This window comes from Gorilla gorilla, chromosome X (assembly GCF_029281585.2).
Source record: "Gorilla gorilla gorilla isolate KB3781 chromosome X, NHGRI_mGorGor1-v2.1_pri, whole genome shotgun sequence".
Lineage (NCBI taxonomy): Eukaryota > Metazoa > Chordata > Mammalia > Primates > Hominidae > Gorilla > Gorilla gorilla.
The window spans coordinates 34613076-34757254 of record NC_073247.2 but is presented as its reverse complement, the minus strand read 5'-3'; the positions used below and the strand labels follow the sequence as shown (position 1 = coordinate 34757254).

The window sequence follows — 144179 nt, the reverse complement described above, 5'->3', positions numbered from 1 at the left end:
ATGTATTAACTCTCTTTGAGTACTTTATTCCATTCCTCAGTAAAAAGTAGAAATAGGCCAGGCGCAGTGGCTCACGCCTGTAATCCCAGCACTTTGGGAGGCCGAGGCAGGCGGATCACCTGAGGTCGGGAGTTCAAGACCAGCCTGACCAACATGGAGAAAGCCCGTCTCTACTAAAAATACAAAAATTAGCTGGGTGTGGTGGCACGTGCCTGTAATCCCAGCTACTCGGGAGGCTGAGGCAGAAGAATCGCTTGAACCTGGGAGGCGGAGGTTGCAGTGAGCCAAAATCGTGCCACTACACTCCAGCCTGGGCAACAAAAGCGAAACTCTGTCTAAAAAAAAAAAAAGTAGAAATAAAATTCCTTTGCTGTTTAAAAGTAGTTAGTAGATTCTATCAGTTAAACTAAGACCTTCACCCTTCACGTCAGGAGGATGGTGACCCTTGCTGCTAGGAGGTCCGGGCTCACACTGCAGCCACAGTGTTCCTATGAGGCCTGCCTCTCTGCCAGTTATGCCCTCTAGATAACCATTTCCACTAGGAATGCACCCAGGAGAATTTTCCTAGGGGAGAGAAGTACACAATCAAGCATTGTAACCATAAAATATTAAAAGCTTAGCAACCAAAAAATGTATCAGTGAATAGCAGATTATACACAGCTGAAAGATAAACCAGGAAGCTGAAGGCTATATTGAGAAATTTTCCCAGAACAGAGCACAGAGATAAAGAGATGAAAAGAATGAAGAAAATCGTAAAGACACATGGAGAAAAGATTCAGTAGTTACAAATTCCTCTAAAAGAATTTCCAGAAGGAGATAATTGAAGCAATATTCAAAAAATAATAGTCAACAAATTCCTGGAACTGCACCAAAACACAAGTCCTTAGATTGAGAGAACCTCTCTGAATGCTAATCAGGATTTAAAAAAAAAAAAAAAAAAAAAAAAACATAGACACTGGTAAATTTTCAGAACAAGAAGGATGAAGAGCTACCTAAAAGTTACCAGAAGAACAAAAAGACCCCCCAAAAATGAGAACGAGATTAACATGAGATATCCCATCAGCAAAATAGATGCAAATATATTGATCATTGCTGAAGTCAAGGGAGGGATATCTGGGGTCTCATTGTGTTATTCCTTCTACTTTTCTGTAAGATTAAAATTTTTCAGAGTAAAAAGATTTTGTTTGTTTTTTTGGGTTTTTTTATGGATGCAAGAAGATAATAGAGTAATAGTTGCTAAGTGCTGAGGGACAATATCTTTGGTTTTTGTTGTTTGTTTGTTGGGTTTTTTGTTTGTTTGTTTGTCTGTTTTTGAGATGGAGTTTCGCTCTTGTTGCCCGGACTGGAGTGCAATGGCGCGATCTCGGCTCACTGCAAGCTCCGCCTCCCGGGTTCAAGTGATTCTCCTGCCTCAGTCTCCTGAGTAGCTGGGATTACAGGGACCCGCCACCACACCCAGCTAATTTTTTGTTTTTTTAGTAGAGACAGAGTTTCACCGTGTTGGCCAGGCTGGTCTGGAACTCCTGACCTCAGGTGATCCACCTGCCTCAACCTCCCAAAGGGCACACTCTGCCAGGGAAAATATCTTTGAACTTCAAATTCTATATCTATTAATATTGTCCTTCGAGAATGAGGGCAAAATAAAAACATCCTCAGATTACAAGGACTCAGACATTTGATCATAACGGATGCTCCAAGAGCACTTCAGTAAGAGAAAAATGAAACCAGGCTGGGCACAGTGGCTCACGCCTGTAATTCCTACATTTTAGGAGGCCAAAGCGGGAGGATCGCTTGATCTCAGGAGTTCAAGACCAGCTTGGGCAACATAGTGAGATCCCATTTCTACAAAAAATACAAAAATAAACAGTCAGGAGTGGTGGCACATGCCTGTGATCCCAGCTACTCAGGAGGCTGAGGTGGGAGGATCACTTGAGCCCAAGAGGTTGAGGCTACAATGAGCTGAGATCACACCACTGCACTCCAGTCTGGGTGACAGAGTGAGACTCTTTCTCAAAAAAAAATAAATTAATTAAAAAATGAAACCAATGAGAAGTGTGAGACTTCCAAACTGGCTGTTCTTTTTCAATATCGGTTTGATTATTCTGAGCCCCTTACATTCCATATGAATTTGAGGATCACCTTTTTTCATATCTGCAAAAAGACCATTAAAATGTAATATGAAATGTATTAAATCTTTTTAAAATTGTGGATATTATTGCCATCTTAACAATATTAAATTTTCCAGTTCATAAATAAAAAAAAAGAAACCAAAAGAAATGGTAGGATGCCAGAAGCAATAGACAACAAAGAAATTAATAAGATACCTGGTAGGTCTTTAATACCAAATCGTAACTAAAATTCAAGATACATCAACATGGAAGAGATAGGAGAGGGAGGAAGGGAATTCAACCCTTTTTTTTTTTTTTTTTTTTGAGATGGAGTCTCACTCCGTCGCCCAGGCTGGAGTGCAGTGGCGTGATCTCAGCTCACTGCAGCCTCCGCCTACTGGGTTCCAGCGATCCTTTCACCTCAGCCTCCTGAGTAGCTGGGATTACAGGCACATGCTACCACACCCAGCTAATTTTTGTACTTTTAGTAGAGACGTGGTTTTGCCATGTTGCCCTGGCTGGTCTCGCACTCCTGGCCTCAAGTGATCCACCCGCCTCGGCCTCCCACAGTGCTGGGATTATAGGTGTGAGCCGCCACGCCCAGCTGGAAATAAAAGCTTTCTAAAGGTCTGATTTTGTTCAGGTTGGTTATACTAGAACTAACTTACCCTTAAACTAGTGCTCCTCAAACTTTAATATGTATGCAAATCATCTGCAGAATTTTGTTAAAGAGCAGTTTCTGATTCAGCAAGTCCAGGTGGACCTGAGATTTTGCATTTGAAACAAACCCACAGACCACACGTTGAGTAGCAAGACTTTAGACAACACAGTGGTTCTGTACTGTGTTGATTCAGGGGGAACATATGCTAAGTTTTCCTCACTGTGTTTCAAAAATGTAAGAAATGATGGTGTGTTTCAGAAAATACTCAAGGACATGATTTTTAAAATTCATGGACTGGAAACTTAGTGGAAACCCACAGCAATAAGTGGGAGCTTAACGCATTGGCCCATAGCACCCAGGACCTGACAAAAATAGCGAAGTCTGGAATTTCAACTCCAAGGAATAAGGAACCACTGCACACCTATTCACAGGAAAACTGATGCACTGAGCTCATGCTCAACCAGCTATGTCTGAAAAATTCTTACCTAGCTGCTGGAGAGTGCAACTAGAAACAAAGTTCTTGCCTGTGATAGAGTGGAAAAGCAGAGATATTTACACAGCAGGCACCAGGAATACATTTCATGCAAGCTCCCGGTTTGGAATTGTGATATACTCACAGGGCAAGAGCCCAGAGCCACTGAACTTTGTTCTCAGGACACTGGGCTGAAGCAATCATAAAACCATTTTCCAGGGAGAGTGGGAAAGAAAAAAAGCCTCCGTGTAAGATGAGCACTCAAAAAAAAATTACAAAGGCTACAATGAAACCCAACATATAAGAAGATTCACATAAAAGAAAATAGAAGTAATAGAGCAATCTGGAAAGGATTTAAAAATGAGTGCAGTTAAAGTCAACAAACAGGCCGGGCACGGTGGCTCACGCCTGTAATCCCAGCACTTTGGGAAGCCAAGGCAGGCAGATCACCTGAGGTCGGGAGTTTGAGACCAGCCTGACCAACATGGAGAAACCCCATCTCTATTTAAAAAATACAAAATTAGCCGCGCGTGGTGGCGCCTGCCTGCAATCCCAGCTACTCGGGAGGCTGAGGCAGGAGAATGGCTTGAACCTGAGAGGCAGAGGTTGCGGTGAGCCGAGATCTTGCCACTGCACTCCAGCCTGGGCAACAAAAGCAAAACTCCGTCTCAAAAATAAAAAAAAATTAATTAAAAAAAAAGCAGATGGTTATGAATCAAGAATAGATGAAACTCAGCCAGGTGCGATGGCTCACGCCTATAATCCCAGCACTTTGGGAGGCTGAGGTGTGCGGATCACTTGAGGCCAGGAGTTCGAGACCAGCCTGGCAAACATGTTAAAACCGCATCTCTACTAAAAATTAAAAAAAAAAAAAAAAAGCTGGGCATGGTGGCACACACCTGTAGTCCCAGCTACTTGGGAGGCTGAGGCAGGAGAATTGCTTGAACCCAGGAGGCAGAGGTTGCAGTAATCCGAGATTGCAGCACTGCACTCCAGCCTGGGCGACAGAGCAAGACTCTGTCTCAAAAAAAAAATAATAAAAATAGATGAAACTCTTGGAAACCTTTTTAAAGCCACTGAACTAATTTTTAGATGGTATATCAGTCAGGGTCCAGTTAGGAAAAGAAAAATCTCTCTAGATATTTTCAACAGAGGCATCTTTATAGAAGGAATTTATTACACAGGTGACAGAGGAACTTAGAAGCCAAGAGGGGATGGTGAGACATCCCAGAGATTCAAAACAGGGAAAAAAAAAAGAAAAGCTGCTACCACCCCTATGGCTAAAGGGACAGCAGAAGGAGGGTGTATTACCAGAATCAAGCATTTAGAGCTATCTGATTGGGGCTAGAACCACAGCAGGATCTGAGACCATGGAAGGTGCAGCTATCTGGCAGGAGATGGAGACACAGTCTCTTCCAGAGACATTGCTTAAAGCCGAGACAGAGGGAGAGAAATACCCTAGTTTCACTCTTATCTCTCCCTCAAGTCATCTGCCAATACTTCCCACAGGCCAAACTTACACAAAAAAGACCATGGGGTATATAGTTCCCTGCAACACAGCACAGGGTAGAGGAGGATGGGGAATGAATCTGGGGACAAAGTAACAAGTGCCCAGCATAATGAGATAAACAAGAGAATGGACACAAAGAGTCAGTTTGTGATTTAGAAGGCTGAGCTGAGGAAGTCATCCAGAGTCAGTGATAAAGAGATGAAAAATATGAAAAAGTAGTTCAGAGCGAGGGGGATAGATTGAAAAGAGAGAGAAACTAGAATCAGGAGGTAGCAATATTTAAGGTGATGATGTCTGAGAATTTTCCAGAACCAAAGAAAGACAGCGTCCCTAGATTTAAAAAGCTATTTCTGGGAAAGATGGGCTGTACTATTTATACCAACCATCCCATTGAAAACAAATATGTGATATAAAATTTTATTTTTTAATTTTTTTTTCTTTTCATGCTGTTTTAAGGACTTTATAAAATTGTAAATCTTTTTTTTTTCTTTTAAGAGATGGGAGTCTCACTATGTTGCCTAAGCTGGTCTCGAACTCCCTGGCCTCAAGCAATCCTCCTGCCTCAGGCTCCTGAGTAGGCAGGAATACAGATGCGCACCGCTGCACTTGGCTTAAAATTTTAAATCTTAAGAGCATTAAAAAGCTAATGAAAAAGTAAGTAAATTCCAGGCTAAGCTCCAAGAAAAAAGCAGAAGCCTATAGAAAGATAATTTTAAAGCACAAAACCATGCTTACCCCAAGGTGGTATGCTAATAAGAAACACTTGTGCTTCAATTTTAGTGGATTAATGAGACAATTTGGACATAAAACAATGCCAGGGCCTGCCCAAGGTAGAGAAAATAACAGGAGGCCTTTTACAGGCTAAGCTGGGATTGCACTGGCTTAGTGATATTTGGAGCAGGAAGAAAAGGAAAAGGAAAAAAATCTTGTGCCCATGAAGCTGGCTTTTGCGTGAATTTGCAGCACAAGTTCAGTGTCTGGGTAGTTCAGAGAAATTACAATTGTATCCTCATCTAAAATGGTCCCAGATGAGGAGTAATCCAAGAAGAAAAAGTAAATGCAAAATCTTTTTGAGAAAAGCAGCTTCGTCTTGGGCTTCAGTGAATCTCCAGAATAATTTTTCAAGTACAGCAACCAGTATAAAGTAAAAAATATTGGCTTACACCTGTACATGCTTTGGGAAGCTGAGGCAGGAGGCTCCCTTGAGCCCCAGGAGTTGGAGACCAGCTTGGACGACATAACAAGACCTCGTCTCTACAAAAAACAAAATTAGCCAGGCAGGTGGTGGTGCATAACTGTGGTCCCAGATACTCAGGAGACTGAGGCAGGAGGATTGCTTGAGCCCAGGAGTTGGAGGCTACCATGAGCTACGATCATGCCACCACACTCCAGCCTGGGTAACAGAGCAAGACCCTGTCTCTGTTACAAAAAAATAATTAATAATAAACAGGAGAACAAGGCACCAGGAGTGGGAGCCAGTTGAAACAACTGACTACAGAAACAGACATACCAAAACTTCAGACAGAGACTAATTTTTTTTTTTTTTTAAGATGGAGTCTCACTCTCTTGCCCAGGCTGGAGTGCAGTGGCAGTCTTGGCTCACTGTAATCTCCGTCTCCCGGGTTCCAGCGATTCTCCCACCTCAGCCTCCCGAGTAGCTGGGATTACAGGCGTGTGCCAACACGCCCCACTGATTTTTGTATTTTTAGTAGAGACGGGGCTTCACCATGTTGGCCAGGCTGGTCTTGAACTCCTGACCTCAGGTGATCCATCTGCCTTGGCCTCCCAAAGTGTGGGATTACAGGCATGAGCCACCGTGCCCGGCCGAGACCAATTTTTTAAATGCTTACTTTATTTAAAGAATAAAAGACATGATTTAAAATATCTGCAAGAAGAAACAACTCTAAACAGTGATCCTTCTTGGTTTCTAATACCATATTCTCCAGTGAAAGGAACCAGGGGCTTGGCGCGGTGGCTCATGCTTGTAATCCCAGCACTTTGGGAGCCCGGGGCAGGCGGATCACAAGGTCAAGAGGTTGAGACCATCCTGGCCAACATGGTGAAACCCTGTCTCTACTAAAAATACAAAAATTAGCTGGGCGTGGTAGCGTGCACCTGTAATCTCAGCTACTCAGGAGGCTGAGGCAGGAGAATCGCTTGAACTGGGGAGGCAGAGGTTGCAGTGAGCCAAGATTGCACCACAGCACTCCAGCCTGGTGACAGAGCAAGACTCCATCTCAAAAAAAAAAAAAAAAAAAAAAAAAAGGGAACCCAGGATTCCTTGGAGAAATTGTTGATTCTAGGACTGGGGCGGGAAAAATACAAAATGAGCCTGGAGCATCTTGAAGGGCCAGAGATAATGAAGTGCTCAAACAATAAAATGATGGGGCTGTGTCAGAGGGACACAGGAAGCACCTGAGGGGAGCTAGCAATGGCCAAAGCTGGAACAATTTGGACAGGGGAAATAAAATGAAGAATGTAGTACTGAATTATAATCTGAAGCATACAAGAAATATCCGGCGGGGTGCAGTGGCTCATGTCTGTAATCCCAGCACTTTGGGAGGCCAAGGTGGGCAGATCACCTGAGATTAGGAGTTCGAGACCAGCCTGACCAACATGGTGAAACCCCATCTCTACTAAAAATATAAAAAATAGCCGGGTGTGGTGGCGCATGCCTGTAATCTCAGCTATCTGGGAGGCTGAGGCAGGAGAATCACTTGAATTGGGGAGGTGGAGGTTGCAGTGAGCTGAGATGGTGCCACTGCACTCCAGCCTGGGTGGCAGAGACTCTGTCAAAAAAAAAAAATCCAGGACTCAACAGTAATATAAACAATTGAAAAAAATAATAAATGAAATGAGGCAGAATGGACAGTCTCCTATATGGAAGAATTCTACATGATTTATGTAGATACGCACTCCCCAGGGAGGTAAAACTTAACTCCCCACACCTTAAGTACAGGCTGTGCTTAGAGTTTTACTTCCAATGAGGACAGTATTAAAAGACTGGGGTGGAAAATAGCAGCAGAGAAACCTCACAAGCACCATCTTGGCCAGGTGATCAAGGTTAATGTAATCTGTGACAAGTCACATTGATAGCATGTGTCCTTGATGGTGATGTGATGAGGGCCCATCACCTCTGCAGCCTCCTTCCTAAAAACCTGTAACCTTAGTCTAACCATGAGAAAAATATCAGACAAGCTTAATTTGAGGAATAGTCTGCAAAATACATGACCAGTGCTCCTCAAAACGGTCAAGGTCACCAAAAGCAGGTGAAGTGTAAGGAACTCTCGCAGTCCAGAGGAGGCTAAGAAGACCTGATGACTATACATAACATATCTGGGAGGGATCCTGGAACACAGAAAAGATGTTGCAGGAAGCTAATGAAATATGAATAAAGTCAGGAATTTAATAATATCAGTATTGGCTTATTAGTTGCAACAAATGTACCATAATGTAAGATGTTAACAATAGGCAAGACTGAAGGCAGGGTATATGGGAACTCTCTGTACTATCTTCGCAGCTTGAACTTTCTGTACTATCTTTGCAACTTTTCTGTCAATCCGAAACTATTGTCTTTGGGAGGCCAAGGTGGGTGGATCACTTGAGGTCAGGACTTTGAGACCAGCCTGGCCAACATGGTGAAATCTCCATCTCTACTGAAAATACAGAAATTAGCTGGGTATAGGAGCACATGCCTGTAATCTCAGCTTCTTGGGAGGCTGAGGCAGGAGAATTGCTTGAACCCTGGAGGCAGAGGTTGCAGTGAGCCAAGATCATCCCACTGCACTCCAGCCTGGGCAACAGAGCGAGACTCCATCTCAAAAATAAAATAAACTATTCTAAAATCAAGTTTACTTTGTTAAAAAAAAAAAAGACCCCAAAACTTGGAAAAACAAACATACTTTTGTATAAAAAGATAACCCCAAATACTTGGAAAAACAAAATAGAACTTCTAGAAATAAAAAAACACTCAGTAAGCAAAATTGAAAATTCAGTGGATAGGTTTAACAGTAAATAACATAGAGATGAAGAAAGAATAGCCAGTTGGAAGATGGTTCGGAAAACATTATCCAGAATTTAGCATACAGACAAAAACAAAATACAAAGAGAAGCTAACATGGGAAATAATGTGAGAAGTCTAACATACATGTAGTTGGAGTTCCAGAAGGAAAAGAGAGAGCAAGAATTAGGTAGAGGCATATTTGCAAGTGATGGAAGCTGAGATAAAAGACATTGATCCGTATATTCCAGAAGCCCAATGCATCACAAATAGGACTTTCTAAAATCCATACCTAACACATCGCATCAAAACTGAAGAAAAAGTCTTCAAAAATAAAAATTTAAAAATAGTCATGAAAGATATATTACCTACAAAGAAGAAACAGTGGACTTTTTGACAAAAATAAAACATAATTTCAATGAGCACAAAGAAAAATAACATAACAATCTATACTTAGTGAAAATGTCCTTCAAGAATAAAGGAGAAGGCCGGGCGTGTTGGCTCACACCTGTAAGCACTTCAGGAGGCCAAGGTGGGTGGATTACCTGAGGTCAGGAGTTCAAGACCAGCCTGGCCAACATGGTGAAACCCCACCTCTACTAAAAATAGAAAAATTAGCTGGGTGTGGTGGTACCCGCCTGTAATCCCAGCTACTCGAGAGGGTGAGAAAAAATGAGAAAAAGAAGAAAACTAGACAATAGAAGTAGAACCACAGAGATTCAGATGAGGCTATTAGATTTCAATTTAAAAATTACTGTGGTTAATATGTCCAAAGACTTAAAATATTTAGGCCGGGCACGGTGGCTCATGCCTGTAATCCCAGCACTTTGGGAGGCCGAGGCAGGTGGATCACTTGAGGTCAGGAGTTTGAGACCAGCCTGGCCAACATGGTGAAACCTCCTCTCTATTAAAAACACACAAATTAGCCAGGCGTGGTGGTGCACGCATGTAGTCCCAGCTACTTGGGAGGCTGAGGCAGGAGAATCACTTGAGCCCGGGAGGCAGCAGTTGCAATGAGCTGATATCACGCCACTGCACTTCAGCCTGGGCAACAGAGGGAGATTCTATCTCAAAAAAAAAAAAAAAAAAGATTTTAAGTTTGGCAAAAAATTAGAAACTATGAAAAGAACCAAATGAAAATTGAAAACAAAAAAAATACGGTAACAGAAATTAACTTGATCGATGGGTTTAACAGTATATTATGCACAGCTAACAAAATAATTGATGAACTGGAAGATAGATGGGGAGAAAAAAATCCATGACAAAGTACAGAAGGAAAAAAAGAAGAAAACAGGGTAAGAAACATAGGTTACAATGACTAGATCTAACAAAAGGGTAATTGGAGTTCCAGCAGGAAAGAAGAGATAAGTTGGAACAAAGGCAATATTTTGGAGATAACGGCTGACAATTTTCTAAAACAAATGAAACATATGAGCCATATATTTAAGAATCAATATTAATCTAAAGCAGGATAAACACAAATAAAACCACAGCTAGGTACATCATAGTCAAATTGCTAAAAACGAAGAAACAAAATCTTAAGACACAGACACACACACACACACACACACAAAGGCAATTGCCTTCAAAGGAGCAATAGGACAGCTAGTTTCCCAACAGAACAAGTTTCAAGAAAATAAAATGAGATCTTCAAAGTGTTGAGAGAAAATAACTGCCTATCCCAAATTATATATTAATTGGAAATAACCTTCAAAATTGAAGGTGAAATAAAAATATTTTCAGACAAAAGGCTGACAAAATTCCTTAAAGGAAATACTAAAAGGTATCCTTCAGGCAGAAAGAAGGTGATCCCAGATGAAAGTTTGTATTTGCAGGAAGGAATGAAGAGCAACTGAAATTGTAAATATGCGGGCCGTTCTAAATTAATACTGACTATAAAATACAATGAAAATAATGTCTTGGGAGGCTTAATATACACAGCTATAATGGCATATAGGTCAGGAGAGGGTATAAATGAAGTGTTCTAGAGTCCTTGCATTGTCTGGGAAGTAGGCAAAAATGCCAGTTAACATTAGACTTCAACAAATCTAAAACGCATGTTGCAATCTTACAACTACCTCCCATCAGTTTTAGTCCTGGGTACGTGCCCAAGAAATATGTGTGAGCATGTGCACCAAAAGAGAAGTGTAAGAACGTTCCTAGCAGCAGTATTCAAGATAGCCCCAGATGTCGATAGAGAAAAATAAATTGTAGTAGATCCATCCAATGGAACAAAACAGAATCAGGGAGTTCCAGAAAGTCTCCATGGTTTGACAGTCTTTCCCAGCACTGCCTCTGGAATGAATAGACTTGCTTCACTCAGTTTAGGATTAAAGGATTAAAAGTTCCGGAGGAGTGAGTCACCCTCACATACTTTCGGCAACATGCTGGCACCTTGGCTCTGTTGAAGAGATTAGAGGAAGAATCTGGAAGATGTTGCCTTCAGGGGCCTCTTCATTTCTGTAGTGGGAGTTCTGCTAGATCCTCGATTTATCATTCCACCAAGATGGTGCACACCTAGGGAACTGGCCAGAGGTGATCATGCGTGCTGTCAGGAAGGATGAATGGATGTGGGTGGTACCGCCTTCCCCCACGAAATAGTCCATCCCTTTGGACATAGCTTCCCATAGATAAACTTTCAAAAATTCTGTTGCCTAAAATAATGTGATTTTTTCCCCTTACAACGGAAAGTGGACTCACATTTCCCAAAGAGAGACACACCAAAGTCTCTTCCATTTCTGCACCTACCTCCAAGATAAAGATCTTTGGATCAGACCTCTGCCTCTTCTCATTTCATCACAATTCTGTAACCTATGGTCTAAATAGCAAGTTTATCCATATTGAGGAAAAAGGAGCCAAAGAGATGAGAAATTGTTTACGAACATATATATTTGGCAAGGAAGAAAATTCGAGGATCAGCAACAGTCTTTGTGTTTGCAAGTAGCTATGAGGCTCCTGTCCTCTCTCATGCGATCCAAATTCCTCTTCCCTTGCTGGTGTGAGGTGATCCAAGCTTTACTTCCTGAGGGTCCATGCCCTTGTTAGTCCTGCCTGTTTGGGTATTCAGTGGTATTCCATTAACTGTTACCTAGGGACGCCCCCTGAGTTCCAGCCATCCTCTGTCCTACCCCCATGGTGCAACAGCAACCTATTTTGATTTTGCACTGATTGGAGGCCATCAGTCCAGCCAATGTCCTAACCCTGTTGCCACTGCCTTCACACAGTGGTGTGAGCAAGCACTTTGTGGACTGCATAACCCCAGTGGCTCTCTCTAGATTGGTGACCTTGCTGAAAGCAGTGGCTCCTCCTCACCCCAGAGGGAGAGGCTGTCTGTGATCTCAGTTTCTCACAGTCTCCTCCAGTGCCATCAGCAATGGCAGCTCATGTTCTCAGAACTGGTATGCAACTCCCCCAAGTAGTTGGCACCAAGGCTCAAATCCAATCCCCACCCCCACACCCCCACACAGACACACACAACTCCTCTCATAGGAGCCCTGTAAAAAGGGAAAGGACCTGCCAATTAATATATGAAAAGATTGTCAGCCTCACTAATAACCAGGGGAATGCAAACTAAAACAACAAGAAATCATTTTCACCTGCCAGATTGGAAAATATGACATTTTGGCAAAGATTGGGGCAAACAGGCAATTTCATTACTGCAGGAAGTATAAATTGGCACGGTCATTTTGGTGAGCAATTTGGGAGTGTGTCTAAGACTTTAAAATGTTCACATGATTTCCCCTCCCCTCCCCAACATTTCCTGTCTTAGGTGTCTTCCCTAGAAAAGGACACTCTGACATGGACAAGCAGGCGGTGTTCACTGTAGCATCGTGTGGAAAAAATGAAAATCTAGAAACAACCTATAAGTCATCAGTGGGAAAATAAGTTTTCATTTTTTATAGCTAAGAATTAACTAGATCCACATGTAGCAACAGGGATTTCAAAACTGAATGAGATGGTTGAGTGGAAAAAAGTGAGGAATGAAAAAAGTGAATGATATGGAAGGAGAGTATCATTGTTGCAAAAACAAACACGTGTTTATGTAATTTTTTTTTTTTTAGGTCTGGAAAGATTTACTCCAATCTCATAACTGAGGGTGGGGACAGGTGGGGAGGAGAGGGACCTAGATTGAGTTACTGTCAAAGAGGACTCTATTTATAATGTACTTATTTTCATAAGGAGAGTGTATTCATGTTATACTCTTGCAACAGAAAATTAATGATAAAAAAAAAATACATGTTCCTCTGGAAAGTGTACCTAACCTTCGAACGCTCATTCACGTGGTATATGATCAAGATTTACCTTTTGTGACATCTTTGCAGGACTACAGACTGAGTGGCCCCAGAAGCGTCCAAAAGTTTTCCCCTGGGAACACAAGGTCTAACAGGCTAAACAGGCAAGCACAGTAGGAAGTTTTTACTGAGGCTTATGAAGCCAAATTCAAACAGGAAACTTCTAAAGCTTTTGAAAATCCATCAGAATTAGTTTGGGCCCCTGAATTAGTTACCTACTGCTGCATAACAAATTATCCTAAAACGTAATGGCTCAAAAGGACACATTTCTTTTCTCACAGTTCCTATGCTGCAGGAATCAGGTTCTCTCCCAGGGCTGCAATCAGAATGTTCACTGGGGCTACTGGCTCATCTGAAGGTTTCACAAGGGAAGGATCTGTTTGCAGATTCACTCACGTGATTGTTGGCCAGATTCCGTTTCTCACAAGCTGTTGGACTAAGGGCCTTGGTTCCCCTGAGGGCGTCAGTTTCTTGCTGGTTGTTGGCCAGAAGCTGCTCTCAGTTCCCGGCCATGTGAACCTCTGCATGGGGTGGTTGACAGCACGGTAGCTGGCTTCCTCAGAACAAGCACGCAAGAGGCATCAGAGACAGTTTGCAATCAAGACAGAAGCCACAGTATTGGCCAGGCGCGGTAGCTCATGCCTGTAATCCCAGCACTTTGGAAAGCCGAGGTGGGCGGATCACTTGAGGACCAGAGTTTGAGACCAGCCTGGCCAACATGGCAAAACCCTGTCTTCACAAAAAAATACAAAAATGAGCTGGGAGTGGTGGCATGCGCCTATAGTCCCAGCTATTAGGGAGGATGGCTTGAGCCCGGGAGGTTGAGGCTGCAGTGAGCTGTGACTGTGCCACTGCACTCCAGACTCAGCGACAGAGCACGACCATGTCTCAAAAAAAAAAAAAAAAAAGTCACGGTGTTTTGTAACCTAATCTCAGATGGGACATCCCATCATTTCTGTCCTATTCTGTTCATTAGAAGCAAGTCACTAGTGTAGCCCACACTCAGGGGATCCAGGTCAGAAGCTGCCTGTCATAGCCTCATGGGAATTCTGTGTTCCGTTCCAGCTGTGTTAACATGGGGCTAGTGGGAGTGGGATAGGGGGAAGGGAAGGGAGGGAATACTCGCTTCCAAAAGAGTCCTGAAAGAGAATTTCTGATGTTGTCAGAGAAAATATTAGTATATCCAGTAGGTGGCACCCATCACTGTGAACAAGGGTCCCCAGCCCCTTGAGAATAGCACCTAACACAACAAACTCTGGTAATAAAGATTTAAGCAGCCAATCAAATATTCTTGTTAATAGGGAATTTTTGCATATTATGCAATTGTTCTTTTAAAAATTATGATTAATTTCTGTTCTGTTACCATTCTAAGTGATTTAGATGATTTTCAAATTTTCTTGCAGATTTTGACACGTATGGTGGCAAATTATAACGACATGTAACGTTTTTGCAGGCAAGCCAGGATGTTTTACTAAGAGAGCAGTCATTCTACACTAAGGGTCCCTTAAGTTAGCATCACAACTGATAAACTCAACATGTGATCATTTGTGCCTAACAAAATATACTTCAAAAAAACGTGGCTGCGCCATTCACAATGTACCAATTCATAACTTTTAAACCTTTCTTCATATGGCTAAAATATCTAGGTTGTTATTAAAGATAATCTAGCAGTGCTTTTCTACCTATTGTATGTGACTTATTCGTGGATCAAAATAACTTGGTGGATTTTGATAAGTAAATTTATATCACAATATTTCTTGGTAAATGGTAAAATGTACATAAACTAAAATATATCATTGTAATCACTTTAAGTGTACAATTCTGTGGCATTATGTATTTAAAATGTTGTTTAGATCAGATGCGGTGGCTCACGCCTGTAATCCCAGCACTTTGGGAGGCCAAGGCGGGTGGATCACCTGAGGTCAGGAGTTCAAGACCAGCCTGGCCAACATGGTGAAACCCTGTCTCTACAAAAATTAGCCAGGCACAATGGAGGGTGCCTGTAATCCCAGCTACTCAGGAGTCTGAGGTGGGAGAATCGCTTGAACCCTGGAGGCAAAGGTTGCAGTGAGCCGAGATAGCGCCACTGCACTCCAGCCTGGGCAACAGAGTAAGACTTCATCTCAAAAAAAAAAAAAAAGTTGTTTAAATATCACCACTATCTGTTTCTAGAGCTTTTTCATCATCCCAAGCAAAAACTGTAGCATAGGCAATAGCTTCCCATTCTTTCTTTCCCCAGCCCCTGGTAACCTCTATCCTTCTGCCTCTATGAATTTGCCTATTCCAGATGTTTCATATAAGTAGATAATATATTATTTGTCCTTTTACATCTGGTACGTTTCATTTAACACAACATTTTCAAGGTTCATTCATGTTGTAACATGTATCAGAACTTTAGTTCCTGTTTTGAATTCTTTGGGGTATATACCTCAGATTGGAAGTATTAGATCATATGGTAATTTTTTTTTTTTTTTTTGAGACAGTCTTCGCCCTGTTGCCTAGACTGGAGTGCAGTGGCATGATCTCGGCTCACTGCAACCTCCACCTCCTGGGTTCAAGCGATTCTCCTGCCTCAGCCTCCCAAGTAGCTGGGACTACAGGTGTGCACCGCCACGCTCGGCTGATTTTTGTATTTTTAGTAGAGACGAAGTTTCACCATGTTGGCCAGGCTGGTCTCGAACTCCTGACCTCAAATGATCCGCCCACCTTGGCCTCCCAAAGTGCTGGGATTACAGGTGTGAGCCAGGCCGGATCATATGGTAATTCTATGTTTAATTTTTTAAAAACCACCATACTGTTTTCCACAGCAGCTGCAACGTTTTACATTCCTACCAGCAATATACAAGGGTTCCAATTTCTCTGTATCCCCATAACACTTGTTATTTCCATTTTTTTATAATAACCATCCTGGTGGGTATGAAGTAACATCTCATTGTGGTTTTAATTTGCATTTACCTAATGACTAATGATGTTGAGCATCTTTTCATGTGCTTTTGGTCCATGTCTAAGTCTTCTTTGGAGAAATGTCTATTTAAGTCTTTTGCCCATTTAAAAATTGGGTCGTTTGCTTGTACTTGAGTTGTAGGAGTTCTTTATATTTTTTGGATATTAAACCCTCATCATATGTATGATTTGCAAAACTTTCCCCCACTTCATGGGTCATCTTTTCACTTTCTTGATAATGTCCTCTGAAACATGCAAGCTTTTAATTTAGATGAAGTTCAATTTATCTATTTTTTCTTTTGTTTCTTGTGCTTTTAGTGCCATATTTAGATAAATGAATGTCTTCATGAAATACAATAGAAAAATCACAATGCGGCCAGGCACAGTGTCTCATGCCTGTAATCCCAGCACTTAGGCCAAGGCGGGTGGGTCACTTGAGCTCAAGAGTTCGAGACCAGCCTGGGCAACATAGGGAAACCTTGTCTCTACAAAAAAAATACAAAAATTAGCCAGGCATGATGGTGTACACCTGTAATTCCAGCTACTCAGGAGGCTGAGGTGGCTGAGGTAGGAGGATCATTTGTGCCTGGGAGGCGGAGGCTGAGGCTGCAGTGAGCTATAATTATCCAACTGCACTCCAGCCTGGGCGACAGAGGAGACCCTGACTCAAAAAAAAATCAGACTGGGTGCAGTGGCTCATGACTGTAATCCCTAATCCCAGCACTTTGGGAGGCCAAGGCAGGTGGATCACCTGAGGTCAGGAGTTCAAGACCAGCTTGGCCAACATGGTGAAAAAATAAAAAAATGAAAAATAAAAAAAATGAGCCTGGTGTAGTGGCAGGTGCCTATAGTCCCCAGCTACTCGGGAGGCTGAGGCAAGAGAATCGCTTGAACCCGGGAGGCAGAGGCTGTAGTGAGCCGAGACTGTACCACTGCACTCCAGCCTGGGCAACAGAGTGGGACTCTATCTCAAAAAAAAAAAAAAAAAATTCACGATGCCTTACACATAGGGTAAACATTGTTTAATGAAACTCTTGTCTCAGTTACCTGTATCATGAATGAACGTCTATGTAAAATGTATTTCTTCTTACAGGTCACAGTGAACATTTTTTGAAATTCATCAATGTAGAGTAATTCCCTGTCACATACTTAAATATTCTCCAGCTTCCTTCTACTTAAACACAGAAGCCTGTCATGGTGGGGAGCTTGCACCCTTCCAAGGCAGCCTCCTGGCATTTAGATACAAATTTCAAATGGATCACATGCACCTAAATCCCTTCCAAATGACTGAAATCACAGGAAAAAAATTTTTTAATTATTTATGTATAATACCACTAGAAAGCCAAACACTACAAACCAAAAGATTTGAGGAACTCTTGAAGGAAAAATAGAAGGTGAGAACAAACCCAAGAGGAAACTGAGGAAGGAGACTGGAAAAATTAGGGAGCAATAGATGGAGTGTGCAGGGGTCATGGGACAATCTTCCGGGTGGTTAATTTGAAGACTACATGTGGAATATTCTCTCTCTTTCTCTCCCTCTTTCTCTCCCTTTCCCTACCCCCCCACCTCCGCCCCCGCTCAGCCCCCTCTCCTCTCTCCCATTTTCTCTAAGGGCTTGTGCTTACTCTTTGCCTAAAACTGCCCCCGGGGCCACCATTCCCCAAGTGACAAAGGCAGCCTAACATCCCCCACTCCACTCAACCCCATAATCCTCAAAACAAGCTTCTCCATCAGAGCCAGCATCCGTAGCCACAAAAGCAGAAGTTCTCACACAGCAAAAGGAGCACACAGACAAAAACCACAGAACACCTGAAGAAATCCATTGCCATGAAAGACAGGCACCAAGCTCAACCAACACAAGGAACAGCTTATGGAGAGATAGTTTTGTGTGTTTTTTTAATTTCCACTCCACCTCAAGGAGCCTGCCACATCCCAAGATAGAGGTGATAAGAGGGCTTTTTAAAAATGTAACTGATCACGCCTGTAATCCCAGCATTTTGGGAGGCCAAGATGGGAGGATTACTTGAGGCCAGGGGTTCGAAACAGCCTGGGCAATATAGTGAGACCCCATCTCAAAAAAAAAAACTAATTAAATGTTGAGGAGATACGAACTCTTTCAGCATAATTAAGTTCAAAATATACACCAACAGGAAGTTCTCCTTCACAGAAATGTCTGATTGCTTTATAACTATTTCACCCACAAGTCACGGCATCACGATGAACTCTTCCACTGTCGACTTCCACCTTCAGGACCCTAAAGGTTTCTCCCCTCACCTCTATCCAAGAGGGAAAGTGGATGGGCTACAATGTAACTGACAGTCCATGACAGAAGAGGAGACAGGAAGATGAAAGAGGATAACAGATAAAAAGACTAAGGAATATGGGGAAAGGGACAAAGATGGGAAGGAAATGGTTCAAGGAGGTCGCTCTCTACTGACTGAAGGACCGGACACAGGTACATAAGATGAGTTGAATGGATGAGGGCCAACCTTCCAAGATCTTTAGACTCCATATGGCACAGAAGATGAAGGAAATAACAAACTTCGTATGTTTCCTTGGCTGAGGGTGTGGGCATGCTACACGTTTTACCTCTCTAATCACCCAGAATACTTTGCTTTTTCCCAAGTAGAAGACAAAGACAGGAAAAGGTCACGCAGGGGATAGTTATTGACTGTCCTGTCCCTTCTCCAGCAAAGCAAGGGGCATAGGGCCTGGGTTATATTTGGAGTGCTGTAAACCATCTTTGGGGTTTAAGGTCTGATATTCAGATGGACTTCAGATTAAAAGTTGCATGCTGGCTGGGTGTTGTGGCTCACGCCTGTAATCCCAACACTTTGAGAGGCTGAGGCAGGAGGATCACTTGAGCCCAGGAGTTCGAGACCAGCCTGGGAAACATGGTGAAACTCCACCTCTATAAACAAAATAATAAAAAATTAGCCGGGCATGGTGGTGCACACCTGTAGTCCCAGCTACTTGGGAGGCTGAGGCAGGCAGATTGCTTGAACCCAGGAGGTCAACGCTGTGGTTAGCCGTGATCTCACCACTGCACTCTAGCCTGGGCAAAACAGTGAGACCCTGCCTTATTTTAACAACAACAAAAAAAAAAACCTTTCATGCTAAACCTGAACCAGAAAACATTTTCACCATGTTTCACCAACAATGATGTCAAAAAATAGGAGCTGCCCAGCTCCAAGCCATGATAATTCTGACATTAACCCCAGATAGCCCAAGACAGAGACATTGTGAAGTCTGGTATCAGAGTGGTACATCTGGTGAGAATATGCTGTTTGAATTGTATATACCAGAGAGAAAACCAAACATACGTGATATTATGTAAGTCTACCAAATCGAGAAAATCCATTGTCTTTTTAAAACCTAATCTCAGTTGGGCGCGGTGGCTCACGCCTGTAATCCCAGCACTTTGGGAGGCCGAGGTGGGCGGATCATGAGGGCAGGAGATTGAGACCATCCTGGCTAACACGGTGAAACCCCGTCTCTACTAAAAATACAAAAAATTAGCCAGGCATGGTGGCGGGCGCCTGTAGTCCCAGCTACTCAGGAGGCTGAGGCAGGAGAATGGCATGAACCCGGGAGGCGGAGCTTGCAGTGAGCTGAGATCACACCACTGCACTCCAGCCTGGGCGACAGAGCGAGACTCCACCTCAAAAAATAAATAAAAATAAAACCTAATCTCCACTGATGACCAATTTCTTTTTTTATTTTTATTTTTTTTAGATGGAGTCTCACTCTGTCATGCAGGCTGGAGTGCAGTGGTGAGATCTCAGCTCACTGCAACCTCTGCCTCCTGTGTTCAAGCGATTCTCCTGCCTCAGCCTCCCAAGTAGCTGGGATTATAGGCTTGTGACACCATGACTAGCTAATTTATTTTTTGTATTTTTAGTATAGACGGAGTTTCACCATGTTGGTCAGGCTAGTCTCAAACTCCTGACCTCAAGGTGATTCGCCCTCCTCGGCTTCCCAAAGTGCTGAGATTACAGGTGTGAGCCACACCACACCCGGTCTTATTCTTATTTATTTTTTTCGAGACAGAGTCTCACTGTCACCCAGGCTGGAGTGCAGTGGCGCGATCTCAGCTCACTGCAAGCTCTGCCTCCCGGGCTCACACCATTCTCCTGCCTCAGCCTCCTGAGTAGCTGGGACTACAGGTGCCCGCCACCATGCCCGGCTAATTTTTTGTATTTTTAGTAGAGACGGGGTTTCACCGTGTTAGCCAGGATGATCTCGATCTCCTGACCTCGTGATCTGCCCACCTTGGCCTCCCAAAGTGCTGGGATTACAGGCTTGAGCCACTGCGCCTTGCCCCTTATTTTTATTTTTTTGAGACATAGTATCTTTCTGTCACCCAGGCTGGAGTACAGCCGCATGATCCAGGCTCACTGCAGCCTTGACTTTCTGGGGTCAAGTGATCCTCCCACCTCAGCCTCCCAATTAGGTGGACCACAGGTGTGTACCACCACACCTGGCTAATTTTTGTATTTTTAGTAGAGATAGGGTTTCGCTATGTTGCCCAGGCTGGTCTCAAAATCCTGATCTCAAGTGATCCGTCTGCCTTGGCCTCCCAAAGTGCTGGGATTACAGTTGTGAGCCACCCTTGCAAGATGGCCAGTTTCTTAAGAAATTGAAGTTGCTTCTGGATGGGGACAGGGGATCCGTGACCAATATGCCTGCACTCACTCAGGGTCCTATTGGGCTCCTCCAATGCTATCAGCTCCCTGGGACTTAGCAGCCTCTGTGAGGCTTGTGACAACATAGGCTTACCAGAAACAAATTAGTAAGAAGTACCTCTTAAGGTACCAGATCAGAAGGCTTGATCTGTGATTAGAGGTGCCAATGAAATAGTAAACAGGTGGAAGCCCCAAGAAGTGAACATCAATTAAGTGACTCCAGTGTGAGAGTTGTTCATGAACCTTAGGTCACCAAAATTGGTTTTGGTTTTGGTTTTGGTTTTGGTTTTTGAGGGCTGCCTTATACCCCTAGAGAGAATAGCAGAATGGACAACTGCTGAAATTCACAGGCCCAATTTATCAGCACAGGTTGGTGAGAAAGGAGAAAGGGCATCTCTGTTTCTTCAGATTGGAACAACGATCACAGCAGGCATCTACTGGGGAAGAAGCCAGCAAGGCTACAAGGGCCAGAGGCGCCAGGAGCAGCAGCTCTCAACCTCGGCTGCACAGAGTCACCTGGGGAGCTTTTTATACTGATGCCTGCCCTCCTCCCAGGAGATTCACCTTCAATTGGCCTGGCCTGAGTCCTGCAAAGAGGAACTTTGAAAGGATCCCAGGTGAGTCTAGCATGTAGCTAGAGCTAAGAACCTCTGATGTAGATGAAGGCCTGTAATCCTAATTTATACTCAAGATGTATTCAGTTATCATGGACTTCATCATAATCTTCAGAATTCTCATAGTTGGTGTAGCTGATCTGAGGGAGAGGAAAAGGTTACCATATCTGTTCTCTAAAAGCAAGCTTACATGATGTATTAGTCTGTTTTCCCCTGCTGATAAAGACATACCCGAGACTGGGTAATTTATAAAGAAAAAGAGGTTTAATGGACTCACAGTTCCACAATCATGGCAGAAGGTGAAAGGCACATCTTACATGGCAGCAGACGAGAGAAATGAGAGCCAAGCAAAAGGGGTTTCCCCTTACAAAACCATCAGATCTCACAAGACTTATTCACTACCATGAGAACAGTATGGGGGAAACTGCCCCCGTGATTCAATTATCTCCAATTATGTCCCTCCCACAACACGTGGGAATTATGGGAGCTACAAATCAAGATGAGATTTGGGTGAGGACACAGCCAAACCATATCACATGATAAAGCTCAGATGGAGGATTCTGGTGGAGATCTATGTGAGAGAAGTGATTCCAAATACAAGATGTACCCAGGATGAGCAAGATCCCAGTGCTTTGCATGAGCAAGGTCTGAAACCTGAATAGGGCCTCCCTCCCAAAAGTTCAGTTACAAGACTGTACCCACTAGTTTGCTTTCAGCTGAACAGAATGAGTTAGAAGTGGGGTAGCACAGGTCGGATGCGGTAGCTCACACCTGTAATCCCAGCACTTTGGGAGGCCGAGGCAGGCAGATCATGAGATAAGAATTTGAGACCAGCCTGACCAACATGGTGAAACCCTGCCTCTACTAAAAATACAAAAATTAGCCAGGCGTGGTGGTGCATGCCTGTAATCCCAGCTACTCAGGACGCTGAGGCAGAAGAATTGCTTGAATCCAGGAGGCAGAGGTTGCAGTGAGCTGAGATCATGCCACTGCACTCCAGCCTGGGCAACAGAGCAAGACTCCATCTCAAAAAAAAAAAAAATTGGGTAGCACTGAGTTTTTGGCTACTCATACCCTGGCATTTTGGAAACCCAGACACATGCAAAATGAAAGCTAAAGGGCTAGCTCCAAACATTGGGAGGCTCTGTGTGTCCTGGGTTTGCTTCAAGCCGCAAAGAAAGAAGGTCATGCAGCAGCAGTCTACAAACACGAAGATAACCACTTGGCGAGCATATCCTCCTTTTCATATTATGTAGGGCAGAAACTGTGGCGTGTCTGCCACTCCCTGGCTCTGAAGTTTGTGAGAAGGAATCATGATTGAGTCAAGCTCGACCTGGCAGGACCTCCAGGATTTCAAAAAATAAGTAATTAAACTCACCCCAAAAGGAAAAGGATAAAGATTGAACTGGAAGAAAAGTCGTCTCTGGGTGCTACCATAAAATACCAGGATTCTGTTTAGAGAGACTTTCAAATACTTCCTTGGGAAAAGCCTAACAGGGACAAAAATTCACAATCTTCCCTCACTATCTTCATTTTCTAAGGGAGGAAAATTCTTCATGTTACAGCTCCTAGGTTTCCTTTGTTGTAGAGAACCCACAAGGAGAAATTAAAAAAAAAAAAAGGAAATAAGGCCAGGCACGGTGGCTCATGCCTGTAGTCTCAGCACTTTGGTTGGGAGGCTGAGGCAGGCAGATCACTTGAGCCCAGGAGTTCGAGACCAGACTAGGCAACATGGCAAAAAAAAGCCGGGCGTGGTGGTGCATGCCTGTATTCCCAGCGACCTGGGAGGCTGAGATGGGAGGATCGCTTGAGCCCAGGAGGCAGAGGTTGCAGTGAGCCATGATCATGCCACTACACTCCAGCCTTGGTGACAGAGCCAGACCCTGTCTCAAAAAAACTAGATGTTTAAGATCTATTTGAAGGTATCAGAGATTCCAAGTTGGAAAAAGATGGGCAAAAGGGAAAAAATAGAAGCTGTATGGACTAGATATTAGAGGGGACTTGGGTAGGGCTGAAAAGTGCTTGTTGGAGAGATTTTCAGAGCTCTATTGCCAGAGGTGTAGGGTATATTTGGGGAGAAGAAATATTTAAGATGTTAGGCATTAAAAATACATTTCCTCTTTGGCTCTTCTCAAGAAACAAAATGCTGCAAATTACTTGTCATGAATTTTAGCTGCTGACCTAGATTTCTTTGGATGGATGCCTTGCAATAAATGGATTACATATGGTCTTGATTTACATTAAAATTATTAGGGGTATATATGGAAAACAGAAGATGACTTAAAATCCATTATAATTAATATCTGGAGAAAGATTAAAGAGGTGATCACATTCATAAAACAAGAACTGGCTGTGAAGAAACAAACCAGTGAAAGATTAGAAAATTAAAAATTGAATATCAAAAAACTCTAGCTGGAGAACAAATTTTTCTGAGTGATTTTTAAAAACAGTGCAGGCTGGGCACGGTGGCTCACACCTGTAATTGCAGAACTTTGGGAGGCCGAGATGGGTGGATCACCTGAAGTTTTGGAGTTCAAGACCAACCTGACCAACATAGTGAAACCCCATCTTTACTAAATATACAAAATTAGCCAGGCATGGTGGCACATGCCTGTAATCCCAGCTACTTGGGAGGCTGAGGCAGGAGAATCACTTGAACCTGGGAGGTGGAGGTTGCAGTGAGCCAAGATCACGCCATTGCACTCCACCCTGGGCAATAAGAGCAAAACTCCATCTCAAAAAAAAAAAAAAAAAGTGCAAAAGGGGAACAAAAGAGACAAAGACAAAAATGTCCAAGAAATGTTAGAAAACAAAGATCCAGATGTATCAACATTAATCTGATGAAAGTTCCAGAGAAGCTAAAGAAAAGAGAGGGGAGAAAATCATTTTTGAAATGAGATGAAAATTCCCCAGAGGTGAAAACAAGACACCAGTTTTCATATTTAAAGAGTTGCTCAAATGCAAGGAAGATCAATTTTTAAAAATATATCTGGGTCTATCATGGGGAAATACCAGGACACCAAGAATAAAGAATAAAATTCGTAAAGTTACCAAAGAGAAAAGACATACTGCTTCAAAATAAAACGGAATAAGATTATGCTTAGAATTCTCATCAGTACCTCTAAATGTAATAAGAAATGCACTAATATAGCTACAACTGTCAAGAGTGAGAACAGAAGAAAGACGTATTGAGACATGCATGGACTTAATATTTATCTTCTTAAACCCTTTTCAGGAATTTAGAGGATGTGTTCCAGCATGTGACCATGTAAGCCTAGAAAGAGAAAGATATAATGTTAAAGAAATAGTAAATATAACTAGGAAAATAATAAGTAATTCAAGGATAGCAGCTGCACAAATCAACCTGGAGAGAAATCAAGCCAGTTGGAACAGGGGAAGGAGGATCCCAGAGAAAAATTTTTGTGAATAAAATCCAGCCAACTAAATCCTGAATCAAAATAAACAGCTCAAAAACAGCACTGCAGTGGTGAAATGGCTGGTGGTGAACAGTGTAACCATATACATTTAGAACTACCACTAAACAACTCTGTAAATTATGACCATAGAATAGAATGCCAATTCCAAACACTTTGATGAAGTAAAATAACCAACAACAAAAAATGAAAGGTAGGTTTTCTGTTTCAGGCAGAAGTAGACTAACTTTTTGCATACCAACTCACTAAGTACAATCAGAAAAACTAGACAAGATGTTTAAGATCTATTTGAAGGTATCAGAACTAGTACAATGAGGACGTGAGAGCAAAGATAGATGAGAAACATATACAAAGATGAGACCAACATTCAGTGCTGCTTTTCCATCGAGTCATCTACTGATTTAAAACACACACACGCACACACACACACACACACACACGCAGCTGAAAGGCTGAAAAGCTGAGCAGAAAGTGATGACTCATATATACCGAGGAGCTGTGCAGTGCTTCCAACAGTCTCAAAGGGATATGGAGGAAATTAGACTTTAGAGTCCACCAAGGAAGAGACCCTCATAAACACTCCATGCTTTCAGCTGGAATATCTGAAAGGCCAAATATTTGGAAAACTGGTGAATCAGAAGTGAATAAGCCCTCAAAAAGACTTATTCCCAGATTCAAATCAGCTCAATCCCTGAGTAGATTAAGGAGAACTGGCCCACTTTCAACTGACAGCCAGAAGCTAAAATAAAACTATAAGAAAATAACACCGTAGGCAGGGCGTGGTGGCTCACACCTGTAATCCCAGCACTTTGGGAGGCCAAGACAGGCAGATCATCTGAGGTCAGGAGTTCGAGACCAGCCTGGCCAACATGGTGAAACCCCATCTCTACTAAAAATACCAAAAAAAAAAAAAAAAAATTAGCCGGGCATGGTGGCATGTGCCTGTAGTCCCAGCTACTGATGAGGCTGAGGCAGGAGATAATCTGATAATTGCTTGAACCTGGGAGGCAGAGGTTGCAGTGAGCAGAGATCACACCACTGAACTCCAACCTGGGCGACAGAGCAACACTGTCTCAAAAACAAAGAAAAAACACTGTACAGGGAATCAAATTATGTCTATAATTTTTCATATGCAATACTAAACATTCAATGAAAAACTATTAGGATGATTCTGGCCAAGATCGACTAAAAAGATTACTTTTATCCTCCCATCCAAAACAACCAAAAAGATGGAGGGGGGGGAAATGAAACAATAGGTTACAAGACACCGAACATTAAAGCAACAAATAACAGTCATGGAGAGAGCTTGGAAACAAGGTAAACCCTAAAATTGCCCTGCATTACTGCCTTGAAAGAGTTTCCAGGTCACGGTGCGGGGAAGGAGAACCCTGCATAACCTAACAAACAGCCTGAGTTGAGGAGACAAACTGAGAATCTGGGGTGACAAAGCAGCTAGAATCTGCAGGAATGAGTACCAGAGAGGAGGAAACTGCAAAGACAGAGAAAACTCCAGATATCTGCAGAGGGTTCCCCTTGAGTATTCAACAGAGTACTAATCAGTCCAAGCATGTCTGGAAACTACCCAAGGCCAGGGAATGAACCAGCTGAAGAGATTAGAGGGAATGGTGCTGAGAATTTACACAGGGCCAAGTGGAAACGGACTGTTTCCACTAACGAGACTGGAAAACCTCAAAATGCACAGGGAATTTGGTAGAGTACGCAAAAGAGTCTTGGGTCAGTTGTGGGAATAATTAATCCTAAAAGATTCTGGTCCTGCCTAACAGATTTTAAAAGCAAGACCTGAAAGGATCAAACTGTTTCCAAGTAATTTAACTGTGTCCCAGAATAAAGCTCAAGAATGTTTATGGGAATAAAAATTATCAAACATTCAGCAAGGTAAAATTCATAACGTCTGGTATCCAATCCAGAATTATTAGGCACAGGTCAGGCACGCGCCTGTGGCTCATGCCTGTAATCCCAACACTTTGAGAGGCTGGGGTGGGAGGCTCACTTGAGCCCAGGAGTTCGAGAACCAGCCTGGGCAACATAGTGAGACCTCATCTCTACCAAAAATTTTTAAAAATTAGCCAGGTGTGATGGCACATGCCTGTGGTCTCAGCTACTCAGGCGGCTGAGATGGGATCGCTTGTGCCTGGGAGGTCAAGACTGCAATGAGTCACGATCGCGCCACTGCACTCCAGCCTGGGTGACAGAGCAAAACCTTGTCTCAAAAAAAAAAAAAAAAAAATTACTATGCACGGAAAGAAGGAAGATACAACCCAAAATAGGGGGGTGGGTGGGGAATAAATCAATCAAAACCAACCCCTAAATGAACAGATGTTAGAATTAGTAGACAGGAACATTAACAGTTATAACAGTATTTCATATGTTCAAAAAGTTAAGACATGGAAGATTTCTTTTAAAGACCTGAATCAAACTTCAAGAGATGAGAATTACAATGTCCAAGATGAAATATACTGGCTAGAATTAATAACAGATTAATAATAGCCAAAACTTTTGCAAGATACAAACTAGAAGAAAATATTTGCAAATCATATACCCAACAAAGGATTTGTATCCAGATAATAAACTCATAACAGTAAAAAAAAAAAAAAGCCTATTGAAAAATGAGCAAAATGTATTAAACCAAAAATGATATGTGATAAGTGAGCATATGAAAAGATGCCCAACATTATTAGTCATTAGGGAAATGCACATTAAAATGGCTAAAAAAGGCCAGGTGTGGTGGCTTATGCCTGTAATCCCAGCACTTTGGGAGGTCGAGGCAGGTGGATCATCTGAGCTCAGGAGTTCGAGACCAGCCTGGGCAATATGGCGAAACCTGTCTCTAAAAAAAATACCAAAAAATTAGCCAAGCATGGTGGTGCGCGCCTGTAGACCCAGCTACTCGGGAGGCTGAGGCAGGGAGGATCACTTGAACCCAGGAGGCAGAGACCATCGTGAGCCGGATCATGCCACTGCACTCCAGCCTGGGCAACAGAGTGAGACCCTCTTTCCAAAAAAAAAAAAAAAAAAAGGCTAAAAAAGAAAAGAAAACTGACAATACCAAGTGCTGACAAGGATGCAGAACCACTGGAACTCTCATATATTTCTGATCAGAATACAATATGGTACAGCTGCTCTAGGAAATATTTTGACAGTTTCTTAAAAAGTTGAACATATACTTACCACACCACCCAGCCATCCCACTTCCATGTATTTACCCTGCATAAATGAAAACTTATGTGCACAAAAACCTTTACGTAAATGTTTATAGCAGCTCAAACCATAATTGTGAAAAAAAAGGAAACCCAAATGCCTTTTTTTTACTTTTTAAAAAAATGTTTTTTCATTTTTGTGGGTACACAGTAGATGTATATATTTGTGGGGTACGTGAGATGTCTTGATACAGGCATGCAATGTGAAATAAGCACATCACGGAGAATGGGGCATCCATCCCCTCAAGACTTTATCCTTTAAGTTATAAACAACCCAATTACACTCTTTTAATTATTTTAAAATGTTCATTAAGTTATTGTTGACTACAGTCACCCTGTTGTGCAGTCAAATAGTATGTCTTATTCATTCTTTCTAACTATCTATTTTTTGTACCTATTAACCATCCCCACCTTCCTCCCAATCCCCCCACTTCCCATTCCCAGCCTCTGGTAACCATCCTTCTATTCTCTATGTCCGTGAGTTCAATTGTTTTGATTTTTAGATCTTACAAATAACATGCAATGTTTGTCTTTCTGTGCCTGGATTATTTCACCTAACATTATGATCTCCAGTTCCACCCATGTTGCTGCAAATGATAGGAATTCATTCTTTTTTATGGCTGAATAGTACTCCATTGTGTACATGTACTACATTTTCTTTATCCATTCACCTGTTGATGGACACTTAGGTTACTTCCAAATCTTAGCTGTTCTGAACAGTGCTGCAACAAACGTGGGAGTGCAGATATATCTTTGATGTACAGATTTCCTTTCTTTTGGGTATATACCCAGCAGTGGGATTGCTGGATCATATGGTAGAGATCCATTGCTGGATCTCTATTTTTGGTCTTTTGAGGAACTTCCAAACTGTTCTCCATAGTGGTTGTACTAATTTATGTTCCCACCAACAGTGTATGAGGGTTCCCTTTTCTCCATGTCCTCACCTGCATGTGTTATTGCCTGTCTTTTGAATATAAGCTTTTTTTTTTTTTTTTTTTTTTGAGATGGAGTTTCACTCTTGTTGCCCAGGCTGGAGTGCAATGGCGCGATCTCGGCTCATCACAACCTCTGCCTCCGGGGTTCAAGTGATTCTCCTGCCTCAGCCTCCTGAGTAGCGGGGATTACAGGTGCCTGCCACTAAGCCCGGCTAATTTTGTGTTTTTAGTAGAGACTGGGTTTCTCCATGTTGGTCAGGCTGGTCTCAAACTTCCGACCTCAGGTGATCCGCCCACCTCAGCATCCCAAAGTGCTGGGATTACAGGCGTGAGCCACCGCGCCTGGCCGAATATAAGCCATTTTAACTGAGGTGAGGTAATATTTCATTGTAGTTTTTATTTGCATTTCTCTGATGATCATTGATATTGAGCACCTTTTCAGATGCCTGTCTGCCATTTGTATGTCGTCTTTTGAGAAATGTCTATTCAAATCTTCTGCCCATTTTTTGATAGGATTATTAGACTTTTTCCTATATTGTTGTTTGAGCTCCTTATGTATTCTGGCTATTAATCCCTTGTCACATGGGTAGTTTGCAAATATTTTCTCCCATTCTGTGGGTTGTCTCTTCACTTTGCTGATTGTTTCCTTTGCTGTGCAGAAGCTTTTTATGTGACCAAATGCCTTTCAATGGGTGAATGAATAAACAATTGTGGTATAGCGTTATAATGGACTACTACTGAACAATAAGAAGGAACAGACTATTGATAAATGCAACTACATAGATGAATCTTAATGACACTATGCTGAATGAAAGACACCCTCAAAGATGTATGATTTCATTGATATGACATTCTGGGAAAGGGAAAACTATAGTGATGAAGAACAGATGACTGTTTGCCAGGGCTTACAGGTGGGATGAGGGTGTAATTACTAAGACACAGCCTAAGGGAGATTTGGGGGATGATGGAATTCCGTATCCAGTTTGTGGTAGAGGCTATATAAATCTATGCATTTGTTAAAACTCATAGAACTTTACACCAAAACAAGCATCAATTTTACTATGTGTTATCTTCTAAATATAGACCTGAACACCAAATAGGTCAATTTTACTCTTTATTATTTAAAAGTAAAATGGAAACACAATGAGATATCACAACGTACACCCTAAAATGGCTAAAATGTTTAAAAGACTGATCATAACAAGTGCTGGTGAGGATGTAGAGCAACTGCAACTCTTTTTTTTTTTTTTTTTTTTTTTTTTTGAGACGGAGTCTCGCTCTGTTGCCCAGGCCGGACTGCGGACTGCAGTGGCGCAATCTCAGCTCACTGCAAGCTCCGCTTCCCGGGTTCACGCCATTCTCCTGCCTCAGCCTCCTGAGTAGCTGGGACTACAGGCGCCCGCCACCGCGCCCGGCTAATTTTTTGTATTTTTAGTAGAGACGGGGTTTCACCTTGTTAGCCAGGATGGTCTCGATCTCCTGACCTCATGATCCACCCGCCTTGGCCTCCCAAAGTGCTGGGATTACAGGCATGAGCCACCGCGCCCGGCTGAGCAACTGCAACTCTTAACACTGCTGGTGGAATTGTAAAATGGTACAACTATGTAGGAAAGTTTGGCTATGTCTAAAATATTAAATATATACCTACCACACAAACTAGTCATTCCACCTACCCCAAAGAATTGAAAACATATGTCCACAAAAATATATAAATGTTCATGGCAGTTTTATATGTAATAGCCCAAAACTGTGAACAATCCAAATGGCTATCAAGAGGTGAATGGGCAGATTGTGCTGTATCCATACAATGGAATAATACTCAGCAATTAAAAGGAATAAACTATTGATATATGCAGCAATAGAGATGAATCTCAAAATAATGGTTCTGAGTGCAGGAAACAAGACTAAGAAGGGAAAAAAAAGGAGTAGCAGAGTTAAGAGATGATATGTAGCCCATAATGAAATTACTGAACTAGAAGGCAGGTCAAAAGAAACTATCCAGAATGAAGCATGGAGAGACCTAAAACATGGAAAATATGTTTTGAGAAGTGCAAGAGACATACAGGATACAATGTGAAGGCCTAACAAATATTTCTCCCTTTTTTTCTTTTTTTGAGACAGGGTCTCACTCTGTCACCCATGCTGGGGTGCAGTGGTGCAGTCACGGCTCACTGCAGCCTTGATTTCCCAGGCTCAAGTGATCCTTCCACCCTCATACACCGCTGATGGGAATGTAAAATCATGCAACTGTTTTGGAAAATAGTCTGGTAATTGCTAAAAATGTTAAAAGTCAAGGTACTATATGAGTCAGCAACTTCACCTCTAGGTTCATGGCCAAGAGAAATGAAAACATGTACACACAAAAACTTGTACACAAATACTTACAGCAGCATTATTCATAATAGCCAAAAGGTGGGACAACTCAAATGTCCATCAACTGATGGAAGAATAGATAAACAAAATGTGGTATATCCATACAATGGAATATTATTTGGCCATTAAAAAGAAACAAAGTACTGAGACATGCTACAACATGGATGACACTTGAAAACATTGTGCTAAGTGAAAAAAGCCAGTTAAAAACAGCATATATTGTATGATTCCATTTATATGAAGTGACCAGCATAGCAAACCTATAGAGACTAAAGGTAAACTAGTGGATGTCAGAGGCTAGGAGGATGAGGGGAGTGGGAAGTGACTGCTTATGAGTATGAAATTTCTTTTCTATTATTATTATTTTTTATTTGGAGACGGTGTTTTGCTCTTCTCACCCAGGCTGGAGTGCAATGGTGCGATCTCAGCTTACTGCAACTTCCACCTCCCAGGTTCAAGCGATTCTCCTGCCTCAGCCTCCTGAGTAGCTGGGATTACAGATGCCCACCACCATACCTGGCTAATTTGTTGTATTTTTAGTAGAGAGGGGTTTTGCCTTGTTGGGAAGGCTGGTCTCGAACTCCTGACCTCAGGTGATCTGCCCGCCTCAGCATCCCAAAGTGCTGGGATTACAGGCGTGAGCCACCGCAACCGGCACTGGGTATGAAATTTCTTTTGAGAGTGATGACATATTCTAAACTTAGATCATGTTGATGGTTGGACAATTCTGTGAATATACTAAAATTTGAATTGTATACCTTAAATGGTTGGATTTTACGGTGCATGAATTATATCCCAGTAAAGATTGTTTTAAAAAGACATGATGGGGCCAGGTGCACTAGCTCATGCCTGTAATCCCAGCACTTTGGGAGGCTGAGGCGGATAGATCACTTAAGGCCAGGAGTTCGAGACCAGCCTGGCCAACATGATAAAACCCTGTCTCTACTAAAAACACAAAAATTAGCTGGGGGTGGTGGTGTGCGCCTGTAGTCCCAGCTACTCGGGAGGCTGAGGAAGGAGAATCACTTGAACCCGGGAAGTGGAGGTTGCAGTGAGCTGAGATTACACCACCGCACTCTGGCCGGGGGACAGAGTGAGACTCCATCCTCCCCCGCCCCTGCAAAAAAAGTTATGGGGCACAGTTACAGAGAAAGACAAATGACAAATGGAACAAAACAGAGACCCTAGAAGCAGATCCACATACATAGGAATATTTTATATATCATGGAGCTGGCTCTGCAAATTAGTGGGCAAGTATTGATTTTTTCAATAAAGAGTTGAACTGTATGAAGTTGAAGTTGAAAAACGTTAAAGTGAATGCTTAACTCACACTATATCCTGAAACGGATTCGATGTGGATTAAAGACATAAGTATGAAAAGTCAAACTACAGAGCTTTAAAAAACTAATATCAGAGAATAACTTCATTACTATCAGGAAGGATTTCTTAAGACACATAAAGCATTAATCATAAGGAAAAGATACCAATTTTACCAGGTTATAATGATGAACTTAAGTTAATCAAAAGACACAATAGAGTAAAATGGCAAGCCACAGACCAAGAGAAGATATTTACAGAGATTTTAAAATTACATGTATGGCCAGGTGTGGTGGCTCATACCTGTACAGCACTTTGGGAGGCCAAGGCAAGAGGATCACTTGAGCCCAGGTGTCTGAGACCAGCCGGGGCAACATGGCAAAACCCCATCTCTACCAAAAAAGAAAAAATAGAAAAATTAGCCAGGCGTAGTGGCATGCACCTGTGGTCCCAGCTACTCGGGAGGCTGAGGTGGGAGGGGTGGTTGAGCCCAGGAGGTAGATGTTGCAGTCAGCCGAGATTGCGTCACCGCACTCCATCCAGCCTGGGTGACAGAGCAAGGCCCTGACTCAAAAACTAAATAAATAAATACATAAAATTACATATAACTGACAAAGGACTAATATCAAGACTATATAAAGGGGCCAGGCATGGTGGCTCACACCTGTGATCCCAGCTCTTTGATTGAGCCCAGGAGTTCGAGATCAGCCTGGGCAACATAGTGAGACCTTGTCTCTTAAAATAGATGATAGATAGATAGATAGATAGATAGATAGATAGATAGATAGATAGATAGAGATAGTTTATGGATCAACAAGAAAAATGTAAGCGATCCAATAGAAATGGGCCATTCATAGAAAATAGGCCAAAAAAAACCAATATAGGCTTGTCACAAAAGAGGAAATGTGAATAACCAATAAATATGTGAAAAGATGCTCAATATTATTCATAATTAGGGATATGTTCATTAAAATCTCAATATAATATTCTTTTACATGCACAAAATTGGCAAAACTTAAAAGTGTGCCAATATTACAGTGTTCTCATTGCTGCACATCCTCACCAAAACTCAATATTTTCCAATTTTGCTGTGAAGAGCGTAAATTGGTCCATTTTGAAACAAAGCTTAGGACTGCACATGTGAACAAAAGTTCTCTAGAAAGGAATTTGGAGGAAAGATACTTTATTTCAGTGCATGGTTTGCAAACTAGGGAGAGGAAGGCTTCCCTGTAAAACAAAGGTGTTTTCCAGAGAACAAAAAGAGGGTTAGGGTCTCATAGCAAAAGTTCTCGACCAAGTTCCCAATCTGGTCTGTTCATGCAAATAAAGGACTGAAACTTAGTTTTGATTGGTCAGTGAAGCTGAGTTCTGATTGGTTGATACAGCTGAGCCCTGATTGACTGAGGCAGGTATGCTCTGATTAGTTGATTCAGGTGAGTTCTGGAGTGCCAAAGTTGAACAGAGGTGTGGATTTAGGGGGAATTCAGAGGATATGGGTGACCTCTAGTCAGCAAATGGCTGCTTGGCTGTTTTATTTTTACAGTTTTTTTCTTTTTTTTTTTCCTATACCAGTTGGTTCACATCTATTTTAAATTTAGGCCCAGTTAGCCACTGGGGATCCATCTTGAATGATTGGCTCTCTCAGGTTCACATTTGTTCACACATGTTAAATTTGAATAAGATCAGGAATGACATTCAGGGACAGTGGTGATGTCTGCTACAACAATGCTCTCATTCTTGCTCATTTAACAAAATGTGTAACGTACAGGGAAAGGAAGAGATGGAGAACTCTTATTCAGCACTGTGTACCTAGCATTAAGACTTTTTTACATGCTTCTTTATTTAAAGTTGAGGCAAAGAAGGTACTCAGAATGCTGTTATTCTATGAAAGGAAATTTCTGGCTGAAGTTCCTTCTACTAGGGAGAAATAAATCAAGAGCACTGTTACTCCATCAGGACAGGCTGCACATTTACAGACTATCACTCTCTTGCTTCTTTTTTTCTTTTTTTATTTCAGCAATCCCACCACTGGGGACATACCTTGCTTCTCTCTTCAAGAGACATCCCTTTCAAACATTTAAATTTTTCGGTACAATAATGATCACATGCTGGGGCACGGGATTAAAGGGATTCTTTCTTCTTGGTGCCATTTTATTATGACAAGACAAATCCAGGAGATGTTATATGTGAAAAATAGGAATTCCCGAAGAAGCAAAATGCCAGTATGATAAGTAATAATTACACACAAGATGTAAGAAAACTTCTGTAGCTGAAGAGAGACTTAACAGAAAGAAAGGAATCAGCAAATAACAAATCCCAGATGTGATTAGAAGTACACACAAACACACACGTGCACACACACACCCCTAGATAGATTCTAGTGACCTTTCTGAGTTCCAAAGACAAAGGAAAATTCATATGAACTTCAGGAAACAAAGGAAGAGGCATTGGAGTTCTCATAACACTAAAGTTGGAAAACAATGAAACATCTATAAACTGTGAAAGAAAAGAGACTGAACAAAAGTTTATACCTACTAAGATCATTTGTCAAGGCAAAAATAGATGTTTTGGGGTAGTCAAGGTTTTAGAAAGAATATACACCCACATACCAAATATGAAGGAACAAACGAAGTATACATCAACCAAATGAAAATTTATTCAGCACAGAGATGTCAAATGGGGAAAGACGAAATGGACAAGAAACAGCAGTAGCCAAAAATTCTGCAGTGTACACTTATGTCTAATTAAATTATGATAACAGAATTTGTAATAAAAGACATAAGAAAGGATTGAAATAGAAAACACATATCAAAGTAGAGTTCAAGACCAAATACATTAAAGAGGACAAAAATATCCTGTAAAAGGTACAATCATAAATAAGATCTGTCAAACATCTATGAAACAAAAATCGATAGAAACCAATTATATAAAGCAAAACTTTAAGTACAAGGAAACTCCATAAAACTCCCTTATAGTGAGATATTTTGATATTTTTTCAAAAATTAAAAATCAAATAGTCGCCAGGCACGGTGACCCATGCCTGTAATCCCAGAACTTTGGGAGGTTTAGGTGGGAGGCTCGCTTGAGCCCAGGAGTTTGAGACCAGCCTAGGCAACACAGCGAGAACCTGTCTCAGAAAAAAACAAACAAAAAAACTCAAGTAGTCAAAAAATAGCAAGGATATAGGATATAAAGGATCTGAATAATCAACAAGCTCAGTTTTATCTATAAGTTTATACCTATAAATGTAAAGATACATGTTATACTATATCTGTGTTGTATTTTCAAACAAATTATGTCTTGCTGAAAAGGAAAACTTCAAAAATTCCAAAAAAAAAAAAATGTAGAGGTTATACAGGTCATACTTTGAACTCAGACCGACAAAACTAGAGATCAAGGCTAAAGGGATTAATAAAAATGTTTACTACTTGAAAGTTAAACTCTACTTAAATAGGAAATCAAAACAGATGTAAAACTATCTAGAATACAAAAAAGGACAACTCATATACAATGGCCTATAGCTAAAGTTGTATACCAAAGGAAATACACAGGTTTCAAGGATTTCCTTTAAAAATAAATGAAAATTAATGAAATACAAAACATCAGACATTTTAATTAGATAGTAAAATATACCAGAAGAAAATAGGAAAAGAAAATAGGCCAGGCAGGGTGGCTCACACCTGTAATCCTAACACTTTGGGAGGGGGAGGCAGGTGGATAGCTTGAGTTCAGGAGTTTGAGACCAGCCTGGGCAACATGACAAGACACCGTCTCTACCAAAAAAATACAAAAATTAGCTGGGCATGGTGGTGCGTGCCTGTGGTCCCAGCTACTCGGGAGGCTAAGGTGGGAGGATCACTTGAGCCCAGGAGGTCGAGGCTGCAGTGAGCTGTGATCACACCACTGCACTCTAGCCTTGCCAACAGAGTGAGACCTTGTCTCAAAAAAAAAAAAAAGAAAAAGAAAAAAAGAAAAAGTAACAACGAAAGATAAAATTATGTAGAAAACCAAAAAATATAAACAAAAGAGCAGTTTCTTTGACACTACCTATGAAATAGCAAAACCTCTGAAAGCCACTTAAAGAAATATGAGCCAGGCACAGTGGCTCACACCTGTAATCCCAGCACTTTGGGAGGCTGAGGCAGGCGGATCACCTGAGGTCAGGAGTTCGAGACCAGCCCGGCCAACATGGTAAAACATCATCTCTACTAAAAACACAAAAATTAGCCAGGCATGTTGGCATGTGCCTGTAATCCCAGCTACTCTGGAGGCTGAGGCAGGAGAATCTCTTGAACCCGGGAGGCAGAGGTTGCAGTGAGCTGAGATTACACCACTGCACTCCAGCCTGGGCGACAGAGCAAGACTCCGACTCAAAAAAAAAAAAAAAAGAAATGACAGAAAACAAAACATATAACATTTAAGATGAGGAAGGAGATGCAACCAGAAATGCAAGAGAATGAGACTATTAAATAGTAAGAAAATATTGTATCTCTATGGCAATAAACTGCAAATCTAGAAGAGTGGTTCAAATCTTGGCTGCACATTGTAATCACCTGAGGAACTTGAAAAATTACTGTCTGAGACCCATTCCCACCGGGCTCTGGGAAGTTCAAAGGCTGCCCCGTGTAATTCTATGACCGAAATCGAGAACCACTGAATTCTTCCAGGGCTTGGACCATGTGGTCCATGGACCACAGCATCAATATCACCAGGGAGCTTGCAGGAAGTGCACAGTCACAAGCCCCACTCTGGACTCACTGAATCAGAATGAGCATTTTCACAACATACCCCAGATGATGCATATGCACATTAACAACATGAGAAGTACTGATCTAGAGAAAATAGATGATTTTCTAAGATACCAAATCTTAAGAAGAAAAGCTGATGGGCTAATTAATGTAGAAGAGATCGGAAAAGTAAAGGCCTCCCAATTTTATTTTATTGATTGATTGATTGAGACGGAGTTTCGCTCTTGTTGCCCAGGCTGGAGTGCAATGGCGCGATCTTGGCTCACTGCAACGCTGCCCAGGTTCCCAGGTTCAAACAGTTCTGCCTCAGCCTCCCGGAGGGTAGCCGGGACCACGGGCGAACCACCACACCCAGCTAATTTGTGTATTTTTAGTAGTGGCGGGGTTTCACCATGTTGGCCAGGCTGGTCTCCAACTCCTGACCTCAAGTGATCCGCCCTCCAAGTGCTGGGATTACAGGCGTGCGCCACCGCCGCCTGGCCCCAAGACCTACCATTTATAAAAAGGCATCAGACCCAAATGCTTTCACAACTGAGTTCTATCTAATCTTCAAGGATTAGATAATGCTTCCAGTTTTTAAACTATTGGAGATTGTAGAAAAGTTTCCAAGTTTATTTTTTAGAGCTAGAGTTAAATTAATATGCAAACTAATTAGTATTAGTCTCGGCCGGGGACCATGGCTCACGCCTGTAATCCCAGCACTTTGGGAGGCCGAAGCGGGCGGATACCTGAGGTCAGGAGTTCAAGACCACCCTGGCCAACATGGTGAAACCCCGTCTCTACTAAAAATACAAAAATCAGCTGGGCGTGGTGGAGCATGCCTGTAATCCCAGCTACTCGGGAGGCTGAGGTAGGAGAATCGTCTGAGCCCAGGAGGTGGAGGTTGCAGTGAGCCGAGATCTCACCACTGCACTCAAGCCTGGGCGACAGAGTTAGACTCCATCTCAAAAAAACAAACAAAAAAAATGCATGCAATCTGAATCAAAAATCCCAATGAGGCTTTTAAGGGAAACTGGGTAAAATGATTTTCATGTTCCTATGGAATAAGTGTCAAGAATACTATGAAAAAGAATAGAACTAAAGAGGGATTTGCCTTCTGGTTCACCAGAGTATTGTGAGAAAAACAATATGACATTGGCACAAAAATGGCAAACAGATCAGTAAAACAAAATAGACTTCAGAAATAAATCCAAGGACATATATGATGACAACATAAAGTGTCATTTCGGCTCATGAGGGTAAAGGGTGACTCCATAAACAGTACTGGAATAGGTGGCTCTCTATCCAAGAGAAAACAGAAATTAGATGCCCTACCAAACAATACATTTTTAAAAAATTTTTTTGAGATGGGGTCTCACTCTGTCACCTAGGCTGGGGTGCAGTGGCACGATCATAGTTCACCATAGCCTTGGATTCCTGGGCTCAAGCTATCTTCCCACTTCAGTCTCCAGAGTAGCTGGGACAACAGGTGCATGCCACCTTGCCCAGGTAATTTTTTTTTCAAAATAATTTTTAAAATCACCATTGGATCTGCTAAACAAAATAATTTTAATTACATAAAAATCCAAACAAAACAATAAAAATATAGGAAGAAAATCTAGGCATATATTTGTAGAACTTTGTGATAGAAAAGACCTTTTTAAGCAGAACAAGAAACACTAGGAATCATAAAGGGAAAAAAACATTTGATTACACAAATATTAAAGATTTTTATATATGAAAAGATTACATAAGCAATAACAAGATAAATCATGGACTACAAAAATGTGCAGCAAATGTATTAGAAAGTTAATAGGCTTAATGTACAAACAACTCCAAATAGAAAATGGGGCACAGGATTTGAATAGGCAGTTTATCAGAGCGACAACTTAAAGTGCTATTATATACATACAAGTATTAAACCCCACTAGGAGTCCAGTCAAAGCAAATTGAAACAGCAATGACATATTTTTAACCTGTGAGATTAGCTGTAACACCCACTGTTTGTAAGGTTGAGGGGAACGAACTCTCCCATATACTGGTGTAGACACATGAATTACATTTGATGTTTGAAAAAGAAAATCCCTGAACCCAGAATAGAATTGATATTGTGGTTACAAGACAGATAAAATATTTATGTGTATGGACTAAGACTAGAAGAGAACAAAGACAAGCAATCCCTTTAATAAAGGTGGTGGCCTTGTGGGTGATCATTTTCCCAATTTTTGTTATGAAAGCATGCAATAAAAATAACTTGCAAGATTTCCATCTTTGTATAGTAAGTACATTTGCCCTTTAAAAATTAATTTTCTGAAGAACAACCAAAGCATACTGCCTTGAGAGAGAAAGGAACTTTAGAAAGTCTGCCACAACCACCACTTCAAGGGGGAACAGTAAAAATCAATAAAAGTGGACACAAACATGCAAGGCTAATAGCGAAACCTCACATGCTGCTAGTGTGCTAATGTCAGAGGGCAATCCAGAATTGGACTAACCTTTATTAGGATGATGTAAGGGAACTCTTCTCCCCCTTTTCCTGTGTTCTAGCCTGGGAGGGCTGGAGTAGATGCTCCCTTTCTCTGATGACAGAACTAGTCTCCTGATAGCTCACAAAGGAGTGGAAGGTAGGCCCCATGCCTTCAAATGACTGGCTGCATCAGTCAAGGCCTACATTGGAGGGAAAGAGATTGGAAACAGACTCATCTCAGCCTCTGGGTCTCCCAATCCAGCCTTACTAGAATAAATCGCACACTTAATTGGTGGTTTCCTGTCTATCTTCAATGTGGTTAGAACTCAAGAGGGGAGGACAGGTGACTAGAACCTTCAAAACCCCAACAGATGGCTTTGCAATACTCCTCCTATTTCAAAGAATCTCAGACAAAAGGAAATGGGTTCTGCATTTAAAAGCAGAAACTGGCCTCTTAGAAAGCAAAATAATATAAGTCTAGTTAACTATTCTATACTTTTAGTCAATGTGTTTAGATACTTCTGTGGTAGTTCACAGAGCCAAACAACATCTAGAAGTCCTGAGCAGGTTTTTAGTAGCCAAGTCTCCTAGTGGCTTTACAGTCTCGACAGGTCACTGTAATGCCAGATCCTTTGTGTCCACCAATACCAGCAATACAAGTAACATGGGAGACCAATTGAATAGGAAAAAGCAAGTAAAGGAAAGTAATTCTTGATTTTGACCTCAAACTTCATGGACTGAGTATTTCCATCGCAGAGGTCAAAACATGATTTTGAAATCCAAGTCGGTACAGATGCTACGCCTATATGCACCAGTGACATGTTCCTTGGTGCTATTATTAGTGTTGAACCACTGAAGGGAGTCAAATCACCTCCAGCTTCAAACAAGTTGGGAATTCATTAACTGTGTGATTTAAGTCTCCTCGTTTCAAGTATATACCTTGTCTATAGCCAACACTCCACTAGGGTAACTTAAAACAAAATAGTAATTTATTTACAATAGCAAAGATGTCAAAAATAACAGGAACAATATATAACAAATCCAAGATTTTTATGAAAAAGGCAAACAGTATATACACGAAACAAAAGATGAAACAAAATCCATAGGGTAAACTTAATTTGACCATAACTAAACAGTTACAGAATGTGGCAAAATGGTTATGATTTACTTAAGTAACCCTGGGCCAATTACACACACACACACACACACACACACACACACACACACACACACAATCTTTTTCAACCCTTCTCTTTTAAATGCTGAATCTTCCTCTCGACTCAGTTTACCTTTGAAGAATGTAACCATGGGAGGCCACACGAGATTTAGGAAGTGCAGGCTATTTACATGTGCGCTAAAGGCATACTTGTTGACTTGGCAGGCTCACACTTTTAAAACAGCAAATGGAAGGTATAAACTGTCTGGGGTCCTATTTTTCTCTCACTGTTCATTTCTGATTTTTTGTGATAATTTCTTATCTACCACACAAAATGTTGAACCAGTCATCTTTTAGGTTCCTCAAGTGCTCTAAAAGTGTTTCCCAAGTTTGAACAGGCATCAGAATCACTTGGAGAACATGTTAAAACAAAGACTGCTGGGTCCCACGCCAGTTTCCCAATTCAGTAGGACTAGGGTGGGGCCGAGAATTTGCATCTTTAACAAAGTCCCAGGAGATTAAGATGCTGCCAATGCTGCCCGGCCACACTTTGAAAACCACTGCTCTGAAAGATTGCCCCTTTAAGATATTGATTAGCCATGTTTTTCCTTACATGAATGCTAGAATTTGTGGGAAATGAAATTATTAATACTGAGATTCCCAGAGAATACAAATACAGCAGCATGTTATCTGACTTGTTGGATCACAGACAGGTTAGGTGTCATTTGTTGGGTGTTCCATTACAAAAGTTTTTCAGCATGCTATGTATGGTTTTGTCTGATTTATGGCTCTGGACAGTGACATTCACATTCCCTTCGTCATTTACCTAAAATTTTAATTTATTGTTTCAACTATTAGGCAAACGTTTGTTCATACAGTTGGAAGAACTGCAGAATCTTGTCTATAAAATCAAAGATGGCACAACTCTATCTCTTTTGACTCCTGACATTTACTTAACTGCCGATTTTTAACTGTGGCAATGACCACTCCCTAGTATGTTAGCATCTACTAGTCCTCTAAACTGGGCGCAGTGGGGTAACTCGAGGGTATGATTTCTGTTGTGGAGGTGGTAACAGTCCCCACTGATTAAATATGCTGTAAATTAATACTGAAATGAACTTTAAGTGCTCTCAAAAACCACTTTATGCATGAGTAATTTATCTCAGGGGAATTGGAGATGCTAATAAAACAAATCCTTTATGAAGATAAAAGAAAAAATGAATTCCAAGGACATGCTCATCAAAGGACTCACCAATCACCTCTTAACTTCTCTGAAATATTACTTGCAAATTCACAGAACTGAAATATTACCAGTATTTGTATCCGAGTCACAAAATTCAAAGCAATCAAGCACTTTGCATTCCACTGCTGTGAAAAAGAAATTAAGAAATGGGGGGATGAAAATAATCCACTGCTTTTGATGTTTATTAGGTTTACAAAAACTGTACATTTTTTTTCCTTGAGAAAAAGCATTAACTTAGTACTGGTATCAAATAGACTAAACATTCAATAACAGGAAAATATTCTGATTTTTATTTTTGCACGTTATTCTCAAGTACACAATTACAATAATGTCACACATCCCTATATGATTTTCTTTTTATGTATTTTACTTTCTTTACAAAGTGTACAGAGGGAGGGACATACAATATTTAATAGGATATTTCTACAGAACAATAACTTATATTATGTCCTTGTAAAAATCTGTACCTCTTTAAAACATTTAACTGAAACATCCATTTTTTTTAGCTTTGCTAATCAAAATTGTTTTAAGAATTAAAACTAGGTTGTAACTAATGTCAGTACATAACAGTGACTACAATTTCATTTTCTCTTTATACAGACAAGTATGTTTTATCATATTCACTTGACCAAACCCTTAAATACCTTTTAAAGGTTTTAATGTTGTGCTTTAAAAAGAAAAGAACTGTGTATGATTCCAGAGTATGTAAGAGAAATATAAAATGTGTGAAGTGTTGTGTTCTTTATCTTTCAGTTTATTTAAAAAAATATAGTTAAATGACCCAATCATTTATATTTTCTGTATTTTATAGGATTTAAAATTAATACATTTCCACTTTCATTTAAGTGTTTTTACATTATTTCTGGGAAAATAAAAATTAAGGGAGATTTTAAAGGTTCTCACAAAAAAACAGACAGAGCTTTCAAGAATCGCAGGGCAATGAATCACGGATCACAAAATTGTAAGTTAGTTTTTTTTTAAAAAAAAAAAAAAAAAAAAAAAAAACACATTATGGGGGCCAAGAAGGTACAGGAATTTCCTATAAGATAGGCTAGGAAAACCCATGCCTTGACTTTGACTGGCATTTGGGCTGGAGTTCACACCTGCCTAAAGCACTTGGTTTAAAACTAGACTAAATCAGTCTAGCACTTCAGAGGTTTGCCAAACACCAAATATTTTGATTTCTAACCCTAAAAATATAACTCTTGAATACAAACATCATGGCAAAGAGAAAGATGAAAGGTAAAAACCTAAGCACACAGGGGATGGAGCACCATAATGAGGTGACAAGGCAGCTATCGGGTGGGAAGACAATTTCTAAATCTCCTACAATGTGCTAGATGCATACGGACCAATAGCCAACTGAAGGGACCCCAAAAACTGTTTTCTGTTCTCCAAGATTCGTCTTAACATAACCAAGTTCTAATTAACCGAGTTTGTTTTATGAATGTATGACACTGATTCAGACCTATGTGGTGTCTGGGCGCGGTGGCTCACGCCTGTAAACCCAGCACTATGGAAGGCCGAGGCAGGTGGATCACGAGGTCAGGGTTCAAGACCAGCCTGGCCAAGATGGTGAAACCCCATCTCTATTAAAAATACAAAAAATTAGCCGGGCGTGGTGGTGGGCGCCTGTAATCCCAGCTACTCGAGAGGCTGAGGCAGATAATTGCTTGAACCCAGGAAGCAGAGGTCGCAGTGAGCTGCAGAGGTTGCAGTGATCACACCACTGCAGTCCAGTCTGGGCAACAGAGCAAGACTCCGTCTTAAGAAAAAAAAAAACAACAAAAAAAAACAAAAAACCTGTGGAAGACTTAGTGATGTTCCAAATAAGGCCTCAGACTTTCCTTATCCACTTAAAACACATCTTTACCTTTTAATCAAAGCCAACTTGAGTGTTAAGTTTTTAAAGTTTGCTAACTGTAACTGAGAAATAACAGATCAGCCTGAACTTGCCGAGTGTGAAGTCATAATTAGCACCCGTTCTCTGGTCCACAGAGCCATCACTTCTTTTCCATCCCCCTCACTAGGTAAGACAGAGTTCCCTCTCAGACTTCTCAAAGAGAACTGTGGGAGTCATGTCTGGATACTCATTTGCTTTTCAGAAAAATATAAAGACATGGAGCTGAAATCGTATGAAAACATTCTACCTAGAAACATCTTAACCTCTATGTTTCAATTACCAAAGATATTTAAAAGAAAATATCTTTACTCTTTAAAAATACTAGTGTCCTTATTTTCCTTCTAATTCTTCACCTGAGTAGTCTCTCTGAAGAGCATGACTTACAAAATGCTCTCTCATGCATCCCTGGATCTCTCATGTTATTGTAAATTTAATACTTTTCATTATAGATTTTAAACAACTACTACTTGGGGTTGTGTGTATAAATATGTAAAATAAGCAATACACACAGGTACACGATATATATGTGTATATATATAATTCAGGGTACATTTACATACATAAAGTTGCAAAAGATCCTATAAGCCATGAGTTACCTCTAGGAGATTCCAAAATGCAGTCCTCAGTAAGTGTCATTTGTAGCACACAACCATTCCAAGATGAAGCCGCACAGACAGAATAATCAAAATACAACATGAGCAAGCACAATTTTTCAATAAGGTTTTCTAAAAGTTTGCTATGCTGACAAAAGATGTAAATAATCCAAAGAAAGCCAAAAGAAGTATATTTGAAAAGTAAACACGAACCCAGCCACTGCTCTTTACTCAGCAAAGCCAGGGACGCAACAGCTCAAATGGAAACTTTCACTGTCAAGTGGTCTGAAAATATTAAGCAAGGCAAGTAAATGACTTCCATGTTATGATAATTAGACCTGACTGTAAAATCTCCCATTTATATTAGTAGATGTCTCTGACAATTTTATTGTGAGAAATGTATGGGGAAAAAAAATGAGTCAACATGAATACTTTCAGAGTTACCAATATAAAGTTACCTTAAGTTAATGGTCTTAGAAGAGTACCATCAAGGTAAGCAAGGTAAATATTTAAATAAATATAAAATTCTAAGATATAAAACTTCGGTATAGAATCAGGGATTACTTTATTAAAAGTAACTAGCATGTTGCCAGTTTTCCCTATTTATTAAACAAACTGAATAGAATTCAGAACACACTACTGAACAAAATGTATATTAAAAAAAGTCAACTAGAAGTAATAATTCTATTTGTACACAGCATAAATCAATATACAGTATTGTATGTGAACGAGACTGATTGGCTTTAAAATGAATTTTCTGCTTCAAGGCCAATATCTCTACAAACGTTCTGTAGAAGTATTGTTAGGGCAGGCCAACTTCTTTATGATGTCGCATTATGTGCTGGTTCTTTTCTGAAGGTCTTCGGAAGCCTTTCTTGCAGTACTCACACCGGTGAGGATAGTCTTTCGTGTGAATGGAAATAACGTGCCGTTTAAAGCCTGAGGCATCTGTAGTGCTATACTCACAGTACTCACACTGATACACTTTCCTGCCACTGTGTGTCTTCATATGCTTTTTAAGCTCACTCTGTTGCCTAAATCCCTTTCTACATCTCTTGCACCTAAATGGAAGATCCTTTGTGTGAACTGAGAGAATATGGCGACTTAGAACAAATGGATCTGCAATCTTAAAGTCACAATGTCTACACTGGTGCATTTTTTTGCCCTTGTGGGCAGCCACGTGTTTCTTGAGTTCTGAAGGCCTGTGAAAGCCTTTATCACACATGTCACACTTATGGGGGTAGTCTTTCGTGTGAACTGAAATTATGTGTCGTTTCAAATCACTTGAGTTCGAACTCTTGTGGTCGCAATGCAAACACTGGTGTGTTTTGCTTTCTTGGTGGATAAGAGCATGTTGCTGCACCTCTTTGGTATCCGAGAAAGTCAGAAGACAAATGTCACACTTGAATGGCATCTCTTTACTATGCTTAGTTTTGACATGCGTTTTCAAGTTAGAAGAGTCTGCAGACCTATATTCGCAGTACTGGCATTGGTACGGCTTCTCCCCAGTATGGATTCTCATGTGCTTTTTGAGCTCTGACGGGTGACGAAAACCCTTACCACACTCCACACAAATATGAGGAAAGTTCTTGCTGTGGACCGCCAAGAGGTGGCGATTCAATAACCCTTGTTCAGCTGTCTCGTATTCACAGAATTTACACTTGTGCATTTTGTTGGCTCCTTTTTCCTTATGCACCATTTTGTGAGTAAACAAAGCCCCTGCATGAGAGAAATGCTTCCCACACTCATCGCATTCAATGGCCTTCTCTGCCTTGCTGGTCAGCTTGTGGCTCTCCAGGTGGTTGTGTAAACTTATCTTCTTGTTGGTAGTGTAATCACAGTCAGTACAGCGGTATTTCTTCTTGGCAAGGTGTTCGGGATGGTTTTTCATGTGCCTTTTCAAAAAACCTCTCGACTTAAACTTCTTCCCACAAATCATGCAAGGATAGACAGTCAAAGGATGTCCATCAGGGCCAATAATTATTGCTAAAAAAGGAAAAGAAAGGAGTATGAGTGCTCAAACCAAGTTCTGTTCCAGTTTCTTTGCGAATATAAAGTGTGGGTTCTGACCACTGTTGGCCAAGGACTCCTAAATTGAACTATTTGCTACTTAACATTCCTTTTACTGTTTTTCAACACAAGAGATATAGCAACCTAGTCATAGAGAAAATGGTCTGGAAACTTCATTCATGAAGACTGTACCACCTTCACTCCCTCTAGTTTAATAAAATTAATGAATATGTAACTTTTATCAATTAGTAATTAAACCTACAGCAATTTAGAAATTGGTGGAAAATTGGCTGGGCACGGTGGCTCACGCCTGTAATCCCAGCACTTTCGGAAGCCGAGGCAGGCAGATCACCTGAACTCAGGAGTTCGAGACCACCCTGACCAACATAACATGCTGAAAACCCGCCTCTACTAAAAATATGAAAATTAGTGGGGCACAGTGGCACACATCTGTAATCCTAGCCGCTTGGAAGGTTGAGGCAGGAGAATCACTTGTACCCAGGGGGCAGAGGTTGCAGTGTGAGTTGAGATCACGCCACTGCACTCCAGACTGGGAGAGAGAGCAAGATTCTGCCTCAAAAAAAATAAGTAAATAAACTGGTGGAAAATTATTCATAAAAATAAACTTTGGTGACAAAAATTTCCACTGTTTATTCCAAAAAACATAACTTACATTAACTTACAGCAAAGTTTAAATATACCCATAAAATTTTTAATATGCAAATCATCATACAAGAATAGGAATGTCATATGAACTAAAGTACTTATCCTGCTGCTCTGTAAATTATGCCTCCTTTATGCTGACATAGATTCTCTAAATATATTAATTTATTTAAAAAGTTAATGCTTATAACATATTTGAGGGATTTCATTCCATGTACACATAAAAATCATCCAAGTTTTCAATTTTTCTCATCCATGTTTCAGCCATGTCCTGTTTCTTTTTATCCAAGGAAATCATTCATGAATATCACTGAATTCTGAAAATTATATTTTCAAGTTCAATAGACAAAGCTATATATGGTCTAGCAGCTAAAATGCCATTGTGACACCCCTGTGGATACATACTAGAGTTTCCTCTGAGAGCTCGCAGAGCACGCTGCACCATGGAACTCGTGCGCCCTCACCTGTTTGGTACTGCCTGGAATCAGGTCTTCTCCTTTTCTTTGGTTTTTGTTTAGCCAGTCTGCCGAGGCCAGCAGACTCATCTATGTGCAAGAGGGCACTTGCAGTGCCATTCCGGTTTTCAATTCCATCAGAATTATTACCTAACAATGTGTATTAAAAAACAAAATTATACAGTATTATAAATTTTAAAGAATTAGGAATTCTTCATTAACTACAACAACGAAAAGTAAGCCATGATACTCATGAATGACAGAAATTCCCCATTCTAGGTCATGGGTTTTATGAGCACATTTATTATCGCGAGACCGTAGGAAACGCCTAGCTTCCAAAGCTAAAAAACACATGTCAGCATTTTTGCCCCATGGACTCCCTTGTTGTCTCCCAAAATGAAAAAGTCATGGGCCAAACATAATCAAGATGAAAACTTTCAGCCTGAAAGCCTGTGTACTTCTTGCAGTACTTCCTTCTACATAATATACACATGAAGGAAATTCCTGTTAAAAATAAAGACAAAAAGTAGACTTTATACTCTAATTCAATTCAAATAATCCTTACAGGATACTGGTATTTCAGACTTCTGAAACCTAAGACCACAGAAACCATTTTTCAATCATGGATTCATGTTTAAGAACCAACTTCTTCAATGCTAAGAGCTGCTGGGCAACTTACCATAAGCTGCTGCCCATGCAATCGGCATGAAGGTTTTGATTTCATTGTCATCCATTTGCTGCTCGTGCACGGCGGCGGCTGCCGCTGCTGCTGCAGCATCCTCCTCTCCTACGATCACTTCCATATAAACTTCGTCAGCGATTTCAGCAACATCTAAGTAGAAAGTTACAAAAACTTCTGTGACCAGGTTTACAGAGATCACAGGAAACACGTTTTTATTTGAATTCAGTTAATAGACAAAATGGAAAGATGGTCCAAATATTACATACCTAGAACATAGCTTTCACGTAGTAAGCACTCAATACATATTTGTTGAATGAATCATTTACTTCTTGGCTTTCACCATAACTTGGTTTTAAAGCAACATCATAAGCATATATAAAAGAGTCAAAGATGTTTCCCTTGGAATGTAGTAGCATAATAATCTCTAAAATAATGCTACTTATTTCAAACACTGGCCACTTAAAAGCTCCAGAAACATAAAATTTTCTCCCACAAAAAGGCCACCTACTTACTTAAATCTTCATCTTCTGGCTGAGAGTCATTGACAGTCATATAAACCATCTTTTCCCTGGGAACACGAATACTGCTGTTCTGATCAAGCAGTTCAACTCCATGATCATTCTCAGGCTCACTCTCCACAATGTCTACAGTTCCACCTATCAATCAGGGAAGAAGACAGCTTCAATAATTTATTTGAAAACTGCATTTCCACCTATTTCTTTTTACATACTTTTCTTATTACTTTTTACAAACTTTGGTATTACTACACTGGAATTCTTACATAAAAGTTACTTCAGAAGAGACTCCAAATGTTCTCAATCTAAATAACCCAAAAGTAATCAGGCTGAAACATTTGGATGAGGATGTATAATGTCTAAACACTTCTTCTTACCTAAGTCATCTTCTCCAGGGTCAGCTTTAAAAATGTACACCTTGATGACCTCAGGGCAAGTGCCATCCACTTTACAAGCATCAATTTCCGACTCTGTGTCCATGGTCATTCCAGAAGAACCGTCGTGTTCTATTTTGCCAGCATCATCCACTAAAAAGGAAGGAAATAAATCACAAATAGTAACAGATATTTAAATAAAATGTTACTATTCACAAAAAAAAAAAAAATTTTTTTTTTTTTTGAGACGGAGTCTCACTGTCACCCAGGCTGGAGTGCAGTGGCGCGATCTCAGCTCACTGCAACCTCCGCCTCCCAGGTTCAAGCCATTCTCCTGCCTCAGCCTCCCGAGGAGCAGGGACTACAGGCGCCTACCACCACGCCCGGCTAATTTTTTGTATTTTTAGTAGAGACAGGGTTTCACCATTTTAGCCAGGATGATCTCGATCTCCTAACCTCGTGATCTGCCCACCTCAGCCTCCCAAAGTGCTGGGTTACAGGTGTGAGCCACTGCGCCCGGCAAAAGTTCTTTTACAAATATAATCTCTAACTTGATTCACATAAAATTGGATTTTACCTAGACAACTAGAAGATTCAATAAATACATTTCTAAAGACTTCTAAAAACAGAATCAGATATTAAAGCAAAAAATACTATACACAGAGAAAACTCCTGGTAGCCTAGAAAACTGTAAATACAAAAGAATATACTTAACAGCCTTCGCTAAGCCATAAGGTAAAAGCACTCTTATATTAAAGATCTTCTAATACTAAAACCTTAAAAGAACCGGCCAGGTGCAGTGGATCATGCCTGTAATCCCAGCACTTTGGGAGGCCAAGGTGGGTGGATCACTTGAGACCAGGAGTTTGAGACCAGGCTGGGCACCATGGCAAGACCCCCATCTCTACCAAAAAAAAAAAAAAAAATATATATATATATATATACACACACACACACACACACACACACACACACACACAAATTAGCCAGGCATGGTGGCATGCGCCTGTAGTCCCAGCTACTCAGGAGGCTGAGGTGGGAGGATCACATGAGCCTGGGAGGTGAAGGTTACAGTGAGCCAAGATAATGCCACTGCACTCCAGCCTGGGTTACAGAGTGACACCCTGTCTCAAAACAACAACAAAAAAACTTAGAAGAATGTCCTAGAAGTAAAATCAAGAAATAGTCTTCATATAAATATTTTATAAGCAGTACTTCATGGTCACTATTCTTGAATATCACTTGATATGATCTATTTGCAATAGAATAATACATTTGAAAATAATCAAAACATGATTGCCAGAAAGGTACACCGCAATGAGATTGGTCAATGGAAATTCAGCTTCAATCTGCTTAAATGTAAATATGCATAACATACACACAACTTTAGTTTATGACAATAATGAGTCTAGGTCCTTGCTGGCAAATGCAGCAATACGTGAATTTAAACATATTCTCATATACCCATTGCTCTCATTAATGAAGGTATAATAGCCTGTATGTGTTAAAAAATGAACAAACAGAGAGAGACAGAAGGGGAGAAAAAGAGAAAAAAAAATTTAAAAAAAAAAGAGGTACGTATGATTTCCAATAGTAGAGACTCAGGGGATATACAACAAACATCACATTTATTTATTTTTATATTTTATTTTATTTTTATTTATTTATTTTGAAACAGAGTCTCTGTCATCCAGGCTGGAGTGCAGTGGCACAATCTTGGCTCATTCTGCCTCCTGGGTTCAAGCGACTCTCCTGCCTCAGTCTCCCAAGAAGCTGGGATTACAGATGCCCGCCACCACACCCAGCTAATTTTTGTATTTTTAGTAGAGACAGGTTTCGTCATGTTGGTCAGGCTGGTCTCAAATTCCTGACCTCAAGTGATCCACCCACCTCGGCCTCCCAAAGTGCTGGGATTATAGGCGTGAGCCACCACGCCCAGCCAAACATCACATTTTTTAAAACTTTACAAAGTAGCCAAGAAAGTAAGTGTCCTGTTATTCACAGGACCTGGAAAATAAAGCTGCAAAAAATGGTGTCCTCAAATAACAGACTCTGGATTTGAATAAATACCAAAAGCATAATCCCCATATAATGTAGCCTTACATTACATGTCACTTATGGACACTCACTGCTATGTCTAGCTCAACAAAAAGTGTGGCAAAGACTAATGAAAAGTTAGCACCCAATACGATTTAATTTATCACAAAAAGTTGGGTTTTTCAATGTTGAGTCCATTAGTGAAACACTGAAGGAATGTTATCTCTGCTCTAGGCCCAGCTGGCCTATCTAGCATGGTGGAAGACCAACTAGAGGGGAGTAGGACCGAGGCCCAGAAAAGAAGGCTCATTGAGCTTGTCTGTAATACCTGCAACAAGCCTTTTCATTTCCCCTTTGCCCTTTTAGTTCCCTTTCTGGTGTTCCTCTGCTAGACATACCTGTTTTCCTTTTGGATGGATATTGTTTTATTCAGTTCAGCAAACAGTGAATCACAACTACATTAGACTCTAGGCAGGTATTGGAGATGCAAATATGAAAAAGTCAAGGGCTCCAGAAATTTATAGTCTTATGGCAAAGTGGACAAGTAAACAGGTGAGTATTTTTAAATGTAGTAATAATAATGCAGCTACCATTTACTAAGTGATTATGGTAAGTACTACTTAATACTTACAACAACCCTGTGAGGCAGGTGGTACAATATTCTCTACATTTTACAGCAAAGCAAACTGAAGTTTAGAGAGGTTGAGTAACTTATCTGGAGTCACGCAATTCAGATCTCAAGCTACGTTAGTCCCAATCAGGGCTCGTCAACTTCTGGAATTTGGAGCATGGGGTTTAAATTGGTAGAGGCAACTGTGATTTTTGAAAAATCAGAAAATAGTGTAACTATCTAAATATGCTTTCTTTTCGTGGAAAACAAATGAATGTGCTCATGACTCAGGCAGGCATAATCAGTATTGCAACCAAGGCTAGGTGGTGGTGCTTCTGACCACTATAACTTTTAAAATTCACAGTCATCCCTTGTGTAATTTACACCAGTTATACCAAGACAGAACTCAGATTCTGACGTCTTTGAAATGATACTTCTGCAAAGTTCTGTCGTGATCTCCATCAGATCCAAAAACTGTGTTTACCTAATCAAAATTCTTACACAGAACATCAAGATGAATCTAATATCTCAAAAGCCAACATTAAAAAGCAAAAATACAGTGACAATTTGTCAACTTAACTTCTGACTTACTTACTGAGAATCAAGACCATCCACATCCCAAATTACTTGCAAAGAAAAGCTTGAAAATGGCAGCCCCAAGCCTTTGTCATTTACAAACATAAAAATTATAAAATTTAATCAGCTTGTTTCAAATGCAAAGTTCAAGAATCCCAAACTCTGGGTCACTGAAAGCAGTTGTTGTTTTGGTCTATTTTTGATATCACTAATCAACAAACTACATTTTAATATACCTTCAGTTTCAAAACCAAACAAGTCACTTAAAAATGCACTTGTTGATAAATTATACTTTTTCCTACATAAATTGAAATGAAGGTCATTTATGAGAAAAAAGCAAAAGCTTATTTATGTACATTGTAAGATGACATTAATGTTGAACCCTCTAATGCAATCTTTAATAAATTGATACAGAAAATGAGAGGATGAGAGTCTGAAATGACTGGCAAACATCACTGTGCACTGATCACTGCCATGGAAACAAAGGAAAGATACCTCACTCAGGTGAAGAGAAAGAGAGGGGACAAATGAAGGGAGACACAAAACGGCGTGATGGTAAGGGAATGCATGGTTCAATATTGCTGGAATGTGAGGGTAAAGGGTGGCACAGGACATGGCAGGAAATGCAGCCGACTGCTAAGCTGAAGCCAGGTCATGAAGGGCCTCATGCACAGGCAGAGGGGCTCCGACTTTATCCTTGCAGGCCAAGGGTTTCTCAATCTGGTCAGGTGTCAAAATCTCTTAGGGAATTTAAAAACAAAGCATCCAGTCCAGCAGCTCTACAGAATTAGAATCTGCGGCGCTGGGACCCGCTATATAGAGACAGATTTAGGGGCGCCCTGCCTCTGGGACTCTGATGAGAGGCTGGAGAACATCTGCTGCAGGACTGGGAGACTTTCACACGGAGCAGTGACTAAGTCAGGTGCCCATTTTTGCTGGCCTTGGAAAGGTAGATCCAATGAGATCAAAGCATGGAGCTGACTTGAGTCTACTGCAGTAATGCAGGTGATAGATGACAAGGCCTTGAATCAGGACGGAGGTAGTACAACTGGCGGAGTGGGCTGGATTTGAGGCCTATCTTGGGACTGAAATGAGTAGAACTTGGTGTCTGACTGAAAACCCAACATGATGAAGAAGCCAAGGATAACTGGGTTTAAATTTAGGTGACTGAGTGACTGGGGTAAGAAATGTGAGAGAAATGAGGAAAAGGATCTCTCTTCCTGCATGTTTGATTAACTTAAGGTCCTAAGAATAACGTCCTGAAAAGCCCTAAGAACCAGTGATTGTCGCTATTGCTTTGTGCTCACGGCACCCTTTTCTTGCTTCTCTTGGAATACGTGGTTCACTGTGTGGCCACTGTCTGGTTTTTCTCCCCGTCTTTCCCATTGACACAGCAGAACCTGTATTTTCATTACTCAGTCTTTTAAGACGCAGTCTGGTGATGGTAGATGATCAGAATATTGATGAATCAACGATTCACTGAATGAATGAGATGTGAAGCCAGCTGCTTAATATTCAAGTCTGAAATTGGAAGGCTGACACAGTTTGGGGAGCCCTCAACTGTGTTAACTAAGCTTTGCCATCATGCAGTGAGAATCTGCAGTGTGAGGACAGAGTCCTGGGGAATGCCACAGTTGAAGGGAGGGGCAAGAGTAGTTCATAAACCAGAGAAGGGAAAGCTGGAGAGGGCAGTAGAAGGGCATGAAGGAAGCTAGGGAGTTAAAAGATGCAGGAACCCTAGTAAGGCCCATGGCAATAATGCAGCACCACACAAGAAGGAACGTGGAGGAGGAATGTCCACCATAGTAGCATGAGGTCGCTGATGTTCTTGGTTAACATCAGTGGAGTGAAGGCTGTAGGGGGTCAGACTAGAGCGGGCTGAGGAGTCAATGGAACATGTGAATTTCTTCAAGTATGTAAAAAGGCAAACAAAAGGACAATAACTAGAATGGGTTGCAGAGTCAAGGACTTTTCCGTTTAGTATTAATAGATAAAAATACTCAAGCATGCTCAGTCTGTGGGAGAAAACGGAATAGAAAGTGAGAGACTGAAGCCAGAGGACATGATGAAATTTTGGGATCCAGATCTCAGAGGAAAAGGGATAAATGAAACTAGGAGCAAAGATGAAGGAATTTTCCTTAAATAGAAGAGAAACATGCTATCCTTCTGACACTTGAATGAGAATGTAGCTATGCTGTGTTTAGGGAAGCAGGGAAGGTGATAATGCAGAAAGTTGTAGTTCATGGCTGGTGGCTTCAATCATAGGTATGAAACAGGAGGCAAGAACTTGGATAATCAGTGAGAAAACAACAGACTGGGTTAAGAGCTTGAGAAACTAGAGAAAATGAGTGATCCAGGACAAGCTTAATGATATGAAGGCTTAAAGAGTCCAACTGGTTAAAGTCTTTGCAGTTAGAAAACAACTACAGGTTCTCTAAACGCTGGACATAACTATCTAAATTAAAGTATTTTGATTATGCTTTATAAAAATGGTTTGTAGGGAGAGTCAATATTAATGTTCTTACTTCTGGACTGATATGTACTTACCCTTTTCAAAGCTATTTTTAGGATATACCCGGCTAACTGGGCCAAGGTTATTTTCTTAAAGGTGGTTTGGAATTTCAAACTGAGGTAGCAGTGGAGGGATAAAGTTATCACCAAACTAGGCAGAAATCTGTAACATCTTTGGATAACTCAACTCGAAACAGTTTGATGTTGTTGATAAAGCTGGCCTCTTTTGACAAGGCTTGTCAAAACTGATTCTAACAAGTACTGGAAAATCCAGTGTCCTTGTGTTTACAAAGAACAGGGCCAGGCTTGTTGTTTTTGCATGTCAATTTGTCTGTACCCTTCAGGTTAAACCTTTGATGACTAGAAAATCCAATCATTTTAGAGCTTGCAAAATGTCATGGTTTTACCTGTAACTTGGAGTAAAAGCCCTTTGTTTGCTTTCACAAATGTGTGGGAAAACACATTCCAAATATATGAGCTTACCTGGTAGCAAAGCTATTCTATTACATAAGTATAATTCACCTTCAGATTTTCACCTTGAACATTTATCCCACTAACTCAATCTATAAAATTATTCTGAATATGAAATGTTACAGGAATGATTTATCTTTAAAAAAGACACTTTTATGGTCCTGTTAAGTACTCAAAATTTCACTATGATTTTAAAGCTACCACTATTAAAAATGAATTTCTAAAAACAGACAAAGAAGGCTTCGATAAAATTGAGTCATCCTACCTATGATTCCTGCATAAGTGCCTTCTCCTAATGTAGTAATGAAGAACTAGAGCTTTAGAATAAGGCCTCTCCAAAATAGAAGAGCATAATTTCTGGAAATTAAGACTACTTCTAATAATAACTACCAATTGCATGGCATTTTGTAATTTCCTTAGCATTTCTACATTTTTTTATTACATCTGATTCTCATCTTTTCCAGATAAAGAAATACAGGCTCTGAAATGGCATGTGATTTGCCCAAAGTCAGTGAGCTACTAAGTGAGAGGTGGAAGAGAAAGTGAGGTGCCCTGTCTTTAGAACTCAGACCTTTATCTTCATCTTCTGAAAGAAATGAAAATGTGCTCAAAATCCTGCCACTGGGAACTATCAACAGAATTTACAGATCATTAGACATTTCTCCACGCATACTACAAATAAAAGGATGGAAGAAAGAACAGAGAATTTTTTGTGAAAATAAGATATTGTAACATGCTCTTTTTAAACAAAGGTACAACATTAGAATTTAAACTCAACAACAAAACAGTTTTAACTCCAAAGTCGATCCCATTCCCTTGCCCACGATCTCAATTCCCTTTCCCTACCCCTTCTTTTGTTTCATCACACAGGCTTGGCACAATCAGACACTTTACAATTTGCCTCTTTGCCTCTGCACTAGCACCTATGTAGCTAAATGTGGCTGGAAACACAAAGAAACACAAACACACACCCAGCAGATGGTTTCACTTTAAATTCATAACCCTGAACCTGCAGTGAGCCATTTCTGCTACTTTCTGTTCTCTCCTCTTTTCCCTATTCTCATCTCCCCTCAAATGTCTAATACCACCTCCCCATCATCACTTACTTACTTCACCTAGAATTCAAACAATCAGAAGAGATTTGCTACCACATCTAATCCACCTACCAGCAACTAAGCCCACAAACGCTGTCTTCAGCCTGTTCCCACAAACCATTGTGTTCCTTCCTATCGCCCATCCCCTCTTTTTGAAGGCCCTTCTTCACTGCTTGAGCACCTCTCCCCTCTCTTTCCCTGCATCCTCTACTGGATCATTCTCATCAGGATACAAACAAGCCATTCTTTCTCCCCTGCTTAAAACGAGAAAAAACTTTTTTTTTTTTTTTTTTGAGATGGAGTTTCGCTCTTGTTGCCCAGACTGGAGTGCAATGGTGCGATCTCGGCTCACTGCAACCTTTGCCTTCCAGGTTCAAGCGGTTCTCCTGCCTCAGCCTCCCAAGTAGCTGGGATTATAGGCGTGCGTCACCACACCTGGCTAATTTTGTATTTTTAATAGAGATGGGGTTTCACCATGTTGGTCAGGCTGGTCTTGAACTCCTTACTTCAGGTGATCCACCCACCTCAGCCTCCCAAAATGCTGGGATTACAGGCGTGAGCCACCGTGCCCGGCTAAGCAAAAACTCTTGATCCCATTTCTCCACCACCTCCATTTCTCAAATTAGCCTCATTTCATCCTTTAAAGTCACTTCAAGGTTGGGTGCAGTGGTGCACACCTATAATCCCAGCTCTTTGGGAGGCCAAAGCAGGAGAATTGCTTAAACCCAGGAGTTAGAGACCAGCCTGGGCAACACAGCGAGACCCTTATCTCTACAAAAAATTAAAAAATTAGCCAGGCATGGTAGTGTGCACCTGTAGTCCCAGCTACCCAGGAGGCTGAGGTGGGAGGACAACCTCAACCTGGGAGGTCGAGGCTGCGGTGAGCTGTGATCGTGCCACTGCACTTCGGCCTGGGCGACAGTGAGACCCCCTGCCTCCAAAAAAAAAAAAAAGTTCACTTCAATCAGGTCATTCTTTGCCCATAACTTCACCAAAACTGTTCATCAAGGTCACTTGTGACCAATTCTCAGCCCTCGTGTGACTTGCAGCGGCAGCATCTGCCAGATGCTCACTCTCTGTGATTTACTTTCCTCACTTGGCTCCCCTGACCCAACCTCTTGGTTTCCTCTCACCTCACTAACCAAGACCATGCCTCCTCACTCTTTTGCTGGAGCCTCCTCTTACCGCCTAATGCTGCAAACCCCAGGGCTTAGTCCTTAGTCTTAGTTTGTCTACAATCACTCCTTTGGTTATCTCTTTCTGTCTGATGGCTTAAATTTCATCTATGTACCAACAACTCCCAAATTTACATCTCCACTCTAGACCTGTCTCCATAACTCAGATTTGTACATGTATTTCCTCTTTGGTGTCTATCAGATGTCTCAAAAGTAAGTCTCTGCTCAAATGTTACCTTCTCAGCAAAACCCTGACCATACTTATAACCCAAATCCTCCTTATACTGCTTTTTACCTCCCTAAGTACGTATCACCTTATAATATGCTGTATTACTCACCTATGTCTGTGTACCTCTGCTAGAATGTAATGTCTATAAGGGAAATAAACTTCCCTGTGTTTTGTTCACTAATGTATTCCAAGTGCCTACAACACTGCCCAGCATATAGAGTAAGCAAGCAACATTCATTCGTTAAATATATGAATGCTAATCTTCAAGTAAATGTTTGGTCATTAAGATATTAGTTCTTAAACCTCTAAAAAAAAAAAAAAAAAGCCAGGTGCAGTGGCTCACGCCTATAATCACACCACTTTGGGAGGCCAAGGTGGGAGGATTGCTTCAGCCTGGGCAACATAGTGAGACCATCTCTAAAAAAATTTTTAAATTAGCTGGGCATGGTGGTATGCGGCTGTGGTCCCAGCTGCTTGGGAGGCTGAGGTAGGAGGATCACTTCAGCCCAGGAGGTCAAGGCTGCAGTGAGTCATGATTGTGCCACTGCACTCTAGCCTGGGCAACAAAGTGAAACCCCACTTCAAAAAATAAATAAAAGAAAAAATATTACAAAAGCATCCATATTTTGCCTATAATACACAAATAAGTAAGTTTTAGAGCCAGCATCTACTGTCACTTTACCGTGAAAGATGTGGAAGTTAACATTTTGACTTCTCCACTCCCCCAAATATTTTATAGCTAGTTTTATATTAAATGAATTCACTGCTCATTTCTAGTTGTTTTAAATCAGTTTCTCCATTCTAGGGTTCTTTCTATTGATTGATCCTTTAATCTGCTAGATTCAATACCAAATAGTTCCCCCATACCTGTCAAGAAAGGCCAATGGGTACTACAGTCCCTGAATTCCTGAATACTTGAAAATGTTGGTCCATGGCCTTTACTTGAAGAATGAATTGGCTGAGTACAAAACTCTTAGGTTACAATTTCCTCAGAACTTTGCAGACATTGTTCCACTGTCTCCTAGCATTGAGCATTTGTGTGTGGATGTCCCTGTAATTCTTGATCCTTAAAGTTCACTAAATAACAGTATGATTATGATTTGCTTGTTTTACCATTTTGACAATTTCTTGGAACAAGAAAGATCCTAATCTTTATTTCAGGAAGAAAATCTCCCATTATAAATATTTTTCTAGTTCATTAGTTGTTCTCTTCAGGAATTTCACTTATGTGTGTTTGTATCCTTTATCTTTCTCCATATCTATCCTTCTTCTCCATAAGCATTTTCACGATTTTATTTTCTTACAATTTCATTTTGTGATTTCTTAAAGCCCAATCCCTCTGTCCTTGGCTATATGCTAAGATACATTTTTTCTTATTGTTGCTTCTCTGGTGGCTTTTACCTTGATCATATTTTTTTCTCTTCAGCTTCTTTCTGAATTTTGTCAATTTCTACTCTAACTGCCCCTATTGCCTTGTAATATATAATAAATAAATGTTTTAGTTTTGGTAGAGATGGGATCTGTGTTGCCCAGGCTGGCCTCGAACTCCTGGCCTCAAGCAATCCTTCCACTTCCATTTCCTACAGCACTGGGATTACAGGTACAAGCCACCACACCTGGCCTGTCTCAAGTTTTTAAAAAGACATCATATTGTTTGCAATTTCACTGAGCCTGCAGATCAGTGCTAACCAACAGAACTTTCTTTGATGAAGGAAATGCTCTGCACTAGCCACATGTAGCTATTGAGTACTTGAACTGTGACTGGTGCAATGCAGGAACTGTATGTTTAATTCATTTTAACAACTTTATTTAGCCAAATATGTGGCTAGTGGCTACTATTAGAGGAAATCTCCAAATTCAAAGGGCTCCCATGCATGAAAATACAATGCATAAACAAACAAACAAACAAACCTACAGCCAAACATGGTGGCTCACACCTGTAATCCCAACACTTTGGGAGGCCAAGGTGGGAGGATCACTTAAGCGAGAAGTTTGAGACCAGCCTGGACAACATAGTGAGACCCCATCTCTACAAATAAAATAAATTAGCTGGGTGTGGTAGCACATGCCTGCAGTCCCAGCTCCACAGGAGGCTGAGGCAGGAGGACTGTTTGAGCCCAGGAGTCCAAGGTTGCAGCAGTGAGCCATGATCACACCACTGCACTCTAGCCTGGGCAACGGAGCAAGATCCTGTCTCCCAAAAGAAAAAAAAAGGTAATACAAGGGGGAAAGGAGACCATTAAAATTTCTAGGGGAAAAAAGCTGTATGCAAAAATGTAATCAAAGTGATCAATGGTTATGCTGCAAATGATATTTTCACAATCAAAATAATGTAAGCACTGAGTACTGATTTTCTACTTTATTGGAAGGCTAATGGTTATAGAACATACATGGATTGGCTGGGCGCAGTGGCTCATGCCTGTAATCCCAGCACTTTGGGAGGCCAAGGAAGGTGGATCACCTGAGGTGAGGAGTTCGAGACCAGCCTGACCAACATGGAGAAACCCCGTCTCTACTAAAAATAGAAAAATTAGCCGGGCGTGTTGGCGCATTCCTGTAATCCCAGCTACTCGGGAGACTGAGGCAGGAGAATCGCCTGAACCCGGGAGGCAGAGGTTGTGGTAAGCTGAGATCACGCCACTGCACTCCAACCTGGGTAACGAGCAAAACTCCATCTCAAAAAAAATAAACTTAGATGGATCAGCCTCAACAATACAAAGTAAACACAGATTGGAAGGTAGGCTGAACAGCTCAAGGAAAGTGGAGGGCAAAGGCACTGATATCCTCATCTTAAAAAGGAGGAGTCAAAAGATACTGTCCACATTTGATGGAACAAGAAATAAAGATGTTAATGTATTACTTAAATTCTGAAAGGCAAAGAACCAAAAATTGTAACACACTTATCATGAAAAGTCATGGGAAAGGGAGGTGAGAACAAAAGTGAGCAAAATTGTCAGCTATCACAACAGGATGTGAAGAAAGAACATATAAAACAGAAGTAATAAAAATCAAGAAAGTGGCCGGGCGTGGTGGCTCATGCCTGTAATCCCAACACTTTGGGAAGCCAAGGTGGGCAGATCACAAGAGACCAGCCTGGCCAACATGGCGAAACATCGTGAAACGTCTCTACTAGAACTACAAAAATTAGCCGGGCACGCCGGGCGTGGTGGCTCACACCTATAATCCCAGCACTTTGGGAGGCCGAGGCGGGCGGATCACGAGGTCAGGAGATCCGAGACCATCCTGGCTAACATGGTGAAACCCCGTCTCTACTAAAAATACAAAAAAAGTTAGCCAGGCGTGGTGGCGGGCATCTGTAGTCCCAACTAGTCAGGAGGCTGAGGCAGGAGAATGGCGTGAACCCGGGAGGCGGAGCTTGCAGTGAGCCGAGATCGCGCCACTGCACTCCAGCCTGAGCAACAGAGCGAGACTCCGTCTCAAAAAAAAAAAAAAAAATTGGCACGGTGGCAGGCACCTGTAATCCCAGGTACTCAGGAGACTGAGGCAGGGAGAATTGCTTGAACGTGGGAGGCAGAGGTTCAGTGAGCCAAGATCACACCACTGCACTCCAGCCTGGGTGCAGAACGAGACACCGTCTCAAAAAAAATCAAGAAAGCGTATTATTTACAATCATATAGATAAGTACCATTAGAAATAGCTGAAAGAGAAGTACAGTATAAGTCCTCACGTAATGTCATTGGTAGGTTCTCGGAAATTGTGACTTTCAGCCAAGCAACGTAGTATATAACAAAAGCAGTTTTTTGGCCGGGTGCAGTGGCTCACGCCTGTAATCCCAGCACTTTGGGAGGCCAATGTGGGAGGATCACTTGAGGTCAGGAGTTCGAGATCAGCCTCGCCAACATGGTGAAACCCCCATCTCTACTAAAAATACAAAAATTAGCCGGGCAGGGTGGTGCATGCGTGTAGTCCCAGCTACTTGGGGGGCTGAGGCAGGAGAATTGCTTGAACTAGGGAGGTGGAGATTGCAGTAATCCGAGATAGCACCACTGCACTCCAGCCGGGGTGACAGGGTGAGACTCTGCCTCAAAAAAAAAAAAAAAAAAAAAAAAAATTTTACTGTAGGCTAATTGATATAAACAAGAGTTAAGTTCCTATGGCATATTTCTGGTCACAAAAACATCACCAAACTTCTAAATATAGTCTAAAACACTTGTAGCATTAAACATGGAAATAAATGTGGGCTGCACATATATTTGAGAAAGATTAGTAAAAACAAGATAATTATTTGCCCAATGATTCTAGATCAGGGTCATGGGTGTAGGAGCCTCTCCAGCAGCTCAGGGTACCAGGCAGGAACCATCACAGGGCATGCTCACTCACATTGGGACAGTGTAGACATGCCAATAAACCTAATGTGCACAGCTTTGGGATGTGGGAGGAAACCCACACGGACATGAGGAGAATGTGCAAACGCCACAGGGACAGTGGCCCCAGCAGAAAGTCGATTTTCTTTCTCATCAACATTATAAGGAAATAACGTGTTATTCCAGGACCTGCTACAGTTGCTTTGGGGTGGGGGAGGAGGGTAAGCCAGGAAGAACGAAGGGTAGGTAAGGCAAAGGATTACTGCTTTAAAATAGTTTTTCACTGGATAAACACAATATGGTCTATCCATACAATGGAATCCTATTTAGCCTTAAAAAGGAAGGAAATTCTGACACAAGCTACAACATGAATAAATCTTGAAAAATCATGCTAGGTGAAATAAGCCAGCCACAAAAGGAAAAAATACTGTATGATCCCACTTGTAAGAGGTAGCTAGGGTAGTCGAATTCCTAAGAGACAGAAAGTAAAAGGGTGGCTGCCAGGGGCTGGAAGGAGGGGATCGGGGAGTTAGTGTTTAATGGATATAGAGAGTTTGTTTTGCAAGATGAAGAGTTCTGGGGATGGATGATACTGATGGTTGCTCAACAGTGTAAATGCACTTAATGCCACTGAACTGTATACTTAAAAAATTGTTAAGATGGTAAATTGTATGTGTATTTTATAATTAAAAAATAGTAATTTTAAAAACTAAATTAAAAGCTTTTGCCACAATTCCACAACTATCACCTCTCCTTTTTTAAACATCCCTCATGATACCTGAAGATATTTTATTGAAAAAAGTAATTGCTTAAGGAGGAAAAGCTAATTTGGGGTCTTTAGTAAATAGAAAAGCTAATAATAAAGGCTCTAGGGGATTGTTGCTTGGCCCATTTGGCTTTTATCATTATTGAGATATAGTTTACATAACAAAATTATCCATTTTAAAGTGTACAATTAAGTGATTTTTAGTATATTCACTGTGGTGCAACCATCAGCACCCTTCTAATTCCCCATAAAGAAACACCATACCCATTAGCAGTCAAGCCCAACTCATTCTTCCCCCAATCTCCTGGAAACCACTCATCTACTTTCTCTATGGCTCTGCCTCTTCTAGACATTTCACATAGATGGAATCATACAACATGTGGTCTTTTTCGCCTGGCTTCTTTCACTAAGCATAACGCTTTCGAGGTTCATCCATATTGCAGCATTCAACAAAACTTAATTCCTTTTTATGACTGAATGATATCCCATTGTATGGATATACCACATTTCAGTTATCCATTCATCAGCTGATGAACATCAAGGTTGTCATCACTTTTTGGCTAATGTGAATAATACTGCTATGAATGTGCAGAAGTTTTTGTGTGAACATGTTTTCAATGGCCCATCTGGTTTTACATCTTTAAACCAATATACTAGTGTCTGCTAATGACACTAGAAGGGCATAACATGGAAGTACTAAGCCTTTGGAAGTATAAAAGAAACAACAAGACCTGAAAGATAAGAAATGATCTCTTAAATAAAACCCAGAAAAGAGAAGTCATTAAACAGTCATTAAAATAAGCTCCAATAAAATCTTTTTTTTTTTTTTTTGAGACAGGGTCTCGCTCTGTCACCTGGGCTGGAATGCAGTGCACAATCACGGCTCACTGTGGCCCTGACCTTCTGGGCTCAAGCAACCCTCCCACCTCAGCCTCCTAGGCATGTGCCACCACACCTAGCTATTTTCTTTTTTTAATTGTTTCTAGAGATGGGGTCTCCCGATGTTGTCAAGTCTAGTTTGAACTCCTGGGCTCAAGTGATCCTCCCGCCTCAGCCTCCAAAAACGCTGGGATTACAGGTGTGAGCCATTGTGCCAGGCTTCAAAATGTTAACACTGCAACACTGATTGCCACATTTCAATAAAGATTGAAAAGATCTTGTGCTCCCCTTGAGAACAACTGAAATTATCTAGGAGGCACAAACAAGAGGGAAAATCTATGCCATGAAGACACAATCAGTCTCAAACTCTAATTAAACTTGAAGTCAATAAACCTACGGCCAATACTCACAAGGTAGACATAAATTCATTCACTAAATCCCAGCCTTCCAGACACCTGATAAATTTTTAAACAGGGTAATCTGAGAGAAAAATAAAGATGATTCTACTTCCTAAGTAAGTTACCTCAAGGGGCAGTATGAATACACAAATCTTTTCTAAAGTTTTAACAAGATTCACACCTGTGATTTTGGGACTGACGTCAATGAGGGAAACCAGGCCTTTCCTTACCATACACCTCACTATCGCTAAGATAAAATTAGGTTCTGTGAACAATGAGCCTATTCTAACTTACTATGGCAAGTCTAATAGTCTTACTACCTAATTACCAGAATGTTTTTTAAACCTCTAACCCCAAAATCCAATCAAAAGAAAAACTGTAGGATAGACTTGATATTATTCAACATCCTCAGGGTCCCTGTGTGGATGGCTATTTAATACTCAATGAAGGCCGGGCTCAGTGGCTCACGCCTGTAATCCCAACACTTTGGGAGGCCAAGACGGGTGGATCACCTGAGATCGGGAGTTTGAGACCAGCCTGGCCAACATGGCAAACCCCCATCTCTACTAAAAATACAACAATTAGCTGGGTGTGGTAGCGCACACCTGTAATCCCAGCTACTCGGGAGGCTGAGGAAGGAGAATCGCTTGTACCCAGGAGATGGAGGTTGCAGTGAGTCAAGATCGCACCACTGCACACCAGCCTGGGGGGACAGAGCAAGACTCCATCTCGAAAAAAAAAAAAATCCAATGAAGATATCAAAGATGGGTATTTCCTCCTAAAAGGATATCTGAGCAACTATTATGTCCCAGGCACTATGGTAAGTAGTTTCCCTGTATTTTATTATGAAATCAATGACGACGACCCCAGAACTTAGATGTTTTGTCTCTACTTGACATATGTGAAAACAGAGCACCTAAAAGACTGAGTAACTTGCAGGAAGTATTCTGTCAAGAAGGCAAATGCTTTAGTAGATAAATACATTTAAATTTCACTCTTAGACCTTCCTCTCTTAACTTCCTCCTCAGGAACCCTCTTTGTGGGGTTAAAATTCCACCTTATTTTTATTATATAGCCTATAAGAGACTTGAAAGAATTGGGTACGATCTGATCTCCTTTAATTCTTGAAACATTCCTAGAGTGGTTCAAAGGTTTAGTGAAATTAGCCTCATTCCGTAGACGAGGAATTAAAGGAACAGTGCCAGTCAGGTCCCTGTCCTAAGTCAGAGTGATCTGTAGCATGGTGTCAGAGACCTAAGTAATGAAAAATAGTTGAATAGGTCTAAAACTAGTAAAACAATAACTGATTTCTTTATACATTCAGGAGGAAAAAAAAGGAATAACTGTTACAATCCCACCCTGTACCTGCCCTTACCCAAGAAGAATTCCCTGATGGGACAACAGAAAGGTCATAATGAAGCTAGTCGAGATTGAGCCTTGCTAGCCCAATGGATGCTACTGACTGAAAGCCTCTGGATGATAACGACAGCAACAGCTAGCAGTGACTGACAGGATCTCTCATTCTCACAACCACCCTGGAAGTCAAGCAGTATTACTGCCATTTCACAAATAAGGAAGCTAAAACAAAAAGGTTAGTTAACTTGCCCGAATTCATTCAGCTAATGAGTAGCAGAGCTGGTATCCAAATCCAAGGCTGCCTGACTCAGCTGCAAGCTGAGTTTCCATATACCAGATGTTGCTTCTCTAAGATAGGCAAGGAGAGGTATGTTCTCTCTCTCCCTCTCTCCTTTTCTCTTCCCTCCCCAAACCCATTACCTCACAAAGTAATCATATATCTGTTCAAAGGGCAAGGTGACATTTTTGTCTAGGTTTCAGCAGATAAACAGTAAATATTAACCACAAGGCCAGTCTGAAGCTCCAATTGCTTGTAATGCTTTCAAAATAGAGACCTTTTCCCAACCTTGTTTTTGGCAGGGGAAGGGAGAAACTAAAACATCTTTGCCTTATTTGAGTGCTTTATTCTTGTTATAAAGCTAGCCAACACCTAGATAGAACATTATACTGAAAACTCTTAAGTCATTAATTGTAGTGTTGATTTCTAAATAAATTTCAGTTTACAGTAAAGATACAATTTTAGATGGATTAAAATAACCACTTTTCGAATTTTATCTGAAAAAGCTTTAAAAAGATGCTTGAGGTGACTACAGTTAATAACAATGTACTGTATACTTGAAAATCACTGAGAACAGATTTTAAGTGTTCTCACCACAAAAAAATAAGAATGTGAGGTAATATACGTTAATTAGCTTCACTTAGCCATTCCACAACACATACATATTTCAAAACATCATGTTGTGTACCATAAATATATACCATTTTTACTGGGCAACTAAAAAAATTTAATTAAAAAATAATGAAATAAATTTTAAAAATCTTCAATACACCTTCTCCAAAATATCCTTAGTTCAGTAAATAACACTTTTCTCACATTTCAGAAATATTCCCATGTAGATATATAGTTTTCAAATTCCAAACTTTTTCCTGTGTTTTATCAAATGGTTTTTAAAAAATTGGTAGGGTACATACATAAAAATAATAAAATACATACCTAGCCAATAATTAACCCATGGAACAAAGGAGTAAATATTTTACTATCTCTTCTGTGCTAATAGTCCCTAGAATCAATCAATAAACTATTAGGTTGTGTTGACCCTCAGAGTTTATACATTAAAGATAGGAGTTTGGACTTTATGTATTTATTTGCTCCCTGGTTTAAAAAAACGGGTAGGGTACATACATAAAAATAATGGTAAAATACATACCTAGCCAATAATTAGCCCATGGAATGAAAGAGTAAATATTTTACTATCTCTTCTGTGCTAACAGTCCCTAGAATCAATCAATCAACTATCAGATTGTGTTGACCCTCAGGGTTTATACATTAAACATAGGGGTTTGGACTTTATGTATTTATTCGCTCCCTGAATCACGTTTTATTGGATGTCTACTATGACCAAAGTCATGCTTAATTAGGAGCTAATATTAGAATGACTGGTCAAAATACCTAAACTAGATGGCCAGGGCAAACCAGGGCCACCTCATTACACATTTGCAGGAGTCCCTTTACATTGTAGTTGTATGCAGCAACCCTGTAAATAAATCTTTAGCATGTCCATCTGCTCCTCTTCTAGTAACAGTTTTGCCATGTGCCCAGTTGCATAAGCTGGAAACCAAGAAGTGAGCTGCAAACCCTCCCCTCTTCCTCAACCCTAAATTTAATCCAAATTCTACTTCCTACAGATGTCATGAATCAGTTTCTGCTAAATTCTACTGATAAAACCTTATTTCAGGCCAGGCACGGTGGCTCACGCCTATAATCCTAGCACTTTGGGAGGCCGAGGCAGGCGGATCACGAGGGCAGAAGATCGAGACCATCCTGGTTAACACAGTGAAACCCCGTCTCTACTAAAAATACAAAAAATTAGTCAGGTGTGGTGGCACGCACTTGTAGTCCCAGCTACTCGGGAGGCTGAGGCAGGAGAATCGCTTGAACCCAGAAGGCGGAGCTTGCAGTGAGCCGAGATCACACCACTGCACTCCAGCCTGGGTGACAGAGCAAGACTCCATCTCAAAAAAAAAACAAAACACAAACTTATCTCAAACTATTATCATCTGTTTCTTACCTAGACTACCACAATAACCTTCCGAAATGTACTTTTTGTTTCTGAATTCGCTCTTACCTTGCGCCTGCCCTGAACATTGCCATTATCTTTCTAAACTATAAATTTAAACATGTTATTATTAATCTGCCTAAAATCCTTTAACAGCTTCCCACGTCCAAAAAGTAAAGCAGGCGTCTATGTTCAAGAGCCTTTATGTTTTGGGCCCTATTTGCCCATCTTCTTTCTCACCACTTCCTCCATCCTCCTCACCAGACATTATTAGCACCCAAAGAATAGGTCTCTGAACACTCAATGATGTCTCACATCTCTCTGCCTTTCTTCCCTCCTCAGCCACCTCATGAACATTTTATTTTATACGCCCTTCAGATTGAGTTCATCTCAAATTATTTTTTAAAGCTTTGAAAACAGTTTTTTTTTAATCCTTGTCTTTGAAAAGCAAATACTGAAATACTTATGAAAAAAATGTTATGTGGAGTTTGCTTAAAATACAGGAGGGAGGAAAATGAATGGGAGATAAAATAAACTTGGTCAATATCTTCAAGTGAGCTTCCTTAGAACTTCAGTTTATAACGCTTTTGTAGCATTCGTCTCCCTCAAGCGTACCAAAAAAAAAAAATTTTTTTTTTTTTTTTTTGAGACAGTCTCACTCTGTCACCAGCGTGCAGTGGCTAGAGTGCAGTGGCATGATCTCCGTTCACTGCAACCTCTGCCTCCCGTATTCGAGCGATTCTCCTGACTCAGCCGCCTGAGTAGCTGGGATTACAGGTGCGCACCACCATGCCCGGCTAATTTTTGTATTTTTAGTAGAGACAGGGTTTCACCATGTTGGTCAGGCTGGTCTCAAACTCCTGACCTCGTGATCCGCCTGCCTCGGCCTCCCAAAGTGCTGGGATTACAGGCGTGAGTCACCGTGCCCGGCCCCATCCTCTTAGTGCTTCTAAAGTACTTTGTATATCTATTTACATACCTTCCTACACTCAACTGTAATTGCCTGTTTCTGTTTATCTTCCCTCCCAGACTGTGAACTTAAAAAGCCAGGGACTTTGCTGTTTATCTCCAACCCCTAGTGAGGTTCGCAGCTCATTATGGCTGATCAATAAATGTTTTCTGAATGAATGAAGGCAAAAGAAAAATCAACACTGGCAAGAGTAAAAGTGATAGCTTATATATGATTCCTTTTTCTCATGTAAACACAAATTTGAAAAAAATTAATACTTTTCAGTTAGAAAAACAACAGGATGGGGTTTGGAAGCTGTCTGGGCTTCTGCTAGAATGAGTTAAATAAAAAAAATGCTTAACCCCTCCCAACAAATTATTGTTTAACATTGTTGAAATTTGGTATTCATTATTATTGTAAATTGTAGTTATCTTTGGAATTCTATTTGCCTCCCCCATCTACCAATAAGCACTATTTATCATGAACTCGACTGCTTTGTAGTATTAAATTATACACACATACATACAAACATACAAACACAGAGAGAGAGACACAGAGAGAGAAAGGGGGGGCCAATAAGAGAATTAAGAGTGGACACTTTGGAATAAAACATAACTGGTTTCAAAGCCTCACCCTAATGCTGCTGGGAGTGACCTTGGAGAAGCTATTATTCGAGGCTGCAGTGCACTATGATCAGACCTGCAGATAACCACTGCACATCTACAGGCATGTATGTATGTATGTATGTATGCCTGGGCAACACAGTGAGATCTCATCTCAAAAACTAACTATATTTTCAATTCTGGCACATAGATATCATTTATTGAAGATTTACTATTACCTATTTTTATCAAGAGACAATAGCTACTGGTAGGGAAGAAATGTATCGTTAATGCCTTGGATGAGGCATGATGTACACAGACTTTCAGCTATAACATTCATATATTCACTTATTCAACAGATATTTATTTCATACCTAATATACATACGGTGTGATGGGGAAGATACATAAGCAGCAAAGATGCAGTAAATAGTTCCTGTCCTCAAGAAACATATAATTAACTTAGAAGCCAATCATAAAATCTAGATTGCAAAGACTGAAGAAGTCAGTCATCCTGACCTCAAAGGTAGCTATATACTGTGACAATGAACATTTGTGTCTATATACACAACCATGATATTATAAAGAATGAGGACTGCTTCATCATCATTTATTGTTGTTTTGTGTGGTTTTTTGGTTTTTGATTTTTTTTAAGAGATGGGGTCTCGTTCTGTCACCCGGGCGGAAGTGCAATGGTATGATTACAGCTCACTGCAACTTCGAACTCCTGTGCTCAAGGGATCCTCCTGCCTCTGCCTCCTGAGCAGCTGGAACCACAGGCACATGCCACCACACCAGCTAATCTTTTTTTTTTGGGTTGTGGGGAGTAGAGATGGGGTCTCGCCATGTTGCCCAGGCTGGTCTCCAACTCCTTACCCTCGAGATCCTCCCACCTCAGCCTCCCAAAATGCTGGGATTACAGGTGTGAGCCACCTTACCTGGCCCAGCATCATTTTAAATGAGACCTGCAGAGGGAAGAAACCTGCCAAGATGGATACTAAAGACATTATAAAAGCTGTTTATTAGACACTCAGATCCAGTAACTTACTGAAACTTTTAAAGAAGAGAGTAGAAAAGAGAGTACGTGGACATCTGGCCACATTCCTGACCTAAAGATAGAGTGTTTAATAAATATAAGAATTCAGAAATACTACCATCTTTCATCATAATATGAAAGGCATTAAAGTTGACTACCGATAATGGTATCTTCACATTCTCTATCATGGATTAAATTAGCCCATAGTTCCTCTATATACTTACGACAAAACCTTTGTTAATCCTTAACTTCTGAAATCAATATAGGTGTTTTAGGGGGGTTTTGGGAGGGGCTGTTTTTTTTAAGAAACAGGGTCTCATTCTGTCGCCCAGGCTGGAGTACAGTGGCGCAATCAAGGGTCACTGTAACCTCTGAACTCCTAGGCTCAAGCGACCCTCCCCCATCTCGGCTTCCCAAAGTGTTGCGATTACAGGCATAAGTCATTGTGCCCGACCTCAATATAAGTTTTAAGTTAAAATGCATCATTAAGGCGGGAAGCAGTGGCTCACGCCTGTAATCCTAGCACTTTGGGAGGCCGAGGTGAGCAGATCGCTTGAGGCCAGAGTTTGAGACCAGCCTGGCCAACATGACGAAACCCTGTCTCTACTAAAAATACAAAAATTAGCCAGGCGTGGTGGCACGCGCCTGTAGTCACAGCTACTCAGGAGGCTGAGGCAGGAGAATCACTTGAACCCGGGAGGTGGAAGCTGCAGTGAACCAAGATCATGCCACTGCACTCCAGCCTGGGCGACAGAGCAAGACTCTGTCTCAAAAATAAATAAATTAAAATAAAATGCATCATTAAGTATCTTTGCTGGGAGGCACAGCCAAGAGAAATATTAGTTAATTCTAAAGTGTTCAATTGGTTTGATCCCAAAGCCAATAGTAAATTAAATTTTAAAATATGATCATTACTTTGAAAGGAAAGGGGATGATGAAGTAGAGGGAAGTAAGAGTGCAAAAGTGGCTGTAGAGGCCGGGCAAGGTGGCTCACACCTGAATTGAAGAAATTGGGGAGGCTGAAGTGGGCAAATTGCTTAAGCCCAGGCTGGTTCAAGACCAGGTTCAAGACCAGCCTGGGCAACATGGCAAAACCCCCTCTCTACAAAAAATGTAAAAATTAGGCGGGTGTGGTGGCACATGCCTGTCATCCCAGCTACTCGGGAGGCTGAGATGGAAAGATTACTTGAGCGCGGGAGGCAGAGGTGGTAGTGAGCCGCGATGGCACCACTGCACTCCCAGCCTGGGTAAGGGAGCGAGACTTCATCTCAAAAATAATAATAATAATAGAGAAGACAAAAGATACTACTAAAGACCACCACCTCTAAACCCAATTTAAAAACAACCATTTCATTATAGTGAAATAGGGGAATAGCACATGTGTGCACGCAAATGCTCATGTGTGTATGTATTTGTTTAAATGTATCTCTGCATTATTTGAGTTTGGATATGTTTTATTTTAAAAGGAAAGAAATTATATTACCAAAATATATACACATACATAAAACATATATTAAAATATATAAAATACACTAATAGCCATTTATGTTCATCCATATTTACTTTTTCAGGAACATTAAAATCTATATAAATTAGAAGAAACCCAGGGCCTAAAGATGACTATAAATAAAATTTTTAATGAAAATTTTACAAGTCTGTAAAATTTTACATGTCTTGTATTACAAATTCTGTAATACAAGAACCTGATATGCTGAGTAAATTGTTACTAAAGCAACTTCTAGGTTTTTTTCAATGACTTCCTTGGAGGGCTGAGCTTCCTAAAAGAGGAGAAAGTAAAGGCAAGAGATAGTGCACAGTTAAAGGGCAAACCAATACCATGCATTTTACTCCTTAGCAAAAAAGCTGAGGAAGACAGAAAGGGCAGAAAGTGCAGAGAGAAGTCAAGGAGAAGCGAGAGTGCTTTATCCTCTTCAGTATTTCACCAGGCCCTCTTCCCCTCACAAACTGGGACGAACTCAACTCTCTGCTTTCTCTAGCCTTGGTCCTGGGCTGCCCAGTCTTGTAATAGAAAATCTGGCAGTCATAAGGGTTGAGTAACCCTTATCCAAAATACTTGGACCAGAAGTGTTTCAGACTTTTGTGGATTTTGCAATATTTGCATATACACAATGAGATATCTTAGGGATGGGACCCAAGTCTAAACATGAAATTTATCTGTGTTTCAGCCAGGCATGGTGGCTCACGCCTGTAATCCCAGCACTTTGGGAGGCTGAGGCGGATGGATCACTTGAGGTCAGGAGTTCGATCGAGATCAGCCTGGCCAACATGGCAAAACCCCGTCTCTACTAAAAATACAAAAAAATTAGCTGGGCATGGTGGCACGTGCCTATAATCGCAGCTACTCGGGAGGCTGAGGCAGGAGAATCACTTGAACCCAGGGGGTGCAGGTTGCAGTGAGCCGGGGTGGAGGTTGCAGTGAGCCGAGGTGGAGCCACTGCACTCCAGCCTGGGAGACAGAACAAGACTGTCTCAAATTTAAAAAAAAAAAAAAAATTATCTGTGTTTCATATACACCTTATACACATAGCCTGAAGGTAATTTTATACAATTTTTTAAAACAATTTTGTGCCTGAAATAAAGTTTATATACATTGAACCCTCAGAAAGCAAGTGTCAGGTGTGGAATTTTCCACTTGTGGTATCATGTCTGTACTTAGAAAGTTCTGGATTCTGGAGCATTTCAGATATTGGATTTTTGGATTAAGGATGCTCAACCTGCATTTTAAAATAGCATTTTCGGCCAGGCGTGGTAGCTCACGTCCGTAATCCCAGCACTTTGGGAGGCTGAGGCGGGCGGAATCACCTGAGGTCAGGAGTTCAAGACCAGCCTAGGCAACATGGTGAAACCCCGTCTCTACTAAACAATACAAAAATTAGCTGGGCATGGTGGCGAGTGCCTGTAATCCCAGCTACTCGGGAGGCCAAGGCATGAGAATCGCTTGAACCCGGGAGGCGGAGGTTGCAGTAAGCCAAGATGGCGCCATTGCCCTCCAGCCTGGGCAACAGAGTGAGACTCCATCTCAAAAATAAAATAAAATAAAATAGACTCCTAACCTCAGCTGGCCCCTCAATGCGGTTCAGCAATCTATCTCATAAATTCTTGGCTTCCTACACTGGCCCATCCCCTAAAGACTAAAGCTTTTCAACCCTTTGCCATTATCCTTCAGCTTTCCACCCAGCCTCTGCAGTCCTTCCATATGTGCAGATGAACCTGCTTCACAGACAAAATAGCTCCCAACATTCAAGTACTCCTTTTACCTTCTGTCCCTGGAAAGGGGCCTCATCCTTAACTGCCTTCCTGTCTCAGAGAAGGGGACTCACCTTCCCTCTCCAGGACTTACCTAACAGCCGTCTCCTACAGCCCTGGAACCCAGTCCCTTCCCCTTCTCTGGAACCTGCTCCACTAGCCCATCCTTTCTTTATCTTCAGGTTCTCTCTGTCCAGTGATTTTTTTTTTTCCCTTAAGTCTATAAACATGTTCAACTTACTTTCGCCATCCAGGCAACCGTCAAAAGCTATACTCCCACCTCTTTAGTCCCTTTGCTGACCAAAATGGCAATTTATCCAAACCGCTTCACCTAACTCCACTTCCACTAACTTCTCAATCCATCACAGCTCATCTCTTCCATCTCCTCTCCAACAGCCCATGCCTTACTGAACCTACTCTAATTTAGATACCAATGACCTCCTAAATGCCAAACAAAAAAGCCTGCTTTCTCCTCAGTGGCTGATAACTTGTAGAAACTCTATCCTTAACAGTGTTGGAAACACTTTTTCTCCTCCTCCTCTTCCCAAAACCTCCTGATTTTTCAAGGACTCCTTTCTGCCTACTTCTTAAATACCTAAAGGAGCCATACTTGACACTCTTACTCGACAAGCATGCTCTGGGGACTACCATCCATTTCCATATATGATACTGCCTACATTCTGTTGTCCTAAATTTCTTCCTCTAGCAACAAACTCTCTCAAAAGCACCAAAGTCATATTTTCAACTGCCTAGAAGAAACATCCACCAACAAGCAATTCAAACTGTAACAGATCCTAAATCTTCCCCCTTCCCCCACCTTCCCCCACCAAACCTACTCCTCCTTTCAGGTAATGGCATGACTAGGCATCCAATCTCCCAAGGTAGAACACTTAGGGTCATCCTTGAATTATCTTTCTTCCTCAAACCCCTAGCCTCTTTTATCTATCATCAAATCTCATCCATTTTTCTTCCTAATCTCTCTTGAATGCAGCTACCTCTCTGTCCCCTTTACTATTATTAACGTACTTCAGATCATCTTAGATATGAACCATTTCAACAGTTCACTGCCACTAATCTCTCCCTCACTTAAGTCTTATTCCACATACAAGGATTATCATCCTAAAATAAATTCAAAATTGAAACAGGATAACCTATTTTTTCCTATCAGACTGGCAAAAACTAAAAAGAAAAATAATACTCTGTGTTGGTTCCAGTGTAGGGAAATGAACATTCTCATAAACTTGGTGAAGGGAATATTAAGGCAAAATACCAAGAGAATTTAACCAAACTTCAAGCATAACCAAACTTGTAAATGTGTACACCCTTTGATCTATCAATTCTATTTCTACAAATTTATTCTAAGGAATAAAATAGAACGTACACAAAGATATAAAAGTATATCCTAAGTTCCCATCATTATCAGCAATATCAGCAAAGGCCAGAACTTTTTTCTTTTTTAATACACTATACTATATGCCTGGAATGTCTTCCTGCCACCCGTGCCATTCATCCTGTAAAACTAGAATTCATCCTTGATTTCAAAGGTCAGCTACTCCATCCCATCTCCATGGCAGTTTAGTCACACCTCTGCATCACACTACAAACTTTCTCTCCCACAGCAGATCAAAAGCTCTCCAGGGATAATGGTCTTATGCATGTATTTATTTAGCACATATCTGTATCTACGCTACCTACAACAATGTCTCACACATTCAGGGTCCAATAAACGTGTTGAATGAAGGCATTTTCTTCCCTTTTCCACAAATAATTCTTTCATTTTCAAAATCTCAAGAAGTTTTCAAAGGAGTTTCAAAATCTCAAAGAAGTTTCCTAAAATGCTGGTGGACTCCAGTATATTAATGTTATATTAAATTCCTGTATTAAAACAGGTATTCGAACAAAGCAAATATTCTTGTAAATTTATAAATAGTCTGTGAATCCTTTATATTTTAAGTTTAGTTCCTTAAGGCATAAGAATTTCCACACTGGGTCAGAACCGTGGCCTAGCCAATCTAGAATTTTATCTCCGAAATTGGTACCAAGAAGTATGTTCTAAGAAAATAACGGTTGTCTTTCCAGATGCTAAGATAAACACGTAAAGGTGTGTTTCAAAATACTTTACTTTTCTCCAATAACCTAATATGAATCCATCATACTTGATACCATGTTTTGGAATCATGTTTCATACTATACCAGAGCTCTTTTTCATGTTATCTGTTATGCAGTGTTTTACATATCATATAAGTACATAAGTATTACATAAACAGTACCGTGTATCCATATTCAAGAAAATAAGTAGCAGCGTGATACCTCACACCTGTAATCCTCCCACTTTGGAAGGCCAAGGCAGGTGGATTGCCTGAGCTCAGGAGTTCGAGACCAGACTGGGCAACATGGCAAAACCCCCTCTCTACTAAAAATACAAAAAATTAGCCAGGCGTGGTGGTGCGTGCCTACAATCCCAGCTACTTGGGAGGCTGAGGCACGAGAATCACTTGAACTCGAGAGGCAGAGTTTACAGTGAGCTGAGATCGCGCCACTGCACTCCAGCCTGGGCGACAGAGCAAGACTCTCCCTCCGAAAAAAAAAAAAAAAAAAAAAGTAAGTAGCTTGGTTAGACATTTTGTTTTTCCAAGTTGAACTCCTTTTAGGTTTCAAGAGAGTTCATAATTCTAATAAAGGCTGGTAACAGCCTAATCACATTCTTCATGATTCCAAAGTTCAGTTCTGTTCGTTTCAGCTTTTTTTTTTTTGAGAAGGAGTCTTGCTCTGTCACCCAGGCTGAAGTGCAGTAGCACAATCTTGGCTAACTGCAACCTCCGGCTCCCGGGTTCAAGCAATTCTCCTGCCTCAGCCTCCCACGTAGCTGGGATTACAGGCGCCCACCACCACACCCGGTTAATTTTTGTATTTTTAGTAGAGACGGGGTTTCACCATGTTGGTTGGCCAGGCTGGTCTCGAACTCCTGACCTCAGGTGATCCACCTGCCTCGGCCTCCCAAAGTGCCGGGACTACAGGCATGAGCCACCACACCCGGCCTCACTTTTCTTAATTTTCAGTTATCTTGTAGGCTGCAAATGGAAACAACAAGGCAGGTAGGCCTATGAGATTTACTTTTACAGACATTTAAGTCAAGAAAATTTCACCCCTGATGTAAATTAGAAGAGGCAGCCTACAAAAACACCTTTGACAATCACTGTACCCCAAGACTTACAGGAAATCATAAGGTAGTCCTCACAGTTGCCTTTGTCATCATCCTGCTGGTCCACAGGGATCCCATTGGCATCTATGACTGCTTCAGAGGCACAGTCTGCTACCAATACTTCTTCTGAAACTACGTCGGTAGTCAGAGGATCAGTGACAATTTCTGCTTCCACTACACTATCATGAACCACATGTTCAACATGTCCAACATGTCCAACGTCAGACACATGTATAGAATCACCCGTCAAGACGTGTTCTGGCATAGACATTGAGGCTGAAGTAATGTCAGAAGCTAAAACATCATCTGGGACTGTGCAATGTGCTAAAGAAACTTCTTCAGTTACATCTGAGTCCAGCACTTGCTCAGGAATGATGACCGTTTCAGACACATCTGCTTCTTCCATGATATCTGGGCACTGAACATCTTCTATAACAACGTCCTCAATAACATCTTGGATTACAACTGAATCTGGGTCATCAGGAACAAAGTTATGCACAGTTATGTCTGAATCCACAACATCTGAAACAAAAACAGTTTCTTGTACTTCCACAACAATTTGATCACCATCCATGTGTGTACCATCAGCTCCTTAAAAAAAAAATTAAAATGACAAATTTCAGGTAAGTATGCATGACTACAATTAACGTAAATGTTACTTAATTTCTACTGGGAAAACAGACTAGCTCCTCAGTTTTCTTAAACATTAAGATAGATTAAAGAAATAAAGAGGGAATCTATTTTTGAATCACATGTTTTTAACCCAAGAACTTTTGTAATCATCTCAAATCAATAGATTTTTAAAAATTAGGAGAACAAAGCAATTGAGGCAGTCACAGAAAAAATACATATATGAAAGTAAAATTCTAGGCACACTAATAAAATCCATATATAGCCAGGTGCAATGGCTTCACACCTGTATTCCCACCACTTTGGGAAGCCAAGGTGGGCAGATCACTTGAAGCCAAGAGTTTGAGACCAGCCTGGGTAACATTGTGAAACCCTGTCTCTACTAAAAACACAGAAATTAGCCGGGCATGGCAGCACAAGCCTATAATCCCAACTTCCTGGGAGGCTGAAGCAGAACTGCTTGAACCAGGGAGGCGGACATTGCAGTGAGCCAAGGTGGCACTGCTGCACTCCACCCTGGGTGACAAAGCAAGACTCTGTTTTTAAAAAAAAAGGCCAGGCGCGCTGGCTCAGTCCTGTAATCCCAGCACTTTGGGAGGCCGAGACGGGCGGATGACCAGGTCAGAAGCTCGAGACCATCCTGGCTAACATAGTGAAACCACGTCTCTACTAAAAATACAAAAAAATGAGCCAGGTGTGGTGGCGAGCGCCTGTAGTCCCAGTTACTTGGGAGGCTGAGGCAGGAGAATGGTGTGAACCCGGGAGGCAGAGCTTGCAGTGAGCTGAGATCGCGCCACTGCACTCCAGCCTGGGCAACAGAGTGAGACTCCATCTCAAAAAAAAAAAAAAAAAGAAAAGAAAACCATACACATAGGTACTTAAGGGAAGATTACAAAAATTAATTAAGTAGGCCAGGCGCGGTGGCTCACGCCTGTAATCCCAGCACTTTGGGAGGCCAAGGCAGGTGGATCACGAGCTCAGGAGATTGAGACCAGCCTGGCTAACACGGTGAAACCCTGTCTCTACTAAAAATACAAAAATTATCCGGGTGTGGTGGCGGGCGCCTGTAGTCCCAGCTACTCAGAAGGCTGAGGCAGAATGGAGTGAACCCAGGAGGCAGAGCTTTCAGTGAGCCGAGATCGTGCCACTGCACTCCAGCCTGGGTGACAGAGCAAGACTCCGTCTCTAAGTCTCTTAAAAAAAAAAAAAAATTAAGTAACGCAACTTCAGGTGACAAACATACTATTTTCCTTCATTATATGTGTTTTACCTTTTTGCTCCACCTCCCTCTCCTCAACTCATATTTGTTCTTCTTTCCATCTCTCCCATGTGTTTCTTTTACTTCTATTTTTTTTCCTTTCTCCCTTCACACGCTTCCCTTTTTGTTCTGGTGCAATATACCACCAATACGCTCCATCTATGGCTATAGAAATTTAGAAATCATCCTCTGAATCTAGGACATACAAGGATCAAAGGATAAATTAAAAGAGGGACTAAAGACCACAGTTGAGGAGGAAAGACAACTGGGTTGAGGAGGCTCTGGAGACTGATGGGATAAATACAAGTGCAGCTGCGCTGGAGTGGTGGAGGTTGAGAGTAGTTGGAGCAGGAGCTGCCCCAACTTCACCAGGGTACGTTGCCTCCATCTAGCCTCCTCCCGTCCCCCTAGACCCCAACTCCCAAGGCAGTTCCTCGGAACATAGTTCCCCTACTCTAGTCCATTTTGCAGTTAAGGAATGAAGGTAGAGGACTGAATCAGTTGAAGCCCAGTGAGATTAAATGACTTAACCAAGATCACACAGTTTGCACAGTGTATGGTGCTCAGAAAATATTATTCTGAATGAATGTCACAAATGGAAATAGAATCAAATATCCTTATCAAAAATATAAAATAAAATAAAAGAAGGCTGGGCACAGTGGCTCACGCCTGTAATCCCAGCACTTTGGGAGGCCGAAGTGGGCGGATCCCGAGGTCAGGAGATCGAGACCATCCTGCCTAACACTGTGAAACCCCGTCTCTACAAAAAATACAAAAAATTAGCTGGGTGTGGTGGCACGTGCCTGTGGTCCCAGCTACTAGGGAGGCTGAGGCAGGAGAATTGCTTGAACCCAAGAGGCAGAGGTTGCAGTAAGCCGAGATTGCGCCACTGCACTCCAGCCTGGGTGACAGAGCAAGACTCCGTCTCAATAATTAATAAATAAATAAATAAAATATCTTGGCTTCTGTTCTACAGAAAAGCAAAGAAAGTTTTATAAAAGTCTTACCTACATAGCTATTCAGTAGATTAGTGCCTCTGGTTGACTCAGACCAGGCTGAGTCCAACCAGGTGCCTAACTCAATGACTATGTGTCACTGGCCAGGCCCTCAGAGAAATACATAGCTTAATCAACAACCAAAAATGATCAGGTCTGGCGTGGTGGCTCATGCCTTGTAATCCCAGCACTTAGGGAGGCCAAGGCGGGCAGATTACCTGAGGTCAAGGGTTCGAGACCAGCCTGGCCAACATTGTGAAACCCCGTCTCTACTAAAAATATAAAAATTAGCCAGGCGTAGTGGTGCATGCCTGTAATCCCAGCTACTCGGGAGGCTGAAGCAGGAGAAGCACTTGAACCCAGGAGACGGAGGTTGCATTGAGCCGAGATTTTATCACTGCACTCCAGCCTGGGTGACAGAGTAAGACTCTGTCTCAAAAAAAAAAAAAAAATCAAAGGCCAAAGAATATTAAAAATTATAGGAAGCCAACTAATATCTATTTTAATTACATCTAGAAATAATAAAAAGAATATGTTCACTTTAGGCTGGGAACAGTGGCTCATACCTGTAATCCCAGCACTTTGGGAGGCCAAGGCAGGCGAATCACCTGAGGTCAGGAGTTCGAGACCAGCCTGACCAACATGGAGAAACCCCATCTCTACTAAAAATACAAAATTAGCCGGACATGGTGGTGCATGCCTGTCATCCCAGCTACTCAGGAGGCTGAGGCAGGAGAATCATTTGAACCTGGGAGGCGGAGGTTGTGGTGAGCAAAGATCGCGCCATTGCACTCCAGCCTAGGCAACAAGAGCAAAACTCCATCTCAAAAAAAAAAAAAAAAAAAAAGAGTATGTTCACTTTAATTTCTACAGAATTTCTACAAAATGCTTTATACTTGTTTTCAATATCCACAATATTATCATTAAGTAATAGATCACTAATCTCCATTTAGCATACATAAAGATGAAAGCATCTAGTGGCAAGAGCACTGGTTATAAAACGTAAATCAGCCGGGCGCGGTGGCTCACGCCTGTAATCCCAGCACTTTGGGAGGCCGAGGCAGGCGAATCACTTGAGGTCAGGAGTTCAAGACCAGCCTGGTCAACATGGCAAAACCCCATCTCTACTAAAAATACAAAAATTAGCCGGGCATGGTGGTCTGCACCAGTAATCTCAGCTACTCAGGAGGCTGAGACAGGAGAATCACCTGAACCAGGGAGGTGGAGGTTGCAGTGAGCAGAGATCATGGCCACTGTACTCCAGCCTGGGCAACAGAGCAATTCTCCATCTCAAAAACAAAACAAAACCAAAAAAAAAAAAACCAAAATCTAAATCAGAGAGTACATCAGGGTAGGACACTTATTAGTTTTGTGACCTTGGGCAAGTCATTTAACCTCTGAGTTTCAGTTTCCTCATCAGTAAAATGAGGACAGTAGTATCTGCCATGCATACCTCACAGGACTGTGGTGATGATCAAATGGGAATGTATGGGAAGTGTTCTGAAAAACTGTAATGAGAGGTTTCATTATTATTATGACATGAAAACGGAGGCCCTGGCAGATTAAGTGACTTGCTCAAAGATAAACAAATACCATTAAGTGTTATCAATCAAGACTAAAACGCAATAGCCCTTCAACCTACCACTTAGTCCATTACCCAGGTTTGCCTGTGGCAAGATTAAGTGAACAAACACTGCACATTTTTCTCCAAAGAGTTTAGTCTCTTTCAAGTATATTACTTATATTTCATGTTCCAAGGAAGAAAGAATTATAAACCTTACATTTATCATTATCAAATTGAAATTACCAAACGAGTTAAAAGAGTATCCCAAGTTGTTAAGAAACACACACACATCCCCACTGGATTTAGAGATTCAAGAAAATTTTAAAATTTGACCGAGCACAGTGGCTCACACCTGTAATCCCAGCACCATGAGAGGCCAAGGTGGGAGGAGCACTTGTTCGAGACCAGCCTGGGCAACATAGCGAGACCCCGTCTCCACAAAAAATAAAATTAGCTGGGCTTGATGGCGCACATCTGTAGTCCAAGGTACTCAGAAGGCTGAGGTAGGAGGATCCCTTGAGCACAGGAGTCTGAAGTTACAATGAGCTATAATCATGCCACCGTACTCTAGCCCAGGCAACAGGGTGAGACCCTGTCTCTAAAAGAAAAATAAAATAATAAGAAGAAGAAAATTTTAGGGCCAGGTGCGGTGGCTCACCCCTGTAATCCCAGCACTTTGGGAGGCCGAGGCAGGGGAATCACGAGGTCAAGAGATCGAGACCATCCTAGCCAACATGGTGAAACCACGTTCTACTAAAAATACAAAAAAATTAGCTGGGCATGGTGGTGCACATCTGTAGTCCCAGCTACTCGGGAGGCTGAGGTAGGAGAATCACTTGAACTCGGGAGACAGAGGTTGCAGTGAGCCGAGATCATGCCACTGCACTCCAGCCTGGTGACAGAGTAAGACTCCGTCTCAAAAAAAAAAAAAATTTAAATTTAAAATCACTGACATTTAATTTCCTGATAAAGTTGATTGCTATTTCTTTAATATACTACAATCTGATCATTTACAGTCCAATGGAAAACTTATTAGCATTTTATTTATAATAAGGGTAGCTACCTGGTGTGATATAAAACCCTTTTATTTTTTATTTTTATTTTTTTTCTCTTTTGAGACCATGTCTCGTGCTATCACCCAGACTGGAGTGCAGTGGTGCAATCTCAGCTCACTGCAACCTCCGCCTCCCAGATTCAACCGATTCTCATGCCTCAGCCTCCCGAGTAGCTGGGATTACAAGTGTGCACCACCACACCCAGATAATTTTTTTGTATTTTTAGTAGAGACGGGGTTTCACCATGTTGGCCAGGTTGGTCTTGAACTCCTGGCCTCAAGTGATCCACCCACCTCAGCCTCCCAAAGTGCTGGGATTACATGTGCGAGCCATCATGTCTGGCCTCAAATCCCTTTTACGTTATAAAACCAAGTATAGGCCAGGCATGGTGGCTCACGCCAATACTTACAGGAGACCGAGGCAGGCAGATCACATGAGCCCACGGGTTCAAGACCAGCCTGGGCAACATGGCAAAACCCCGTCACTACCCAAAAAAAAAAAAAAAAATACAAAAGTTAGCCAGACATTGTGGCACACACCTGTAGCCCCAGTTACTCGGGAAGCTGAGCAGATCACTTGAGCCTGGGAGGCGGAGGTTGCAGTGGACCCAGATGGCGCCACTGTGCTCCAGCCTGGGTGACAGAACGAGACCCTGTCTGAAAACAAAAAAACCCAAAACGCAAGTGTAACCACTTTACAACGTTATATAATTATAACCATGGGTAATCTGAAATACATGTTTTCTAATACTGTTTTTTTCCTATTTTTAGAACTTCCTGAGTATAATTTTTCCTTGTACACTATGGGGAGTGAAGACTCCATCTTCCTGAAGCAGAAGTCTCTTTTTGGGAACTTGTGAGAGAGAGAGTTATAAAAATAGGACAGGGTCAATGTGGGAGACCTTCTTTATCTGCTGGGTATTAGAGAATAGAGAAATGACAGGATCCACATGTTATTTTACAGTGAGTACTCTGATCAGCAGGCTAGATAAGAGAGACTAAGGATAAGGAAAATAATGCAAAAGTTATTTCCAGACTAAGAATGAGACATAGAGCCTGTCTATGTGGTAGGCACTAGGATGAAGAAGAGCAGATGTAAATAAAGAATATTTTTTCTTTTTCTTTTTTTAAACAAAGGTCCAAACAAAGCTAACAAGGAATATTTTCAAAGGGAAAAACAACAGGAATTAGGGACATAATTCGGCAAGATATTATCTTCATAACTGAAGATAAAACTAAGGTTTGATATTGCTGCTGTTACTGACAAGAATATGAGAGTTGGTTGTGAGGGAGCCACATCTTTGAGGAGGGTAATAATAATGTGCTCACCGTAACATCTGTGAATTTTGACAGGATAACAAGATAACCTGTGAATGATCAATGTGAGAGTTCTAGCAATTCATTGATGACAACCAACTCCAAATCTGGTAGATGGGAAGTGGAACAATTCAAGTAGTTATACCTGTTGCATCAAAAAATGAGTTTGGCTCTTGTTGTAATTCAAGCCCATCTTCATCCATGGCCTTTAATTCTCATCAGTCACAGCTCCTAAATCAGGGAAAAAAGTAAACCAAAGCCATTAGTTTTTTCATATCAGGTATTAAATGCCATCATGATAGTTTCATTTCTGAGACACTCAAATTATGTGAAAGATAAATGTGTATCAAAAACTTACCTATCTAAAGTAAAATAGAACTTACTTGATTTACAATGATAAATGGGCATCTATATGACAAAGCAGGGCAGATAAACAAGTCAACTTTGCCTGGACTTCTTTTTAAGTTGAAGCAATAAATGTATTGCTTAGGTCTATCAAGTGCACACATCTTGATGAATTCTGATACATACATAAACTTTTGTAATCACTACCCTGATCAAAATATAGAACGCTTTTAAGACCCCAGCACTCTTGTGTCCTCAGTCTGTAACACCCCATGTTCCCACAAGGGTAACCAGTTTTGTTAAGATTCAACTTAAAATACATTCTGTAGCTTATTGGGGGAAATTTTTGCACAATTTTCATATTCTTTATATGTAATTAGTCTACTAACTTCCAACCAGTAGATTACACAACGATAAAAATTCAAAGTGCATAACTGTAGTAAACAACCCTTGGGATTCTGCCTAACCTCTCTTAACTAATCCTCTCATCTAGAGAAGTAAATTCCCATAGTGTATTTATATTCTCCTGGCCACAGTTGATTGGCACTAGCTATAAAGCGGTAAACAATAAGTTCATCTTTAAGCACAATAAAATCAAAGTCCTATCCCTGAGAATCCAAAACCATGAGCAAGAATCAGTGTCTGTCTGTCTGTCTGCCTCTCTCTCTCTCTCCCTTTCTCCCTCTCTGTCCTGGTGGCTGGAACATAAGAGCTGAGAAAAGTCATTTTGCAACTCTGGCTTAGACTGTGAGTGCCTTGAGTAACAGAATAGAGTAAGCAGGGAGGGGAGACAGCTCTTTAGCTCCTGGTTCTAGACCTATCTGAGGTCCAGCTATATTCCTGCCTTGAATTCTTGTAAGACATTCCAATGGCCTTAATTCTCCCTTTTCTACTTAAGCCAAAAACTTCTGACAAAAAGAACTCTAACCAATAATTTTCACCTTTACCACTTTTTTTGCTGATTTTATAAGTACTACATGCTTATTAAAATTTCAATTAACAGAAACACAAGTCATTTTTCTAAAGCTAGGTGACATCATTCCTCTGTTCAAAAATGTTTAATGGCTTCTTGCTCCCTCTAAATAAAATTCAAACACCTGTCATCTTCTAAGTTCTGGCCCCAAACTACCTTCCCATCATCATCTTCCCTAACTTTCCTTCAAGCACTTCCCTCTACCACTGTCAGCACGTACACAAACACATGGCCCCCACCCACACAAAGTTCAGCCAAACAAAAATGCTCAACATCCCCATAAAACCCCAACTTCATATTTGATTCAGGGTTCCTTCTACCTGGAACACCTTTCCCCCATTATCTCTGCTTTGATCTTTCCCTCTAAATCTCCTTCCCCACAAAAAAAAGAGAAAGCTGGAAACAATTTTTCCCTCTGAAATTTCCACAGCACTCTATTCTTCTCTTATTGTACTGGTTTGTCATATTATGATTATTTATATATGTCTTATTTACAGATACTAAATTACATATATAGTCCTTAAAAAAATCCATTAACATGGAATAGTAATGGAAATATCCATTAAATGTTAATTGAGAAAATTAACATTCATAAAAGGAATTCTCAACATATCAACTCTGAGATACATTCTACTCATTTTTAAGAAATAGCATGTTTCATGTTATTTATTCAAACTGTTTCAAATAAAAGTAAATGGGCTGGGCATGGTGGCTAACGCCTGTAATGCCAGCACCGTGGGAGGCCGAGGTGGGTAGATCACCTGAGGTCAGGCGTTCGAGACCAGCCTAACCAACACGGCGAAACCCCTCCTCTACTAAGATACAAAAAAATTAGCAGGGTATGGTGGCGCATGCCTGTAATCCCAGCTACTCAGGAGGCTGAGGCAGGAGAATCGCTTGAACCCGGGATATGGAGGTTGCAATGAGCCAAGATCATGCCACTGCACTCCAGCAGCCTGGGCCATAGAGCAACACTCCGTCTCAAAAAAAAAAAAAAAAAAAAAAAAAAATTAAAGAAAAAAAATTAAAGCAAATGAAAAACAGAAAGTGTACATGCTCTGAAAAAGTTATTACTGCCCTACTCCCGCAAAACCACCTCTGGCTATAGAATACCTTTTCCCCCTTTTAAAAATGATAAACGTAAATTAATCTTCTAAGCATTGGCTGGACGTGGTGGCTCACATCTGTAATCCCAGCACTTTGGGAGCCTGAGACGGGTGGATCACCTGAGGTCAGGAGTTCGAGACCAGCCCGGCCAACATGGCGCAACCCCATTGCTACTAAAAATACAAAAATTAGCCAGGCGTGGTGGTGGGTGCCTGTAATCCCAGCTACTCAGGAGGTTGAGGCAGGGAGAACTACTTGAATCCGGGAGGTGGAGGTTGCAGTGAGCCAAGATTGCGCCACTGCACTCCAGCCTGGGCGACAGAGCGAGACTCTGTCTCAAAAAAAAAAAAAAAATTCTAAGCATTATGAAACACTATGACATTAAAGCAAGCCAATTAAGAAGGCAATAAAGGGGATACATTAAGGTATTTAAGCCCCTCACCGCACAAATTTCCCTACATAAACCCAATCCCATCAGCTCTACGGATTCTCAACTTGCAGAACAACTTTTCTTGGCATTCATCCTCCTTGGCATTTCTATTAAACAATCAACTCCCTAATTTGTGAAGTGCTCTCCTTCCTCTGTTGCTTTAAGTGACTTCTAGTTCTCTTCCCTCTTCTTAACTGCTGGCTGCTCACCCTCCCCTCACCCCTTATACTGCGGCTCAGCCCAGGTGTGTGCTCAACCCTCTCCTCTTCTGCTTTCTCTTTATTCCCATGGTTTCAACTACTATTTCCACAACAATGATTCCTACAATCATCCTAACATGTCCAACAGACTGTTGAATATTCTCATCCCGATAAAACCCAGCCTTCTCCTGATATGACCACTATGGCCTTTTTCTTCTTCTCTGCTCACAGTCAGATTGCCAGATCTTGTCAATTTTCAACTTCTCAAGAATCTTTTTTTTTTTTTTAATTCCTAGTTAGCATTCCCACTCAGCTTCATATTTCCTGATCCCCGGGGGATGAAAATAGCCTCTGGACTGGCCTTGCTCCTTTCTGCCACTCCCACAACAAATGACTAGAAACCCTAATACTACACGTAAGGGCTGGTGCCAAGTATTGAGGCATTTCTGCAATCTGTAGGCAAATTAACCCTCCTGAAGCACTGCTTTGATCATACCACTTCCCTGCTCTGAACACTTTAGCAGTTCCTCAATACTCAAAGGCTCTGCAGTATTAACCCAAGCTACCATTAACAGACTGATTTGCTTTCTTCTCATCCTTTTACATCATGTGCATTTCCTAATAGATATTCTGGCCTACATGGGGGTGCCCGCTCATCTCATCTTAAGTGAGCAGTAATTATTCAACAAACTATTGTTTTGCCTGGTCATTTTCCCTTCTGTTTTGTCATTACAAAAATTCAAACATTCTAAACAGAGATGACTATACCTCAACTTTGTAACCCCTCTGGAGTTAGAATACTAACTCCCTTTGACAATCAGAATGAAACTGTTCTCAGAACAGAACCTACTCAGAGGAGTTCTCAGATACGATAAAGGAAGGGTGGAAGAAGGTACGTGATAATGTAACTGGCGGTGTCCATGCCTTTGTAGTACAAACCAAGCCCAGAGATCAGTTGAACCTAAAGACAAATAAGCAGGATGTTTCAGAGAACCAAGAATCTCAGAATTTGGGTGAACAAGTACTAACATTTAGTCTTACTATCAAACACCCTCAAGGTATTTCTGGGACTCTACTAACACCTCAAACTCAGTAAGATATTCCCTTCCCAGTTACGAGAATCATGATCCTGAAAATAATTCACAATGGAAAAACATAGTTTTTGGGAACAGACTGTGAGGACAGAAAGTAAAAAAAAAAAAAAAAAAAGAAAGAAAGAAAAGAAAAACATATAGTTTTGAGGGAAATAATGGATGGGCTGGGAGAACCCAGGAAATTCACAAAAATGTCCTTCCATTCTTTAAAATAAAGCAATATCATCCTAGAAGAAGGTAATTATAAATAAAATATATAATAAAGCAATAAAAGTTAACAGGTATAGCAATGGCATTTTATCTATCTTAAATTAGGGATCACAGATATAATTTATTTGTTTTGTATCTTTTGATGCTTAGATACTTCTGTGATCTCCCTCTTGGGCAAGTTAACAGGATTCTTATTTATTCACTTTGCTTTTTGCAGCTAATATGCATATAAAAATCACTTTTCTGCTTTTGGTCTCCCAAAACCTCACTGCCTGTTAATTCTATGACTCAACTCTAATTCTTCTCACTAAGTCACACTCAGAGAACTAAATTTTATTATACACGGTAGAAGGAATGCTTAAGCTGCAGGAAAGGCAAACAAAGGCAAATGTGTCTATAACAATTTGTCTTAGAGGGAAATCAGAACTGGTGAAAACTTATATTTAAGGCCTAATTAATATCTTCTCTCTTAAGCTGCATTTCTTTCCTAATTTTTCCCCCATGTTGTTCAATGTTAGCCATGATTTCTCCAGATATCTCATTTTCAAATCTGGAGTCATATTTCTCTTCTCTGACTCTACCAGCCTTTAAATTAAATTCATCTCAAAGCCAGTAACTCTTATACTTATCACTTCCTCTTTATTCTCACTGCTACCACTCTAACAAGTTCTCTTCTCACATGCAGACCATGTGGGGCCTTTTCAATCAAAAGACTTAAGCCCTTCTTGAACTTAGGAAAGTTTCTTGTTGTTTCTATACTTTCCTCCATTTTCTCTGTTCATTCTTACTAGCATTTATTACAGGATGTAAGAAGGCTATACTAAATCTAGCTTCTATATTGCTTTAACTTTTCTCTCATATTTTCTTTGTCTTTCTACTACACTCTCAGAGAATCCCTGAATTCTTTCTTCTAAGCTAGCTAATTTGATCTCCACCCCATCTACTGAATTTTTCTTTAAAAGATCATATTTTAATTCCAATAGTTTCTTTTCCATAGCAATCTTTTCTTTTTTGGGTGGACACGATATCTTCCCAAATCTCTCTGTGGATTTAAAGTTCATTCTGTACCCTATATAAACTGTCTCCTCTGGTGTTTCATTATTCAGTTAGTTGAATTTGGTGCCTCTCTTTTAAACTGCTGGTTTTCCTGAAAAGCATGGTTCTTCCTGGTTGTCTATTCCTACTTGTAGATGAGGGTCCAGACTAGAGTTATATTCTGACTGCTGGGGTGAACTTCTTCAGCCCAAGTGATAATTCCTGTTTGCCCAACAATAAACTTAAATTCAGATCACAGAAGTCCTATCTAGAATGAGTCCATAGGCGAGAAAGAAGCCATGTAACCAGCCAGGTTCTCCTTTAACGGTGGAAGAGTATCCCATCTTCCAGGTGCTGGAGGTTCAGTATCCTTCAGGATAGCCACAAGCTACCTAAACTACTGCCCCTATCTTTCTTGCTATACAGCACTCACTTTGGAATTTCCTATGGACAAACAAGCAATTCAGAGAGCTGAATTTTAGGCATTATCCCAGCAGGAAAACCATTACGGGCACCTATACTAATAGGTAAATGGCTTAGCTTTCCATGGCTTTAATTATCTGGCTGTACTCACGGCTTGTTCTATCTCCAAGTGCCTCCCTGCTTTTGACGTTGGTGGTACTGCAGGATGCCAATTCTTGGCTGGTCCCTTCTACTTTCTGAATAAGGTCACACGTTCACTAAGCTCTCTTGGGTTTTGACATTAATTGATTTCCAATTGCTTTATTCAACCAAAAATTCATCATATTCTAATTCATACCACTGAGGTTTTCTTGTTTCTCTGGATTTGTTTTTATATTCTTTATGTGATTTTAGAAGGAAGAAAAAATAAGTGTGTGTGTTCTCTAGTCTATGTTGAATTTGAAGTCATTATGCATTTTTATGTGCCAAATAAAACAGCATGGAAATATGTAAATATAAAAAAAGCAAAAGAACCTATGAGACAGTAATAAAAAAAATCAATAGTAGTGGAAGGTTACAACAACTATCAACACTTAACAGATCAACTAGTCTAAAAGGAAAAGAGAAAATGTATATAATCAATATTAATCTAATAACTGTAATTCAAGTTCCATTCTCTAAGAAAAGAATATTTTATTTTCAAATAGCCCTGCCTACTCCACGTCAAGAAGAGGAAAAGAAAATATCTGCTGTTGTAAATAGAGCCCCATCCTTCCTTGCCCTGGCCCATCTGGAACTTTTGTAGGCTTTGCTCAAACAGTCAAGGCCAAGTTTTTGTATTAGTTTTTCCATAAAACCACGCTGAGGCAATCAGTAATTTCAAGGTTTTGTTTGTTTAAAATCTAAGAGTCCAAACTTTCACAATCTATTAAAACTTGGCTGTAAAATGACAAACCTTCTTAAAGCCTATTTTCTCAAAGCTTCTATTCCTGCTCAGATTAAGAGTTGACACAATACTCTCTGAACCTACTCGTACCAATGAGCTACAAACACTAGTTTTAAATGCTTTTGTTTTTAAGGCTTAGCTTGATGTAAGGAAATGCACACATTCTAACTAATTTTGAGATATTTAAAGCAGTACAGCCTCCTTAATAAAGTACTGCCATTTAATGCATTCAATAATTTAGCAATATCCATGTTCATTACATAACATTCTACCATATATCATAATGGAATGAGTAAAACAACTCAACTCTTTGGATCACTCTTTTATTTCATAGTGAAAAACTTTAAAATAGCTTATTAGTTTTTGCTGAAATTCTGAAAAGAAATTCTATTCACGTTTCCTCTACTGAAGTATTCTACCTTTAGTTGCAGACTTAGTTCGAGCAGTGTGAGAAACACTTGATGTAATCAAAGGATGAAGACAGGATTCTGACATGGTATCAAGTGGAGATTTAGACTACATTGTACATGGAATAAATGAAATAAAACCATCCTAGGTAAAATTTTTAAAAGGTTAATTTCTGTCAAATGCAGTACATGATGAAGAAAGGTTTAAGCATCAGAAACTGTTTTCTTACACATTTCCTTTTTCTTGCACCTGCTACCTTTCCCAAAATTGGGCATTTAATTTATCTCTGAACTAGTAATTAACATAGTTGTTAACTTAGTAAGTTCTTTTCTTATCAAACCCCTTCTCAATGAGCAATATGTCTCCTTGTATTAGAAAATCTTTCTGGCCGGGCGTGGTGGCTCACGCCTATAATCCCAGCACTTTGGGAGGCCGAGGCTGGCGGATCACAAGGTCAGGAGATCGAGAACATCCTGGCCAAGATAGTGAAACCCTGTCTCTACTACAATACAAAAAATTAGCCAGGCGTGGTGGCACGTGCCTGTAGTCCCAGCTACTCAGGAGGCTGAGGCAGGGGAATTGCTTGAACTCAGGAGGCAAAGGTTGCAGTGAGCCAAATTCGTGCCACTGCACTCCAGCCTGGTGATAGAGCGAGACTCCGTCTCAAAAAAAAAAGAAAGAAAAGAAAATATTTTTCTGATACTGTATTAGGATTTGGGGTTTTTTTAAATTAGTGCAGTCTCGCTTTCATGTTACTTTATTCAAGCTATTATGTGCTTTCCTTCATTTTCTGGTAACTAGTTGTAAAAATCATGCCTTGCAGGTTTACAGTTTTCAAAACACTCTAAATATATATATATATTCTTTTTTGAGACGGAGTTTCACTCTTGTTGCCCAGGCTGGAGTGCAATAGCGCGATCTCAGCTCACTGCAATCTCCGCCTCCCAGGTTCAAGCAATTCTCCTACCTCAGCCTCCCAAAAGTAGCTGGCATTTACAGGCATGCACCACCACGCCTGGCTAATTTTTTGTATTTTTTACTAGTAGAGACAGGGTTTCACCACGTTGGCCAGGCTGGTTTCGAACTCCTGACCTCAGGTGATCCACCCGCCTCAGCCTCCCAAAGTGCTGGGATTACAGGTGTGAGGCACCACGCCCAGCCCTAAATATTCTTAAACTATGATCTTTCTTAACATAATTGTCTTGCCAACTCCCTTGTCACTGATCACCAATACTGTAATTTGACCCATATTGACCATACTATATCTCACCTACATGAATGCATACTATTATTGCTTTTCCTAAATACATTACTTTCGGCCTATGAGGTTCTGTAAACTCAGTGTTAACACTTACAGTATTCTCTGTATACCTTAAGCACTGGCAAGAATATAACACTGGGCCTTTCAACAACTAGAACAAATATTTTAAATGGACAGTTCCAGAATTGTGGGGTATTTTTACATTGATCTTTTGCTAATGCAATCAGCAATGTGTTTTGCACATGGAATTTAATAAATCCTTTAATCATTAAAAAAATAATAAAAGAAAAGAACAAGCTGGGCAATGCAGGGGCAGGTTTGAAATACGCCTGCTTCTCACAAGACCAACAACAGGCATGCTCCAGGTTGAGTATCAGCAACCATTAATTTCATGACCATTCTCTGGAGCAAAGCTAGGGAGCCAGCTAATTTTTACCCCAAAAAAATCTCCAAACCAAGCTTTTTCCAGGGGGTTGGGAAGACAATAAAATACAAGATAATAATTTAAAAGAGGGGAAGAAACTGGGAGAAAGCACAAACATATATAATTTGAAATAAGAAAAAAAAAAACAGACAGAAAAAAGAAAACAACTTGTATGAAAATGGTCTAGAATTCTACACTAGCACAGTGACGGAAAATGTAAATTACCAGCATTAACTCAATAAAAGAAAACCCGATCGTCATGAATTTTTTCTTTTTTTTCTTTTTTTTTTTTTTTTAAAGAGGGGGCCTGGGCACAGTGGCTCACACCTGTAATCCCAGCGCTTTGGGAAGCCAAGGCAGGAGATCACTTGCAGCAAGGAGTTCAAGACCAACCTGGACAAAATAGCTAGACTCCATCTTGACAAAATAATTTTAAAAATTAGCTAGGCGGCCGGGCACGGTGACTAATGCCTGTAATCCCAGCACTTTGGAAGGCTGAGGTGGGTGGATCACCTGAGGTCAGGAGTTCGAGACCAGCCTGGCCAACATGGTGAAACCCCATCTCTACTAAAAATACAAAACTTAGCTGGGCGTGGTTGCTCACGCCTGTAGTCCCAGCTACTCGGGAGGCTGAGGCACGAGAATCACTTGAACCCAGGAGGCAGAGGTTGCAGTGAGCCAAGATCGCGCCATTGCACTCCAGCCTGGGCGACAGTGAGACTCTGTATCAAAAAAAAAAAAAAAAAAACCTAACAAAAATAATTTAACCAAATTACAAACTTGGTTAATTATGAATCCCAAGTCAAGTATCCGCAAATGTGATCCGTCATGTAAAAAAAAAAAAAAAAAAAAAAGCACATCCATGTACATGTACACACGCACACCACAGACCTTGGCACAGTATGAAGAATTCAAGGATGGAGCCAAATAATGGCCCAAATTAATAGGTCAAAAAAAAAAAACGCCTGATATTCTCAACAGATGCTGAAAAGTTGAAACTGAACGCCTACTTTTGATTTAAAGCAAACTTTTGAGTCAAATTGGGATAGATATTTTAACAGTTAACAAATTAAATAAATAGGATACACGCTAAAACATGGATGACCTTGAAAACAATATGCTAAGTGAAAGGAGCCAGACACGAAAGACCACGTTATAGGATTCCATTTATATGAAACGTCAGGAACAAGCAAATCCACACAGACAGAAGGTAGATTAGTGGTTGCTAGGGGATGAAGGAAGCGGGGAGAGGAGAGTGATTACCAATAGGTATAGGGTTTCTTTTTGGGGTGACGGAAATGTTCTAATTAGTGATAATAGTTACAGAACTCTGAATCTACTAAAAAACCACTGAAATGTACATTTTAAAGGGTAGATTTAATAATAGCTTTATCTCAATAAAGCTGTTTAAAAAATACTCAAGTATATGCAATCTTAAACCAGTTCATGTCAGAACATGTGTTTTGGGATATGAGAATGATGTCAGTTATCACTTTATAACAAAAAGACATCTATTAAACCTAAGGTAAAACATTAGAAGTATTCTCTCTAAAGTCAAAATTAAGAATGGCCATTAATACTATTATTATAGGATTGTGTGACAAATGCCAGCCAGTGTAATTAGGTAAGATGATGAAATAGAAGATATAATTATTACTTGAAGGAAATTAAACTTATTTGCATATGCTATATCTAGGAAATACAAGAGAATCGACTGAAAAACTATTATCGGTATGAATTCATAAGGTGTGCTGGTACAAAATTAATATACTTGAAGACAAAAGCTTTCTCATGTAAACACCTAAGAATGAAAAAATCCCACTGATAAGAGTAATTAAAAACTCTACTGTGTGGGATTTTTTTGTTTTTTGAGACAGAGTTTCACTCCTGTTGCCCAGGCTGGAGTGCAATGGCACGATCTCAGCTCACCACAACCTCCGCCTCCCAGGTTCAAGCGATTCTCCTGCCTCAGCCTTCCAAGTAGCTGGGACTACAGGCATGTGCCACCACGCCCAGCTAGGGATTTTTTTTTTTTTTTTTCCTTTTTAGACAAATAAATAGAGAAAGCAATCTTGCTCTTGAATATGTTACATTAGGGCCAGGTGCAATGGCTCACACCTGTAATCCCAGCACTTTGGAAGGCTGAGGCAGGTAGATCACTTGAGGTCAGGAGTTCGAGACCAGGCTGGCCAACATGGTGAAACCCCGTCTCTACTAAAAATACAAAAGCTAGCCAGACACGCGGGCGCACACCTGTAATCCCAGCTACTCGGGAGGCTGAGGCAGAAGAAGAATCACTTGAACACAGAAGGCAGAGGCTGCAGTGAGCCAAATTTGCACCACTGCACTGCATTCCAGCCTGGACGACAGAGGAAGACTGTCTTTTAAAAAAAAAAAAAAAAAAGAAAGAAAGAAAGAAAAAGAAAAAAAAGAATATGTTAGATTAGTAGTATCACTTCTCCCTTAATTAACCTCTACATTCAATCAAAATCCCAATACACCTTTCTTTAAATCAACTGACCTTGTATGTGTAGGTCAACTTTTGGACTCTATCCTGTGCCACTGGTCAATCTGGCTTTGCGCCCACTAATTTAATCACTGTAGCTTTATAATAAGTGTTGATATATGTTAGTGTTAAGGCTTCCAACTTTTTCTCAAGATTGCCTTTGCCATTCTTGGCCCTGTGCCTTTCCATGTAAATTTGAGAACTAGCCTATCCAAAAGAAAAAAAAGCAGCAGTGGCAGCAGCAACAGCCCTATGGAGATATTTATTGCAATTGCACTGAATTTCTGTATATATCAATTTAGAGAGAACTGACATCTTTACAATACTGACACTTCCAATCCAACGAACATGGTTATCTCTTGCCATTAATTTAGGTCTTCTTTCATTTCTCTTAGTAAGGTTTTTACTGAAGGCCTTGGTATGCTTTGTTGGATTTATTTCAAGGTATCAGATGTTTTTTGACCTTATTATATATATTAGTTTTCAAATTTGATTTTCAAATTGTTTGCTGCTGGTATAGAGAAACAGAGTTGATTTTTGCATCTCAATGTTCCCCAAGTATAATACAATAAAATTAGAAATAAATATAACAGAGATAACAGTAATACAAAAAGAAAATCCTGTAAATACAAAGTTCTAAATAATTTTAATGGGCAACAGGAAAATTATGGAGATCACAATATATTTAGAACTAAATAATAAAAACCAATTCATGTCAAAAATCATAGTATCCAGAGATAGGGAGAGTTTGGTTAACAGATACAAATTATAGCTAAATAGGGGGAATAAGTTCTAGTGTTCTATAGCACTGTAGGGTGATTATAGTTAAAAATAATTCATTATGTATTTTCAAATATCTAGAAGAAAGGATTTTGAATGTTCCCAACACAGAGAAATGATAAATGCTGGTGTGACAGATATGCTAATTACCCTGATTTGACCATTACACATTGTATACATGTACATAATCACTCTAGCCCATAAATACGTGTATTTCGGCTGGGCTCAGTGGCTCACACCTGTAATCCCAGCACTTTGTGAGGCCGAGGCAGGTGGATCACCTGAGGTCAGGAGTTTGAAACCAGCCTGGCTAACATGGTGAAACCCCGTCTCTACTAAAAATACAAAAATTAGCCGGGTGTGCTGGTGCACGTCTGTAATCCCAGCGACTCAGGAGGCTGAGGCAAGAGAATCGCTTGAACCCGGGAGGCAAAGGTTACAGTGAGCCGAGAGTGCGCCACTGCACTCCACCTTGGGCGACAGAGCGAGACCCGCTCTCAAAAAAAAAAAACAAAAAAAAGAGCATTTCAATTTTTTTAAATAGCATCCAATTATAGTCTAGAGAAAATTTTATAGTTTTTAGTGTATATATTATAAAAATAGATTAAATATGAATGAGCTAAGCCTCTAACTTAAATTTTTAAATGTCAGAATGAATGCAAATAAAGCAGAAGGAAAATATTAACCACAGGAGTAGAAATACAAAGGATCAATAAAAATAACTATGTTAAAAATCCAATAATAAAGGCAGTTACTGGCAATACTGATCAGACAAAAAGGAACAAACTAACAAAATTAGGTTTTTAAAAGTCATCAGGGAAATCTGTATTTTATAACAATGCATTTGAAATTTAATATTTTTCTAGAAAATTGTTCATTTTGTATAAATGACCAAAAAAAACTCAAGAACAGCTAAAAAAAGACTTATCATCATGAAAGAAACAATTAACAAATCAGAAACCACAAATTTACACTCAAAAGACACCAAGCACAGATAATCTCACAGATGGGTTCTTACTTTTAAGAAACAGATCGTCTCGCTCGGACACGGTGGCTCATGTCTGTAATCCCAGTACTTTGGGAGGTCAAGGTAGGCCCATCACCTGAGGTCAGGAGTTCGAGACCAGACCTGAGGCCTGGCCAACATGGTGAAACCCGTCTCTACTAAAAACTACAAAAATTAGCCAGGCATGGTGGCGGGCACCTGTAATCCAGCTACTCAGGAGGCTGAGGCAGGAGAATCACTTGAACCAGGGAGGCAGAGATTGCAGTGAGCCGAGATCGTGCCACTGCACTCCAGCCTGGGCGACAGAGAGAGATTCTGTCTCCAAAAAAGAAAAGAAACAGATTGTCTCTATTAAACAGCAACTGTTTAAAAAAAAAAAAAAAGAAAAAAGAAAAAAATACTCCCCAATTTATCTTATGAGGTTAATACAACTTTGTTATCCAAACAAGATTATATAAAAAAGGAAAAGTACATGGCAATAACAAAGATATGCGAATATCCGGGAATCGAAAAATAGTTTAAAATAGAAAATGTAGGACCCACGCTGTAGCTCATGCCTATAATCCCAGCTCTTTTGGAGGCCCAGGCAGGACAACTGCTTGAGACCAGGAGTTCAAGACTAGCCTGTGCAACAAGGCAAGACCGTCTCTACAAAAAAAATAAAAAATCAGGCCAGCATGGTGGCACATGCCTATGGTCCCAGCTACTTGGGAGGCTGAGGTGGGAGGATGGCTTGAGCCCAGAAGGTCAAGACTGCAGTGAGCCATGCACTCCCACCTGGGCGACAGAGCAAGACCCCATCTCAAAATGAAAAATAAAAAAAACTAAAAATAAAATAGAAGATTAATGGACTTCATCACGCCAATAGATGTAGCAAAAGCATTAGCAAAATTAAACTCCTGCTCACAGTAGAAACTCTAAAATGATAAGTAAAAGAGAACTGCAACTAAAAAATATCATCCAGCCTGGCCAGGATGGTGAAACCCTATCTCTACTAAAAATACAAAAAAAAAAAAAAAAAATTAGCCGGGCATGGTGGCACATGCCTGTAGTCCCAGGTACCTGGGAGGCTGAGGCAGGAGAAGGGCTTGAACCCAGGAGGCGGAGGTTGCAGTGAGCCGAGATCGCACCATTGCACTCCAGCCTGGGCGACAGAGCAAGACCCCGGCTCAAAAAAAATAAATAAATAAAAATATCATCAGCACCCCCTCTCAAAAAAGCCCACTACAATATCATATTTAATGATAAAACATTAGAAGCACTCCATTAAAGTAACTAGAGAAGGATGCCCATTATCAATGCTTCTACTGAACACTTCAATAGAGGAATTAGTCAATGCAGTAAAACCAGAACAAGAAATAGGAGGCAAGAAGGAATGGAAAAGAAGAAATAAAATTGTATTATTCACAGACATGAAAACTATATACAAAAGAATTATGAACTGTGTTTTTTTGTTTTTGGTTTGTTTTGTTTGTTTGTTTGAGACAAAGTCCACCCGTCTCGGCCTCCCAAAGTGCTGGGGTTACAGGCGTGAACCACCACACCCGGCCATGAACTGTTATTACTACTACATTTCACTGACTCTGAAGATACCAATTGTAAGCTGTACCCTCATTTTACATGACTAAGAAAAAAACATTGCCAATTAAACTGATACAGTATTTTCTTATTATCTAGGATTTTCATTCTAGATTTATCAAGACAATTCAGACTTATATCATATCTTGTGTATACAGAAGCAAAAGAAATTGGCCGGGCGCAGGGGCTCATGCCTGTAATCCTAGCACTTTGGGAGGCCGAGGCGGGCAGATTGCCTGGGTTCAGGAGTTCGAGAACAGCCTGGGAAACACAGTGAAACCCTGTCTCGACTAAAATACAAAAAATTAGCTGGGCGTGGCAGCGTGCACCTGTAGTCCCAGCTACTCGGGACGCTGAGGCAGGAGAATTGCTTGAACCCGGGAGGCGGAGGTTGCAGTGAGCTGAGATCGTGCCACTGCACTCCAGCCTGGGCAACAGAAAAAAAAGAAGCAAACTAAATTGGTAAGGTATTCCTACAACTTCACATTCAAGGTCCTACTATGGATTGCTCTTCCACTCAAAACTGTTCAACTGTTGCTAACAATATTGTGCTCTGCCAGTAAGAGTGTTGGTGATGCAGCACTTCTTAAAATGATCCATTATTATTTATGGGATTTTCTTTCAAGGCAGACACCCACTTTGCAATTTCTTCCGCCTCCAGTTTTATTGTTTGGCATGAAATAACAATACAGCAATGCACATACTCATTTAAAGTGATGACAAAATGAAGAGCCCTGACCAAGTTTGTGCATGTGCAGGCAATGATAACTACATCATGACTGCTGCCTAGACAACAGTGATTATAGGACACCATCAAAGATCTATTTTGACTTCAGATATGTGAAGATGAAGGGGGGAAAAGTGTACCTCAGAATCTATGAAATATGATGAGAGTTCAGCAAGGTTACGTGATCAATACATATAAGTCAACAGTGATCCTTATACATCAGCAATAATAGAAACTATAACTAAAAGAAAATCCTATTCACAATGACAACAAAAATTACACAGTATCTAACAAAAATATCTAACAAAAGTTGTGCAAGAGCTTTATGAAAAGTAGTAGCACATACCCAGAATTCAAATCCCAGCTCTATTAGCATTTATCTACATGAATCTATGTATTTATTCTATAAATTTGAGGCAAATATAAAAATCCAACAGTTTTCACAGAAAATGACAAACTAACCCCAAAATAAGCAAAGGGAGGAAAACAGCTAAAATAATCCTGAAGGAAAAGAAGATATACTCAGTTTTAATTATAAAGCTATTATTAAGGCCAGGCGCAGTGGCTCACGCCTATAATCCCAGCACTTTGAGAGGCCGAGGTGGGCAGATCATGAGGTCAGGAGATCGAGACCATCCTGGCTAACACGGTGAAACCCTGTCTCTACTAAAAATACAAAAAATTAGCCAGGCGTGGTTGCGGGCGCCTGTAGTCCCAGCTACTCGGGAGGCTGAGGCAGGAGAATGGCGTGAGCCCAGGAGGTGGAGCTTGCAGTGAGCTGAGATCGCACCACTGCACTCCAGCCTGGGCGACAGAGCAAAACTCCGTCTCAAAAAAAAAAAAGGCTATTATTAAATCAGGATAGTATAGATATAGAGATAGGCAAACAGACCAATGAAACCAAAAGAGAGAAACTAAAAACAGATACATATGTGGGAATATGATATACCTCAGGAGTTGCACTATAAATCAGTGGGGAGAAACGCTGAACCATTTGATAAATCCACATGAAAAAGATATTAGATTCCTACATCACACAATATACAAAAAACTCCGGTGAATTAATGACCTAAATATGAAAAAGCACAGTATCATTACAACCTTGGGGTAAGGGAAGAATGTATTGAAGACATAAGAAAACACAAGCCATAAATGAAAAAAACTGAGAACTGGCTACCATCATATTAAGAAGTCCTACATAAAAAACTTTCCACAAACAGAGCTAAAAGCCAAGCCACAGACCAGGAAAAGATATTTTCAGTGTATATAATCACAAATTAGTATCCAGAATATAAAACCCATAAACCAGCCAGCCACAGTGGCTCACACCTGTAATCCCAGCACTTTCAGAGGACAAGGAGGGCCAATCACTTGAGGTCAGGAGTTCGAGACAAGCCTGGCCAACATGGTGAAACCCCGTCTCTACTGAAAGCACAAAAATTAACCGGGCATGGTGGCAGGCGTCTGTTATCCCAGCTACTCAGGAGGCTGAGGCAGGACAATTGCTTGAACCTGGGAGGCAGAGGCTACAGTGAGCCCAGACCACGTGCCACTGCACTCCAGCCTGGGCAACAGAGCAAGACTCCATCTCAAATAAATAAATAAATAAATAAAACCCATATACCAATAAGGAGGAGGCAACAATCCAACAGAAAAATGAACCAAAGGTATGCACAAGCAATTCATAGAAAACTCTGATGGCCGATAAATACATGGGGAAAAAAGGTCAACCTCACTAGTAATCTTAGAAATGCAAAATGAAAATAGCAAGGAGATGCCATTTATACCCAACAGATTGGGAAAAAATTGCAAAATCTAATCCTTTGGCAGTGATTTGGAGAAACGGGATCAAACACAGCGGGAGTGTCAAATAGAAGACAATTTGCCATTTTGGCAATTCCCAGTAAAGTTGACAATGCACAGACTTCTTAAATGAAGCAATTCTACTTCTACTATATGTATATAATCCCAAGAAAGACAAACCATGTATAAGGATGTTCATAGCAGTAGTGTTTGAAATTCAGAAACTGCAAACAGCCTATCGGTCCCTCCAAGAAGAAAAGATAAATAAACCACAGTATATTTATACACTGAAATACAAATAAAATGAATGGAATCAGTAGTTTTCAAACTTCGTGGTCTCAGGACTCCTTTGCACTCTTAAAAATTAAGGATCACAATAAAATTTAAAAAACAAAACAAAAAACAAAAATTAAGAACCACAAAGAGTTTTTATGTGGGTCGTATCTATAGATGTATATCATACTAGAAATTAAAACTGAGATATTTAAAAGCACTTATTAACCCATAAAAATACTTTTTTTCTTTATTCCTTTTTTCCCTTGTTATTTTTTAAAACTCTTATTTTAGGTTCGGGAGTACATGTGCAGGTTTGTTACATGGGTAAACTTCTGTCACGGGGGTTTATTGTACAGATTATTTCATCACCCAGGTATTTAAGCCCAGTACCCAATAGTTATCTCTTCTGATCCTCTCTCTCCTCCCTCCCTTCACCCTCTAGTAGACCCCCAGTGTCTCGTTTCCTTCTTTGTGTTCATCAGTTAGCTCCCACCTGTATGTGAGAATATTCGGTATTTGGTTTTCTGTTCCTGCGTTAGTTTGCTAAGGATAATAGCCTCCAGCTCCATCCATGTTTCCGCAAAAGACACGATCTCGTTCTTTTTTATGGCTGCATATTTATTTTAAAATAACTATTTTTCTAAACAAAAAAAAATAGTAAAACAAGTGGCACTGTTTTACATTTTTGCAAATCTCTTTCATGTCTGGCTTAATAGAAACCGGCTGGATTCCCACAAGTGTTTCTGCATTCTATCTATTATGACATCATATGTCATGTAGCCTCTGTACAGTATTCCTATAGTGTACAGGAAAATGTGGGTGAAAAGAGCAAATAAAAAGTATTATGAAAATAGTTTTGACCTCATGGACCCCCTGAAAGAATCTTAGGGATCCCCAGGAAGCCCTGGAGCACACTTTGAAAACTGCTGGACTAAACACATTACATGGATAAATCTCAAAAACACACTGTTAAGTAAAAATAATATATAAGGTATGGTTATGATACTGTTTATGTAAAGTTAAACACACAAGCAATACCTGATATTTTGGTACATACATATTGGGACAGATGGTTACTTCTGGCGAAAAGAAGACAGGAAGGGGATGGGGAGGGACCCTTTGAATCTGTGAGATTTTATTTCTTTAAACAACAAAAAGATATGAATCAAATATGTAGCAAAATATTAAGATCTCTTAAATCTGGGTGATTCTGATTTTCAGTAATTTTAAAATATTCCATAAAACTTTTTAAATATATTTTTAAATGCCTAATGGCTGTGTACTTCAAGGCCACACAATTTCCTTAGAGTATACTTCCTTTGAGTAAAATACAATTACAAGATACCTGGGTTTTATAAAATGTTGTCTGGAAAAATAACTTGGCAGGAATAAGAATAGGCTGGCCATATTCCAATCAGATAAGGGGTGGTGGGAGTGGTTACTCCTTGACCTGGTGCCCTAATAAGTGTGCCTTAATATGTATGTCCCTTAGTCAAAAAACACACTGACTGGATACCTGATTTTGAACAGCTGAAAACTATTAACTACGTAGAATTCTCTGCACCCAGTAACCGAAATTATTGCTTTGAGAGATAATGGTCCATATGCCAGGTACTGCTTGGAGACAAAGATAAATCAGAACTTGTCTCTATATTCACAGTGTAGAAGGAAAAAATATAAACACACAGTTCAAATATAATACATTAAATGCTAAATTAAGGGGAATCCCACCATAGAAGACAGAGAAGGCACAGAGAGTTTCTGAAACACAGAGCACTTTTATATAACACACCTGTTAACATGCTGTGCAAGTTTCCCAATTTGGGAAATACTGGATTTAAGAATAAGTGGGGTGAAAAGAAAGTGAAGACAGGTGAGGCTTTTGCAAGATGAGCAAATCTAGGAATATTTGTAAAGAGAGGTTAATGATGCAAGAGACGGCATCACGCACACAGCTTGGTCCCTAAGGAGGCAGCCAGGGTGAAGAGCAGGCTCAGAGCAGCAGTGGGGCTTGTGAGACAGCAATCCCTCCTGCAACCTCCCCTGCGGCAAAAGGAGGAAGGCCTAGGTGAAGACAGGAAAGGCATGAAGGGGAAGGGAGGGGAGACTTGGCTCTTTATCAGATGGCCATCTACCCTTCTCAGTGAAGTGAAAGATTGGGTAATCTTTGCTGAAGGTGAGAGATTTCAAGGACCCGTTGAGTAGTTTTAAGAGTGAAAAAAAGTTTGGAATTGCCAGTGTACACAAAAACAAATAATACAAAGAAGATTATCAGTGACAGTATCAGTCTAAATGGGTTAAGTGAGAGTAAGCATTTGCAATGAGAGTAAGCATTTACAAAAAGCAATGTGGAAAAAAAAATTTGTAACACATTCGTGAGCATGTTTTTTTAAAAAAAGAAATCTGCATCTATCTGAAAAATACACAGAAATTAAAAACTAACACCTTATTTATCCAGGGTGGTTGGGTTCCAAGGTGTTCCACCAGTCAGTTTTCCAAAGTTTCAAGGTCTACCCTTTCAGGCAAAAATAATTTTATATTTAACCATTTCTAATTGAAACTAAACTACACACTTACCTGTCTTAATCACACAACTTGACTCTAATCTTAATCTTGAACATCCACTGTTGCTGTACTGCGCAGCAAAACAATTCTATCTTCTTAATAGTTCTTCTATGTCTTTCCCAGCTGTCAAAATATAAAAGCACCTGGTTCTTCTAAGTTTATGTTTACCCTTAACACCTCAACAACCACAGCCCGCCTTCTCAACTTGCTTCTAGTCAGCCTCATGCAATGCACTATTTCTCGAACTTTTCTAAACCACAGCCCTTTATGATAAACATGAGACTCTCATTCCCTCCAGCCCTTTCATGGAGCACCGCTGCTCATGACCTGTTACAGTCTAGAAAAACGGAAAAACTGAAAATGGGTATCTATGCCACCTAAAGGTTTCCATCATAAAATTCTAGGAAACAGGCAGGGCACGGTGGTTCCTGCCTGTAATCCCAGCACTTTGGGAGGTCAAGGCAGGCAGATCACTTGAGTTCAGGAGTTCGAGACCAGCCTGGCCAACATGAAACCCTGTCTCTACTAAAAATACAAAAATTAACCAGGCATGGTGGCAGGGTCCTGTAATCCCAGCTACTCGGGAGGCTGAGGCAGGAGAATCACTTGAACCCGGGAGGCAGAGGTTGCAATGAGCCAAGATCACACCACTGCACTCCAGCCTGGGCAACAGAGTGAGATTCAGTCTCAAAAAAAAAAAAAAAAAAATTACCACGGGAATACTCATTTCTCATTTTCGTCAAATAACCCACAGCACTAGTCCTGTACTTTTCAACCATGGTAAATGAAACGTTAGAAACCCCTCCCTATTTGTGTACCATAGAAATTCTGACAACTCTGAGCAAAAGATTATTTCGGATGAGAAATCAGGATAGAAAAAAGGAGCAGCTGTCTTAATAGAGACGCATCGTTCCAAAAGTAGCAAAATTTGCTTAACTTCTGAACATTCTTGTAATCGTTCTGATAATGAAAACACTGATCAACTTACTACTCTCATTATTTTTCAACTTTGAAACTTTTCCTAGTCCAATGGAACTACTAAGTACCGTAAAGCACAGCTCAGGGAACAGACGGCAGTGAGAGGCGGGCAGAGGGAGGCGGGAGAACGGCTTGAGCCCAGGAGTTCGAGACCAGCCTGGGGCAATATAGCAAGAACCTGTCTCAAAATAAAAAATAAGTAAATAACAAGGTGCAGCTCAGGTGTGCCATCACTCTTCTAGTTGAGGGCACCCCCGCTGCCTACCCCATTGAGTATAAGCCCCTCCACCTGGCAAGCAAGCTCTTCTGCAATCTAACTTTTCTAGCCTGAATTCCCACCACTCCCCTACCTATACCATCCATTTTTGCCAACCTGTAAATACTTACTGTTTACTGAAGAAGCTTCACCCTTGAAACGTCCTTTCTCCACCTCCACCTCTACCTAACAAAGTCCTACCCATCCCTCGGTAACCTTCTCAAAATGCCACCTATTAATACTTCAGGAACCCGTCCCTCCCTGATCCTCCAATGGCAACCTTGCTTCCCTCGGAAATCCCAGTAATTAGTTGTACCTCTCACTTTACTGCATTTCACCTTGCCCCACCTACCTCTAAACATGAGACTTCTTGCAGCCACCGTCTGCATTACAAGAACCTTTTTAATGTTTCTTAGCATCTAGCACGGTGCATCGCTAACAGTAGGCTCCGAGTTTATCAAGAAAGTTGTACAGTGTGCAATCAAAAAAGTACGTTAGGGGATGAAACTCCGCCTTAAAACTTCACAAATGAAAAATCGACATACCATGACAGGCAAATGCACAATAAATATGCACCACACTAAGTTGTCCTCCAATAAGAAAATAAAAAACGTCTGCCCTTATTCCTCGATTTAAAAAAATACCAACAGATCACTACTTAAATCGTTTTTCAAGAAAGTTGTTTCCACATAAATGAGTACGAATTATTCAAAATTTTATTCCTCCGCTCTCGTGTTGTGCAATTTTTTTCCCTATAGGACAAAAGAATGGCAAAAACTTTCCCATCAATCTTTATTTTTCTTCCTTTATTCAGATACTCGGGGCGGCAAAGACTGTTGGAAAAACAACTGCATCGAAAGCACCTTAGCAGCCACATATGATTTGACTTAAGCAAAAATAACATTTCCTGGGGTCCCGTATGCCCTGGTAAGCCCAGGTGTCCGGAATGCCACCTGCCCCGACTGCCCTCGGGTGGCTACAGGCGCGGGGGAAGGCGCAGGGCCGGGGGCGCTGAGGGTGAAACGGTCCCGGCGTCCGGGCGGCGGCGGTGGCCGCCTGCGGCAGCTCAGCTGAAACGCAGCAGAAACTGCAGCCAGTCACGGGGCTGCGGGAGGCAAGGCAGGAAGGTGGCGCTGCCGCCGAGCGCCTGGAGCCCGAGCGCTCATCATGGCGGCAAGGGCAATGGCCGCCACGGGGAGCGAGCACGCCCCTCCGCGCGCACACGCCACCGCGCCGGGCCTCCGGGGCCCGTCACCGGCGCCGCTGCCGCCGCCGCCCGCTCTCCCACCCCCCCTCACGGGCTGTAGCGGAATTTTCTCTCCAGACACCGCCTCCAAGATGGCGGCTCCCCCTCCCGGCAACCCCCTCTATCGTCCCCTGCAGCAGGCGCCGAGCCGCCGCCATCTTGTCCCCCGTCCCTCCCCCCCCCTCACCGATATTTACATAGCGAAAATCGGCCCGGCCGGCCTGCGGCCTTCACCTCACGCCTGCAGCCTTCGCCTCCTCGCCAGGCCTCACCCCGGCGCGGTGCCCCAGGTCGGCCGCGGAGCCGACCCGGGGCCCCTCGACCGCCTCCGGCACAACCGGGCGACCCTCCCCCAACCCCCGCCCGCTTACGGAGCGCGCCTCCGCCGCCGCTCGGGGCAGCCGGGCTCCTCCCCGGGCCTAACTGCGGCCTCCTCGGGGCCTGCTCGGCGCCGCGCGCCACGCCGCCCGGCCTAGCGCGGGAGGGCGCCTTGCGGGCCGCCGACCAGGCCGAGACCAGGCCGCTGTGCGCGCACTAGGCCCCGCGGCCGCGGCGGCACCCGGGACTCACCGGACGGACGTGCGGGCGGCCGGCGACGGTGGCGGGTGCTGCAGGCCGGCCTTTCTCTGGAGCACTGGGCCGGGCTCCGGCTGGTGGGGCGGGCGGAGGGAGGGAGGAGGGGCCGAGCTCGGAGCTGACAAAAAGCGGCCCAGCTCCCCGGCACGGGCCCGCCGTCAGCACGTCACGTCACCGCCCGGGAGAGAGACCCAGGAAAATGCGGAAGGGTAGACAGGCCCCCTCCTCCGCCCGGTGGGTCCCTCTGGCACCCCGTGTCGGCGCCGCTCCCGCCCCGCGACCGGGGAGCCTAGTGGCCTCGCTGCGGCGGGGTCTCCGGCGGCCGGAGTCTCCGTGACAGCGCCCCCCTTCTTTCCACCTCCTCCGCGCTCCCGCCCGCCGCCGCCGCCACACACGCGCCGCTGCCGCCGCCGCCTCAGCCGTAAAGCCCGCGCGGGGCCGCGGTCGGCCGACGCCGCGGAGAGGCAGGCGGCCCGGCCGCCCCCCACCATGTCCCGGGGGCCTCCCTGGAGACCTACCGCCTCTCGCGCCGGTCCTGGCCGAGGCTCCAGCTCGAGTTGTTTGCAGGCCCTCAGACCCCCGCCCGCAGTAAATGTGTTTTCTTCATCCCCGTGGCTGGGGAGGAAGATAAATTTAGCAACCCCCGCCGTCCCCTGCCTTCGCTTAAAAAAAAAAAAATCTTTGAAATAAAATGAAAACGGGCTTGCCAGTCTAAATGGGTGTGCGGGAAGGGGGGTGGTGTGGGGGGAGAAGGGTTATCCCTAGAGCACCTACCAGGCCGTCTACTTTTTAAAAATAAGCAGTCAGAGCCAAACTGATTTTATTAGTTTGTACGGGGGAGGGAGATGAGCAAAGTTGCATTTTGAAACGTTTCGCACGTTGCAAAGAACAGGAATTTTCTGTGTATTTTCCTATGTACCCGTGTTTCAGAGCTTGGGAGCCTGTGAAATGTAAGACTGGTGTCATCGTTTCATAAATTATGAATTTTCCACATTCCTTAATAGAGAGGAGCCCAATTGGGTATGGATTTTTTTTTTTTTTTTTAACAAACTGCTTAAACAAGCCTTTTGAAGTTTCAAAAGACTTGGGAGAGAAGGGGAAAATGATTAAACAGCACTTACCAACTTCAAAAATGTGTATTTCGCACTTTACTTAGTTTAAATGTTTATGCTATCTTTCCATGCTGAACTTGGAACCCAAACTCTGTTTTAAAGTTACTAGGGAAAAGTTAAATAGTGGAGTCTTCACATTAATCTGGAATCTGGCATGCTATCCTTTAACACAGCACTAAATGTTAAAGGCATTTTTAAACAATAAGAAACACAAAAATTATAAAGCAAATAGTATACTGGTGTGAAATCTCTTTAAATACAGAGGCCACGTATTTTAGTTGCCTGACATAACTCTTTAAAACTCCCAGAATGCAATTTGTCCCTTCCCTCAGACATCTCTCAATCACAAATGCTTTCAAAAAGGAAAAACAAAAGTAGAGTAAGAAGAAATCTCTGAGCATGCACTGGATGATAATTTTCCTCTCGGGGCTTTAGTCTGAATTTTTCCAAGCGATTAAATTTCCTTTCAAAAATAGTAACAGCATGTATTCATTGTTTATAAAAATTACATCAGGCTGTGATAGACTTTCACAGAAAGACATTTCACAGAAAGGTAAATGAAACTAAGCAATGTTGTTTCAATCAAAAAAAAATGAGAAATAGCTTGTGTGCCCACATTAATATTTCTTGCACTCCCAGACTGGAGTGCAATGGCGTGATCTTGGCTCACTGAACCTCTGCCTTCGGGGTTCAAGCGATTCTCCTGCCTCAGCCTCCCGAGTAGCTGGGATTACAGGCACGTGCCACCACGCCTGGCTAATTTTTCTATTTTTTTAGTAGAGATGGGGTTTCACCATGTTGGCCAGGCTGGTCTCCAACTCCTGACCTCAGGTAATCCACCCGCCTCGGCCTCCCAAAGTGCTGGGATTACAGGCGTGAGCCACCGTGCCCGGCCGCCCACATTAATAGTTCAAAACATTGATAACCAGCGTTTAAGTACTTTCCAAGGGCCTCAGTGTGATGCTACGGTATGGCAAGAATGGAGGCCAGGTTCCCTGGTTCAGTCCTGTAATCACAGCACTTTGGGAGGCCGAGGCGAGAGGATCACTTGAGCCCAGGAGTTCAAGACTGGCCTGGGTAACATGGTGAGACCTCGTCTCTATTAAAAAAAAAAAGAAGAAGAATAGAGCCTCACTTCATCCATGCAACTGTAAGCAGCATGTTCAAGACAGAAAAACCTAATGTCACCATTCTTGTTAGTTTTTCCATAATTACCATCAAAAATACTTATACATCCACCAGTGTAAAGCACTTAAGAAAACAGTGTCCAAGGAGCATGAAAGAAAAAGAAGTTTTCTCAGTTTAAAAGATCACAAGTAGTTTAGGGATTGATACTTTCAAAAAGCCCTTTGTCATTACTTTTCATACAGGAAGAGACTGTTAACTTTGGTGGGAAACAAAGGATGGCCTAGTTCTATTAGATTAGATAAACCTTTATTAAAGTCCAGCAAACTTTATAAAGTCCAGTTATTTTATAGATGACTATACAGATAAGGTCAACTATATTTTTTTTAGTTAAAAAAAGGTAAAGTAATTTGTACTTTAAGCCCATTTATGGAAGTCTGTAAAGAACATTGTTTAACTGGTAAAAGAACAATGGTAAAAATCATTTCACTAGAAGTACACTTAGTATTATACTCATGGTAAAGTGAAGATGAAAAGGAAGTGTAAACAGCAGAGATCAGAAATTGTTTGATGTGACAAAATACAAAATGCATTTTATGAAAGTACTCACAATAGGACCTTGAGGACACCTAAGATCCTTGAAAGCATTTGGTAATTAAGCACCAGACATCTTGCACTTAAAGGACCTACTGCAGCCTATCTTGCCTTGATAATTGTTTTCGTATTAGGGACCTTTAGAATTCTGGGCACAGGAAGTAACAAAGATGTGCTTGCCCTTGGGGAACTCGAATAAGGAGGCTGTGTAAGGCAAAATAAAAACATTCCTAACTACTTTCATTTTCTCACTTAAGTAAACATAATAAAAGGAAATTTTATCTAGGGAGGTCGAGAGCAGAACATTTCAAAAGAGAATGCTATGAATACAAAATAGCTGGTTTCAAAGCAGTAAAAGGAATTTTGATTACGTGCTAAAATGTATTTGTTCCTTCAGAGCTGTTAATGTACATCAGATAGTTAAAAGCATTTACTCAAGGTTTTGACAGTGTTTTAATAACTTAACTAAAAATCTCTGACATGTTTATAGGTCCTTGAGCCAGAAACGATAGAAGGCCTTTCAATCATTTTTCCAGAGAAAGATTAGTCAGAAAAGAAGCTGTTGATTTTCACTCCACATCAGAGACTGATGGGAATTCAAATAAGAAGCAATAAATTATTGGCTTATGAGAAAATGTAGACCTTCTTGAATAAAGTTGTGGTAATTCTTTTTTTTTTTGTATCCCAAACATTGAAAAATATTTATCTTCCCCTAGAAAGGCCCTAGTTTTATTGAACTAAGCATGCCCTATAAAAATTAACCATTTATCTGATACCTGATACTTAGGTTATACTTAGTGTGAGCAAGTTGCATCTTCTGTTGGAATTCAGTTGGCCATAGTTAATGCCAAGTAAGAATTTTTCATCTGAGCCCTTAAGCCACACACTCTCCCCAAGGAGAATAATTTTAAAATAAACAATGACTGGCAAATAGGTGATTTTCAAGCGGTGCTTTTTACATGAGTCATTAGTCGAACAAGACATTGTTTAATTCCTGAAAATAATAGCCTAATTCTTCATGGATTATAAATCACAGGGCACAGCAAACAAACTAGCTCCACTAAAGAGATAAAAAAATCAATATAGAGGCCTAGAAACAATGAGCAGTAGCAGTGAGCACCCCTGGTGTCCAAGTTGGGGCCTCTGCAGTTTCCCACCAAAGGAAAGGGAGAAGTGATTGATTCCAGTGTTGGAGCAGGAAAGTATAAGATAAGCCAGGAACATCTCCTTATAGCAGAAAGCAAAAGAAGAAAGTGTCCAAGCTTACTAGGTTGTCTAACATTAAGAAAATTTGGATGTCAAAAAAAAATTGCTATGGAGTGAAACATAGTGGATATGTTAATGAATTTATGAGACTTTAAAAATGATCAACTAGTGGTGATGGTTGCACAACTTTGTAAATGTACTAGAAATTAGTGACGTATGTATGCTTTAAAAGGGTGAACTTGATAGTATAAGAGTCATATTTCAATTTTTTAAGTGATCACTTTTGGAGAATGCTAGGGAACCAACTCAATATTTTGAAAACTAGTGAAGGAAAAGAGATGAAGCCTGTAAGATCTACTCCTCAGAGTAACCAAATAGTTGACGAAGGAACCTTCCTTTTAATAGAAGTATTCCAACTAATACATGAAGAAGTCCTGATGAAATTAGAATATCACCATTTTGGATTTTGTCGACCGCAAAATATCACCATTTTGCAACATCTAATGAATTAATGGACCTTGGCAATGATCATCAGTGGCTGCTAAGCAGAGAGAAAACCAGAAATATGCCTCAAGATGGAAGGACAAAATGCTACTAGACAAAAAAAAAAAAAAAAAATCGAACCTGAGTTTGATCAACCTTCTAGCTCTAACTACCAGTTTACAGGAAATACAGGAAACAGAGAAACATATCAATGAAACCACAGGGATGCGGTCGACAAAATCCAGTTGATGAGAAACTCTAAAGGACAAATGAAAGATAAGAATAAACAAATAAATTATAAGAAAACAAATTATAAGAAAAATTCAACATTTAACAAATACATTTCTTCAACAAACAAATTATTAGAAAAAAATAGGAGGGGAATCAATAGATTAGAAAAGACTTAAAAGACATGTTCATCAATGGCAGTGTATGAACTTCATTTCATTTTTTTTTCTTGTGGCAGGGTCTCTCTCTGTTGCCCAGGCTGGAGTGTAGTAGTGCAATCACGGCACACTGCAGCCTCGACCTCCCAGGCTCAAGTGATCCTTCCACCTCAGCCTCTTGAGTAGCTGGGACTGCAGGTGCACACCAGCACACCCAGGTAATTTTCGTATTTTTCGTAGAGACAGGGTTTTGCCATGTTGCCCAGGCTGGTCTTGAACTGGACTCAAGTGATCCACCTGCATCGGCCTCCCAAAGTGGGGGGATTACAGGCACAAGCCACGGCACCTGGTTCATTTCAATCTTGATTCAAACAAACTGTAGGTAAGGTGCGGTGGCGCATGCTGTAATCCTAGCACTTTGGGAGGCCAGTGAGCTCAGGAGTTCAAGACTAGCCTGGACAACATGATGGAACCCCACCTCTACAAGTACAAAAAAATTAGCCAGGCACGGTGGGGCTCCTGTAGTCCCAGCTACTCAAGAAGCAGAGGTTGGGAGGATCGCTTGAGCCCGGGAGGTTGAGGCTGCAGTGAGCTGAGATCATGGCACTGCACTCCAGCCTGGGAGACAGAATGAGACCCTGTCTCAAAAAAAAAAATAAAATAAATAAATAAATAAATAAAAACAAAAAACTAAAAATATGAGACAATTGGAGAAATATGAACACTGGATTTTGTCAATACTGACTGGATACATGCTCATATAAACAAATTATTGTAATGTTAATTCATTTAGATATAATGATGGTGTGATTATGTCTAAAAACTAGTCCTTATCGGCCAGGCACAGCGGCTCACGCCTGTTATCCTAGCACTTTGGGAGGCCGAGGTGGGCAGATCACGAGGTCAGGAGTTCGAGACCAGCCTGGCCAACATGGTGAAACCCCATCTCTACTAAAAATACAAAAAATTAGCCAGGCGTGGTGGTGAGTGCCTGTAACCCCAGCTACTCAGGAGGCTGAGGCAGGAGGGTCACTTGAGCCCAGGAGGCAGAGGTTGCAGTGAACTGAGATTGTACCACTGTACTCCAGCCTGGGTGACAGAGTGAGACTCCATCTCAAAAAAAAAAAGATCTGCCGTTACCAACGCGGGTGAACATCGTCCAATCCATTGAGGGCCTAAACAGAACAAAAATTCAGAGGAAAGGTGAATTCTCTTCTTGAGCTGCCCTGGGACATTGGAGCTCCTGGTTTTCAGGCCTTTGGACTCAGATCAAATTACACCACCAGTTTGCCTTGTTCTCCAGCTTGCATAAAGCAGACTGTAAGACTGCTTGGCCTCCATAATCACATAAGACAATTCTCATAATAAATCTCCTCTTATATATCTATGTATATATCTTATTGACTCTGTTTCTCTCTGGAGAACCCTGACTGATACAGTAGGTATGGGATAGGGCCAGTTTAACCAGGAGTCTTGGTGATACACAGACAAGTCATCCACACACCAATAACACTTTAAGAAATATTAGTACATCCTTGTAAATGCCTCTTGCCCACATGTATAAGAGTTTTTCTTGGAGTATAAATAAGTAAAATTTCAGAATATGGCACATTTTCAATATTACTCTCCAAAATGACTATCCTAATAAACATTCCCTCCAGCAGAATATGAGAATTCCCAATTCGCTACTCCTTCATAACTCTTGATGTGCTCATAATTTTTCACAATCTAATAAGTGAGAAATGGTAAAATTGTTTTAATTGACATTTCCTTGATAACAAGTAAGTTCAAGGTATCTTTCACTCTTTATTAGCTATAGTTTTCCTCATCTGAAAATTGCCTTGGAATAACCTTTGTCTGTTTTTCTATTGTTCTTATTCATTTGTAGAAATACTTTCTACATTCTGAATATACTTCTTTGCTAATTATGTATGTTACAAATATCATTTCCTTGTCTGCTGCTTGTCTTTTAACTAACTTTGTCTAAGGTAGTTTTTCTAGTTGCACATCTTAAAGTCAATTAAAATCCTGGGGAACTTTTTTTTTTTACATGAGACAGGGTCTCACTATGTTGCCCAGGCTGGTCTCGAACTCCTGGCCTCAAAAGAGATCCCCCCGCCTTGGCCTCCCAAAGTGCTGGGATTACAGGCATGAGCCACAACACCCAGCCAAATTAATGTCTTTTTATTTATTTAGTTAGTTAGTTAGTTGGTTAGAGACAGGAGTTTTGCCCTTTCGCCCAGGCTGGAGTGAAGTGGCAGGATCACACCTCACTGCAACCTCTGGTTCCCAGGTTCAAGTGATTCTCATGCCTCAGCCTCCCAAGTAGCTGGGATTACAGGTGCGCACCACCACACCTAGCTAATTTTTGTATTTTTAGTAAAGACAGGGTTTCTCCATATTGGCCAGGCTGGTCTTGAACTCCTGACCTCAGGTGATCCTCAGCCTCCCAAAGTGCTAGGATTACAGGCATGAGCCACCGTACCCGGCCCCAAATTAATATCTTTAAATCTACCAATACCACTATACATTTTGTGGAATTAAGAAATTTGCTGTAGGCACATGACCAGTAAGTACTTTAGTGCTGGTACATGCTTGGACTTTCTGGGTTTTTTGTTGTGGTTGTTGTTGTTTGTTTTGTTTTGTTTTTGAGACGAGTCTTGCTCTGTTGCCCAGGCTGGAGTGCAGTGGCGCAATCTCGGCTCACTGCAAGTTCCGCCTCCTGGGTTCACACCATTCTCCTGCCTCAGCCTCCCAAATAGCTGGGACTACAGGCGCCCGCCACCACACTCAGCTAATTTTTTGTATTTTTAGTAGAGACGGGGTTTCACCATGTTAGCCAGGATGGTCTTGATCTCCTGACCTCGTGATCCGCCCACCTTGGCCTCCCAAAGTGCTGGGATTACAGGCGTGAGCCACTGTGCCCGGCCGACTTTCTGTTTTTGTCCTAAATTTTCTTTTCTTTAAAACCTTCCTTACCAAAAATACATCTTCATATCTATAACTTTCTTCACATCTCTCCTCTACTTTCTGGTTCCTTTCTACCTTGTTTCCTGAATAACATTTTGAAGTCTGTAATTTGAATTAATCTTCAGATAACTTCTGAATTAGATAAAATTATTCTTTCAATAAAACCACATTTTCTTGGGCACATATTATATACAGAATTATATCTTAACTAGAATTCTTTTCCTTAGTAACTTTAAATTTAGTGAAAACCTGGGAAGCAAGAAATCCTGAGCTGCCTATCACATATTAGCATTTTATAGATGAGAACCATTCCACAATTTTTAGAAACATGTTTCCCCATATCATAATCTTTTCTTAATGGGAAATGACCCAGACATCCAATGAGCAGCAAAAATAACTTTAAGATTTTAAGTTACACAAGAAGTTCACCTATAGCACTTACTCATTGATATTTTGTTTTTAGCAGTTTAGGTTATTTATAAATCATTTCCTTGTTATCTATTTTACAAACTGTGAATATCAGGTGTTCACCTTTTAAGAACCTTAAAGGTAACTACATGGGCATTTTCACCACTAACTCAGAATATTCTGCTGTTTTTTTTTTTTTCATTAAACCAATAATATTAAATTAGTCTTACTTACTTAAAAATGTGCATAAAGGTCATTTTGTTTTGGCTGGGTTTATAGTTTTATAACCTTCTGTGCCAAACCCTGATATCTCAAGATATCTAGCAGAGACAAATATAAAACCCAAACAAAAATGTATGCTGACAACTCTGAAGACATTTCTATTTTTATTTTACCAATAATTTTATTTATTTATATTTATTTGTTTGTTTTTTGAGACAGAGTCTCCATCTGTTACCCAGGCTGGATTGCAGTGGCGCCATCTCGGCTCACTGCAACCTCCACCTCCTGGGTTCAAGCGATTCTCCTGCTTCAGCCTCCCAAGTAGCTGGGACTACAGGCACCCACCGCCATGCCTGGCTAATTTTTGTGTTTTTAGTAGAGACGGGGTTTCACCATGTTGGCCAGGCTGGTCTCAAACTCCTGACCTCCAATGATCTGACCGCCTCGGCCTCCCAAAGTGCTAGGATTACAGATGTGAGCCACCGGGCCCAGCCTCAGTTGGGCTTGTTCAACCTGCAAATGGGAATTCCTTTACAAATTTCCCAAACTGAAAGGAGCAGATCCTGCTGTCTGGGCCCACAAAGTGCACTCATCCTATCTGGATGCAGTTGTCAAATTTCAAAGACTGTTGTTCCGAGGCAATCAGGAACCCTGTTGGGGCTGGCTGCAGAGGGGCCAGAGAGAAGGAAACTCACCTCCAGCCTAAATTGGGTGGGCAGCTGCTTAGGAGGGCTTCTGAGACTCCCAGCAGCCCACTGCAGCCAAGCCACAAGCAAAGCACACTGGGTCAGGGAACCAAAATCTGTTACTAAAACACCAGGGGCTCCATCTAGGTTCTGCTGCTCGTGCACAGAAAGACAAATCACTGAGACAACAATGATTGCCAAGGAAGAAGGTTTTAATCAGGTGCTGCAGCCAAGGAGATGGAAGATCAGTCTCAAGTCCATCTCCCTGACCAACTAAAATTAGGGGTTTATATAGCAGGAAAGAAATGTTAACTATGTATGGGAAAACAGAGGAAGCAATCATGATGAATGAGGGTGTCTTAACGTCTGGATGCAATGATCTGGTGGGTTTCAGTTATTTGATACCTTTTGAAAGGCTTGGTATCCCATTGCCTAGATCTGGTAAGTTTCAAGTTTTAAGACCAGAAAGGTCAATTTCTATGTTTATCAAAAAAAAACAAAACAAAAAAAAAACCTGTCTTGGCCAGGTGCAGTGGCTCATGCCTGTAATCCCAGCACTTTGGGAGGCCGAGGCAGGCGGATCACCTCGGATCACCTGAGGTCAGGAGTTCGAGACCAGCCTGGCCAACATGGTGAAACCTGGTCTCTACCAAAAATACAAAAATTAGCTGGACGGGGTGGCAGGCACCTGTAATCCCAGCTATGTGGGAGGCTGAGGCAGGAGAATTGCTTGAAGCTGGGAGGCTGAGGTTGCAGTGAGCCAAGATGGCGCCACTGCACTCCAGGCTGAGTGACAGAGGGAGACACCGTCTCAAAAAAACAACCAATCAAAAAAACTGTCTATGGGACTGTTAGGTTGGTTTCAATATTAGCTTATCATTTTCTTTCCATGTGAGATCTTTTTCCAGTTTTTTTGTTTTTGGGTTTTGTTGTTGTTGTTGTTGTTGTTTTGTTGTTGTTTGAGACAGAGTCTTGCTCTGTAGCCCAGGCTGGAGTGTAGTGGCACAATCTCAGCTCACTGCAGCCCTGAGCTTCCAGGCTCAAGCAATCCTCCCACCTCAGCCTCCAGAGTAGCTGGGACTACAGGAGTGCACCACCACACCGGCAAATTTTTGTGTTTTTTGTAGAGATGTGTTTCGCCATGTTGCCCAGGCTGGTCTTGAACCACTGGACTCAAACGATCCACCCACCTCGGCCTCCCAAAGTGCTGGGATTACAGGCATGAGCCTCTGGATCTGGCCTTTTTCCAGTTTTCATATTAAGGTTAATGTAGCCTCTTAAATGAGTTGGATAGCATTCTCTTTTATTATTGTTATTATTGTTATTTAAATAATTAAGATAAGGGTTTTCTGTTTTCTTGTGGGTTGAGCAACACTCTCCTATAAAACCCTCTGGGCCTGGTTGTATTTTGTTTATGTGTGTGACTATTTTAGGTGATTAAGCATTTTCACTATTTTATCAGTTCATTAATAGTCTGTGTCTGAATTCTATTACCTCTTGAATTCATTTCGAAAATTTATATTTTTCTAGAAAAGTGTCTATTTCATTGTGAGTTTTCTAATGCATTTCTATAGAGGAGATCATAATAATGTCCTATGAGTTTTGGCAACTTTACTGTTTCTATCATAGTGTGCCCTTTTTCCTTCGTACTATTGTCTACTATGCCTCTTATTTTCTCAGTTAGTTTTCTAAGTGATTAGCCTATTTTTAATTCTCTTAAATTAATTGACTTTCAGTTTTGATCACCTATTGTTCCTTGTTATCCTTGTTTATAGCATTCTGCTTTTATACCTATTGTTTTCTTCCTTCAATTGTCTTTGAGTTTACTAATATGGTTGCTTATGGCAGTTTGGTAATCGTCCCCCAATATCTTTTTCCCTTTCCTTCAGAGATATGGAATTGTAATTGGACTCAGGACTTCTTATTTAAACTCCATAGTTCTTAATAATCCCCTTTGCCACTACCTGTCATCATATGACCAAGTTCTAACCAATGGAATGGAGGACCACTTCAGGGTCTTTTTTTTTTTTTTCTTTGAGACAGTGTCTCCCTCTTGTCATCCAGGCTGGAGTGCATTGGCACCATGAATCATGACTCATTGCAGCCTGTACCTCCTGGGCTCAAGCGATCCTCCCACCTCAGCCTCCCAAGTAGCTGGAACCACAGGTGTTTGCTGCCACACCCAGCTAATTTTTTTACTTTTTGTAAAGACGGGGTCTCACTATGTTGCCTAGGCTGCTCTTGAACTCCTGGGCCTCTTGAACTCCACATCGGCCTCCCAAAGTGCTGAGTTTATAGGCAGGAGCCATCTCACCCAGCCCAGGTCTTACATTTTTAAAAAATTGTGTGTGCACTCTCTTGAGCTCATTTCCACTGTCTGATACTGAAAGGTGATGACAACCAGATAGTGCTACTTTTGACATGCAAATGAAAGGCTTATGTTGAGTTTGACATAAATGCCTGCCAACCCTGGACCTACCACCTACCACAAGACTATCTTATGAGAAGAAAACAGTGGTCTATCTTATTTAAATTTCTATATTTTGGGGACTCATTGATAAAAGTACTGAGCCTGGCCGGGCGCGGTGGCTCACGCCTGTAATCCCAGCACTTTGGGAGGCTGAGGCGGGTGGATCCCCTGAGGTCAGGAGTTCGAGACCAGCCTAGCCAACACGGTGAAATCCCGTCTCTACTAAAAATACAAAAATTAGCCAGGTGTGATGGTGCGCCCCTGTAATTCCAGCTACTCAGGAGGCTGAGGTGGGAGAATTGCTTGAACCGGGAGGCAGAGGCTGCAGTGAGCTGAGATTCTGCCACTGCACTGCAGCCTGGGTGACAGAGCGATACCCTGTCTCAAAAAACAACAAAAAAGTACTGAGTACTGATTCTCTACCTTTTCTGAACATTCTGATCATTAAGTGTAAATTTTTTTGTCTAATATATGCATTTAAAACTTTAATTTCTATCTAAATACCACCTTTTATCACACAAGCTTTTTTTTTTTTTTTTTTTTAAGACAGAGTCTCACTCTGATGTCCAGGCTGCAGTGCAGTGGCACAGTCATGGCTCACTGCAGTCTCAACCTCCTTGGCTCAAGTCATCCTCTCACCTCTGCCTCCTAAACTGCTAGGATTACAGGCATGAGCTCCCACACCCAGCCCACACAACCTTTCATGGATTCTGTTCTGTTGCTGTTCAGCTCTAAATATTTTGTAATTTTCTTTTCAGTTTCTTTTTTTAACCCAGTCATTATTTAGAAATGTTTTTAAATGTCCCTACTAGGGGCAGGGGAAGGTTATACTTTCATTCTATTATTTATACCAAATTTGATTTCTTGAAGCCAGATAATATGCTCTATATCAGTGCTGTTCAAACCATCTGCAGTGAAAAACCAATTTTAAAAAATTTTCCCATCTATTGCACACTGATATTTCTGTAAGATATAATAAAAATAAATCACTAGAAAAATAAAATTTTAAAATGATGTATAAAATACAAAGCCAAAGTTTTATTGTTAAAGGCAGCAGACATAAAAATATGTTATAAAAGTTTCTAAACACTCTCAATTTCTGTATTTATCTCATCACAGATGGGTAACAAAGAGTTCACTGACTGACACCGCTCTACAAACTATATTTGTAATGGCACTGGGGTTTCTACAATATATATGACATATAATACACAACTACCTTACATAATGACCCTTCAGTTAACATTTGCCAAAGCAGCTCTCGAAACTTATATCACCATTTGAACAAAGACTCCTTTTTTTAATGACATAATGACTTTTCACCCCCAACATATATTTAAATAAATATGCTAAAAGAAGTGATAATTCAACATTAAAGCTTAATGCAAAAATATACTCACCAATTATAGGACATAAGAATTCCTAGTCAGAGACTATCATATGGAACGAATTTGGATCGTGCCCTGTGCTTCAATGAGCCGCAATGTGTTCTGCTTATTTATTTCTTTTAGCATACAGACATCAAGCAAAAGAAATAAACATCCCAAATTGAGAACAAAACAGGAAGAAGCAGCTGGCAGAACTGTGGAAAGTTTTGTAATTCTCGAAAAGGTAAGGCAAGCCAAGGACACAGTAAAATTAAAGTTTCAATGAAGTCTGAATTGTGCATACAAAACTTCAAAGTGCCCTGGCAACAGAGCTCCCACTTTATGGCAATAACATTACATTGTTCTTAAGAATTTCTGAGCTTGAAAAAATAAAAAATAATAAAATAAAATCATTATATTGAGGGAAAATATCACATAAAAACGAAGTAGGTATTAATAGTAAAGAGAGTCAGTATTACGTGATCTCGTCTGGTGAGGAGTTGGGGGTTTTCACCGTAAAGAATGACTTTGTGGGTAGACAAAAAATGGATTATGAAAAAAGGGTTAAACTGAGCCTGCACCCTGGAGCAGAGCTTCGCAAACTTTAATGTGCACACGAATCACCCACGGATGTTGTGGAAATGCTCGTTCTGATTCAGGGGTCCAGGATAAGGCACGAGAGTCTGCGTTTCCAACAGGCTCTCAGGTGCGGCCTTTGGAGCTGCTGGGCTGCACAGCAGGGGTCTCTGGGATCCTGCAGAGCTGTTGCATTTCCCACTGGCTTTGCAGAAAGTCTGTGTCACCAAGTCCTATATCACCCACACCTGCCAGCACCACTGCTAGAAAGACAATGGGGGACCCAGACGAGGCAGAAACTCATTTCCCCTGGTGGCCTGTGGGAAGGAGCTGGGCTCGAGGCAGGAGGTGGCTTAAGATTCCTCCTCTGTCCCTTGGACGGCCCTTGGATGGAAGGTTGGGGTGGAACAAGGAGTCAACTGCTCTCATAATTAATACTTTCACCAAGGCCAAGCCCTGAGGAATTCCCACATTCGGAGGTAGAGGAGAGAGAAAATTATGAGAGAGATGACAGATACGGAGAACAGAGAATGCGGCACCAACACACAGATAGTTACCGTTCCTGGCCAAGAGATGCAATCATGAAAGAGCTTTGGAAACAATTTTCCTAAGCTTAAGAAAGATCAGTATCTGCAGACTGAAGGAATTTACCACATTTCAGGAGAATCAGCTACCTACACGTACACACATTTGGCAACAATTTTATTTTTTATTTTTTTATTTTTGAGCAGAGTCTTGCTCTGTGGCCCAGGCTGGAGTGCATTGACGCCATCTCGGCTCCCTGCAACCTCCGCCTCCCGGGTTCAAGCAGTCTCCTGCCTCAGCCTCCCAAGTAGCTGGGACTACAGGCACGTGCCACCACGGCTGGCTAATTTTTATACTTTTAGTAAGAGATGGGGTTTCACCATATTGGCCAGTCTGGGTTCGTACTCCTGGCCTCAAGTGATCCTCCCACCTTGGCCTCCCAAAGTGCTGGGATTACAGGCATGAGCCGCTGCTCCAGGGCCAACAATTTTTAACTACAAGGAAAAAAACTCCTACAGTCATTATGACAGGAGGAGACAGATCATCTTTTCTTGAGGACTTGCCTTGTGTCTGACACATACTTGGCGCTTTACACGAATTCTCTTATTTAAACCACACAGCATCCCAATAAAGTGGCGGCGCCGGCCTGGAAGTTGGCTGGATGCAGGAACTCAACCCATGTTGTCGGGGTGCCTCTGCTCTCCAGCTGCTCAGCTCCGGTTGGTTCTTGTGGTAGCCTGAGCCTCTCCTACTGCAGACAGGCTTCCAGGTGAGGCCCAGGCAGCTCCAGGTTCACGTAATCCTAGCTCAGGAACCCCAGAAGGAAGAAAGAGTCTCCCTCCTGGTTTGCCCATAGAAGGACTCCTGTTGTCTTCAGGGTACATGCTCAACACTTAGATCCAGCACAGTGGCCAACAGAATTCAGTGAGATATTGGTAAGGGGGTGAAGCTGCTATGAATGGAAGTCCCACCTGAATCAAAAGGTTGGAGTGAAAAAAACCCAAACAACTCAAAGGGAGGAAGGATGGTTTGGCCAACAAATGCAAAGGGTCCACGAAAGGGAGGGTCTCTGAGCTGCCCCACATTACAGGAGAGATCAACTTGTCCAAGGTCACACATCCAGTAAATGGGAGAGCCAGGACTCATACCAAGGCAGTCCAACCCCAGACTCTTGACCACCCTGCTCTAAGGAAACAAAGCCTCTTTGGTTTCAGAATTCTCTGCAACATTAGCTTTCAGAAGAAAATGGAGCAACAGCTGGACTTTCTGGAGAAAAAGATTGTAACTGAAGATTCATACACTCTGCCAAATTGTCTTTCACAATTCCAGGATAGCTAAAAAGCATTTAAACACACACCATGTGACAGGCACTGTTCTAAGTGCCTTATATGTATATTGAGCCATTCACTCCATGAACAACTCTATAATATAGGACTTCTTATCCTCATTTCACAAATGAGAAAACCAAAGCCCAAAGAAGTTAGGTAACTTACCTAAGAGTCAGGATTGAGCCTAGGCAGTCTGATCTTCTGAGCTCATGCTGAAACTTCTCTGATCTTAGAATATGGGATGTCTCCTTTTATTTAAGCCTTCTTTAATTTATTTCAGCAATGTTTTGTGGTTTTCAGTCATTCTTTCTTCAAATATTTTCTCTTCTCCTTTCTCCTTTTCTTTTTCTAGTATTCCCATTACATTTATATTGGTGTGTGGTTAATGGTGTCCCAGATTTCTGTGAAGCTGTTAATTTTTCTTCATTCTTTTTCTCACTCTGTTCTTAAGATTGCATAATCTCTATCGATCTTCAAATTTACTGATTGTTTCTTTCTTTCTTTCTTTCTTTCTGTCTCTCTCTCTTGTTCTCTCTCTCTCTCTTCCTTCCTTCCTTTTTTTCTTTCTTGGCGTACCCGAGTTTATATGGGGCACACTGGGGTGAGAGGCCCCTGCAACTAGCAGAAGGTGTTGGTCCTCTTGGTAGTGAAGCATGGCTTGTGCTGATGGTGCAGGACGCGGTGGAGCAGCAGGAACTTGATGGAGTTGTGGAACTGCACTTGCTGGTTGTAATCTCCTCCAGTGGGCCAGGGTGTGGTGCTGGGCACCCATGTCTAGGTCTATAAAAAGGGGGAGGGAGCAGGGTAACCGCATTTCCTGGACTCTAGGCATTTGGCAAACCTCCTATCGAGTGCCTGTCCAGTGACCTGGTACATTCTGTCAGGCACAGCCATTGCCTGGGGGCGATGACTTGGGGCTGACTGGGGGGCCAGATGGCCACAGCCTCTGGTCCCAGCAGGCACTGGTCACCAGGGATGTAGAGCCTCTAAGTTCACTTTAAGGAGCATGGCCACAGCCACCAAAAGTAATGAGATTCGCTTGCTGTTTGCACCTCTGTTTAAACCACCACTTCAAGAAACAGTGATTCTTTGGGTTTAGGTGCAAGTGATTCTTTTTTTTTTTTTTAAGGGACAGCTGTCCCAGAGGGTAACACCAATTAATTTTGACACTTTTTTCTTTAGTGCATTATTATTATTTATTTATGACAGGGTGTCACTCTGTCACCCAGGCCGGAGTGCAGTGGCACACAATCTCGGTTCACTGCAACGTCTGCCTCCCAGGCTTAAGTGATCCTCCCACCTCAGCCTCCCGAGTAGCTGGGACTACAGGTCCGCACCACCAAACCCAGCTAATTTTTCTATTTTTAGTAGAGACGGGGTTTCACCATGTTGGCCAGGCTGGTCTTGAACTCCTGACCTCAGGTGATCTGCTCACCTGGGCCTCCCAAAGTGCTGGGATTACAGACATGAGCCACTTTGCCCGGCCTCCTTTAACCCTTTAAACATGGTTTCGCCTGGTTTTTTGAATATATTTGTAATAGCTGCTTTGAAGTTTTGCTAAGTTCAACCCATTGACCCCTCAAAAGCAATTTCTATTGCGTGCTTTTTCCTTATGTATTGGTCACACTTTCCTTTTTCTTGCATGTCTTGTAATTTTTTTGTTGTTGAAAACGACATTTTAGAGACTATGGTAGCAACTCTGGATACTGATTCCCCCTTACCTACCTCCAGGACCTATTGTATTTGCTTGTTATTTGTTTAGTGACTTGATTGGACTAGTTCGGTGAAGTCCAGGTACCCATGCAATGTGGAGCTGCAGGTGTCTTCCTCAGAGGCCACAGCCTTGGGCACACACAGTCTCCATGACCACCAGGGATGACTGACTCTAGGCTCTCTATCTATTTTCCTGATGAACTGTTAAGCTTTTGGCTGGTCTACTTCACACCCACTTAGCCTCTTCTAATTTCTAGGTGATTGTTCTATGGTTTTGTTTTGTTTTGTTTTATCAGAATCTCGTTCTGTTGCCCAGGCTGGAGTATAGTGGCACGATCTTGGCTCACTGCAACCTCCACCTTCCCAGTTCAAGTGATTCTCCTGCCTCAGCTTCCTGACTAGCTGGGATTACAGGTGCCCACCAACACGCTCGGCTAATTTTTGTATTTTTAGTAGAGACAAGGTTTCCCCATGTTGGCCAGGCTGGTCTCAAACTCCTGACCTCAAATGATCCGCCTGCCTTGGCCTCCCAAAGTGCTGGAATTACAGGTGTGAGCCACCACACCCAGCCAGCAATCTGTTCTTTTGGTTTGCCTCTCCTGCTGGACAGAACCTCTGTACCACTACTCCTGAGCTGGCCGGGGGAGGAAGATGGTGGCCTGCTTTTCCCAGAATGACACACTTGCTCTTCAAGAGGGGCACTGGGCAAAGATAGTAGCCCCTGGTCTTCTCATCTCCCTCCTCCTGGTGTGGAAACTCTACCCTGTGAATAAGCAAGGCAAAGTACTGCAGCCTACCTCCATGTAGTAGAACTTCTGCTCTAAGGTGGAGGCTGGAAGGAGGAGGGAGCTCCAATCCTCTGCCCTGCAGTTGCCTGGAATACAACTTCTGTAAGACAGAACTGGTGGTGATGCGATGCTGATGGCCTGCCCTTCCTAGAGTAAAACCATAGCCCTACTATGGGATCTGGGAAGAAAGGGTGCCCCATCTTCTTGGCTGTGTCTTCCCAGAGTAGAGCTTCTAACACACTGAGCTTGAGGTGAGAGGACAGGAAGCATTTGGGGTTCAAAAGCCACAGATTCCCATTGTTCTTCCCAAGGTTTAGTAGGTAGATTTTCTTGAATAAGTTTCTCCACTTGAGGAGTTCAGGACCAGCCTGGGAGGTTGAGGCTGCAGTGAACCATGATCATGCCACTGCACTCTGCCCTGGGCGACAGAGAAGATCCTGTTCCCCCCCAAAAAAATGAAGACAAAAAGAAAAAAACAATAATAATTTTCATCAGTTAAAGTTTGTTCCATTTGGGAGTATATCTACTGATCTCCTCATCCCACTATTTTGGAAGTCCTCTACCTCAATCAGGTTTTTTTTAAAGGTAAAAATAAGTTTGTTTAGTAATATATATTAATGGGCTCAAACTTATTTGATGTGTTTCAATCAACTGCAATTATTTCTGTTGATACTCAAATTATTTTAATTTTGGCTAGTAGGAACTTCTTTAAGTTGGCTCCTTAGTCCTTTTGACGGGAACCTAGCAATTGTTGATAACTTCCTTGCTATTAAAATGCCTTATATAGGCTGGGCACGGTGGCTCACGCCTGTAATCCCAGCACTTTGGGAGGCTGAGGCAGGAGGATCACCTGAGATAGGGAGCTCGAGACCAGCCTGACCAACATGGAGAAACCCCATCTCAACTAAAAATACAAAAACTAGCCGAGCATGCTGGCACATGCCTGTAATCCCAGCTACTTGGGAGGCTGAGGCAGGAGAATCGCTTGAATCCGGGAGGCGGAGGCTGCAGTGAGCTGAGATGGCGCCATTGCACTCCAGCCTGGGTGACAAGAGCGAAACTCCGTCTCAAAAAACAAAACAAAACACCTTATACATTACTTTCCCAATACCCACAGAATGCTTTGGAAAAACTGAAAGGTTGCATTCGCCAGTATCGAAAGGAGTGTATATGCCTTCCAAGGAACTGAAGAAGATAAAAGCAAACACTCAAAAGGGAGAAGAAAAAAAAAAAAATAGAAAAACCATAAGGCTGGGCATGGTGGCTCACGCCTGTAATCCCTGCACTTTGGGAGGCCGAGGAAGGCAAATCACTTGAGGTCAGGAGTTTGAGACCAGCCTGGTCAACATGGCGAAACCCCCACCTCTACTAAAAATAAAAAAAAATTAGCCGGGCGTAGTGGCACGCGCCTGTAGTCCCAGCTCAGCAGTCTGAGGCACAAGAATTGCTTGAACCCAGGTGGCAGACGTTGGCAGTGAGCTGAGATCGCGCCACTGCACTCCAGCCTGGGCAACAGAGCAAGACTCCATCTCAATAAAAATTTTTTAAAAAAGAAAAATCATAAAAGAAAAAATGACAAGGAAACATTAAAAATAGCATAGGAAAATATGGCAGGTGCAGTGGCTCACACCTGTAATCCCAGCGCTTTGAGAGGCCGAGGCAGGAGGATTGCTTGAGCCCAGGAATTTGAGACAAGCCTGGGCAATATAGTGAGACACTGTATTTACAAAAAAAATTTAAAATTAGCTGGGTGTGGTCAGGTGTGCCTGTAGTCCCAGCTGCTTAGGAGGCTGAGGTGGGAGGATCGCTTGAGTCCAGGAAATGGAAATTGCAGTGACCTGAGATTACCCCCACTGCACTCCAGCTACGGAGCAGGACCCTGTCTTAAAAACAAAAACAAAAAAAGAAAAATATGACGTGTATAATAAAACAGATGAGGCCGGGCACGGTGGCTCATGCCTGTAATCCCAACACTTTGGGAGGCTGAGGCGGGTGGATCACGAGGTCAGATTGAGACCATCCTGGCTAACATGGTGAAACACTGTCTCTACTAAAAATACAAAAAATTAGCCGGGCGTGGTGGTGGGCGCCTGTAGTCCCAGCTACTCGGGAGGCTGAGGCAGGAGAATGGCGTGAACCCGGGAGGCGGAGCTTGCAGTGAGCCGAGATGGTGCCACTGCACTCCAGCCTGGGCGACAGAGCGAGACTCCATCTCAAAAAAATAAAAAATAATAATAAAAAAAAACAGATGTATTAGCGATGATAAATATAAATGGACTCTATTAAAAATTAAGATTCCCAAATCGAATTCAGATTTCAATTTTATGTTATTTAAAATAAGCACAAAATGCAACAAAAAGATTAAAATAAGAGAAAGGGACATATATAAAATAAATGCAAATTAGGAGAAATCAAAGATGAAAATACTTACATTAATAGAATTTGACACTCCATAAATAAATAAATGGCATTGAAATGGATGAAGTGAATATATTAAGGATAGAGAATCACTTAATAATAAGTCTCAACAGCTTCCTGGAAAGAAACACATATAGCAGACAATATACCTATTTTTCCTAGTGCCTGTGCAATGTTTAAAAAAACTGAATATACAGTATAGCTGCACTAACAGCGGCACTTAAATAGGGTTCACTTGCTAAAGAAGATTCACAGGACCTCATATGACAAAGCTTACAAGTCTACACTTTATTACAGGGAAGGGGCCCACTATCGCAAGAACATGAAAGTCAGGCTATACACCACAGCGGACGACTCCACAAGGGGCCTGGAGAAGCCAGGTGCAGGCTCTTCCTATCTTTCCCTTCTGGTACTACCATGTGTTCCATGCACATCTTGTATTTTTCCTGCCTTAGACCTAGAGGCAGCCATTTCTTCAAGGAACTCTGGTTTCCTTTATTGGAGACTGGTATTTGGAAACGAAGATCTGGGTGCTAAGTGTGCTCATTGCTGCTGGGATGTCACTGCTTCTAGCCCATCTCAACAGTCAAAATTAGGAAATATATCTATGTATACTAACCTATGTATATGTATACATCTATATTTCTGTATCCATCTCCTGTTAGATAAAAATTATATCAGGCCATTGTTTTGGACTAAGCTCCTACACTAGGCTCCAACAGAGCAAACTACAAACCAGAATGGAGTCGTTCATACTAAATATCTACATCATGGCTGGGCACAGTGGCTCACGCCTGTAGTCACAGCACTTTGGGAGGCCGAGGCAGGCGGATCACCTGAGGTCAGGAGTTCAAGACCAGCCTGGCCAACATGGTGAAACCCCATCTCTACTAAAAATACAAAAATTAGCTGGGTGTGGTGGTGGTGCGTGCCTGTAATCCCAGCTACTAGAGAGGCTGAGGCAGGAGAATAGGAGAATTGCTTGAACCCTGGAGGCAGAGGTTGCAGTGAGCCAAGATCCTGCGACTGCACTCCAGCCTGGGCAACAGAGCGAGACTCTGTCTCAAAACAAAACAAAACAAAACAAAACAAAACAAAACAAAAAAAGATCTACATCCTCAGACTAAAACTGAGTTGTTAGCTGGCCTTCTGAGAAATCAGGAGACAGACAAAGCCCAATATCCCAAGCAGGCCAGTTTCCATCAGCATGATAATGAAGTTCCCTTTGCCTGTAGTCCTTACAACAAAAAGTAATCTGAAGTAACCTCACGTTAACCAATCAATTATTTGTCTATTGTTCTGTTTCCCTGTTCCCACTTTACAAGGAAAGTAACTTCGAAATGACCAGTCCACTTTTTGTTCTTTGTTTCTGCTTTCTTCAGCCCTTTCTGTCTATAAAATCAACCTCCTCTGCTCAGTCCGTTGGAACATTTACTCTATTTTACAGAATAAAGTGTTGCCCCATTCTAGAATCACACACAAAAAAGCAAACTAAGATCTTAAAACTACATTTTTGTGATTTTGTTCTTTGATGCTCCCAACTAAAGTACTGTGTTTATGTACAGTTTTTTTTGTTGTTGTTTTTTTGTTTTTTGACACAGTTTCACTCTGTCATCCAGGCTAGAGTACAGTGGCGGGGTCTCAGCTCACCACAACCTCCACCTCCCAGGTTCAAGCGATTCTCCTGCCTCAGCCTCCCTAGTAGCTGGGATTGCAGGCGCCCGCCACCACACCTGGCTAATTTTTATATTTTTAGTAGAGATGGGGTTTCACCATGTTGGCCAGGCTGGTCTTGAACTCCTGACCTCAGGTGATCTGCCCGCCTCAGCCTCCCAAAGTGCTGGGATTACAGGCGTGAGCCACCTCGCCTGGCCTACGTACGGTCCTTTTTGTCTTTAGCCTTACACTATCTAGTCAAAACACTTTTTAGCAAACGTTGCTTAATCAGCAACTTCTTCTCCACCATCTTCAGTAATGTCATATATTTTTCATAAAATTAAATTATTTTATTATTTTTAATTGACAAAAATTGTATGTTAACCCTGTACAACATGTTGTTTTGAAATATGTATACATTGTGTGAAATGGCTAAATCAAGCTAATTAACATATGCATTACTTCTCACACTTATCATGTTTCGTGGTATACCTAAAATATACTCTCTTAGCAATTTTCAAGTATGCAATATATTGTTATTAACTACAAGCACCATGATGTACAATAGCTCTCTTGAACTTATTCCTCCTGTCAAACTGAAATTTTGTATCCTTTGACCAATATCTCCCCAACACCAGCACCCCTCCCCTTCCTCAGCCCCTGGTAACCACCTTTCTACTCTCTGCTTCTTTATTTCTTATTTTTTCAACTTTTTTTTTTTTCTTGAGATGGAGTTTCGCTCTTGTTGCCCAGGCTGGAGTGCAATGGCGCGATCTCAGCTCACGGCAACCTCCGCGTCCTGGATTCAAGCAATTCTCCTGCCTCAGCCTCCCGAGTAGCTGGGATTATAGGCATGTGCCACCACGCCCGCTAATTTTCTATTTTTAGTAGAGACGGGGTTTCTCCAAGTTGGTCAGGATGGTCTTGAACTCCCAATCTCAGGTGGTCCACCCGCCTCAGCCTCCCAAAGTCCTGGGATTACAGGCGTAAGCCACCACGCCTGGCCAATTTTTTCCTTTTTTAGATTCCACATATAAGTGAGATCGTGCAGTATTTGTCTTTCTGTGCCTGGTTTATTTCACTTAACGATTTCCTCCAGGTACAATTAATTTATTTTGTCATCCTCTGCATTTCATCCTGGAATCACTGAAAACCAGGTTGATTCTTTTTTTCAATTTGCATACAGTAATGTTCACTCTTGGGGTTGTACCATTCCACAGGTTTTGACAATTGTAGAGTCGTATATCCACCACCAACCTCATGTACTCAACCCTTCCTTCTCCCCTACCCCTGACAACCACTGATCTATTTTCAGTCTTGTTCTAGACTGAATAATGACCCCGGAAAGATATCCTGTCCTAATCCCCAAAACCTGTGAATGTTACCTTAATATGACAAAGGGACTGGGCAAATGTAATTATATTAAGGATCTCAAGACGAGATTATCCTAGATTATCCAGGTGGGCCCTAAATGTATTAATAATAACAAGGGTCCTTAAAAGAGGATGGCAAGAAGGTCAAAGGAGGTCATAGGAGAGGTGAGGATAGCAGCAAGAGGTTGAAGTGATGTGAGGAAGGGGTCATCAACTAATGTATGCAGATGGCCTCCAGAAGCTAGAAAAGGCAAGGAAATGAATTTCCCCCCAGAGCCTTGTATTAGTCTGTTCTCACGCTGCTGATAAAGACTTATCAGAGACTGGGTAATTTTTTTTTTTTCTAGACGGAGTCTCGCTCTGTCGCCCAGGCTGGAGTACAGTGATGCGATCTCGACTCACTGCAACCTCTGCCTCCTGGGTTCAAGCAATTCTCCTGCCTCAGCCTCCCAAGTAGCTGGGAATACAGGCGCGTGCCACCACACCCGGCTAATTTTTGTATTTTTAGTAGAGACCAGGTTTCACCACATTGGCTAGGCTGGTCTCAAACTCCTGACCTCGTGATCCATGCCCCTCAGCCTCCTGAAGTGCTGGGATTACAGGCATAAGCCACCCCGCCCGGCGAGACTCTGTTTCAAAAAAAAAAAAAAAAAGATTCATCTATGTTTGTTATATATATTTTGCCACTAAAAGAAAACAAGATTTGGCTGGGCACGGTGGCTCACACCTGTAATCCCAGCACTTTGGGAGGCCGAGGCGGGCAGATCACGAGGTCAGGAGATCGAGACCATCCTGGCTAACACGGTGAAACCCCGTCTCCACTAAAAATACAAAAAAATTAGCCGAGTGTGGTGGCGGGCACCTGTAGTCCCAGCTACTAGGGAGGCTGAGGCAGGAGAATAGCGTGAACCCGAGAGGCGGAGCTTGTAGTGAGCTGAGATCGTGCCACTGCACTCCAGCCTGGGTGACAGAGCAAGACTCCGTCCCAAAAAAACAAAAAACAAAAAACAAGATTCACCTGTATTGTTGAGTGAGTCGATAGATCTTTCCTTTTTTTCATTGACGAGTATTCTACTGTACACATATACCACAGTTTGTTTATCCATTCACTTGCTGAGGGAGATCTTGGTTGTTCCCAGTTATTGATTAATAAAACTGCTATAAGGCCAGGCACGGTGGCTCACACCTATAATCCCAGCACTTTGGGAGGCTGAGGTGGGTGGATCACTTGAGGTTAGGAGTTTGAGAACAGACAGCAAACATGGTGAAATCCCATCTCTACTAAAAATACAAAAATTAGCCAGGTGTGGTAGCACGCACCTGTAGTCTCAGCTACTCGAGAGGCCGAGGTAGGAGAATTGCTTGAACCTGGGAGGCAGAGATTGCAGTGAGCCGAGATCACACCATTGCACTCCAGCCTGGGTGACAGAGAGAGATTCTGTCTCAAAAATAAATAAATAAATAAAACTGCTATAGGCCAGGCACAGTGGCTCATGCCTGTAATCCTAGCACTTTGGGAGGCTGCGGCGGGTGGATCACCTGAGGTCAGGAGTTCAAGACCAGCCTGGGCAACATGGTGAAACCCCTTCTCTACTAAAATTAGCTGGACGTGGCAGTGTGCACCTGTAATCCCAGTTACTTGGGAGGCTGAGGCAGGAGAATTGCTTGAACCTGGCAGGCGGAGGTTGCAGTGAGCCAAGATAACGCCATTGCACTCCAGCCTGGGTGACAGAGCAAAACTGAAAATAAATAAATAAATAAATGTATTTATCTCAAACATAAATAAATAAAATAAATAAATAAAACTGCTATAAACATTTACATACAGGGTTTTGTCTGCACAAAAATTTTCAATTCACTTAGCTATTAAAGAAAACTTGGCCAGGGGAGGTGGCTCACCCCTGTAATCCCAGTACTTTGGGAGGCCGAGGCGGGTGGATTGCCTGAGGTCAGGAGTTCGAGACCAGTCTGGCCAACATGGTGAAACCCTGCCTCTGCTAAAACTATAAAAAAATCAGCCGGGTGTGGTGGCGTGCGCCTGTAGTCCAGCTACTCAGGAGGCTGAGGCAGGGGAATTGCTTGAACCAGGGAGGTGGAGGTTGCAGTGAGCCGAGATCGCGCCACTGCACTCCAGCCTGGGCGACAGAGAGAGACTCTGTCTCAAAAAAGAAAAGAAAAGAAAAGAAAACTCATAGGTATTCACAGCTTTTAGGACATGGAGAGGTCAATTTAAATATTATCACTAGGGGAACAGATTATTAATTGATACAAACCAAAAGAATTACAGACTTTTCTTCTTTTCTTTTCTTTTCGGAGACAGAGTCTCACTCTGTTGCCCAGGCTGGAGTGGAGTGGCATGATCTTGGCTCCCTGCAACCTCTGCCTCCCGGGTTCAAGCAATTCTCCTGCCTCAGTCTCCAGAGTAGCTGGGATTACACGGGTGTGCCACCACGCTTGGCTAATTTTTGTATTATTAGTAGAGACGAGGTTTCACTATGTTGGCCAGGCTGGTCTCAAACTCCTGACCTCAGGTGATCTGCCCACCTCAGCCTCCCAAAGTGCTGAGATTACAGGCGTGAGCCACCGCGCCTGGCCAAGAATTTCACGTTTTTTAAGGCCAAGGTTACATTCATAGATCAAGTCACAAGCTCAGAGTTCTAGATGTCTTACAAGAGCCCTTTGTTAGAAATAACATTTGCAAGGGTATTTTAAGAGACCAGAAAAATCACTTTTTCCTTATTCCGTTGCTAGGATTTCTTATACCAGCAGTCAGGAGGGCCTGTGGTGTTGCAGATGAAATGCTGGAATTCCATTATTTAGAACTGAAAAAAGTAAAGACAGATCTGAGAAGCTTAAAAGCTACTATGGAAAAGAAAGGGGCAAAATAATATTATAAACAATTGGAATTTGAGGCATGTGATGTTATCCATCTATAGGATGAATAGAAAAAAATGACAATATTTAAATTTCTGGTTTATTATATCGGCAATCTAGTTGCCCTTAGTCCTTAGTACTGTTTGCTATGAAACTCTGTCAAACACGTTCATGAAGTTATTAAAAGTGACCTGTTTTTTCCAACAGATGTGCAGTGATACCTTTGCCAGTGGAGTTTTGCCTGAATAACAACAACAAAAAAAATCATTCAAATACAAAAGTGACAAAGTTTTTCCCTTAGGGACCAAAACTACAGAGAAATAATTGAGTTGTACCCTCCAATGCGAAATCACATACAAGTCACATGATGTCCAAAAGCCTGTAAAACCAACTGCAATGTTTCTAACGAATATTTGCCAGGGTCTGGGATTTCCCCCTATTTACACGTTAGCCTTTTGTGGATCCACATATCCATTTCACGGATGTCAGCAACACGAGCTAGCAGCATGAGCATCAGCATATTTGTGTCAGTTCTCTAAGTCTCGCACGGGATCATGCAGTTCCCTAAGTCTCGCACGGGATCATGCAGTTCCCTAAGTCTCCAAGTCCCACAGGACCTTGCGAAGGGGCCCAGGTGGATACACTGTGTACACAGTGCAGGTTTGCCTCACAGCCAAGGAATACCAGCCTTGGGGAAAGCAAGCCTGCTCTTTGTCCCAGAAGGAGATATCACCTCATCCCCCAAGGCAGCTCCTTGCAATAGAGCCCTGATAAACGGCCCAGCTAAAGAGCAGTCAGGACCTTGCATTTTTGGCATGCCCAGCAAGAACAAGCAGGAACTCTCTGGGCCATGGGGGATCACCTCTCCCAACAATATGCCCGTAGAGAAAATAGGTCATCTCTCCTTCCACATGAAAGGGACAACAAGAAGTACTGCCCAAAGTGTTGCCCCTTCACCACTGTCTTTCAGGGGCTAGAATGCAGCTACCACCCACTTTTAGGTTGTGCTGGGAAACTGTGCATCATAAACCTTGCTCTTTCTCTGTTATCCAGTCATAGGGAACTCTCCGGGAAGTCGCAGATCTGGGTTAAAGGAGAAGTAAACCAGTAGCAGCAAGCATCGTGAGGGTCTGAACCACCTCTTCATGCAGTTTACTTGTGCCTTCCAACCAGCTTGGACCCAAACTTATATATTACGTTTTCATTTTCTAATGGAATATGGCTTTGCACATTCAACCTAGCCTTGATGGTCATTTCAAATGGCACACCTCACTCTCCTCCCACCTTCCAGATCTCCTGCCAATGCTTCCCACTGAGTGAACCCACCCAGAAGCTGGAAGGCAAGGAAACCTGTTGCTACAGCCCCTTTGCTGGGCACAGAGTAGGTAAAGAAGGGTGGAGTGAATCTGGAAAGGCAAATGGAAGATATCCAGCACAGCCCATAAATGACATTGATGTCATTGGTGTGATTTTCTAAAACATTAAGCTATTCTTGGAAAAGTTCCAAACAAAACAACACACACTCCTTTTAATTTACATAGTAGTTCCGTTCCTGGAAAATTCCACATATATTAAAACCGTGCAGAAAATCCTTTGAGTTATTGCTTGCTTTAGCAGCAATATACTAACATTGGAATTATATTGATACTAACAAAATAAGTATGGCCCCCGTGCTAGATGACATCCTGCTAGATGAAATGCACATTTGTGAAAGCATTTCCTATTTTTTAAAAAATAAATTTCGTAAAAAAGTAGTACTTTGAGTTTACAGGTAAAACAAGGTTAAGTTTAGGCTCAGATAATCACAAATAGGTTTTCATATACACAAATGTCTAGGGAGACATTTGAAAATTATGTTAGACGTAGGAAAATTCTTCCTTGCAGGAATGTCACATGCATTGAAGGACATATGACATTCTTGGCTCCTGCCCACTAAATGGAAGAAATGACTTCTCAATTTGTAGGTCCCTGTTCCATCCAACACACAGAAGTTTCTGACCTAGCTACCAAACTCTTGCTGCCATTTCTGACAACGTAAAATTATGAATTGGAATTTTCTGATTTAGCATGAAGTAATAACTGGCTACATATGAAACTGAAGCTTCAGGACAGGCGAGGTGCCTCATGCCTATAATCCCAGCACTTTGGGAGGCCGAGGTGGGCAGACCACTTGAGGTCAGGAGTTTGAGACCAGCCTGGCCAACATGGCGAAACCCTGTCTCTACTAAAAATATAAAAATTAGCCAGGCATGGTGGTGCACACCTGTAGTCCCAGCTACTCGGGAGCCTGAGGCAGGAAAATGGCGTGAACCCAGGAGGCGGAGCTTGCAGTGAGCCGAGATCGCACCACTGCACTCCAGCCTGGGCGACAGAGTGAGACTCCATCTCAAAAAAAAAAAAAAGTTAATAGTTAATAAAAGATAAATAACCACATTTCATGTCACTTGAAAATAAACTATAACATTGTTCTATTTTTAACATATGCACTTTAAGTAATTCATGCACATTACATAAAATTAGAAAATGCAAACACAAAACTAAAAACTAAAACCCACATTCTGTAGTAGACAGAATAATGGCCCCTTAAAGATATCCATAATCTAGTTTCTGGAATCTTTTACATGGCAAAAGGGACTATGCAGATGTCACTAAATTAAGGATCTTGAGATGGGGAGATTATCCAAGATTATCCAAGCAGGGCCAACGTAATCTCAAAGATCCTTATAAAAGGGAAGTGGACCCGGTGCAGGGGCTCATGGTGTAATCCTAGTTCTTTGGGAGGCCGAGGCGAGAGGATCACTTGAGGCCAGGATTTTGAAACCAGCTTGGGCAACATAGTGAGACCTCATCTCTACAAAAAAAGAAGAAAGAAAAATTAGCCAGGAGCCTGTTGTTCCAGCTACCCAGGAGGCTGAGGTGGGAGGATTGTTTGAACCCAGGAGGTCATGGCTGCAGTGAGCTGGGATCGCACCACTGCACTCCAGCCTGGGCAACAGAGCAAGACCTTGTCTCAAAAAAGAAAAAAAATCACGGACTTTCATAGATTCCATCTGTTTCCACCATTAGCCTTTATAATGTTCTAAATGTCATGACTGTGACCAATGGTATATGACCCAAATGATACTTGAGAATTTGACTGATTTCTAGCACAATCAAATAGACTTGGCTTTCCTTATACTTTCCCTGCCCCAGACCTGGAATAAGACATTGCTTCAAAGAGCCCAGCTTCCCTTTAATGGGGGGGATGGTTTGGTTTGTTGTTGTTGTTGTCGTTGTTGTTGTTGTTTTGCTCTTGTCGCCCAGGCTGGAGTGCAATGGTGTGATCTCGGCTCACCGCAACCTCCGCCTCCCAGGTTCAAGCGATTCTCCTGCCTCAGCCTCTCAAGTAGCTGGGATTACAGCTGTAATTTTTAAGGACCACAACCTGAGCACTAGAGATGTTCATTATTACAGAGTGAAGTTGCTTTTAGGCTACTTCAATGGACACAGCTAGAAAAAAAATGTATACATATTTATGACACACAGACTCTAGAGTGGCACTCATGATCCCTGCCTCCTGCTGTTCATGCTCCCGTGTGATCCCCTCCTCTTGAAAGTGGGAGGAACCATGACTTGCTTCTGATCAGTTGTATATGTCTAAGGTGACAGGATGTACATGGTTACATATACATGAGTACATTACGTTCAGAATGATTACATGATGATTGTAATGCCCCTCTTGCAAAGACACTCTCTCCTTGCTGGCATAAAAGAAGCAAGCTGTGTATGGAGAGGGCCATATGGCAAGGAGCTGAGGGCAGCCTCTGGCTAACAGCCAGCGAGAAACTGAGGACATCAGTGCAGCAGCCTGCTAGAAACTAAAGGTTGCCAACAACCACATGAGCTTGCAAGCAGATGAAACTGCAGTCCATCCAACACCTTGATTGAAGCTCTGTGAGCCATAAGCAGAACATCTAGCTAAACCATGCTCAATCTCCTGACTCACTGACAGTGTGAGATAATAAAAGTGTCTTGTGTTTTTTGTTGCTGTTGTTTTTTTGTTTTTGTTTTTGTTTGAGAAGGAATTTTGCTCTGTCACACAGGCTGGAGTGTGCGTTCTCGGTTCACTGCAACCTCTACCTCCAAGGTTCAAGCGATTCTCCTGCCTCAGCCTCCCAAGTAGCTGGGATTAGAGGCACCCCGCACCACACCCGGCTAATTTTTGTATTTTTAGTAGAGACAGGGTTTCACCATGTTGGCCAGGCTGGTCTCGAACTCCTGACCTCAAGTGATCTGCTCACCTTTGCCCCCCAAAGTGCTGGGATTAAGGCGTGAGCCACTGAGCCTGGCCTGATTTTTTGTAGAGACGGGGTTTCACCATATTCCCCAGGCTGGTTTCTAACTGCTGGACTCAAATGATCCTCCTGCCTCGGCCCCCCAAAGTGTTAGAATTACAGGTATGAGCTCCGTGCCTGGCCAATAGATTAACTTAAATCAAAGACTTTTCTAGCACAACTTCACAAGTTCTTTACAATTCTGCTCTATGTCATGAAATTGTTTTCTCTGGATTAACAATGCTTTATTTATTTATTACTTTTTTAATTTTTATTTTTTTGAGATGCAGTCTCGATCTGTTGCCCAGGCTGGAGTGCAGGCTGGAGTGCTGGAGGCATGAGCCACTGCACCGGGTCCACTTCCCTTTTATAAGGATCTTTGAGATTACGTTGGCCCTGCTTGGATAATCTTGGATAATCTCCCCATCCCAAGATCTTTAATTTAGTGACATCTGCATCTGGCGCGATCTCAGCTCACTGAAACCTCTGCCTCCTGGGTTCAAGCAATCCTCCTGCCTCAGCCTCCTGAGTAGCTGGGATTACAGGCGTGTGCCAACATGCCTGGGTAATTTTTGTATTTTTAGTAGAGATGGGGTTTTACCATGTTGGCCAAGCTGGTCTCGAACTCCTGACTTCAAGAGATCCACCTGCCATGGCCTCCCAAAGTCCTGGGATTACAGGCGTGAGCCACCAAGCCCAGCCTGGATTAATGCATTGAAGAGGCTGAGGAATCCTGAGGAAAGGGTCTGAGTTTTATTTCTCTCTCTAACCCTGGACCTAGTATAGAACCTGGCATATTAATTCAATTAATGTTAAGTAAATGACTGGATAATTAGAGGGACAGAGGGAAGAAGGAAGAAAGGAAAAAAAGAAGGAAGGAGAGAAGGAAGGAAAGAAGGAAGGAAGGAGAAAAGGAGGAAGGAAGGAAGGAAGGAAGGAGACAAAATATCCATGAGATGGCTTTAAGTGGCTTTAAAGTTACCCTGAAATATATTTAAGGCCAGGTGCAGTGGCTCATGCCTGTAATCCCAGCACTTTGGGAGGCCGAGGCAGGTAGATCACCTGAGGTCAGGAGTTTGAGACCAGCCTGGCCAACATGGTGAAACCCCGTCTCTACTAAAAACACAAAAATTAGCCAGGCATGGTGGCGCATGTCTGTAATCCCAGCTATTCGGGAGGCTGAGGCAGGAGAATTGCTTGAACCCAGGAGGCAGAGGTTGCAGTGAGACAAAATCGCACCACTGCACTCCAGCCTGGGCGACAGAGTAGGACTCCATCTCAAAAACAAAAACAAAACAAAACAAACAAAAAACAAAAAGAAATATATTTAAATATCTTAAAAGGAATAAAGAAATGCAAAGCAATGAAGTAGTGAAGGAAGTTAGCTAGTGAAGGAAGTTGTCTTCATGAAAGCTGCAGATTTCCATGAACCAGTGAAAGAAATAGGTACTGGTAGGATATAAGCCCAGAAATGAGAACTATGTGGACTGTGGGAACAACCCCTATCTAAAAATTTTGGAATCCATGTCATTTTGTCTATAAAAAGGGGATTAGTCTAGCCTTTGAACTCATGAGAAACTGGAGATCTACAGCCCGCGTCTTCTTACAACCCAGCCAGTTTCTGGACAAAAAAGCAACCTCACTCAAAAGAGAGAGTAGGCTGGGCGAGGTGGCTTACGCTTGTAATCCCAGCACTTTGGGAGGCCGAGGCAGGAGGACTGCTTGAGCCCAGGAGTTTGAGACCAGCCTAGGCAACATGGCAAAAACCCGTCCCTACAAAAAAATACAAAAAAAAATTAGCCAGGCATGGTGACGTACATTGTAGTCTCAGCTATTCAAGAGGCTGAGGTAGAAGGATGGCTTGAGCCCAGGAGTTCCAGGCTGCAATGAGCCACAATCGTGCCACTGCACTCCAGCCTGGGTGACAGAGTGAGACCCTGTTTCAAAAACAAAAAACAAAAAACAAAAAAAACTGCAAAAGAGGCCAGCTGTGTCTCACACCTGTAATCCTAGCATTTTGGGAGTCTGAGGCAGGAGAAGAGCTTGAGCTCAGGAGTTCTAGACCAGCTGGAGCAACATGGGGAGACCCCTATCTCTACCAAAAAAAAAAAGTTTTTTTTTTAATTAGCCAGGCATGGTGGCACATGCCTGTGGTCCCAGCTACTCAAAAGGCTAAGGCAGAGGATTGCTTAAGCCCAGGAGGAGGAGGCTGCAGTGAGCCATGATGAGGCCACTGCACTCCAGCCTGGGTGTCAGAGTGAACAAAAAACGTGTCTAGGCTGGGCACAGTGGCTCACGCCTGTAATCCCAGCACTTTGGGAGGCCGAGGCAGGCAGGTCACAAGGTCAGGAGATCGAGACCATCCTGCCTAACATGGTGAAACCCCGTCTCTACTAAAAATACACAAAAAATTAGCCGGGCGTGGTGGCAGGCGCCTGTGATCCCAGCTACTTGGGAGGCTGAGGCAGGAGAATGGTGTGAACCCGGGAGGCGGAGCTTGCAGTGAGCCAAGATCACGCCACTGCACTCCAGCCTGGGTGACAGAGCGAGACTCTGTCTCAAAAAAAAAAAAAAACCTGTCTAGACCAAAAAACGAAAGAGGGAAAAAAAAAGGCATTAGCACTAAGAAATGAAAATTAAATCATTAGCCGACTTTGCATCTGCCAACAACTGATACCAGAAGACAGCAGAATGATATTTTCAAAGTGAAAAAGTAAATAATTAGCCACCTAGGATTTTATACCTAGATAAATGATTTTTCTAGAGTAAAGGCAAAATAGAGACATTTATAGAGATATAAAAAAGTATTGTTTACCACTCACAAACTCACTAAAAGAAATATTATGGGCCGGGTGTGGTGGCTCACGCCTGTAATCCCAGCACTTTGGGAGGCCGAGGTGGGTGGATCACTTGAGGTCAGCCTGGCCAACATGGTGAAACCCCATCTCTACTAAAAATACAAAAAAAAGGCCGGGCGCGGTGGCTCACGCCTGTAATCCCAGCACTTTGGGAGGCTGAGGTGGGCGGATCACAAGGTCAGGAGTTTGAGACCAGCCTGGCCAACATGGTGAAACCTTGTCTCTAATAAAAATACAAAAATTAGCTGGGCGTGGCGGCACATGCCTGTAACCCCAGCTACTTGGAAGGCTGAGGCAGGAGAATCGCTTGAACCAGGGAGTCAGAGATTGCAGTGAGCCAAGATCGCGCCACTGCACTCCAGCCTGGTGACAGAGCGAGACTCCATCCCCCCCCCCCCAAAAAAAATAAAAATAATAAAAATACAAAAAAAGAATTAGCCAGGTGTGGTGGCACACGCCTGTAATCCCAGCTACCCAGGAGGCTGAGGCAGGAGAATTGCTTGAACCTGGGAAGTGGAGGTTGCAGTGAACCAAGATCACGCCACTACACTCAAGCCCAGGTGACAGAGCAAGACTTCGTTTCAAAAAGAAAAAGAAAAAGAAAAAGAAATATTATGGATGTACTGATTTCTGTTGCCAGCCAAGATGGAGTAAGTCCACTGTAGTCTCTCTCTCCCACTTATGACGACTAAAATTTCTGTAGAAAACACAAAAAGCAACTACCTGAGAACTCTGAAAAGTAAGCAAGACTAGGTAAATTGGGAAGAAAAACCAAAACTTGAAACAGTGCTCATACAGGGATGAGTTACTTATATTTTTTTCCCCACCTTCTCTTCCAACATTTATCAGTGAGGAAGTCTCCAGCAAAGCTGCTGTAGGTGATGCAGGGAAGAAAACTCCAAGGAGCCCCATTTTACTGGCCAGAAGACTGAGAAAATGGGCCCCTGAAAACTGGACAGTGTGGAGGGAATCACAGAGGAGAGAACTGGAGAGAGGATCCTTTAATTGTGTGTGTGTATGAACATGGCACAAATCCCAGACTCATCTCTGAGCTGAGCATGCGTGAGTCAGACCCAAATAAATAGCAGACTTTGAAAACTGAACTACGATTTAAAACAGCAGACTAACCCCTGAGGAGGCCATATGTGAAATAAGCCCAAAATAGCGTGGCAAAGGCTTTGAAAATTGAACTGACACTGAACCAACTACACACAGAAGGTAAGATAGAACTTGTAGTCTGAGCCTAACCAGGTTGATTGCCTGATTTAAAAAAAAAAAAAAAATCACATTCACCAGAGGACTTGAACAGGACCCATATTCTTACAATATAGTATTTAAAAATGTCCAGGATCTAATCCAAAATTACTTTGCATACAAAGAACCAAGAAACTGTAATTCTCAAGAGGAAAGACATTCAACAGATGCAAAATCCAAGATGATTCAGATGTTGAAATTACAAGACAGACTTCAAAGCAGTGATTATAATTATGCTCTGTGAGGTGAGGTAAAGGTAAAGGTGAACACTCTTCTTCTTTATTTTTTATTTATTTTTATTTTTTTGAGACAAGGTCTTGCTCCGTAGCACAAGCTGGAGTGCAGTGGAATGATCTCGGCTCCCTGCAGCCTCGCCCTCTGGGGGCTCAAGCAAGCTTCCAGCCTCGGTCTCCCAAAGTGCTGGGATTACAGGAGTGAGCCACCACAGCTGGCTTGAACATTCTTTAAATAAATGAAAATATAGTACTCAGCAGAGTAGAAAGAAACTATAAAAAATAACCAAATGGAAATTTTAGAGAGTAAAAATACAATATATTTTAGGGCAGTGAAAATACTCTGTATGATACTATGAGGATGGATACATGTCATTATATATTTGTCCAAACCCATAGAATATACAACACCAAGAGTGAATCCTAATGTAAACTATGGACTTCGGGTGATTATGGTTGTTGATGTAGGTTCATCAATTGTAACAAAAGAACCACTCTGGTGGGGGATGTTGATCATGTGGGAGGCTATACATGTGTGGGGCAAGGGATATATGGAAATCTCTGTACCTTCCTCTTAATTTTGCTGTGACCCTAAAACTGCTCTAAAAATGAAGTCTTGGTCGGGTGCAGTGGTTCATACCTGTAATCCCAGCACTTTGGGAGGCTGAAGCAGGCGGATCGCTTGAGGTCAGGAATTTGAAACCAGCCTGACCAACATGGTGAAACCCCGTCTCAAATAGAAATACAAAATTAGCTGGGTGTGGTGGCACATGCCTCTAATCCCAGCTACTCGGGAGGCTGAGGCAGGAGACTCGCTTGTACCCGGGAGGCAGAGGTTGCAGTTAGCCGAGATCTTGCCATTGCACTCCAGCCTGGGCAATAAGAGGGAAACTTCATCTAAAAATAAATAAATAAATAAATAAATAAATAAGAAGTCTCTACAAAATACCAATGCACTAAAAATAATAAGAATACAATATATCAAATTAAAAGCTCACTACATGGGCTCAATAGCAGAAATACATGTATATTAGTCAGGGTTCTCCAGAGGAACAGAACCAATAGGACATATGTGTGTGTGTGTCTCTCTCTCTCTCTGTGTATATATATATATAGGCAAGTCCAAGTTCTGTAAGGCAGGCCAGCAGGCTGGAGACCCAGGGAAAAGTGCATGCTACAATCTTGAGTCTGAAAGCAGTCTGGAGGCAGAATTCTTTCTTCCTCTTTACTTCTACAGCCTCCCACTGATTGCATAAGGCTTACTCACATTATAGAGGTTAATCTACTCTACTCGAAGTCCACTGATTTAAATGTTAATCACACCTAAAAAAATATACTGGCTGGGCCGGGCGCAGTGGCTCACGCCTGTAAGTAATCCCAGCATTTTGGGAGGCCGAGGCGGGTGGATCACGAGGTCAGGAGTTAAGAGACCAGCCTGACCAACATGGTGAAACCCTGTCTCTACTAAAAATACAAAAATTAGCCAGGTGTGGTGGTGAGCACCTGTGATCCCAGTTATTCAAGAGGCTGAGGCAGGAGAATCAATTGAATCTGGGAAGCAGAGGTTGTAAGTAGCCAAAATCACGCCACTGCACTCCAGCCTGGGTGACAGAGCGAGACTCCAACTAAAAAAATAATAATAATAAATAAATAAATTTAAAAAATAAAAAAAATAAAGAATGGAAAGAAGATTGAAAAAAATTTAACAGATCCTCAGTCCTGTGAAAACATATCAAAAGATCTAACTTTTGTGGCTCTGGAGTCCCAGCAGATTGGTGCAGAAAAAATATTTGAAGAAATAATGGCTGAAAACTTTCCAAATTTGGAGGAAGTTTTTTGCTGCTGTTGTTGTTGCTGTTTTGTTTTGTTTTGTTGTTCAGACAGAGTCTCCCTCTGTCGCCCAGACTGGAGTGCCATGGGGTGATCTCGGCTCACTGAAGCCTCCACCTCCTGAGTTCCAGCGATTCTCCTGCTTCAGCCTCCTGGGTAGCTGGGATTGCAGGCATGCGCCACCACACCAGGCTAAGTTTTGTATTTTTAGTAGAGATGGGGTTTCACCATGTTGGCCAGGCTGGTTTCAAACTCCTGACCTTGGGTGATCCACCTGCCTAGGCCTCCCAAAGTGCTAGAATTATAGGTGTTAGCCACCACACCCGGCCAAGAAAGACAAGTTTTTTATTCAA

The 144179-nt window shown here is 41.6% G+C and overlaps 1 protein-coding gene and 1 non-coding gene across 25 annotated transcripts; both read right to left on the bottom strand.

Annotated features, from left to right (window-relative positions):
• Positions 1 to 42316: 42316 nt before the first annotated feature.
• Positions 42317 to 107852, bottom strand: ZFX (zinc finger protein X-linked). Of its 24 annotated transcripts, none has more exons than XM_063703083.1 (12): positions 107053 to 107414; positions 105049 to 105158; positions 104015 to 104125; positions 95015 to 95142; positions 84072 to 84157; positions 83150 to 83266; positions 77121 to 77699; positions 49354 to 49503; positions 48974 to 49117; positions 48459 to 48611; positions 47789 to 47929; positions 42317 to 46637 (listed from the first exon to the last, which is right to left on the bottom strand). In XM_063703083.1, the coding sequence occupies exons 5-12, from the start codon at positions 84127 to 84129 to the stop codon at positions 45454 to 45456; spliced, it is 2526 nt and encodes an 841-aa protein (XP_063559153.1). In that variant the 5' UTR covers positions 84130 to 84157; positions 95015 to 95142; positions 104015 to 104125; positions 105049 to 105158; positions 107053 to 107414; the 3' UTR covers positions 42317 to 45453. The 24 variants fall into 24 exon arrangements, with proteins under 24 accessions (XP_063559153.1, XP_055232365.1, XP_055232363.1 ...); XM_055376390.2 differs by lacking the exon at positions 107053 to 107414 and adding an exon at positions 105589 to 106518; XM_055376388.2 differs by lacking the exons at positions 95015 to 95142; positions 107053 to 107414 and adding an exon at positions 107577 to 107850.
• Positions 107853 to 123489: 15637 nt separating this feature from the next.
• LOC115932527 (small nucleolar RNA SNORA68) lies at positions 123490 to 123622 on the bottom strand. The gene has a single exon (XR_004068796.1). It is a non-coding gene; the product is annotated as a small nucleolar RNA SNORA68 (small nucleolar RNA).
• Positions 123623 to 144179: the final 20557 nt, after the last annotated feature.

What these genes read in the sequence shown, in the direction of transcription:
- ZFX (XM_055376388.2), bottom strand. Translation starts at nt 84,129, where the DNA reads ATGGATGAAGATGGGCTTGAATTACAACAAGAGCCAAACTCATTTTTT. An exon ending in CCCTGGAGAAGATGACTTAG is followed by an intron (nt 49,118 to 49,353) that starts GTAAGAAGAAGT and finishes CCTGATTGATAG; the next exon opens with GTGGAACTGTAGACATTGTG. An exon ending in GCCAGAAGATGAAGATTTAA is followed by an intron (nt 48,612 to 48,973) that starts GTAAGTAGGTGG and finishes CTTTCTACTTAG; the next exon opens with ATGTTGCTGAAATCGCTGAC.